The sequence below is a fragment of the Mustela nivalis genome (assembly GCF_964662115.1).
Source record: "Mustela nivalis genome assembly, chromosome: 15".
Taxonomy (NCBI): domain Eukaryota; kingdom Metazoa; phylum Chordata; class Mammalia; order Carnivora; family Mustelidae; genus Mustela; species Mustela nivalis.
In genome coordinates, this window is record NC_139034.1 from 3698613 (window position 1) to 3842791 (window position 144179).

The 144179-nt window shown below is 40.6% G+C and overlaps 4 protein-coding genes and 2 long non-coding RNA genes across 21 annotated transcripts; 3 read left to right on the forward strand and 3 right to left on the reverse strand.

The window, feature by feature from the left end:
• Positions 1-1161: 1161 nt before the first annotated feature.
• LOC309849278 (uncharacterized protein) lies at positions 1162-25478 on the forward strand. Of its 2 annotated transcripts, XM_082701672.1 has the most exons (5): positions 1162-1553; positions 1864-2072; positions 21002-21059; positions 21324-21550; positions 22807-25478. In XM_082701672.1, exon 5 carries the CDS (start codon positions 23087-23089, stop codon positions 23456-23458), a length of 372 nt encoding a protein of 123 aa, XP_082557798.1. In that variant the 5' UTR covers positions 1162-1553; positions 1864-2072; positions 21002-21059; positions 21324-21550; positions 22807-23086; the 3' UTR covers positions 23459-25478. The 2 variants fall into 2 exon arrangements, with proteins under 2 accessions (XP_082557798.1, XP_082557799.1); XM_082701673.1 differs by lacking the exons at positions 1162-1553; positions 1864-2072 and adding an exon at positions 14384-14920.
• Positions 25479-26383: 905 nt separating this feature from the next.
• GJA3 (gap junction protein alpha 3) lies at positions 26384-61508 on the reverse strand. Of its 8 annotated transcripts, XM_082700908.1 has the most exons (4): positions 46448-46968; positions 45912-45971; positions 31938-32091; positions 27221-29809 (listed from the first exon to the last, which is right to left on the reverse strand). In XM_082700908.1, exon 4 carries the CDS (start codon positions 29790-29792, stop codon positions 28455-28457), a length of 1338 nt encoding a protein of 445 aa, XP_082557034.1. In that variant the 5' UTR covers positions 29793-29809; positions 31938-32091; positions 45912-45971; positions 46448-46968; the 3' UTR covers positions 27221-28454. The 8 variants fall into 8 exon arrangements, with proteins under 8 accessions (XP_082557038.1, XP_082557034.1, XP_082557032.1 ...); XM_082700912.1 differs by lacking the exons at positions 31938-32091; positions 46448-46968 and adding an exon at positions 26384-26639 and having other exon boundaries at positions 28502-29809; positions 45912-46088; XM_082700906.1 differs by lacking the exon at positions 31938-32091.
• Positions 57255-63054, forward strand: LOC309848858. The gene is made up of 3 exons (XR_014303341.1): positions 57255-57311; positions 58630-58757; positions 61868-63054. It is a non-coding gene; the product is annotated as an uncharacterized lncRNA (long non-coding RNA).
• Positions 63055-63385: 331 nt separating this feature from the next.
• Positions 63386-64570, forward strand: LOC309848857. Its single transcript, XR_014303340.1, has 3 exons — positions 63386-63446; positions 63862-63981; positions 64486-64570. It is a non-coding gene; the product is annotated as an uncharacterized lncRNA (long non-coding RNA).
• A 12085-nt stretch (positions 64571-76655) lies between these two features.
• On the reverse strand, positions 76656-82482 carry GJB2 (gap junction protein beta 2). The gene is made up of 2 exons (XM_082701304.1): positions 82272-82482; positions 76656-78770 (listed from the first exon to the last, which is right to left on the reverse strand). Exon 2 carries the CDS (start codon positions 78746-78748, stop codon positions 78068-78070), a length of 681 nt encoding a protein of 226 aa, XP_082557430.1. The 5' UTR covers positions 78749-78770; positions 82272-82482; the 3' UTR covers positions 76656-78067.
• Positions 82483-110225: 27743 nt separating this feature from the next.
• GJB6 (gap junction protein beta 6) lies at positions 110226-118833 on the reverse strand. 8 transcript variants are annotated; one of them, XM_082701445.1, is made up of 3 exons: positions 118367-118833; positions 115722-115895; positions 110226-111757 (listed from the first exon to the last, which is right to left on the reverse strand). In XM_082701445.1, exon 3 carries the CDS (start codon positions 111743-111745, stop codon positions 110966-110968), a length of 780 nt encoding a protein of 259 aa, XP_082557571.1. In that variant the 5' UTR covers positions 111746-111757; positions 115722-115895; positions 118367-118833; the 3' UTR covers positions 110226-110965. The 8 variants fall into 8 exon arrangements, with proteins under 8 accessions (XP_082557571.1, XP_082557570.1, XP_082557573.1 ...); XM_082701444.1 differs by having other exon boundaries at positions 115736-115895; positions 118367-118831; XM_082701447.1 differs by lacking the exon at positions 118367-118833 and adding an exon at positions 118221-118331 and having other exon boundaries at positions 115736-115895.
• Positions 118834-144179: the final 25346 nt, after the last annotated feature.

The following is a 144179-nucleotide window of genomic DNA, read 5'->3' on the forward strand; positions in this document are numbered from 1 at the left end:
AAGTTTTTACTCTGAGGCTCATTACCATGCTGGAGGCTGTTGGAAGCACCCAACAAATATGTCTCAGCAAGTTTTCAAAAACAGTCACAATGTCATCAGGGAGATTAAACCCATTAGTGGAGACTTAGCCAAGAGGGGCAAAATGTCACAGGTGCTGGAGGGCATGTGTGTCAGGGGAGTGAAGGAAGGGAGTCATGGCCATGGGTAGATTTAGGTTCATGTTCCCCTTGATGGTGGCAATTGTAGCTGAGAAGGAGATGATGGAGCAGGTGCTGGCTCTCACACCTGCCAGCTGGGCCTGTGGCTGCCCCCATTAGAGACTAGCATGGTGGGCTGTTGTACTGGAGGGTTGTCGTGCTCACCTGGCCCTGAGAAATGGGAAATAGAACCCTTGCAGAAATAGAGTGAGCAAGGCTGGCTCCAGCCACACTGGTTGCTGGTTGGCTTCATTATTTGGCACCACTTAGTAAAACAACATTCTTTAAACATTTGCCTAATTTTTATTAAATAGAGACACTGACCTGGGAGTGGTGTTGGGTAAAAAGGAGGCCAGGAGGAAGGACTAAGCCTCTCCCCAAAGACTGGCCAGAAGTCTGCTCTGGCCTCTAATTTGCACACTCCACTCTGTAGACATGTGGTCAGCTAGATGCACCCTTCAGAAGAGGCATTTTTGTGGTGGTGGGGGCAACCTGTTATGGTTGGGTATGCCCTCAGGGAATCTCCTCTTCTCCCCAGATGGCTGACCAAAGCACATCTTCCCAAAACGTATGCTGTTCTTGCTGAGAGGGGTTCTGCAAATTCCAGTTTTCTCTGTGTGGTATGTAAGCAGAGAAAGTTAGGGGGCCCCCCAAAAAAAGACACAGCTTTTGTTTGTTTGTTTGTTTCTTTTTTTCTATAAGAAAAGTCATTTTAGGCACCTCCCAGCACCTTGTGAAAGAATCTAAGAACAAAATAGCCACTGTCAGGCCAAGAGATAACCTAATCATATCAGGGACAATAAAGCAGTGGTAAAACTCCTAGTGCTGATCCAAAAGTGAAGACTGACCTGACACACATTCTTGAGTTATCTTTGCAGGATCTAAACCTCTTTGAGCACTCAGATACTGGACCAACTGGAGCCAGAGACTTGTTGATGTTGGCCCTTGTTGGCTCTCCTGACTTTGACCTGGACTCTTCTCACCTTAAGATGACTTTAGCCCCATTTCCTTGCTGTGTGCCTCGCTGCACAACACCCTTCATGAATATATATGCACCCTTAGCTTAAAGCTTCCCTAGTTTTATTGTTTGAGGAGACACTGCTTTGGGAAAATCCCTGATATTCTCCTTGTGGCAAGTATAACCCTTTGTTTTCCTATTCTTTGGCTTGGTTTTGTCTTTTGGCATGACATCCACCAAGAAGCAAACACAGTTTCAGGTAACAGTTATATTTCTGGTCATGTTTTACTGCCCTTTTTTGGACTGGCATCCTGGCAACTGGCTGCCTGGCCTACCCCTCATCTCCAGTTCCAGTGGTGATCACTGGCTGTACAGCAGGCTACAATGTCTGGCACATGGTAAGTACTTAGTAGGAGCAATTACTATTATTATTAATTGTTATTATTGGAAGTTGACTAAGCTTACAAAATTCTTGAGAATTTTGAAAAGCAAAAGTAAAATTATGTCCTGTTTTTTTTGGAACCTAAAGGAAGAGGTTCTATATTTAAGTATTATCTGTGTCACTTAAGACCCACTGGATATACTTGAATTTGTTCCTTTGGGTAAGAAAATAGTATGTGTTGACTTAAGTTAATGGGTAATTCTAGCAGCTTCACATTCTTACATTTTTAATGACTTGTATGTATTGACAACTTTTTTTTTCTTCAGTGTGTACATGAAGGAGAGTTTTTCTCTTTGGCAGTGTGTGTTGGATTGCTTTGTTTGAGGGACATTCCAGCTAGTGATGTGGAGGAGCATCAAAAAAGAAATAAATGGGTTTATTTTATAACCGAAATAGCTTTGGAGAAACCCTCAAGACATAGATGAGTTTAACTCAAAGACTTTTCTACGAGAAAACAAGCCTTCTGAAATAAGAGGTAATTGTTTAAATTCTCATTCTTCTTCTTCTCTCTACCTAGTCTGATGATGTTGACCAGAAGCTTCTCCCATTGAATTAAATGTCTGAGACAGTCATGTGGGCAAGCTCTCAGTTAATACACAACAAAGAACTGTAGCCACATATTGACACTGTGTAATGAAAGGCTGATGGAAACACATTCTAGTGAGTGGCAGGAAATCGACGACATGAAGCAAAAAAGATATTAAAGAGTTTTTGCATCAGAGATAGTAGAAAATGATGAATTACTCTTTGGAGTTAGGATTTTCAAATAACAGCTTTCTGGACAATTCTCATTCTTCTTGGTGAAATATTCTGCTTTACACTTTTTAAATTTTGGAGGTCAGACTATTTTTTAAGAGCAACAAAGAATATTAAATTGTAAGCATAAGGGGAAAACATTTTAACACAACAAATAGATCTGAAATTTCACTTTCTTAGCATATTAATATTTCCCCCATCTTGTCCTTGTCCATATGTTCATATTACTTGTATATAAATATAATTATGTTTATATTCCACCTTTTTTTTAAAGATTTTATTTATTTATTTGACAGACAGAGATCACAAGTAGGCAGAGACGCAGGCAGAGAGGTGGGGGGGAAGCAGGCTCCCTGCTGAGCAGAGAGCCTGATGCGGGGCAAGGCGTTGTGTGAGAAACACAATTATAGGACAGCCAGTTTCTGCCCTCAGCAAGCTCATCATCTACAGTAGAGGTACCCCACTGTCCTATAATGATGTTTCTCAAATACCATGGTTTCACTCATATGTGGAATTTAAGAAACAAAACAAATGAGCAAAGGAAAGAGAGAGAGAGAAGGAGATAAACCAAGAAACACACTCTTAACTATTGAGAACAAACTGATGGTTACCAGAGGGAAGGTAGGTAGAAGATGGCTGAAATAGGGGATGGGATTAAAGAGTACACTTGTCATGATGAAAAAAATAATGATCATAAAATAAAATGATTAAAAATTATAAAATTAATATGTGCTCATCAAATATTACTTGTTTAAAGTATTAAAAAAAAAAGACTTTTTGATTCATATTGTCAAACTGCTCTCAAAAGAGCACTGTACTGAGTTATTGCCTTATCTGTAGCCCAGGAGCACACATGCCTCACCTTAGGGGAGAACTTCTCCCCTAACTTTACTCAAGTAAATTCAGAATGGTTTGGCAAACCTACTCCCCAAATGTCAACTGCTTTCATTTATGTATCCATCCCCAAACAGAAGACATTGGTGCTATGAATTAGTGAAAGAGTATCATTTCTCATGTCACTTAAGATACATGGGATGAGTGGCACCTGGGTGGCACAGTTGGTTAAGTGTCCAACTCTTGATTTTGGCTTGGTCATGATCTCAGGGTTGTGAGATAGAGCCCTGTGTGGCCATAGAGCCTGCTTGGGATTCTCTCTCTCCCTCTTCCTCTAACTCCTCCTCCACCCATTGCCACTGCCCACTCTCTCTTTCACTCAAAAAAAAAAAAAAAAGATACATGGGATGAGAGGGGTACAAATTAAGTGTCACGGTGTATAGAAGATAATGGAACTGTTCGGGGTTACAGCGAAAGACAGAAGACACTTTATTATCAGAGATGAATAAAAGCAATCACTAAAGAAGGGACCCAACAGGCATGTTAGAAGAATAATGAGTGGTCCACCTTCATTCAAGTGCAAAGTTCATGTGGAAAAATGGTGCTGGAAAAGCCAACAACAGGGTGGAGTTGGATGAGGAAGGATCTCAAAGCTTTATTTAAATGGGAGGCCACAAATTGGCTTTAAATAGGTGAATGACTTCAAAATGGAGCTTTAAAATGTGAATCTCAATTGTTTTGCTCAAGATGGGCTCAACAGGGACCAGTCTGCAGGTGGAGAAGACAATTAAATGGCCAGGATGTGGGTGGCAGAAATAGAAAGGGTTGCCAGGCAGAGGAGTTGGGACAGAAGAATCGATGCAATTTTGACTGAAGAAAAGGGAGAAGTGAATGATTATTCTGAGGTATTGAGTTTGGGAGGGTGAGAGATGCCACAAACTGAAAGAGGACCCATAGGAGGAGTACTCAATTTGAGGTAGTTCCTAAATACAGCTTTGGATATGTTGAGTTTGGGATCCAGCTGAATACTAAAGCTCAAGGGAAAGGTGGGAAGAGACTGGGTTTGATCACAAAGAAATACAGACCTAGAAATGGATGAGTCTCAAAAGGGAAACTTTACAAGGAAAAGAAGAAAGGACAGAAATTTGGGGAATGACTACATTAAAGGGGAATAGAAAGAAGAGACTAGGGCACAACCAGCAGCTTGACAGCCAATGAATACATTGCTGTGGGTGTGGGGTGAAGGTTAGAAAAGATGGGGATGTCTAGGATGTCAGAAGCACAAGGGCAAACGCAGATGTTGTGTTAAAAACACAGACTAGGAACTTGAGAAAGTAAACTTGCCGTCTTCTGAGAATTTTGTTGGTGAAAAGGAGGAGAAATAGGAGGTCAATTTCCCTTTTGAGGCTGTCCTGGAAGTAGGCACTTCAGTTGTTAGAGGGTGATTCATCCTAACTCATATTCCCTATAAAAGAATCCAGGAGGTGGGGCTGGACTTCAGTCCACCATTTCTCAGCTATCGGTGCAGTTTTGTCTTGTGCCTGTCCTCTGGAGAGTTGAAGGTTCCATTGGCTTCCTCTCATCACAACACAGATTCAGTACATGTGAAGAACTGGAAGATTCACCAGATTGAAGAAATGGAATAGGAATTGAGTTTTTAAAAAAAATTCAATGTTAACATCTGAGCCAAAAGAGAAAGGAAGAGAACCCTGTGTTTAACCTCCTTCAACTGGTGGTTTTTATTGGCTAATATCCTGAATCTATTTGTGTCTGGAGATTAGCAGAACTTCCTTTCTCTCCACCCTCATCCTAAACACCAGTCAGTATTGGACATCCTAACTCCAAAATACCACATGTCCCAGAAGTCCAAGCCTGGTGATAGATTCAAAGAATTTCAGAGTTGGAAGGGAACTTATGAGGTTGTAAACTACTGCCTGGAGGCCAAATCCTGGCATGGCCCTTTTGGGTAAATTTGTGTTAGTACACAGCCACACCCAGTGAGCCACATATCATCTATAGATGCTTTCTCGCAACAGTGGCAGAACTGAGTTAGTTCCATCAGTGACAGTCTGGCTCACAAAATCTAAAATATTTACTGTTTAGCTCTTTACAGAAAGTTTGATGAAACCTGGATTATATGGCTGGCTACCTAGGTAGCTGTGCTTTTATTGTGAAGAGACAAACCTTTCTTTTTCAACCTGGGCAAATTGTGATGCTTTTAAAAACATCAGGAATACTTTTTGGAAGTCAGAGTTTTCCATCAAGTAGCTTTGGCTGGATTCCAGATAGTTTCTATTCATTTAGCAATAGAGCTGGACTGGGCACATGGCATAAAAACAATTCTCAGACCTCACTTTTGTTTCTGCTCAATCCCTTGTCTTTTTAACCAGCACAATAAAAGTGCTTCAATAAGCAGGGTCAAGTAGAGAGAAATGTGAAAACGAGATTATAGGCTGTGATTAGAGGCTCCAACGTGTGCTGAATGGCCTTCAATCACATGGTACAAACTAAGGCCACCATTTATTATAAAACAAACTGCCCAGCTCTTAGAGGCATAGAATAGATGACAACTGCATTTTAAAATGTTTTGTGCAAGTAAATGAATAGTCATTTTGGAAAACATGGAAGCAAAGTTTTAAAATAGCTGAAAATGTTTTCAAATGTTCATATTTTTGTGTTCTTGAGGACTTTGGTTATTTTAGTTCTTAAGAAGCATGGAAATGATACTCTTCACTAGTTCATAAGCATCAAGGTCTTCTGTTTTGGGATGGATGCATAAATGAAAGCAGTTGACATTTGGGGAGTCGGTTCCAAACTATGCTGAATTTACTTGAGTAAAGTTAGGGGAGAAGTTCTCCCCTAAGGTGAGGCATGTGTGCTCCTGGGCTACAGATAAGGCAATAACTCAGTACAGTGCTCTTTTGAGAGCAGTTTGACAATATGAATCAAAAAGTCTTTTTTTTAATACTTTAAACAAGTAATATTTGATGAGCACATATTAATTTTATAATTTTTAATCATTTTATTTTATGATCATTATTTTTTTCATCATGACAAGTGTACTCTTTATTTTATTTTATTTTAAAGGTTTTATTTATTTACTTGACAGACAGAGATCACAAGTAGGCAGAGAGGCAGGTAGAGAGAGAGGAGGAAGCAGGCTCCCCGCCGAGCAGAGAGCCCGATACTTGATCCCAGGACCCTGGGATCATGACCTGAGCCGAAAGCAGAGGCTTTAACCCACTGAGCCACCCAGGTGCCCCGACAAGTGTACTCTTTAATCCCATCCCCTATTTCAGCCATCTTCTACCTATCTCCCCTCTGGTAACCATCAGTTTGTTCTCAATAGTTAAGAGTCTGTCTGTTTCTTGGTTTCTCTCCCTCTCTCTCTCTCTCTCTCCTTCCTTTACTCATTTGTTTTGTTTCTTAAATTCCACATATGAATGAAAGCATGGTATTTGTCTTTTTCTGACTGACTTCTCATAGCATTATACTCGCTAGATCGATTCATGTTGTTGCAAATGGCAATATTTTATTCTTTTTGGGGGGTACCTGGGTGACTCAGTTGGTTAAGCATGTGCCTTTGGCTCAGGTCATGATCTCAGGGTCCTGGGATGGAGCTGCCCATAAGGCTCCCAGCTCAGCGGGGAGTCTGCTTCTTGCTCTTCCTCTCTCCCTCTGTTGCATGTGTATACTCTCTCTCATTCTCTCAGATAAATAAAAAAAAAACTTAAAAAAAAAAAGATTTTGTTCTTTTTTTATGGCTGAATAACATTCCATTATATACATACGTCACCTCTTCTTTATCCATACATCTATTGATGGATAGTCAGCTGCTCCCATAATTTGGCTCTTATAGATAATATTGCAACAAACAGTGGGGTGCATGTATCCCTTTGAATTGTTTTTTGTATTTTTTTACGTAAATACACAGTAGTGTGATTACTGGATCGACCATTGGGTAGTTCTATTTTTAATTTTTTGAGGAGGCTCCATACTGTTTTTCAGAGTGACTGCTCAGTTTGCATTCCCACCAACAGTGCGGGAGGGTTCCTTTTTCTCCACATTGTTGCCAACACCTGTTGTTTTTTGTGTTTTTGATTTTACCATTCTGACAGGTATGTTGTGGTATCTCATTGTAGTTTTGATTTGCATTTCCCTGATGATGAGTGATGTTGACCATTTTTCATGTGTCTGTTGGCCATCTGAATGTCTTCTTTGAATTAAAAAGTCATAAGGAAATTTATATCCATCAACCCAGCAATTCCACTTCTCGAATTTTTCTTAAAGAAATAGGGATGTAGAAGATATTTACATATACAATGTATTATTTAAAATAATCAAAAATTGGAAAATAAGTGTCTAACAGTTGAATTTTGCTTAGACAAATTGCCATGCATTTATATGATAGAATGTCATGGAGCCTTTAAAATTAGGATTTTGAAGAAAAGGTATTAGCATGGAGAAATGTTCATAATATATTAAGAAAAAACTATCAATGAGTGTATAGTATGATGCTAATTTTGTACAGGTATACATTTAGAAAATACCATAAAGAAAAAGTGTTAATAAAGTGTATTTCCAGGTAGTGAGATTTTAAATGTCTTTTACATTTTTCTTAATGCTTTGGTGTTTGTACTTTCAGTATAATGTGTAGATTTTTTTCTTTTGGATTTTAGATTTATTGGGATTTTGAATCTATGGATTCATTAACCCTGGCAAATTCTTAGCTGTAATCTTTTGAAATATTGCCTTTGCTCCTTCTCCATTTCTGTTCCTTCTAGTATATTGGTTAGATATATATGAGACCTTCCCTATTTTTCCTGTCTCTGAACCTTCTTTTCATACTTCCCATTTCTTTGAGTCACCATGTAGCATACTGGATAATTTCTTCAGCTATGTAAATATTGTTCAGATCAGCAATTCTTTCTTCAGCTGTGTGTTAAATCTATCTACTGAGTTTTAAATTTCAATTATTATTATTGTATTTTTAATTTCTAGAACTTCTATTTGGTCATTATTTATGATTTCTTATTTTCTGCACATATTTGTATCTTGTCTTTTAGTTCTTTAAAATTGTAAATATAGTTATTTTATATTATGTGTCTGGTAATTATAAAATCTGAAGTCTTTGGAGGTCTATTTCTGCCATCTGTTATGCTTATTTATTGTCACTTACCAAGCCACATTTCTTTGGACATGTAATGAGTTTTATCTGTGGCTGTGTAAGGGTAGATTAAAAAATGAATTCTTTTTTTTTTAAGATTTTTTTTTTTTTTATCAGAGAGAGAGAGGGAGAGAGAGCAAGCACAGGCAGACAGAATGGCAGGCAGAGGCAGAGGGAGAAGCAGGCTCCCCGCCGAGCAAGGAGCCCCATGTGGGACTCGATCCCAGAATGCTGGGATCATGACCTGAGCCGAAGGCAGCTGCTCAACCAACTGAGCCACCCAGGCGTCCCAAAAAATGAATTCTTTTGCTGATGAGAGGGAAAGAAATGATTACTTCTCCTTCAGCTATTCACTCAAGGGTTTCTTTGAGATGTAGAATGAAGATAGATTCCTCTAGAAAGTATTTGCAGGTCTTTTTCCCAGTTTGGAGACACCTTAAACCCAATTCTGTATGAAGAGTTTATGTCAAACTGGCAGTGTGAATTCAGGCTACAAATCTGCATGAGAACTAGCTATGACTACAAGTTATCTGAGGCACCATGCCTCTTATCCACTTAGCACCTGAGATTAAAGCAGGCAAAGTTTCTTGTGGTCCTTGGAGAGGGAGGGATTTCTAATTCTTTTTTTCCTTCTAATTCTTAAGCTGAGTGTGTAGTCTTTTGGGGTGCCAGGTTTTTGGGTACTATTAGATTCCTTGAATGGACTTTAGCCTTAACCCTAGTGCTTCCCACTAGGCCATGGAAACTGAGGCTTAAGTTAATCCTTGACCCCTTTCTTTCTCACCATTTTGCACAGTGAATCTGACAGGATATCATAATGGTTTTAACTTTAATTATAACTAGAATCTTACCACTTCACAGCGCGTCAGCTCTTACCTCTAGTCTGAGCCACTGTCATTTCCAGGCTAGGTTACCCAATCTTCCTGCTTCTACCCTTGCACTCTATCAGTCTCTTCTCAATACAGCAGCAAGAGTGGCCCTTTTATAGGTCAGATCATTTTACTTCTCTGCTCCAAACCCTGAATTTCTCATTTCACTTAGAGCAAAACAAACTTTTTATAATGCTCTATTAGACATCTCAGCTCTCCAACCTCATTAACTACCACTGTCCCCTCACTCATGTTGTTCAAGCCGCATGACCCCTCTGGTGTTTCCTTGGCCATGCAAACTCACTCTTGACTCAGATAATCTCAGCTCCTTTAAGACTTTTCTCAAATGTCACACTTTACAGTGAAGCCTGTTGAATCTGCTAAATATTGTGAACTTTCCCACCCTACTGGACTTCTAATTCCTTTACTCTGCTGTACTTTTTCTTTTTCTTTGCATACACACTTATCAGATTCTAAGTATTGTCATTTTCTCATTTTTTGTGTTTATTTTTTATTATTCACCTTACTAGAATGCAAGCTGCTTCATGAGGGCAAGAATAATTCTTTCCTGAGGAATGCAAACCAAAAACTCTCAATCACATGGTGTGTGCTCAAAATTTACACTATTTGCTTGACTTATTTCGCTAAGCATGATTCGCTCTAGTTCCATCCATGTTGTCGCAAATGGCAAGATTTCATTTCTTTTGATGGCTGCATAGTATTCCATTGTGTATATATACCACATCTTCTTGATCCATTCATCTGTTGATGGACATCTAGGTTCTTTCCATAGTTTGGCTATTGTGGACATTGCTGCTATAAACATTCGGGTGCATGTGCCCCTTTGGATCACTACATTTGTATCTTCTTAATCTCACAAAACAAACTGAGGGTTGCTGGGGGGAGGGGGTTTGGGAGAAGAGGGTGGGATTATGGACATTGGGGAGGGTATGTGCTTTGGTGAGTGCTGTGAAGTGTGTAAACCTGGTGATTCACAGACCTGTACCCCTGGGGATAAAAATATATGTTTATAAAAAATAAAAATTAAAAAAAAAATTTACACTATTTGTGTGGTTTAAGAAAACCTAAGCCAAAAAATAGAACAAGGTGTTCCTGAGTTAGTAATGACCCCAGAACTCAAAACTAGGCCTCAAAGAATTCCAACAGAAAACGTTCTAAAGAACAAAAGCTCAGAAATACATATCACTAAATGCCCAGAACACAAAGAGTGAAACTCAGCAGAATTAAATTACGGAAGCAGCATGAAAACTGAAGATACTGGAATTATCATATGAAAGCATTAAATGACTATTTAAAGAAATAAAAGATTAATATATGGCAATCAAAAAAGACTTATGAGACTAAAAATGAATAAAAAAGAACTTTTAGGACTGAAAATCACAATGATAGAAGTTAAAACTCCGTGGATGGGTTAAATAGCAGATTAGGCACAACTAAAAATGAATGGGAGGAGACTACGCAGAAAGCCATTGACAGAGACAAAGAGATGAGAATAAGACAAGAAATTAAAAAGAAAATGTCTTGATGTAAATTTATTGGAGTTCCAGAAGTAAAGAGGCAATGTTTGAAGAGATAATGGCTAAGAATTTTCCAAAGTCCACAAGGGACAGCAGTCCACACTCAGGAAGCAGAAATACTAAAGGGAAATCCATTCATCATAATAAAAAATGCTGAACACCAAAGAAAAGAGAAAAGTCTCTCTTTTTTAAAAAAAATATATGCAGTGAGAGGTGTTCTTAAAAGCCTCCTTACAAATACAGAGAATGACCTTGTGCTTGTAATTATAATTCGCTTCAAGTGGCATTCACATCCCACTTAGATACACGTAATGGGAAAATTTCCATAACTTCTCTATATAAACACTAAAGAATGGTCTGGTGCTTACCTGCCAAAGTGCACAGTTTCCTCAGAGTGGGTTTCAAGGGGATTCTTGGAGACATGAGGTAAGAAGTTTTCTTAAAAATTTTTTATAGCACAAAAAAAGTGGCTTTTTTTTTTTTTTTTTAAACTGCCTGAAACTGCACTGGGAAGAGAAATCAGTTCTTAGAAATTTTTTTTTTAAGGATTTTACTTATTTATTTGACAGATGGAGATTACAAGTAGGAGAGAGGCAAGCAGAGAGAGAGGGGGAAGCAGACTCCCTGCTGAGCAGAGAGCCCCCGATGTGGGGCTCGATCCCAGGACCCTGGGATCATGACCTGAGCTGAAGGCAGAGGCTTTAACCCACTGAGCCACCCAGGTGCCACCCAAGTTTCTGCCAATGAATGTGTCCTATGTCAGCCGACAGCCAGCAACTGTCAACCTTCTGAGTGGCTCCAGCTGAGATCAAAAAGCTGCCTGGCAGGGTCTTTGCCTGGTTTGGGGATGAGGGTAATGCTGGCTTCATAGAAAGAGTCTGGAAATTTTCCTTCTGCTTCAATTTTTTTGAAACAGCTTCAGGAGAATAGGTGTTATTTCTTCTTTGAAAGTTTGGTAGAATTCCCCAGGTCCTGGGGAATCCATCAGGTCCTGGGCTCTTGTTTTTTGGGAGGTTTTTGATCACTGCTTCAATCTTGTTACTAGATATCGGTCTATTCAGGTTGTCAATTCCTTCCTGGTTCAATTTTGGGAGTTTATAGTTTTCCAGGAATGCATTCATTTCATCTAGGTTGCTTAGCTTATTGGCATATAACTGTTGATAATAACTTCTGATGATTGTTTCTACTTCCTTGGTGTTCGTTGTTATCTTTCCCTTTTCATTCATAATTTTATTAATTTGGGCTTTCTCACTTTTCTTTTGGATTAGTGTGGCCAATGGTTTATCGATCATATTGATTCTTTCAAAAAATCAGCTTCTAGCTTCATTGATACGTTCTACTGTATCTCTGGTTTCTACCTCATTGATCTCAGTTCTAATCTTGATTATTTCCCTTCTTATGTGTGGAGTTGGTTTGATTTGTTGTTGATTCTCCAGTTCTTTAAGGTGTAGAGACAGCTGCTGTGTTCTGGATTTTTCAATTTTTTTGAGGGAGGCTTGGATGGCTATGTATTTCCCCTTTAGGACCGCCTTTGCTGTATCCCATAGGTTTTGGACCAAGTGTCTTCATTCTCATTGGTTTCCATGAATTGTTTCAGTTCTTCTTTGATCTCCTGGTTGATCCAAGCATTCTTAAGCAAGGTGGTCTTTAGCTTCCAGGTGTTTGAGTTCCTTCAGAACTTTTCCTTGTGTTTGAGCTCCAGTTTCAAAGCATTGTGATCTGAGAATATGCAGGGAATAATCTCAGTCTTTTGGTATCAAAATGGATAAAAGAACTCAACATGAGACAGGAATCCATCAGAATCCTAGAGGAGAACATAGGTAGTAATCTCTTCGATATCAGCCACAGCAACTTCTTTCAATATATATCTCCAAAGGCCAAGGAAACAAAAGCGAAGATGAACTTTTGGGACTCCATCAAGATCAAAAGCTTCTGCACGGCAAAGGATACAGTCAACAAAACAAAGAGGCAACCCATGGAATGGGAGAAGATATTTGCAAATGCCAGTAGAGACAAAAGGTTGATATCCAGGATCTATAAAGAACTCCTCAAACTCAACACACACAAAACAGACAATCATATAAAAAAATGGACAGAAGATATGGACACTTCTCCAATGAAGACATACAAATGGCTATCAGACACATGAAAAAATGTTCATCATCACTAGCCATCAGGGAGATTCAAATTAAAACCACACTGAGATACCACCTTATGCCAGTTAGAATGGCCAAAATTAGCGAGACAGGAAACAACATGTGTTGGAGGGAATGTGGAGAAAGGGGAACCCTCTTCCACTGTTGGTGGGAATGCAAGTTGGTGCAGCCACTTTGGAGAACAGTGTGGAGATTCCTCAAGAAATTAAAAATAGAGCTTCCCTATGACCCTGCAATTGCACTACTAGGTATTTACCCCAAAGATACAGATGTAGGGAAAAGAAGGGCCATCTGTACCCCAATGTTTATAGCAGCAATGGCCATGGTCACCAAACTGTGGAAAGAACCAAGATGCCCTTCAACGGATGAATGGATAAGGAAGATGTGATCCATATAGAGTATTATGCCTCCATCAGAAAGGATGAATACTTAACATTTGTAGCAACATGGACGGGACTGGAAGAGATTATGCTGAGTGAAATAAGTCAATCAGAGAGAGTCAATTATCATATGGTTCACTTATTTGTGGAGCATAACAAATAGCATGGAGGACAAGGGGAGTTAGGAGAGGGGAGTTGGGGGTAATTGGAAGGGGAGGTGAACCATGAGAGCCTATGGACTCTGAAAAATAGTCTGAGGGGTTTGAAGGGGCAGGGGGTGGGAGGTTGGGGGAACCAGGTGGCGGGTATTAGAGAGGGCATGGATTGCATGGAGCACTGAGTGTGGTGCAAAAACAATGAAAACTGTTACACTGAAAAAAAAATTATTAAAAAAAGAAAAGATGCCTGGCTTCCTGGCTAACCTGCAGGTGATCATAGTCCTGGCTGACAGCAAAAGTCCAGCCCAGAGAGAGTGAACCCTGCAGTCTTATAAACGAAACAGTTGTTTATGGTTGTATATTGCTGTTAGTTAAGCAGCATTATTGTGGAAATAAATAACTGACACACCCAGGTTCCTAAAAGGTAACTCTGGATTTCCCTTTTCCACTGAAATAACTGCCAAAGATGTATTCCATGGAGTAATGATATTTAAAAAGCATATGAAAAATATGAGATCTATTTGTATATATTTCATGATTCCTCTATTTTCAATAAAAATATTTATCTTCCATGTTAATTTGCCAAGAATTAGGCAGCTCTACTTGAAACCCTCCTTCCCTGTGGGTGGAGATATAAAATTGTACAACCACTTTGGCAAACACTTTACAGTTTCTTTAAAGAGTTAAATGTACACTCACCATACAGCCCAGCCATTGCACTTTTAGAACTAAAAACGATGTCTCCACAAACCATAAAAGACTCAATCTCTAAAAACAGACTGAGGGTTGCTGGGGAGGGGCGACAGGAGTGGGTGGTGGGGATATGGACATTGGGGAGGGTATGTGCTACGATGAGTGCTGTGAAATGTGTAAACCTGGCGATTCACAGACCTGTACCCCTGGGGATAAAAATATGTTATATGTTTATTATAAAAATACGTTAAAATATAAAAAAAATTACAAAGAAAAAAATATGTCTCCATAAAGACTTGTATACAAATGTTCATAATAGTCCCAAACTTGGTTCAAACTGGGTTAAAAATCAGCCATTCATGATGGTTAATTTTATATGTCAACTTGTCTCGGTCACAGTGTGCCCAGATATCTGGTCAAACATTATTCTGGATGTCTCTGTGAGAGTGTTTTTGGATGAGATTAACATTTAAATTGGTAGACTGAGTGAAGCAGATTGCCCTTCCCAATGTGGGTGATCTTTATTCAACCAGTTGAAGCCTTAAATAGAACAAAAAAGCTTACCCTCCTATGAATAAGATAGAATTTTCCTATCTGATAGCCTTTCACTGGCACATTGCTATTTTTTTCTGCCTTTAGACTTGAACCAAAAACATTGGCTCTTCCTGGATCTTGAAGTCTACTGGCCTTGGGACTAGAATTTACACCTTTGGCCCTCTGGGGTCTTCAGCTTACCAACTGCAGATTGGGACTTGTCAGCCTCTATAATCATGTGAGGCAATTCCTTATTTTATAGACATATAAGTATGTGTGTATATATACACACATATATATATTTGTATTTATATTTATATATGTATATTCCCCCTCCCCCCTGGGGAGCCCTAACATACCACCCAAAAGTTCACTAACAGATGAATGAACAAATAATGGAGTTCTCAGGAATAAAAGGAACAAACTCTTGAAATCTACAACAACAGAGATGAATCTTGGAAAAATTATGTTGTATAAAAAAAGACAGAGACAGATTACAGGGAGTTCATACCATATAATTCCATTTATGTGAAATTCTAGAAAAGACTATTCTATGATGTCAAAAAGCATGTCTGTGATTGCCTGAAGTTGGTGGTCAGGAAGAATTGACTAGAAAGAGCACAAGGAGAACCTTTTTGGGTGATGGAAATGTTTTTGAGTATGGTGATACATATTTGGCTTATACATGTGGCAGACAAAAATTGCATCTCAATAAAGTTGAATTTCTTTTTTTTTAAAGTATTTATTTATTTATTTATTTGAGAGAGAGTGAGAAGAGAGCATGAGAGGGGAGAAGGTAAAAGGGAAAAGCAGACTGACCATGGAGCTGGGAGCCTGACACAGGACTTGATCCCGGAACCCTGGGATCATGATCTGAGCCAAAGGCAGTCGCTTAACCAACTGAGCCACCCAGGTGTCCTAAAGTTGAATTTCTAGAAAGAATTATTCATCCCTGGCAAGAGAATAAACTTTTCTGATATGATATTCTTTGATGCTCTAGTCTGTCAGATGAAGTTTAGACAGTGAAGCAGAATCCAAGTTTTCATCCTTTTAGTCATTCACTCATTGGGTCACTGATAAGGGCCTACTATGTGCCAAACCATGGTCCATGGAGATATGGTCCCAGCCCATCTAAAGCATAGAGGGACAATGAGGAGCAATCCTTACTGGGTCCTCTATCCACTTCTAGGCCATAATACCCAAAGTCCCTAACCTCCTAAATGGCTCATTCTAGAGGTGAATAGTAAGTTGGAGGTTGGGCTGGTATTATAACTTGGCATATTGGTGTTCAGTGGGTTACAGCCTCTGCCTTCAGCTCAGGTCATGATCCCAGGGTCCTGGGATTGAGCCCCACTTTGGCCTCTCTGCTCAGCGGGGAGCCTGCTTCTCTCTCTCTGCCTGACTCTCTGCCTACTTGTGATCTCTGTCAAGTAAATAAATAAAAAATCTTAAAAAAAAAAAAACAAACAGAGGCAAATATGAAGAAGTCACCTTTAAGTTACGGACACCCAAAGGGTGTGAGAATGTAAAGAACTAGATAAGGAGATCAGGGCTTCAGACTCCGTAAAGCAGCCCTGCGTTTGGTTTCAAGTGTCAGGAATCCATTTGCAGGGTCTGTGTGAAACGGCTGACTAGACGTGGCTGGAGGCTAAGTCAGGGTCCCACATGCTGAGTGGGGCTGTTGCCCTCAGATATGTCCCTGACCAGGCAGTGGCGTCTGCTGACCTGCCACCGGGGCCAATTTGGGGGTTGAGTGGGGTGGCATCAGCGGTGAAGGCACCTGTGTGAGTGGAGCATGCACAGCAGGCCAACAGAGCAGCCCCAGCTGAGCAGGGAACAGACAACTTTCCAGCAGGCAAGTTTTCTCTTTGGACAGCTGTCACTGTTACACAGACCATTCTGTCTCCCTGAAGTTTTCCCCCATTTGGTGTCAAATAGCTGAGTGTAATCTTACACGCCAGTCCTGCAAATGTGACCGTACATAGGATAGCGATGATTTTTCCTCTTCAGTCAAACAACTCAGCTCCTTCATCAATTTCCTATCTGGTATTCCAGATCTCTCCAGAGTAGTTCTGGCGTTTTCAACACTGACAAAATGTCACCCCTCAGCCTCACTGCTATCTAGGGCAGAAGAGAAGTGGGAGGACCTGCGTTCCTGACTGGGCTGGGGGCTGTTTCCCATCTTCCCATGCATGTCACACTGCTGGCTCACTGGAGTTGGGTCATAGTTTCTCACATGTGCTCCTGCCAGGGGTATCTCTCACTTGTGGAGCTGGATTTTGGACCTAAATACAGGTTCTTACCTTGATCTCTATGTAGATTCACTGAGTTGGATACAGCCCAGCAGTCTGGGATGACAAGATATTGGGGGACTCTGTGTATCCCATTCAGCAAGTTCCTTCTGTCCTATTACCTATGTACTTATCTGTTTAGTGAACACACTTTTTGTATCTTCATCCATTTCATGGTACAAATGTTGAAGAAGGATGGGGCTGGGCATACTACACTTCAGGCAGGGTATGAAAAGTGTCTCTCGGGACACCTGGGTGACTCAGTTGGTTGAGCGTCTGCCTTTGGTTCGGGTCATGATCCTGGGGTCCTGGTATCGAGCCCCACATCGGGCTCCCTGCTCTGTGGAGAGCCTGCTCCTCCCTCTCCTTCTGCCTGCTGCTCTGCCTACTTGTGTTGTCTCTCTCTGTCTGTAAAATAAATAGATAAATAAATAAAAGTTTAAACAATAAACAAAAAATAAATAAAAATAATGAAATAAAGTTTTTTTTTTTTTTTAAGTATCTATCTACTCCCAAACACTGACTCCTTTGATGGGCTGACTAATGGTTCCCCAATCCCCAGAATTTGAGAATATTACCTTAAAAGGAAAAAGGGACCTTGCAGAAGTGACTAAATTAAGGGTCTTGAGATAGGGAGATAGTCATGGATTATCAGAGTGTTCCTAAGTGGAATTATCAGTGTCTTTGTAAGAGGGTGGCAACAGAGAGAAATTTGATAGCTGCAGAGGTGCATGAAGGTGGCGTGTTCATGGACAGGTTGCAGTGAGGCAGCCAGGAGCCAGGGAATCCCACAGCCTTTAGAAGGGGAAGAGACGAGGAGCGCCTGGGTGGCTCAGTCAGTTAAGTGTCTGCTTTTGGCTCAGGTCCTGGTCCCAGAGTCCTGGGATCAAGCCCTGCGGCAGGCTCCCTGCTCTGTGGGGAGGCTGCTTCTCCATCTCCCTCTGCCTGACACTCCCCTTGCTTGTGCTCTCTCTCTTTCTCTCTCTATGTGAAATGAAATGAAATGAATGAATGAATGAAGTGGAAAAGACAAGTGGTGGATTCTCCGCTGGAGCCGCTGGAAGGAACCAGCCTTATCAACAGCTTGACTTCACCTCAATGAATTTGGTCTTAGACCTCTGGCCTCCAGAACAGAGTAAAGAGAAATCTGTGTTGTTTTAAGCCACTAAATTTGTGGTAATATGTCACAGCAGTCCCAGGAGGCGAATACACTCACTTTGGCTACTCAGTGACAGTCTCCCAGGCATGCAGGTGTGTGTGGTCCTGGTCTTTGACTAGTCCACCAGCATGTCTTGCGGCAGCTGGTCCCAAACTGGCTGAAATTCAAGGGCAGTCTTACTTCTTGCTTCTGCCTTTTCACACTTGATGAAGAACCACAGATGGCTGTGGCTGCTTCCATCGCTTGGTATTCCCTTGTCCCTGGTCTCTCAGACCTCTCTCAGTCCTCTAATCTTCATGATTAGAAATTATTTAGAATTAAATTTAGAGATGATAAATAAATCAAACTTAAGATTAAGTACTTTGGTGTCAATCTTAGGGTTTGTATTCATTGAGTATATATACATATGTATGAATATATACATACACATATTTTCTCTTAGATCAACTTTGTTGGCATGTAAGTAATATACAGTAAAATGAGCCTGTTTTAAGGGTGTAGTTTAATGAATTTTGAAAAATATATTTGTGTAACCACCACCACAGTTAAAATGGAGAACATTTCATTCCGCCAGAAAGTTTCCATACATCTCTTGCAGTCAGGCCTTTCTAAACCCTGATCTTAGACAATTACTGATCTACTTCTGTCAGCACAACATACTGGTATATTGGGTATTTAATATGTTTGTAATCTTTAGGACAAGCTGGCATATTAGGGAATCTGACAAAATTGGCTTGTGATTTCTTTTCTTTCTTTCTTTCTTTTTTTTTTTAACCACATATTGGTTTTTTAATATCACTACATGCAATCTAAAACCAGGTCCAAAGAATTATTCAAACAAACATGACATAGTATGTAAAAGTTAGAAGAGCTCACTGTGGTTGTAAATCAAAATAAAACCTTGCTTCTGGAGATAATAACTAAGACTAGAGGTGATCATTAACATTTTTATAATAGTTTCAGCCTGACATGGGGAGAAACAGTAAAAGTAAACACAAATAACGAGTATTAAATTATATTTTTGGAGATCTCTTTTGTCTTGGCTGCCAGGAAGCTTAGAAATAAGTATTAGCACTCATTCTCAGTGAATGTATTTGGCTTGTGATTTCTATGTGAAACACATAATAATTATAGACTCATAATTGTTTTAAGATTTTATTTATTTATCTGAGAGAGGGAGAGCTAGAGAGAGAGCACAAGCAGTGGGGGAGAGGCAGAGGGAGGGGAAGAGGCTGACTTCCCTGCTGAGCAGGGAGCCTGATGTGGGGCTCATTCCCAGGACCCTGCGATCATGACCTGAGCCCAAGGCGGAAGCTTAACCGACTGAGCCACCAGGTGTCCCTAGACTCATTTTTAAGTTAAAAAGTTTAAGAGCATTTGACTGTGTGAATGATATTGGAATATACACAAGAATTTTGAAGTTCCTATATTTATTACTTTCACTTATTCAATTTTTGAAGAGTTACTTGAGGTTGTAAAGTTTTGTGAGTTCAAGGTATAGGTTGAGCCATTCAGGTATTTGAAAGAGTTAAGAATGAAACAAGTATATTAAATTTATAAATGCAGTTCAAAATGTTGAGAAGAGTTAAATGATTGTAAGAGTTTAATTGGTTTAACTAATTAATTGGTTCACCTAAGGTGATTATTCTTATTTTATTTAAAGTTTACCAGATTTATACATAGTATAACAAGATTTGTACAATGAACATCAAGGCTAAAGGAAAACAAGGTTTTGAATTTGAACTTTATTTTTTTAACTTGAACTTTAATAATGAAATATCAATTTGGAATTTAAGTAGTTGTAAAGTCCTTTCTGTGCATTAAAGTCTCCCTTGCTCATGACAACACACACAAACAAACCCAAACACACATACACTCAGTCTTCCTCCTCTAGTTTGTACAGTGCTGGACACCCTCACACACTGGATCATGAATCCTTGATTATAGGCCTTCGGGTTTCTTTCACAGAGCAGTAGCTCCTGCAGACCGTGGAAGTGGGGATGGGGGTTTGGGGGTGAAGGAGCTTGCCTCCTTGATGACATCATTAGTGTGATAACAGGTGGGTCTCAAAGTTAAACTTTGAGTGAACATTGGAAGGGAAACCTTCATACTTGTGTTTAGATCTCTGATATTAGTACTGGATTTTTAAAAAAATATTTATTTATTTATTTGTTTGAGAGAGAGGAAGAGAGAAGGGGGAGGAGTAGAGGGAGAGGGAGAAGCCGACTCCCTGCTGAGCAGAGGGGCTGAGTGGGACTCGATCCCAGGATCCTGAGGTCATGACCTCAGCCAAAGGCAGCCACCTAACCGATTGAGCCACCCAGGTGATGTGGTGCTGGATTTTCCTTAAGAGAAGAAAAAAAATTCTTCCTTTCCAGACCCCATTGCTTTCTCTCAGAACGTTCTGTTCCTGGTTCGTGGCATGGTACACTAATTCTCCTACCAGCTGATGGATGCCCTAGGGGAGGTAACGGTTTTCACAGCACCTTTGAGCAAGAGAAACAGAAGTTCAACCTGTTTCCTATGGCCCCATCCTTGCCATAGCTCCCATCTCTGCAAATGGTGTGCAAAGAGATTTGGTTTTGTATCTGCCTCTCACTCTGTCTGGCTCAGGTCCTAAATATTGTAAGAACAAACGTGAAAGTGCAAGGAGGGAGAACAGAGTCCACACTTGGTTCAGGCAGAGTCTTGTCTCTGCGGCCTCCGAGTCAAACACTCTCGCACACTGAGGCACACATGCGCACACACATTTAGATAAATGCTAAAATGCAGATGGGGGATAATGTGCTCTCTGAATGTCTTTTGAGGATCTTGGAAATACAATTCTTAACTCAGGGATGTTTTTAAGACCATTCTTTCTTCTGTGCAGGGGACCCTGCTGCACGTGTTTTGATAATCATTATCCCATTTGTCCCGCCGCAGACACGGTAAGCTAGGGATGATGAGTTGCAAGGTTGGAGCCCTGGGATTCAGGGGGCTGTGCTCTCATTCTGCCCTCTTCGGTGGCATTTGTTTCCTGTCCACCCTTGTCCTGGCTGCCTGCCTGCCTCCTGTCCATGTGGGATGTGGTAGGGAGGAAGAGTTTCCTAAAGGTTTATTATAAAAATGTATATACTTCTTCTGAGCTCTTTCAAGACAGGACTGCCTTTTGAGGATGATTTTTTCTCGTTTGGTTTGTTTTACACTTTCAGGGAAAATCAGAATGAAGAACAGCTCATATTCTACAAAAAGGTATCTGGTTTCTATATTTGGAAACGTGTCCAGTGGAAGCTCTTGGAGGCTACATAACTGGGGAGGGCAACGAGGGCCCCCTTGCCCACATTATGGACGACACGCCCTGCAGTTCCATGGGGAAACATAACATGTCTAGGTTTATGTTTGACTGCATCAGACACACATTAATCCTGCACACAGACGGGTAAGAGTCACTTTTCCCGGGAAAGTGGTGTCTATAACCTTCATTGAGGGACTGTTTAGACCTATTAGAACCCAAAAGACTGTCTTGCAGAAGTTGCAAGTTTTGATCCAATAGCTTGGATGTGTTTGGCTCCCATGGTGTGCAGCAACGGAGGCATTCTTATTCATCCATTCAATATTTAGCACATATTTATGGACAACTTAATTAAAACTCTAAGTCATTTAAAAAACTACAAACTCTTTTGTTTTTCTCACCGAAAAGTTAATGAAAACTCATTAAGTGGCTCAAAGATTCCAAATCAGGGACCATAGTAGGGTTCTGGGCAGGTTCAGAGCTTACCCAGCTGACTTCTTTTTACTACCCGCAACTCCACAAGAAGGCTTTGAGCCAATTGTGACAGGATACGGCCAGCTGCATTAGTCACCTTAGGGACCTGCTTCCTTCTGCGGTTTTCCTTCCTTCTTCCTCCCATGGTCTCCCTCATTTCCATAAGGAATAATTTTAGAGTGAATAATGACGACGGAAAAAGGGTGGGCAGAGATGATGTTGAAAAGAAAAAAGAAACTTCTGGAATGAAGAAATGATCTGTTTCCTGCTCTGGGTGTGTTCCCTAAGTGTGTTTAAATGCATGGGTTGTATTATATACTCGGGTGTTGTGTCCTGTATGTGTATATCTTAGTTCAATTTAAAACATTTTTTAGTTTTTGGAAAAAAAAATATATAAATTCGAATTCTAATTATGGCAAAATACACATAACATAACATTTATCATCTTAACCATTTTTCAGTCAATCCTATTAAATACATTCAAATTGCTGTGTCCTGTAGCTACCATCCATCTCCAGAACTTTGTCACCTTCTCCAACTGCACAACTCCCCCTTTTCTCTCCCTAACATGCTGTCTCCATGATGTTATCTATTCTAGGTAGAGGAAATAAGTGGAATCATCAAGAATTTGTCCTTCTGTGACTGGCATATTCACTTAGCATAACGTCCTCAAGTTTCATCCATGTTGTAGCCTGTGACAGGACTTCCTTTCTTTTTAGGGTTGAATAATATTCCACTATGTATAGAACTGCCTTGGTTTAAAATAAATTTTATAAGTACAACTGTGTAGGCCTCAGGAAATTTTGCTCAGGGTTACTTTCATGCATTTTCGCTGAGGCTTTACGGAGTGCTACTATAGGTCAGGCACTATGCACAGTATGATCTATCCATTCCCACTTGTTCCTCGCAAACTTATTTTCATTTTTCAGATGCAAAAACCCATCCACAAAGTCATAGGTTAAATAACTTCCCTGAGATCCCATGGTTGCAAAGGAGCAGTGCAGAGTTCTGACCCTTGTCTGTGACCTTGGAGGCGGCTGGGCCTGGAGTATGGGACAGTGTACCCTACAGGACCATAAACAGGAAGTTTATGTGTCCCCAGTGAGAGGACGCTTGCTAAGGGGCATGTCCCTTATAAAGCATCACGGAAGTCCAAACGTTCCAAGAGCACTGACGGACGATCTGCCAGCCTGGCTTCCATAGTGGGGAATGAAGCCCTCGGGTGTGCGCTCCGGTGCTGGCCGCGCTGGGCCGGCAGAGTCGTGTTCGGGTCTCCGTGGCCTCCGGCAGCAGGGCGCGGGACTGGCTGTGCAGCGGCTGCCACTACGCGCTGCACGTCTGCAGAAGCCCGCCCGACAATGGCCTGGGGACAGCGACCGCCCCAACCCCACTCTGCTCGCCCCGCCCCGTCGTCGCCCTCCCGGGGGTCTCCGGGGTACTGTCGCCGCCTCCCCTCCCTTCTCCTCGAGGGCGCTGCCGTCTGGTCGGGGGCTGTGGGTTCGGGCCACCATCCCGGGGGCCGCCACGCGGTGGCCCTGCACCCGAGGGCGCAGCCTCTTGCCAAAACCTCCGTCAGAATAGGCTTTGGCCCTTATGGTCGGAAATGGGAGGAATTTTCACCATTTCGTGTTTGGTGGGGTTGAATTTTGCATGCTGCGTTACCTTAGAGCCTTCGAAACAGCCAGGCGGGTCTCTTTTTCTTACACCGCGTCCCTGGAAATCATCCGGCAAATTGATGTGCGGATTTGCGAAAGCAGTAACAGCGAAAGTGCGGATTGCGTTTCTATTAAGGAGTCGGATACGTTACAGGTATTGCCAAGTGTCGTAAAAGCAAAGATGACAACTACACAATCATTTGCAATTATATACAGAAAAGTCGTCGCTGAGAACGATAAACTCCAGCCTCCAGAGACAAAGGGATCTCTCAGTTCTTGGAAGCCCGGTACCGCTTAGCAGGATCGTGCACGAAGGAGGAGTTAAGGGGACAAGACAAGGTTAACGTGCACATTATTTCCTCTGGAGAACATACAGCAAGAGGTAGTAGCAATGCTACGGGGAACCCTTAGAAGAGGCTACTTGAAGATTCTAAGTATCTGTGAAAAGACAGAACAGCCGCTGCAGAAATTTCTCAAACTTCTTTTGTAGGAAAGGTTTTTTAAAAATATATTTTATTTATTTGACAGACAGACAGCACAAGTAGGCAGAGAGGTAGGCAGAGAGAGAGGAGGAAGCAGGCTCCCTGCCAAGCAGAGAGCCTCATGAGGGGCTCGATCCCAGGACCCTGGGACCAGGACCCTGGGACCAGGACCTGAGCTGAATGCAAAGGCTTAACCCACTGAGCCACCCAGGCGCCCCTGTAGGAAAGTTTTTGCTCCTTATTCTATCTAGATGAAAAGTTTTACTTTGAAAGCCTGCTCAAGGATTATATCGATTAAAAACAACCAACTGCAGAGCTGGTGATTTACATTTAAGGCCACTTTTTATTAGCTTATAAAATGCTTATTTTCAGTTACAATTTAGTTGAGGAAAGATTCTATTATAACAAAAAATAAAGTTTTAGTAAGAGTCTTGCAAATATTATGATCTAAATTACACTTACATACCAAACGTCTTCAAATATAATACTAGAAACAGTTCACTGCTCTTAGTGTTATTTGAATTTCTAGCTGACCATAAAAAGTTTTGCTAGGACCTTCTATAAGGCAAAGAGAAAAAAAATATCTTGGGCAATAAGAAAACTTAGAATGCATAAACTTCAGCTCTGCAGTGTAATGATATACAATTACAATGAGAAATACATTTTCAGACTTTAATGTACAATGCCTTCCTGTTAGAGGGTATTTAAAAGTTATTTAGAGAATATTCTGAACTCCATGGAGGTGGGGGGTGGAGCAGTGGCAGGAATCTACTGATCTTTACAAAAACATTTATCTTTTTAAATCATGCAATACTTTGTAAAAGAATTTATTTGGTGGAGAGCCACAAATCAATGTTACAAATACCAAAAGAAAGGTTCAAAAGAAAAATATTCAGCAAACGGACTTTTTTTTTAAAAGATTTTATTTATTTATTTGACAGAGAGAGATCACAAGTAGACAGGCAGGCAGAGAGAGAGAGGGAAGCAAGCTCCCCGCTGAGCAGAGAGCCTGATGCGGGACTCCATCTCAGGACCCCAAGATCATGACAGGAGCCGAAGGCAGCAGCTCAACCCTCTGAGCCCACTCAGGTGCCCGCAAACATACTTTTTTAAAAAAATCCTAAAGAAAGTGTTGGTAGGGGAAAAAAAACCCTATATTGAAAAGAGACTTAAATCTCATGAATTTAATCTTTTTAAAGAATGTTTGAATTCTATTTATAGTTCTAATTCCAGGTGTTCTTGTATAGGAAAACTATGATCTAGCCATTTAACAAAAATGGAAAGTCAGGATGGGTCAGAAATATTCTGGCTGGTTCTTTTCCCCTTTCTATTTTCTTTTGAAACTTAAGGTATCTTTTCTGTTAATTTCATGGGAAAAATAATTCTTTAAAATATAGTTTAAAAAGGAGAAAGTGAATGATTAAGAAATGTCTTGGAATTTTAATAAATGAATCTGAAGATGGATTAGTAATGCTTGACATTTTATCATTATCATGGATTATGTAGTACCAACAGGGTAATTGAGCTTCTGCAAATACAGATGCAAGAGAGTAATTGTCTTGCATGCTGCAGATTAAAACATAATATGAATAAATAAATTAGAGCATCTGAGTATTAAAAGAAACTTATGGAATTAAAATTTTTTCCATTAAATCAAGATAACAATAATTTCAGTGAGATTTTAAAATAATTATCAGGCTAAAGAAAAAACATATCTAGAATCCTGACCATAGGGAGAGATGATGTTTACTTTTGTTGCACATCCTAATGCTTTCAGTGACTGGCTAAATAGAGAGCATCCTTTCACACTCCCACATCCCCGTGAGGGAGAAGGACCCTAGACTTCAGAGTCTCAAATAGCAACACAGTGGGACACCTGCTTTCATTTTTGACATGAATTGAAATCAGAACACTGCTCTGAAAAAATACTATGGGCACTGTTTTATCACAGAATATTACTTCTTTATAAATGAGTGGTTTTCAAGGAGGTGAATCAAATTTCACACTCCTACTCATGCACGACACGGGCCAGCTAGACTATGGTCAATTCACAATATTGGCGTCTTCATCAACATGTGGTGGATAAAATCCAATTTTAAAATGTAAAAACTAAATACAATTATAGCTCTCACACTTATCTCCAACCCCAGCCAAAATCAAATTGTGGGTAAATCAGAAGCTTTCTATTAACATTTATTATGGGAGAACCTAAAGGACCAGTGTTCACATCCACTTTGGCTGTCTATTAACTGAATTGTGACCAAAGCTATTTTTTTTTTTTAAATCAGAATGCTTTTTTTTAAAAAGATTTTATTTATTTACTTGACAGAGAGAAATCACAAGTAGTCAGAGAGGCAGGCAGAGAGAGAGAGAGAGAGGGAAGCAGGCTCCCTGCTGAGCAGAGAGCCCGATGCGGGACTTGATCCCAGGACCCTGAGATCATGACCTGAGCCGAAGGCAGCAGCTTAACCCACTGAGCCAAGAATGCTTTTCAAACTAAGATTTGTTGGTGGCCCTTCTCACCCCAGAGAACTAGGTCCTACTGCATGAAGCCTAAGGCATCCACTGTAGGTGATGATCAATCTTCTCTCCTCTGCAATCTACAGTGATGAGTTGGGTCCTAGCCTGGGGAGAATGGAGAAAATAGCCACTCAATTTTCTGTAATTCTCAAATCTGTTTGAGAAAAGCCTAAAGGATATTTATGGGAAGCTGGCATCTTTCAAGCTGAGGAGATTATCTAAGTTCATTCTGCAGCAAGCATAAGGCTTAATGAACTAGTTGCACACATTTATCTGAGAATGGGAATTGCAGTCTTCTCATCAGGTTGCTAGTGGGTCACTCTTTACCATATAAAACACAAATTACGTTTTGGAGTGTAACCCCCCATAAGTCATCGGGAAATTGGTGTTGATTTACACAAAGGAATGAATCAAATTGGCAAGTGTTTGGTGTTTTGCTGAATAAGGGCTGACAGCACTCAGTGGAAGTTGGAGTGTGAGAAGGACGGGGCTCAGCATTACCACTGTTCATTGGTTTTCAAACAAACAGCGACTCAGACACAACAGCAGGGTGTGCAGTACAGAAAATTCTGCCACGTTCCAGCCACACCCATGTAGAGAAAGAGCCTTCGCTGTCAGTGCAGCAATCTGCGTGGGTGACAAATGGGGCACACGTCCGAAATCAGCACATGCACTTACACAGGAAGTAAAACCCAGATACTTTTATTTACACTTTAGAAAGCAAACAGGCTGCCCACAAAGAATGGTTAGAAAACTCAAAGAGTTTTATTTTGTACTGTTAAAAAAAATGTAGGTCATTGATTCATCTGTATAAATAATTTTTCTGGCAAGAGTAGTTAGCTTTTAACCTTCCATTCAAAAACTTCACAACTTGAAGTACTTGAAATGCACTTAAATTTACCCTGCCTTTATTTTTTTTTAAATGGTACATTCGCATAGCAATTAGCTGACTCATAAGGTCAAAATTTCTTTTTAAAAAGTTCAAAGTTTTACTAGTACGTAATGGGACAAATTAGCAGTCCCTTAGTCAGTATTCATTTTAATAGTACTATTTTTCTTTCATTTCTTCTGAAAGAAAGTGGGGGAAGATAGGCATTCCTGTACAATTCAGATCAAAGCACAAAGTATCAATTTAAAAATAAATACCTAAGGCATACATGCCACACTTTCATTTCAATTTCCTCAGCTGTTTAAAAATTATCTCAAGTGTTGCTGCATTTTTCCCTGCTTTCTTACCAGCAACCTCTGTGGCTCTTGCCTGCACTGACTCTGCCTCTGGAGGGTAGCTGCTCATTGTCACTTGTCACGAAGCATACAGTTTGATATCCTGGGCTTCACAGGCAATTTCAGAAACTCAAATGACACTATATGGACTTGCTCTAAATCTTTTTTTAGTGCAGTTTGGCAAATATCCCAAATGAAGTTCAAGGTATCAAACAGAGATAGTGCTAAGTGTGTCTACAACTTTCTGGGCAGCCCAGAGGCTCTGGAGAGAATAGGAATGGTAAACCTAATTGCCCCGAGCTGAAGTGACTGCAGACACCTGTTGCTTTACCACAGCAGAACAGTTACCCACAGAGACAGTAGGAGCCCAAGGCTGGGCAGCAGCACCTGCAAAGGTGGCCCAGGTTGCTGGACTCTTGGCTTGTTGGGAATGTCTTTAAAGGTCAACAGCCCCTGCACCCACTTTGCCCCTACCTCCCCATCTCAGCAAACGTGGACGTTCTCCCCACTCTACCTCACAGTGTTAAGAACAGCAAGCATGGACACACAGAAACCTGCTCTCTTCAGGTTGATCTTCCCTTCCTCCACTCCAGTGCTCTCTCACTCCAGGCTTTCTCTACCTGCAGACTGGAACTGCTCTTTTGTTTTTGGTTGCTAGAAAAGAGGTTATTATAACGCTGTCTGGAGAGACCACCACTAGATGGCCAAGTCATTGGGTCTGGCCCGACCGCCACTGGACTTACTAGCCTTGCTTGATCGTCCGGGGTCTGCTGGGAGCAAGGGAGGCACATGCATCTCCACTGCGGTGGTCACTGGCTGCTCCTCCCCATCATCGGGAGTCACTTCCAATTTGCTCTCTCCCAAGCTGCTGCCGTTCCCATTCTCCAACAGGCCAGGTGCATTGCTTCCCACACCACCCTCCTGAGGGAGCTCCTTGGTGCTGCCTGTAGGGCTCAGGGATGCAGAACCCGAAGCTGGAAGGGAGGCCTTCCTAGCAGAAGTCTGCTGCTCAGCCTCCTGGTTGGCCCAGTTCTGCTCTGTCATTAGCAGGTGGTGGTTGCCGTTGTAGAACTTCGCAGGGTGGTCCTTCCCAGGGGCCTCGGACAGGGCTGCCATGTCAAAGTCTGTTGCTGGTGGAGGGGCCCCGGGGTAGCCCGCCCCTGTGGCCTGTCCCAGAGAAGAGGCAGAGTGAGCATAGTAAGGTGGGAATCCGATGGTAACCGTGGGCGGGGCCGAGTGGGAGGGAAGAAGGAGTGGGCTTACACCCCCAGGTTTTGTGGCCCCTACCCTGGATTCAGGGGTGTCTGAGCGATAGTTGGTCATCCCTTGTTTAAGCTTCTTCCAGCCCAGGTGGTAGATCTCCAGCATGTTGAGTAAGAGGGACACGCAGGCCACTGCCAGCATGAAGATGATGAATATGGTCTTCTCCGTGGGCCTGGAGATGAAGCAGTCCACCGTGTTGGGGCAGGGCCACCGGTCACAGCGGTACAGTGGCTTCAGCTCAAAGCCGTACAGAAAGTACTGCCCAGCGATGAAGCCCACTTCGAACAGTGTCTTAAAGATGATGTTGAAGACGTAGGTCCGGAGCAGGGCCCCGGCGATTCGGATCTTGCCCCGGTCATCCCTCACCGGTGGTTTGTCCTTCTGGCTGTGGCTGCCCGACCCACAGCGTGCAGCCGGCCCGTCGCTCTTCAGCAGCTCTTCCTCCCGCTCTTTCTTCTTCTCTTCCATGCGCACGATGTGCAGCACATGGCCCAGATAGATGAGGGTGGGCGTGGACACAAAGATGATCTGCAGCACCCAGAAGCGGATGTGGGAGATGGGGAAGGCTTTGTCGTAGCAGACGTTCTCGCAGCCGGGCTGCTGCGTGTTGCACATGAAGTCCGACTGCTCGTCTCCCCACACCTCCTCGGCTGCGGCGCCCAGTACCAGGATCCTGAAGATGAACAGGACCGTCAGCCAAACCTTGCCAATGACCGTGGAGTGCTCCTGTGCGTTCTCTAATAGTCTCCCCAGAAAGCTCCAGTCGCCCATTGCTTCAGAGTGCTAACCTGCAAGGGAACATCGCTGGTTAATAGGAAGCCTAAGGTTGGCAAGCTGTAGGGTCCAAACATCCCTAGGGGCAGGCCTCGGCAGATGGCGCTGGAATATCGCTGCTGGGGGAGCTGTAGTCCCACTTCCAAACCAGGGAGGCGCTGCAGAGCTTTCTGCAGCACGAGTGTGCGTGTGCGTCCACCATCGCGCTGAGCAGGGTTACAGAAACGCCCTCAGTGTCCGCATAACACGGAACTACTGTTACAGGACACAAGCGGTGACACCAAGGAGATGCCCAAGAGCGACTTAAGCCCTTCCTTCAGCGATGAGGAAACTAGAGCTCCAAAGGGAGATAACTTGCCTGAGGAGAAAATAACTCTCCCCTGGCTTCTAACTCCCCATCCTGCTCTCTTCCAGGGCCCAGTCTCCAAGGCAGCTCTGGTGCTGTGGGGTACACAGCTTGGGTCCTTTACTAACCTCGCCCTTTCTGTTCCTGTGAGATTACAGCAACTCTCCCCCTGATGAATTCATAACTTCTACCACACATTAACCTACTACCTATTATTTCCTTTCTTTTTCACTTTGCAAATGTTCCATGCATGGTTAACTCACTGCACATCCCCAGGCAGGAGCCTGTATCTCCGTCTGTAAGATGGGACGATGGTCATTTTTTTGGGTGCGGTGAGCTGCATCCTAGGTGGAGGGAGGGCCCGCAGGCGGCCTCTGGGAAGGTAGCAGTGTTCCGCAGACACAGGGGACCAAGATTACAAGGTGTCCTCCCTGTCGCTACTGTTCAAACAGGCCAAATGCTTCCAGCTAAAGCCAAAAGAGCTCTGTTCTCTCATTCTTCGCTAAGGAAAGCGGCCCAAGCTCTAAGTGTATGTACAAATTCCGGCAGCCTTAAAAACACTCTTCTCTTCTTGAATTTTAAAATGTTTAAAAATATTAACTATTATGAATTGGTTCAGAGGCAGATAAACAAAACAAAACTTTATTCACCATGATCTAAAGAAAAGACAACTGTTAACCCTCTCCTAGAATAAACTTTCAAGCCTTTGTTTTGGTCATTTGAGGTCTTTAGAAAAATATTACCATTCACATATCGCACCAGCCTCCTTGTCCTATATTGTGACTGGTATCTGTTCTATTTGGCATGTTCTTGGCAGGTAAAATATTTTAATTTAGAAACTTAATTACTGAACGTGAAACAACGCACTCTTCCATGAAGGAATGTCAGGTGTTACATACTAGGTTACATCCTGCTTCTCCTCAACCCAGCTCCTCCTTAGACAGTCATGGGGTCCCTAACTGGCATCTCGGCCCCTAGCCCCGGCCCCTCCCTTCAATCTGCTGGAGATTCTCCTCTGGGGCATAAGACAAAAGGCTTGCATAGTGTTGACCATCCTTCAGTCCCTGAACAAACACTGGTGATACCAAACTTCCTGTGGTCCCTAGGACTCTGCGGTTAGGCCTTTGCACGTGCTAGCTCTTCAACTTGAAACTTGGCTCCAATCCAGGGACTGGCCTATTGACCTGTCACTTACCTCCTCTCTCCCTTCAAGAGTGGCCAACTCAGGCTAACACAGGGGCCCTGTGTTTTCTCTTCCCCCTTATCATGGCCCTGGCTTAATGGCTCTTGCTCTCTTTACATTCCAGGAGGTTCTTTCCATCCTCCCACACCTTCTAACATCCTCTCTCCTTGCTCTCCCTAGACAACCACAGCCTTCTGAGTATCTATAGGAAACCACCTTTAACCACCTTCACTTCTTGTGAACTTTCTCCTTTACTCTAGTTTTGAGCTTGGGGTTTGCATGCATAACCTTTCCTCCTTGATGTCTGTAGTGCATTTCTGGAAATCTCTAAGAAAAGATTGGCGTGGGGTAAATACTTAATACTTAAATACTTAATACTTCTTCCTGCTACCTTCCCAGTCTTGTTGAGCACAACACAACGTGCTGAAAAGGAGTCAAAGCAACATGCCTGATAGGTTCTCCCCATAAGCCTGGTAGCCCATAACACCATGAGGAGGGTTCGCTTCTCACAGAGGCTGAAAGTGTTGCTGCCATTTCCTTGCAGGGCCAGGGAGGCAAAAAAGGAAATTTTTCACAGTAAAGACCCAGCCCTCCCCAAATGCCCATTCTGCACCTGTTGAGAAACATGGGGCTAGGTAAATATTTATGCAACTAGTAAATCAGATGAGGAGGATAGGGCAGGTGCTTGTGGCATCTTGCTACTCTTCTTTGCTGGCTCAGCCTCTCCAGAGTTCTTTAGGTTCTTTAGGTCTGGGTGCTGCAAAACACTTTCAGATAGATAGCCTTCAAGTTCCATCATGACCTCTGATTGTAACCTAGAGAAACACGATGTGTCACCATCCACATACTTAGCTGGTACTCTGGTAGTTGCTGAGACTCATTAAGTCCTAAAGATGGGATGACTAAGAGTGTTTCCGAAATGGGGATGCCCATGGCTCATGCTCTGTGTGGTAGCATGCACTGGAAGACTTTTCTTGGAAAGGAGCTTAGTAATGTGTATGAAGAGATATAAAAGCCATGATACCTCTAACCTGTAGTTCTACTCCTGTAACATCATACCAAAGAAATAATCAGAGATTTTGATGAATGGATAAACATGGATATTTACTAGGAATTACTTATAAGAAGGAATAATTGGAAACAGAAGTGTCCACTAAAGGACGACAAGTTAAATACATAATAGTGCCCAAGGCTGACACCAGAATCTGGCTTAACCCAGATCCTACTCCCATTCTTCCTCTCCCTTGCCTGCCTGACTGGGAAGGGAAATGCTTGCTTTCCTACTTCTTTCTGTTATATCCAATAAGGTGTAAGAAGTTGGCTCGGGGAGCTTCTGGGAAAGATTTTGGTTTTCTAATAAAAGGGCAGATGCTACCTTTGCTGTCCCTTCCCCCTTCTTCCCATAGTGAGTACAGATGTGGTGCCTGGAGCTGGGCAGTCCCCTTGCAAGCATGTGTCAATAAGTGTGAGGGAATGGTCAAGAAAGTCCAAGGCACCTATTGTGACATTATGGACCTGCTGGATCACACCCAACAGCAATCTCCAGATTTATGTGAAGGAAAAATCTCTATTTGATCAAGTTAGGTTTTCTATGGCCTATAGACAAAAGAATTCCAAACTGATACTCTCCTTTTAATTCTTTATACAATAAAGACAGGCATAAATGAAAAGCTATGGTTCATTCATAACTACCAAAATAACATTCATAACTACTGAAATACAAGGTATTCACTAGATATAATTTTTAAGATCGTTAATGACATGAAGAGATATTCATGCTGTAATGTTAAATAACAAAAGCCTAATACAAAATTCTAGTCTGATACCACACATTTTACACATTCATCTATGCAAAAGGAAGAGCAAGAATGATACCGAAATGTTAACCATAGTATTTCTAGAACTGGTTGATTTTCATTTCTTTTCCTATTCCTTTGCATTTTCATCATGTTTATCATCATAAAGGATTAATGACCATGACTTTCATGTTTCAAAGTTCTAGTTTTTGAAAAAGTCTGATTCCTCTTATTATTCCTTAATTACGGTTTCTACTCCATAGACCTCTTGATAAGCACACAAAAGACAAATACAGTAACATTATTGGCCCAATGTTAGAGGAGAATGGTCCTGGGATCTCTGAGATGCAACACGAACCCTGACAATGGTTATCACTGATGGCACAGAGCATAAATTGGATTCTCCCGCCATGGCAGTCTGCCAATTTCTTCTAAAGTAAGGACCAGGCTGTTTGTATCCCATCACTGACTGCTGAGTCTTATTACTACTACACTTCACACTTTGGATTTATTATTTTTTTTAAAAAAGATTTTCTTTATTTATTTGATAGAGAGAAAGAGAGAAGGAGAGAGAGTACACAAGGAGGGGGAGTAGCAGGCAGAGGCAGAGGGAGAAGCAGCTCCCCCTGAGCAAGGAGCTGGATACAGCTCCATCCCAGGACCCTGGGATCATGATCCAGCTTAACTGACAGAGCCAGCCAGGCACCCCACAGTTTGGGTTTTGTTTTGGAAATGTATGAATGAATGAAGAAAAAAACTAACAAGAGGACCGAACCATCTATGGGAAGACTAGCAGTATGGGTTGAGATCAGATCAAAATCAGAGCCTCCAAAGCAGAAGCGACATCCACCTCTCTTCAGAGCCATCCAAGTCTGCTCCAGACACCACGCAGATGTTCTTAAGATGTTTTGTCAATCTCACTTTTTAATCATATACCTAAGACCAATTCCGTGAGAAAACGACAGGGGAGGAGTGAAGCACACCCAGAACAGCAGAGCTCTGCTGGCTACGTACGAACAACAGACAACAAAGTGATCCACTTTGGGCTGACATCAAGTGAGACAAACACGGTGACTGAATGAAATATCTTTCTGCTTGAAAGAGAAAAATGGGTTTTTTCTTATTGTCAATGTACAGAGTCAATTCAGGACAAAACTAGAGCAATTCCTGAAAGCTCACACTGGGAGTGCTTGTGAACTACTTATAGAGCACCACAGCTACAATACTGAGCACTTTTTAGAGAACTGGTCTACCTCAGTGGTAGTGGGATTCTATATTCCTTGGATGCCATATGAATCTCCATGAGATGACATTTAACTTGTTTTTACTTTGATTTCAATGAAAACTTAGATTCTGACATTACTGCAAAACAAGATCTTACATTGTATAGCTTATGTGGCTGCTTCCATGTTCTTCTGAGAGTTATACTTTCCCTCTCAAAGTTATACAGTTTCCCCTTGGCCTTCAGGATATGCTGAGTGTCCCTTCAGATCCATCAATGGCTATTTGTCTAGTTACAATCTTGTGCTCAACTCTGGGCTGCACATTCTGTTGAATAGTGTGGAGGTAAAAACATGGTCTCTATCTTGAAATCTATTTGTGGAGATGGGAAACTTCAGGAAAATGGGGGAGCTATGTGGGTGCAGAGGGATTCCAGAGAAAAGAGATTTTAATACCGGAACACGTAGCCAGGGAAAGCCAGCCAGGGAAGGGTGATATTTGAGCTGGGTTTGGGAGAGGGATTTTGGATAGGAGAAGAGGGATGGGAGTGAATTTCAAGGCCAGAATGGCGTTCCCATGGCAGTGTGATCTGGCATGGCTGAAACAGGGGCCTTGTACTAGAGCAGTGAGTTTAAATGGCTGCTTCTGCTCAAAACAGCTAGACGGGCTGCACTCTGAACATAACAGCCGCTCAGTAAACACTGGTGGGATGAATGAAAAGACATCGAGAGCAGAGAGATATGCTGAAAGCGCTGTTCAGAAAAGAAAGCGTCCCTCTAACAAGGACTCAGGAAGAGTGGTAATCTCTGAGTGAGTGCTGAAGGCCCCAGCTAGATTACAGCGGGGGTGAATGGAAAAAGGAAGGACAGAAAGGAGACACAGTCTGCAGACAAAAATAAAGCAGAATGTAGAGTCTGCCTAGTCAGAGACTGAAAGAGAGAGAGGCATGGACAAAAGACAAGCCTCCTATTTCTGAGCCCAAGTGGGAAAACCAGGGGGCCATTTGAAGAGAAAAACATTTGGGAGGCGTGTTAATATGGGATTAGAAGAAAGGATGAATACTCTGGTTTTGTGACTGTATGAATCAAAAGTAGTGGTGGGAGATATGAGTGAAACTGTCCAGGAGGAAGCTGGAGGCATGGAAGTAGAGAAGACTGGGCAGAGGGTCCACAGTGTGCCTCCACCTCTCCTGAGTGAAGAAGGTAGAGCAAAGAAAGCACCAAGGACAGAATTCATGGAAAATCCAGCGAAACAGAGGAGGAGCAGTGTGGGAAAATACTCACTGCACACAGTGTGTGCAGCCAGTGCTTTGGTGAAGGATGGCAGGACTGACCAAGTGAGTAAGAGCCCAAGACTAAGCAGACAGACAGCAGCAACCCCCAGATAGTGTGGAGGGAAGGGGCATTCCTCGGGGGAGGGGGGCAGACAGGTTCATATTGTTTGGGCTGTATTTATTTTGTTATCAAAATAATATCAAATAACATCAAAAGAGAAGACCCTTTCTTCCTTATGGAATTGACCCCAACATTAGCTTTACCTGAGCTACTAAGATTGAATGTCTACATTTTACTTTGCCCAAGAAGCACCAGAATCCCCCTCACCTGCTGGGAATACTGTTCACATCAGAAGGCATATTCTCTGAGAGCGGCCAACAGGACTGGAGAACTAGGGCAACACAGAAGTGAGGAAGCCAAAGGAGGGTTTTGAAGAAGGAGGTGACTAACAGTGTCAACATTCTTTGGCGTGTTCAGATGGATGGACATAAAGAAAAGGCCCTTTGATCTCCCAGGGAAGCCACTGATGGTCTTTAAATGCTCAGTCCAGTGGGAGCTCTGGGGCAGAAACAAAAGTTCAGGCCCGTGGTTAAAGAGGTAGAATGTGGGAGAGAAATGGAGACATGGTATGGAGAGCATTTGTTCAATAAGTCTAGAACTTAAAGGAAGGAGAGATGCAAAATGGATAAAAAGTGGGGGAATAAGGCTCAGAGGAGGCATTTCTGAGATAGGGAGGGCTGTGGATGTTTGGCATCAAAGTGGTGGAGTCATGGGTACAGGAGGGCGGAGGGACAGTCAGCCTGCTCAGCACCAGGAAGGAGCAAAAGGGCGGGAGAGGGGCTGAGAAGGCAGATGTAGGGCGAGTGCTCTCCAAAGTGATGACAAGACTCTTCTCAGTGAGGTCAAGCCAGAGGTCGTCTTCTCAGGCCAGGGCAGGACTTGAGCTCCTAAGAAGAAAAAAGGTTTGATAACTAGGGAACAGAGAGGATGAGAAAGGGACTGGGCTCCCCGAATTCCTTGCCCAGCCAGACCTATCTATGTACAAGTTGTGGCCATGCAGTGAGGACTGAGTGAAAGCTACTACGTGGGAGGCATTCAGCGCTGAGCAAAGCAGAGGAGTGCTGTCTGGTCTGGGAAAGACAGTGGACAGAAGAGAAGTAAGAGATGTCAGACACTGCTGTGGGCAGACAGAGTGCTGCGGGGCAGCACAGAGGGAAGTACAGGGGCTGCGGAGGACTGGGGGCCTCCCTGAGAGGGTGACATCTGAGTGAAGAGCTGGGCCTCAGAAAGGAGGGACAAACATTCCAGGCAGAGCAAGGCTTCCAGCCGAGAGCAAACCTGGTGTGCTGCAGAAGGCGAGGACAGTATGGGGGAAGCAAAGCCAACCAGGAGCAGACAGGCAGACAAGCAGGTCAAAGAGGAAGTGGGGAGGTGGACAGACTTTGGCTTTTACTCCACGTGAGATAAGAATGTACTGGAGGACTGGAACAGAAGAGTGACACAATCTGACTTACATCCTCACAGATTCCCTCTGGTTGTTGTGTTGGGAACAGGCATGGGGTAAAGGGGGCTGTGGGCAAGGGAAAAGCAGAGGGTCTGGTGAGGACACTGTACTATAATCCAGAAAAGTGACAGTGATGACAAATAGTTGAGTCTGCACAGATTCTGAAGGTAGGTCCAGCACGATGTGCTGACAGGTCAAGGGTTGGGGTAGCGCTCGGGAGACGCCAAGGTTTCTGCCCTGAACAGGAAGGGAACTGCCATTTACCAAGACGGGGAAACCAGAGGAGTTATAGGTTTGAGAAAGGCATGGGAATCACAAGTTCTATTCTGAAAATGTTAAGTTTGAGATACCTATTAGACGTGTAACTGTTAAAGCTGGAGATAAACATTTGGGAGTCATCATCAAACCCTGAGACTGGACTGAGATTATCTAAGGGCAGGGGAGAAGGACAAGGAGGCTGAAGACCATGCCCTGGGGCACTCCAGCATCTTCAGGTTGAATACAGAAGGACAAACTTGCAAAAGATCTGCTTATTAGGAAATGTAACTCTTAGTTTGGAATAACACCCAAAATGTATCATTTATATTCTGCTTGATTCTCTTTTGTACCAATATTTTGACACTGAAAACATTGTTACTTGGGGCACCTGGGTGGCTCAGTGAGTTAAGGCCTCTGCCTTCAGCTCAGGTCATAATCCCAGGGTCCTGGGATGGAGCCCCGCATCGGGCTCTCTGCTCTGCAGGGAGCCTGCTTCCTCCCCTCTCTCTGCTTGCTTCTCTGCCTACTTGTGATTTCTCTCTCTGTCAAATAAATAAAATCTAAACAACAACAACAACAACAACAACAAAAAAGCATTGTTACTTGGTCAGTAAATTAGAGGTAATACAACATGGAGTATGGCTAGGCAAACTAATTTTTTGCCTGTTTGTGATTGCTTCGAACATTGTGGAGTAGGATTTTGAGTCACGTATAGGCTCAGCCAGAAAGAGTTCTATGTTCCATTAGTAACGTCTGCTGGGGTTTGGGATGAGGCAGCATAGCTCAAATGCTAATTTTCTTTTTGCCATTCCTGACTTGGCACAAATATTAAAAGAACATGGTAGGCTGAGCTAGTCACAAAAATGATACAATGAAAAAGGGCTTATCTAGTTATCTTCTTCCCAGGTGGAAAGCTGTTTTCCATTAGCTTCTTTTACATCTACCTGCCTCTTTTAAGTGCTCCCATTTAAGACCATAAGTTCCAGATGCCACAGGACCTAGCCCATGGTACTATGTACTTACCACACTTTTTCCATAATTCTGGTTTGACTCTTTAAAAAGGAACCAGAAATCAGAAAAAAATCACCAAAATAACCAAAGACCCTTTCTTCTTTTACTCTACAACATCAATTCCAATGTTTAGCTTTGTCTGAGCTTCTAAGACTAAAGAGCAAGAAGGGAACTAGACTTTTAAAACCTGGCCCAATGTCACTTAACAACACAGAGGCACAGCATTGGGAAAAGTTCAACCACATAGACAAGCATGAAAGAGGAAAAAAACGGAACCTCTGAAGTTTCAGATTAAACAACACGCAACATTGTTTTCCATCTCCAGAAGACAACAACTGATCACACCAACCAGCAGGACACCTAATGGCAACAGTTCTAGATATACTTGGTATCTGGTACAACAAGTCCCCCAACTCTGTTCTTCATATTTTCTAGACAATTTCTGGCCTTTCATTTTATCCATACGAAATTTAGGTAGAGCTTGTCAAGTTCCACAAAAATCTGAGACTTGGTTTTAATTGGAATTGCATGATACTTAAAGATAAATCAAACTTAGCTCTTTACAATCTAGTTTCCCCACCAATAAACACAACTGATCCACTGATGTTGACCTTCTTCATGCCTTTCAGTAGTGCTTTAGGATAATGTTCCTAAAAGATTTACACATTTTTTTGTTAGATAGATTCCTAAATTATTCTTGTTCTAGTTTTTTTTTTGTTCCAAATAGTTTTTTTCATTATAACTTTTGATTATTATTGGTACTTAGGAACATTGTTTTAATATATTGATCTTTGTATCCAGCAATCTGTTAGAAAGACTTACTAGTTCAAATAGGAGATTCCTTTGGATTTTCCAAGTAACACATAATCATATCATCTGCTGTTAAGGACAGATTTGTTTCTTCCTCCCCTTGTTCTAATTCCTGTTATTTCTTTTTCTTGTCTTCTTATACTGGCCAGGACTCCTAGCACAATGTAGAGTTGGTGATATCTTCTCTCATTTTTTTCTTTAACATGAATGCTTCTGAAACTTTATCATTAAGCATGATGCAAATTTTATTAGGTCAAGGAAGTTTTCTTCCAATCTTTGTTAATGGTTTGTTTGTTGTTGTTTTCTAAGTCATGAGTGAGTATTGGATTTAGTAAATTACTTTTTTCCTGCTATTGTGATTTTGAGATGGTGAAGTAGCCTATTGGTCCTGATTTTATTTTTAATATTCTATCACATTCAATTTGCCACTACTTTATTTTGGAGTGCTTGTTCATACCCAAGATTGGTCTCAATTTTTTGTACTACCATTGGCTTTTGGTAAAAAACCTATTTTAGCCTGAAAAATTAAAAATTCTCTGAATAAGCTTGTGTAAGATTTTGCTATAAGAGTTTGGGATTAATGTCTTTTTGAGGAAGCCAGCCTAGATTATAAATTCAATTTCATTAACTGTTATTTGCATAATTTGGGTTGCTATTTAAATGAATTTTGATAGTTCATGTATTTTATTTTATTTTTTAAAAAGATTTTATTTATTCATTTGGCAGACAGAGATCAGGAGTAGGCAGAGAGGTAGGCAGAGAGAGAGAGGGAGGAAAGTAGACTCCCTGCTGAGCAGAGAGCCCGATGCGGACCCTGGGATCATGACCTGAGCTGAAGGCAGAGGCTTAACCCACTGAGCCACCCAGGAGCCCAGTTCATGTATTTTAGAAAATTTTCCATTTCTAAGTTTCAAATTTACTGGCAGAAAATCAATCATGGTATTTTCTTATGATTTTGTATGGTATTTGTACTTAGAATCCTTTATTTGGGGGGCACTGGGTGGCTCAGTGGGTTGGGCCTCTGCCTTCAGCTCATGATCTCAGGGTCCTGGGCCCCTGAGCCCTGCATCAGGCTCTCTGCTTGGTGGGGAGCCTGCTTCTCCCCGCTTTCCGCCTGCCTCTCTGCCTACTTGTGATCTCTGTCTGTGTCAAATAAATAAATAAAATCTTAAAAGAAAAAGCAACAGCAGATCTTTTGTTTGGTTCCAAATCTTATTTAAGGCTTTTAAAATATTAGTCTTAGTTTTCTTTAGCTAAACAACCAGTTTTGACATGCTTGAAAAAGAATGAAAGTTTATTTTGTTATTTTTTCCAATGTCTTATCACAATGCTATATTTGTAGTATACAGAATAAATCTACAGAAAGTCCCTACGGATCTTTAATTTAAAAAAAATTTTTTTTTGAGGATTTTATTTATTTATTTGAGACATATAGTGAGAGTGGGCATAAGCAAGGGGAAGGGGCAGAGGGAAAGGAGAAGCAGGCTCCCTACTGAGCTAGGAGCCCAACATGGGGCTTGAATCCAGACCCTGGGGTCATAACCGAAGCCAAAGGCAGACGCTTAACCAACTGAGCCACCCAGGTTCCCCCTCCATGGGTCTTTTAAATAGATAATGTGATTTTAGTATTTGCTAGTATTATTCTAAAATATGCATATATAATTTAAGGGTATTCTTTATCTTAGTGTAAAATTGTTTATTACTGTACAGATTCAAGGGATTCCTTATTTTATTATTTTTTAGTTTTTAAAAGATTTTATTTATTTATTTGACAGAGAGAGAGAGATCACAGTAGGCAGAGAGGCAGGCAGAGAGAGAGAGGGGGAAGCAGGCTCCCCACTAAGCAGACCACCCAACATGGGGCTAGGTCCCAGGTCCCTGAGATCATGACCTGAGCCAAAGACAGAGGTTTAACCCACTGAACCACCCAGGCATCCTGGATCCCTTATTTTAAATGGAAAAGCACAGGGTTTCTATTACTTAACTTTTCAGTAATCTCATGCTCTGGCAGGAGACATAACTCTCACACAGATGATGTCTCTCAGAGAGACGAACTGATTTAATGAAATTATAAAACACTAATTTTCTAACTTTTTTTATCAATAATTTTAAAGCACTGTTAGAATCATATATATTTATTGTCAGAGAACAAATCTCCAGAAACATTAAATTGTTTTAAATTATACTTTATCTTTTCAGATTTTATTTTTCAAGTTATCTCTACGCCCAACATGGGCCCCAAACTTATAACCCCAAGATCAAGAGTTGCATACTCCACTGACTGAGCCAGCCAGGTATACCTTAAGTTATACTTTTATTCTACTTATTTTATTTACTAAATAAGAATGGATAGACATCACTTGCCATCCATGTGTTATTATTATCCCTCTATTTTCTCTTTCATGTGGGAATTTTTTTTTTTTTTTTTTAGAATTTATTTATTTATTTGACAGACAAAGATCACAAGTAGACAGAGAGGCAGGCAGAGGGAGAAAGAGAAGCAGGCTTCTTGCTGAACAGAGAGCCCGATGCGGGGCTCGATCCCAGGACCCTGAGACCATGACCCGAGCCGAAGGCAGAGGATTTAAACCACTGAGCCACCTAGGCGTCCCTCATGTGGGAATTTTTTCTTTGGGGGGATTGGATTTTAAATTATTTATAAAAAGTCACGTGCTCTTTAAATCTTTACTTGGCTAAAGTAAGTATCGTTAACACTTCTCATCTTTAGTCAAAGTGAAAAACTCAGTTTTTCTTTTGTTTTTGACATTCTGTAACTGAAAAGCGAAGTAAGAGCTAATTTTGAGTTGGAAGCAACTTAAACAACTATATTAGTTTAAAACAAATGTCTTCAATTTTTATATTTAAGAATTACAAAATTAAAAATATCCTTAACTTCTAATCCACAGTATTTCTTCTTGAAATACTTGAATAAAATAAATAATCCTACCAGAAATTAGTATTAAGTCACCATTTCTACAATTAGAGTTCTAATATTAAGCTAGAAAATTAACAGCTGGTTGAGCTTCACTTCAATTGACAGAAAAATGTAAATAGTCGAGTATAATTAGAAACATGACTCACTTCCAATACTATTCATGCTATACTGGGCTTCCTTTTAAAACCCTCCAAATGTGTTCCCTGTTCCATTACCCTGTGGAGTCCTCCAGTTTCTCCTGCCAATTATTAAATGGCATTAAAAGTTTTAAAAATAACTTCTGTGAAAGACCTAAGAATACCACATGAAGTTTTCACTTATTTAAACATTTTACTTACACATTTTGGTGTAATTTAGCAATGATTTTAATGTGTTTCAACATTAGTCCTCAAAATTTTAGTAACTGAATAATGAAAAAAAACATCACTACCCTTGAAGTAAAATTCAATTTACCAATATTTCCTGAAAGGTGGCTTGGTGTAAGGGTAAATAACAATAAAGAAAATTATAGGGGTACTTCCACATATTAGTGCTCTGAACAGGATCTTGACTAAAACACAGACCAGGCTGTGGGAATCATATTACCAAGCGCTGACTTCATATAGTCTGGTCAGTTAAAAGGTAATTTCCCCTTATAAATCCAAATTACATCCTTCAAGAATCTTGCTCATCCGTGGAGGAAATATAGAATCACAGCATTTTAGAGCTCAAAGAACCTCAGAAGTGGTCTGGTTTATCCTCTTCATTTTACAGATGGGGATATGGGAATATGGAGGCCCCGAGAGGGTAGTGTGATTTGCCGAAGGCTACGAAGCCCACAGTGCTGAAGCCAGCATGAAAACTCCTGACTTTTTACTCTTGGTCCAGTGTACCTTCCCCTTCCGCGTGACTTCACGGGATTATGCACCAGGCCGAACGTTGAGATGACAACAGCTGACTTTTTAGTTATATTGCTCTACCACACATTAAAATGTATGTTTAGAAAAATGGGTTAGAGTCCATTTTAAGCTTTTGCTCTTTTTCTTCCTTTCCAAAGTGGCTAAAATTGTTAAATATTATTGACATGCTAAGAACAGTCCTGTTACTCCATCATATAAATTAGCAATATCATTTTAAAGCAAATTCAGCTATTATCTTTACTCTTGTTTTAGTGAACAAAATCTCACAGCCTTATAATTATGATATTTTATTTTTCCATTTGTATTACTGACACAAATTACATCTGTCAAAATGTTTTCTATTTTTGCAATAATAATTTCTATAGTATAAATATAATTTCACTTTTCTTGTTCAAACCCACTTCTATTAGTATACAACAGAGAAATCTCTTCTATGTTCTAGATTAAAAGATTCATTATAAGGTTAATATGAAATGGAATTTCATGAGTGGAATGAGTGTTAATTCGTAGAGATAATCAGGTGGTGTGAATGAAAAAAATGTGATTTTTATGTTTAGTATCTTTAGTTTGTCAACAGGAAATTTAAAGCAAACCACTAATTCTTCAAATTAAAGAAAAGATCAGAGCGCAGAAACTGTTTACATCAACTATCCTGAAGTCATACTTCTGAAGACCAAAGATTTTAAAAAAGCAGTAGAGTACTAACCTAATTATCATGATGAAGAATTTTCCACCACTGTCAGAATGAAAATTATAATTAAACTTTATCACGATTTTATTCCCTTTATGCATTATATTGAAATGGCAAAAACATACTGTTCTTAGAGACACAGGTATGCTGTTAATGATCACATGTATTAGGCGTTTTTACTAAATGTCAACTTAGTAAGCACTTATCAAACACCTATCATGTGTGGGGCACGGTGCTACTAATTAAGAGATGGTCCTAACGCTCAGGAGTTTCATTCACAATCTATGGGCGAGACAGACTTGTAACAAAATGAATCAAAATATAGTAAGACAAGCGTTATATAGTCTTGGTGATGGCCACAACACAGTGGAGCAGAAGAGAGAAGGCCACTGTATGTTAATCATGAGTTTGGCTGTTTCTTACTTAATACAGAGAACCATGCTGTCTGCACAGGGTGAAATACTTCTCAAAGGCCTTTCTGCTGTCTAAAATGTTCTGGTAATTTGGTACAGTACAAAAATAATGTGTTTACTCATGTATTTATGAACGATACTGGGGTAAAATCCTAAAAATACATATATTCTACTTATTCAGTGTTAGGTGCATGTTCAAGTAATGGTAACATCTGAAGGCTAATTATAGTTTAAATTCTTTACATACATGAGACTTTATAAAATGGCTGTGATACATACACAATTACTTTTAAGGCTCAAACGTGTAGTAAACGTTATTTTTGTTAAGAAAACAAACGCAACTTAAAATGTAAGTAACATTCAACGAAGCTGTCACTATTGTTTTTCTTATTTGCAAACAGTGAAATTTTGTTACAATTTGATTATCTTAAGATGGCTTTAAGCCTGTTAACATCAACTGGTTAACCTAAATAACTTTGTTTAGTTTGTTATAGTAGTAAAGTTTTTGTGAATTACTCTACACTACAGAAACACGTGCATTGCCCTTGTGAGATGCTTATCTCAACATGAATCAAACTGCTGAGCCACTGGAATATGTGCCAAATTAGCTGCTGTTTACTTTGAACACACTGACCCTTGGAAAATAAGTCTCCCCTTTCCCCCTTTAATCTTTTAATATTTGTTTTGCAATATATCTCACAGGACATTGATGGGCTGTCAATGAAGTGATGTACATATCATAAATCATCAATTTGGATTCTTGAGTAATATAAACCCAAGCACAATTCACGTCTCAGCTGTTTCTATACAACCATTTTTAAGTGACATGTTTTGGCGGTATCTCGGTAAAGTAAAAACTGGGGAACTCCACTTGTCCCTAAAGTCCCAGTCACAGATATTCATGAACTTAGAGCTCTGTAAACTGGGATGAATTCTGCTCACTAGAGTGTAGAGGAGACTGCAAGGCAAATACACCCGCATCGCTGCAATTTACTGTCAGAACAGCCCCTAAAAGAAGGGATGACTGTAGAATGCAGATAAGTGTTTTTCCACTCTTCTGTAAATTCTTTATACTTAAACACACCATAACAAGCATATAGGTCAAGGAATTGGATCGTGGTACTTACAATTAAAGCGTTTCTTAAAAGAAAAGAAAAGAGAAAAGAAAAGAAAAACTTTCAATAAGTTTCCTTAAAGAAGTAGGCGAGCCAACATCTCCTAAAAGACACCAACACGACTCTGTAGAAAGCGTGGCGATGCTAAACGCTAGCAGCTGAACTCCGTGTCTTGCGGCTGTGGTATCTGTTCAGAGTGTCCAAGTATTTAAGCAGTCCTTAAGATCCCATTAGATATGAAGTCCTAGAGCCACTCCAGCTTCCCCACTCAAGGGGGAAAGCACCATCAAGAATACATTTTCAACCCCAGCCCTCCGCCATCCACCAAGGAAAGCCATTACGCAGCAGAGAACTGGCGCTCCCAGAGATCTCCAGGAGCAAAGAAACATCGGTTATTCCCAAAGTTCTCCAGAAAGTTTCCTGAGCCCCGCTCTCTAGCCCTGCCGCTCCCACCACTTTCCCAAAGATTCCCGAAAGAATTCGAAGAGGCCGGCAGCCGCACACAGGCAGCGGGGCTCGGGCTCCCGCTCGCTCCGCCCCGGCCCGCGCGAGCCCATCTGGGGAGGTCGGAGGCGCCGGCGTCCCGCCAGTCCTTCCGCCCCGGGGCTGTCCCCCGGCCCTCAGCGCCTGGACCTCTGGGGCGCCCGGTTCTGCGCTTACCCCGCTCTGCCGCGGCGGCGACCCGGGTGCTCTCCTTCTCGAGAAGGGCTCCCGGCCGCTCTGAAAAGGAGAATTTCTCTTACACGTGCGGTGCAACTTAACGCGTGCGCCCCGCGCAAGGGCCCGGCCTCCTCGCCCCGGCGGCCATCCCCGCGGCCCCAGTGCGCCCAGCGCTCGCGCCCCCAAGCAGCAGCCGGGGCCGCCGCGCCACGCCCCCGCCGCCTCCACCTCAGCCTGGGGGCCCAGCAGGGGCGGTGCCAGGGAGCAGCGCAGGGCCCCCGCCCCGCCGCCCCACTGCGCCCCTCATTCTCATCCCGCACCCGCATACCGCCGCTCGTCCCCCATCCTGCACACCCACCTGCAGCCGCTTCCCACCTCGCACCCGCAGATACCCATTATCTCCCGCCAGCCTGCACCTGCCCCACACTACACATACAGTCGCACCACGCCTGCACCCCTCATTTCGCAACCATAAACTCATTCCCACTTGAACTTGCACCCGTCACCCTGCAACCGTCCGGCTTTCCCACCCGCACCTGCATCCTGCGCCCTATCCACGGGGGCGCCCTCCTGCTCTGGATGTGGAGCCGGGGGCTCTTTCCTGCCGCCGGGCTCCCGCGGGCCTCGTGTCTGTCTCCTCTGAAAGCACGAGGCCGGCAAGGGAGGAGGGCGAGGGCGAGCGAAGGGCGCACTGGTTCAGGCCCTGCGGGCCCCAGGGGTGCCCTTCGCGCGCACGTGCGTCGGCCGGGCCATCCAGCTTGTCCTCTCTGGGCTGAGCCGCAGCGCTGGGGGCTCTTCTGAACCCGGTGGGTAGTTCGCGCGTGGGCGTTGGGGCGTCTTGCCGTCTCCCCTTCCCTGAGTTTCGCCGCCGGGGGACGCGATTCCAGACAGCCAGCGCTGGGCTGGGGCCACTGAAAAGGGGGTTCCCACGTAACCTGGCCGAATCGACCAAAGAAGAGCCAGGGCCGCAACGTGGATGCTGTCGAGGGCCGTGCCAGAGCAAAGGCTGGAGCGCGTCCCGGGAAAGGAGCCGAGGAGCTATAAATAGTGGCCGTGAGCCTGGTTCCCGTCAAACACACTTAATTTAGCCGGCGGTCATAGGGATTCTTTTGTGTGTGTGCGTGTGTGTGTTTTTAAAGACCTTGCTCCGATGCACTTGAGACTTGGCCCTGCCCAAGGTGACAGGGAAGGTGTTCCTGCAAGTCACTCCTTCTTTATTGGTAGTAGTGACCAGATGCTAGAGCAAAGGTTAGCCTGCTTGCCCAGACTGGGGTGAAGGTTTTAACATCTTTCCTCCCCAGAGCTGGTACTGCACACACTTCAAAGGAAAGCCAACGCCAAAAGGCCACCTAGCAAGGAAGGAATCCAGTCCCTGCCTGTTACTGTCTCCGCTCAGTTTCGGTGGACTCTTGAGTTCCCTCTGCGCCTCCGGGTTTGCTTTTGCATACTCAAGGTTTAAGCGTGGGGGCTTGGCCTGGACAAGATAGTTAATAAATATTAGTTGGCTGAATTTTGCTGGCCATTCTAGAAGCTGAAAATGATTGTAGAATTACCTTTATGAGTGGTGGGTTTATTGCAAGAATGTGGCGAGATTAGAATCTTTGATTGTTTTCAAATTTCCATGGAGCAGCTTCCATTGATTACCCTCATTAGAATTTAGATCTGTTCTGATTAGCAATGTGCTTGTCCTAGGGAATTTACTTATTCAGTTCTGATCTGAACTGAAGGTTATCCCAGGGATGAAAGAAAAGTAAGCTTCTAAAGGCAAATCTAAAGTACCTACTTCCTTGAAAAACTTGAAGGTGTATGTATGTAGTAGGTGGTGGTCATGTAGACTTAGTTTTTCTTTTTTTTAAATTGAGAAATACTGTTCTATAAGACCTTCAAATATTTTTCTTTATTTATTCATTATTAAAGATTTATTTGTTCATTTTTAGAGAGAAGGGGAGAAAGTGTGTGAGGCAAAGGGAGAGGGAGAGAATCTCAAGCAGACTCCCGGGTGAGTAGGGAACCCTATGCAGGGCTGGATCCCACCACCAGAGACCATGACCTGAGCCAAAGTTGAGTCAGAAGCCTAAGGATTGAGACACCCAAGCATCCCTTTATTTTTATTTTTAATTGAACTGTAGTTGCTATAAAATATTAATATTAGTTTCATGTATATAACATGAAACTAAGATCTTAATCATATGATATGCTTTTTATTTTAAAGATTGTTTACTTCTTACTTAGTTTCAAGAAAGGTTGTGTTTAGAATAATTTCAGGGTAAAGTGTCCATGTATACGTACATACGCATATATGGCAAACTGATTAAAGCTGAATTCTCGTTTGACAGGTCCCATTTCCATATTCTAGTAACATTTCTAGCAAAAAAGGTATACAGTGGAGAAAGACTTGACTGCATTGTTGCTCTTTGAGTTAGGAACCTTTCACGCAGGGGTGTTGGAGAGAGAGCACCTGGCCCTCTTTTCCCTTCTACCAGCCACTCAGATGCGCTTGCTTAGGGTGCCCCCTGGTAGTCGTGGCTGGAATTACTTTTCCGAGTCTGACTAATCTGCATAAATCTTTGTGCTTTGTACATGTTAAAGAAAGTTCAACAAATATTTGTTGAATATTTAAGCCTCCCTAAAAGTGGCAGCCCAGAGTAACACAGTTATCTTGTATGCGATCATGTGAGAGCAGAATTTAATTAATCCATCTTAAACCCAAGTTAAAAAAAACCCTGTAATTTGACTTTTTTCTTTTACTTTAAAATTACTAGTATAGATGGTATCATTCATTACCTACTCATACCACTTGGCAATGCATAGCATTTTATGTACTTTGTAAATATACATGTTTTATAGTATTTTTGTAAATTAATTCAACTACTATTTATTAAACTTCAGTTCATATGAGACCTCAGGCTGGAGGGAGATGAAAACTTTCTCCACCCAAAGAATTCACTGTCTCTGTGCCAGTCTGTCCCCTGGAGGAATTTATAATATGTTCTGAATTACAAAGTATTGATTCACAAATAAACACTTGAAACATATTTACTTCATATGAAGGCAATAATAGTGAATAGTAGTGAATAAAAAAGCATAATAATTTAAATAGCTTCTGGCACAATTCTAAGTGTTCTGTGCACATTTCTTAAGAGATGTAATCAGACACATATGTGGTGGAGGCAAGTTAAGTGTCCTTTGGGCAATTAGGAGCAGGACTCTTCAGTGTGAGTCTGCTGAATTTCTTTCTTTCTTTCTTTCTTTTTTTAAGATTTTATTTATTTATTTGACAGAGAGAGATCACAAGTAGGCAGAGAGACAGGCAGAGTGAGGAGGGGGAAGCAGGCTCATGGCCAAGCAGAGAGCCCGATGTGGGGCCCAATCCCAGGATCCTGGGATCATGACCTGAGCCGAAGGCAGAGGCTTTAACCCACTGAGCCACCCAGGCGTCCCATCCCTCTTGAGGATTTCCTAAGACAGCCAAAATCTTAGCAATTCATAATATATGGGATGAATGTCTTGAATAAGCTCTCATCTTAAGGTTTTTCAAACCAGTGTGAGATCATAGTGTTGATCTTTTTCTGCCTTTGGCCTCCATATCCTCCACCTCTCTGCTCTGTAGACCGCAGCTCGGCTGGTCTGGCTCATTAATTTCTCGCTGCATGACTGAAGTTGAGTGTGGGGTAGGGGAGGGACTAGCACTTGCTTTCCTGATAAAGGTTTAGAAATCTAGAGTTCCCATCCCTGGTGAGTATTCCTAGCACAGGTTACACTGGAGAAAGGGAATTTCTGCTTCTGAATTTAGCACTAAACTTGTCTTGGGCCATGAAGTGTCAGTCCTCATGATTCCCCATAAAGCCCGATGGCCCAGCTTAGTGATCCAATAACCTCAGGCTCCTGTTTCACTGGGAGATCGTTCTTCAATTTCCTAAGCATCTGTTTTCTCTTTCAATTCTTGCAAGAGTATGAGAATCTATGAAATAATTTCTTTTTTTTAAGAGATTTTATTTATTCATTTAAAAGAGAGCACAAGCAGGGGGAGGGGCAGAGGGAAAAGGAGAAGCAGGTTGCCTGCTGAGCAGGGAGCCCAACACAAGGCTGGACTCTGGGATCATGACCTGAGCCAAAGGCTTAATCAACTGAGCCACCCAAGCACCCCAGCATAACACACATTTTAAAGAATCTTTTTTTGTTTCCTGATGAGAGTTAAATCTAAATAATTTGAGATTCCATCTCCTGTGGGAGTTTGCTTTGTAATCATAGTGACGATAAAGCAAATGAATTGGACTTGACTACTAATCTTATTACTGAAGCATACAGTTTCATGAATACTTTAAGAATTACATTATTCTTACACAAATGATTATATCCAACTAGTAGAAGGATGTAAAGTGTATTAACTGAATCCTCTTTGGTGAAGTTTGTGTGGTGTGCACACGATGCAGAAATTTTAGATTAATCTGCTGGGAAGTTCATTTGTAGCCATTCTTTCATTTCTTCTGTTGTTTATTTTCTAAATTTCTATAATTGCTAGCTTGCCTAGTCAGGATGAGGTAGGACTGGGAAAACCATGCTGGTATAATGCCCAGAAAAGGCAAAAGGAACAACATGCGGTGGAGGAACAGTGGGCTTTGTGGGAGCTGTGCACAAATGTGCATGGAGGAGGAACTAGAAAAAAGAAGAACTAAACTCAAAGCTAGCACAAAGAAGGAAATAAAGATTAGAGGACAGATGAGTGAAATAGAAAATAGAAAAACAATAGAAAAAAATCAATGAAACCAAAAGTTGAGTGTTTGAAAAGATCAATAAAATGACACGCCTTTGGCTACCTTGACTAAGGAAAAAAAAAAGACTAAAATTACTAAAATAAGAATGAAAGTGGGTCATTAATACCAAATCAACAGAAATAAAAAGGATTTTGAGAGAATACTATGAAAAATGTATGCCAATATATTGGATAGCTACTAAGACTAAATCATGAAGAAAGAAAATCTGAATAAACCTATATATTAAGGAGATTGAAACAGTAATCAAAAATTTAATTTAAGAAAGCCCTGTACTCAATGGTTTCACTGGTGAATTCTGCCAAACATCTAAAGAAGAATTAGTACAAATCTTTCTCAAATTTTTCCAAAAAATTGAAGAGGAGGAAACACTTCCTAACTCATTATATAAGGCCAACATTCCTCTGATACCAAAGCTAGACAAAGATGCTACAAGAAAGTAAAACCATAGATGAATGTGTCTTATGAACTTTGATGTTAAAATCCTCAACAAAGTACTAGCAAATAGAATTCAGCAACATATTAAAAGGATTATACAGCACTGACCCAGTGGAATTAATTCCAGAAGTGCAAGAATGTTTCAACATGTGCAAGTCAATCAGTGCAATGCATCACATCAAAGAACGAAGGAAAAAAACACCTGATCATCTAACTGACACAGTTAGAAAAAAACACCTGATCATCTAACTGACACAGAAAAATCATTTGATAAATTCAACACCCTTTCATGATAAAAAACATTCAACAAATTGGGAATACAAACTACCTCAACATACTAAAAGTCATATATGAAAAACCCACAGCAAACATCAGACTCAATGTTGAAAGACTGAAAACATTTCCTCTAAGGTCAGGAGCAAGGCCAGGATGCTTTCACCATTTTGTTCAATATAGTACTGAAACTTCAGCCAGAGCATTTAGGAAAGAAAAAGAAAAAGAAAAAGTATTCAAATTGTAAAGGAAGAAGTTATCTGTGTGGTCTTATATGAGAAAATCCTAGGAATTCCATATACTCACACGAACTGTTTGAACTAATAAATGAATTCAGCAAAATAGCAGGACACAAACTCAACACACACAAAATGGTTGCTTTTCTTTTTTTTTTTTAAGATTTTATTTATTTGACAGAGATTACACGTAGGCAGAGACGCAGGCAGAGAGAGAGGGAAGCAGGCTTCCCGCTGAGCAAAGAGTCCAATGTGGGGCTCCATCCCAGGACCCTGGGACCATGACCCGAGCTGAAAGCAGAGGCTTTAGCCCACTAAGCCACCCAGGTGCCCCAATGATTGCTTTTCTATACACAATGAATAATCTGAGAAGAAAATTACAAAAACCATTTAATTTACAGTAGCATCAAAAAAGTAAAATAAAATACTTAGGAATTAACCAAGGAGGTGAAAGACTTGTACAATGAACACTAGAAAACACTGCAGAAGATATTAAAAAAGACATAAAAAATATGTGAACACATCCTATTTTTCAGGGGTTGGAAGACTTAGTATTATTAAAATGTCCATGCTACCCAAAGTAATCTGTAGTTTCACTGCAATCCCTATCAAAAACCCAATTTTTTTTTCAAAAATAGAAAAACACAGTCTAAAATTTATGTGGAATCTATATGGAATCTCAAGGAAATCTGAAGAACCCCCCCCCCCCAAAAAAAACCCAAAGAACAAAAAACAAAACAAAAAAACCTTGAAAAAGAATAAGACTGGACAAACGCTTTCTGATTTCAACACTTACTACAAAGCCACAGTGGTAGTGGCATAAAGACAGACTCATAGAGCAATGGAATGGGATACAGAGCTCAGAAATAAACCCTCACACATATGGTCAAATGATTTTCGACAAGAGTGCCACAACCATTCGATGGGGAAAGGACAGTCTTCAACAAATAGTGCTGAGAAAACTGGAGATCCACATGCAAAAGAATGAAGCTATACCCTTACCTAACATTGTATGAAAAATTAACTCAAAGTTCATGAAAGACCTGAATGTAAGAGCTAAAACAATAAAACTCTTAAGAGAAAACATAGGACAAAAAGTACAAGAGATTGGATCTGGCAATGATTTCCTGGATATGACACTAAAGGCAAAGGGATAAAAGAAAAATAGACAAATTAGACGTTATGAAAATTAAAAAAATTTATGCATCAAAAGACCCCATCCATAGAGTAAAAAGACAGTCTATAGAATGGAAGAAAATATTTGTAAATTATATAACTAATAGGGGATTAATATCTAGAGTAAGTAGAGAAGTCTTAAAAATAAGTAATTAAAAAATAACCTGATTCAAAAATAGGCAAAGGACTTGAATAGACATTTCTCCAATGAAGACATGCAAATGGCCAATAAACACATGAAAAGATGTTCAACATCACTAATCATCAGGGAAATGCAAATCGAAACTACAATGAGAAACCACCTCACACCCATTATGATGACTACTAACAAAAAGATAGGGTATGAAAGTGTTGACAAGCATATAGAGAAACTGGACACTTTCTACACTATTGGTAGGAACGTGAAAGGGTACAGCCACCATCTGATCCAGCAATTCCACTTATGGGTACATACCCAAAAGAATCGAAAACAGGGTCTCAAAGACATATTCGTACCCATGTTCATAGCAGCTTTAGTCACGATAGCTGACACATGGAAGCAACCCAAAGTTCATTGACAGACGAATGGTTAGGCAAACTGTGGTATATACATACAATGAACTACAATGAACTCACCTTAAAAAGGAAGGAACTTCTGCAATATACTACAACATGGATGAACTCTGAGGGATTAATGCTAAGGGAAATAAGCCAGTCAGAAGGGCAAATACTGTATGATCCCACTTATATGAGGTACCTAGAATATCAAACTCATAGACACAGAAAGTGGAAGGGGGTGGCCAGGGGAGAATCGGAAGTTAGTGTTTAATGGGAACAGAGTTTCAGTTTTGCAAGATGAGAAGAATTCTGTGGGTCAATAATGGTGATGATTGCACAACGGTGTGAATGTGCTTAATGACCCTGAACTGTATACCTGGAAATGGTTTCACAACAGTACATTTTATGTGTTGCGTATTTTTAAAAAGTGAAAAAGACCCCCACACTTTCTATATGACCCCCAAAACTGTGAATGGAATGGTTACTGGGCGGGGGGAGCAGTTATGACAGGGAGCTTGGACAGGGACTGAGTTTCATCTTTTCAGGTTGAAGAGAGCATGATTTCTAAAGCAAGTGGGAAAAAGGTTGATAAACTGTAGACGGGCAAGTGTGTAGGAGGTCTTGCCTGCTGGGTTAATCAGGAAGCATTGGTGCTTGATGCCCTTCAGAAATAAAGTTGCTCTTGGTTGAGAATGGGCTTATTTCTGGACATAAAAATATAGCCATTTACATCTCCTTGTTGCTTTGTTCTCAAGGTGCTTAATCTTCCTTGAGCTTCGCAAGAGAAGTGTGAGGAAAGAAGCATAGAGATCACTTCCCATTTTACAGAGGAAGAAATGGAGCTGTGGAGCTGAAATGGTTTGCAAACATTTTCCACTGCTGGTAAGTAGTTTATGAGCCCACATCTTTGGATCCTAAATCTAGTATTTAACATTTGTGAGACTTCTGAGATTGGCTAAGAATGAATTTAGTCATTTATAAATTAGGAAGAGTCTTGGTAACATTTAGAACTATTAGCACTGTTAAGTTGCCAGATTGTGGTTCTAGGATGATTTTTGCCTGTTTGAAAATTAGGGAATCCAAGACAGAGAAAGGATAAATGACTTTTCAAAAGGACAAAATTCTTCAGTGGAAAATGGATTATATGTCTCAGATTGAAGTCTTAAAGACAGAAGAAATAGGACAGCAATCTGTACAATGAAGGTGAAAACCTTGGAATTTGCCTCAGAAGAGATTTACTGTTATGGAGTTATTTTTTGCTTTGGTTCCTCTGCCCTTTCTGGTTATAGCATGGGGTATTTCATGTAGTTTGCTCAGGCATGTGCTGCATTTGGTATGCCAAAATAGCTTCATTACACGTGAACCTGGATAGTTTCTGGCAAATGGGCTGCCCTTCAAGCCTTCTTACTCAGCCTAGCTCCCTCAGGACTGAGTTTAGCATGAGGGGTTTTCAAAGTTATAATTGGAAAGTGGTCTGTCCCCTCCAAACTACTGGGGACCACTGCGGGTATCATCAAAAGGCATTTCGTGCCAGCCAGTCACTTCTCCCTTGGACACCTTGAAAATGGAATTTTCACAGTTGAGGCTACAGCTTTGTAGCTGAGACCCTTTTGGAAAAGCCCAAGGATCATTCATTTTCACCTGCACATAGAGCTACACTACCTCCCTGCTAGCATTTCCCCTTCCCCCACTGACCACACCTGTAACAAGCCCCTTCCTGAGTGTTCTGTAACCCACTGTACATAAGGCCTTCCTAGCTACTTGCCTCTATGAAACCCAGTCTCCTGGGGCATAGGTTGCAGCTGAGTTAAGAAGGGGCAGCCACTCCTTTTCCCACACCCATGGGTCTCAAGTGTTGGAGCCCACATCAACGTTCCTGCCTGGTTACTTGTCTGAAATCTTTCACTCTATCCCAATTCCTGATGTCCTCTGAGGTGGCTCAGATTTCCTTCCATTTAGGATGGTCATTGAAGCACAAAGAAAGATGCCTTTAGGAGGTATAAGTGTAAGTTCCTCTTTTATGTTATAAAAAATTTTTTCATAGATAATGAATCAAGGCAAATAGCAGCACCAGTCCATTGTGTTAATAGGATGGTATTGCTGGAAAACATCTTGTGCCAACAGAGGTAGACTTACTAAAAACCAGTATCCAGAACAAGGAGGTGTGGTCTTTCTACCCTCTGCTATTGGGACCATATTTCAAGGACTGTAGTTAGTTTTGGACACAGTCCAATCGAAGTGTTGTTTAAATGGGACATTGTCCATTTAAAAGGTGGCTGACTCATTTAAAAAGATGCACCAGGGACTGAAAACCACAAAGTATGAGGAATGGTTGAAGGGGCGAGGGTATTTTGCTAAGAGAAAGGACTCAGAGGAGATTCTTAGTGCATTTGATGAGTACTTGCTATGTGCCAGGGACAGGGCTAAGAAGTTTACTTATATGAGCTCATTTTCTTAAGAGAGAGAGAGAGCACATGCACAAGCAGGGGGATGGGAGACAGAGGGAGAGGGAGAGAGAGAGAGTGTTAAGCAGGCTCTATGCTTAGCCCAACATGGGGCTTGAACTCATGACCCTGAGATCATGACCTGAACTGAAATCAAGAATCAAAGGTTAATAGACTGAGCCACCCGATGCCCCTTATATTAGCTTATTTAATCCTCACAGTATGTCCATGGAATGGATGAATGAAAAAGAAAATATGGCACGTGCATACACACGCAGAGGAATATTATTAAGCCATAAAAGGAATAAATTATCTTGCCATTTATGACAATATGGATGAACCTTGAGGCATTGTGCTAAGTGAAATAAATCAGACAGAAAAAGATAAATTCTACATGATCTCATTTATGTGTGGAATCTAAAAAGAGAAAAGACACGTAAAACCTTCCCCACCCCCCACCAACACAGTTAATGCTGAGGTAGAGGGTAAAGGGTGGGCAAAATGCGTGAAGGAGGTCCAAAGATGCAAATTTCTAGCTATAGAATGAATTAAGCCATGGGAAGATAATGTACAGCACGGTGACCATAGTTAATAGTACTGTATAGCATATTTGAAAGTAGCTAGAAGAATGGATCTTGAAAGTGCTTATCACAACTGAAACAACTTTTTTTTAATTTTAAATTTTTTTATTTTTTATTTTTTAGAAACATATAATATATTTTTATCCCCAGGGGTACAGGTCTTTGAATCGCCCAGTTTACACACTTCACAGCACTCACCAAAGCACATACCCTCCCCAATGTCCATAACCCCACCCCCCTTCTGCCAACCCCCCTTCCCCCAGCAACCCTCAGTTTGTTTTGTGAGTTTAAGAGTCACTTATGGTTTGTTTCCCTCCTAGTCCCATCTTGTTTCATTTATTCTTCTCCTACCCCCTTAAGCCCCCATGTTGCATCACCACTTCCTCATATCAGGGAGATCATGCTTAGCGAAATAAGTCAAGCGGAGAAAGACAACAGAAACAATTTTGTAACTACGTAGAGCAATGGATGTTAACTGGATTTATAGTGGTGATCATTTTGCAATATATACAAATATTGAATCATTACATTGTATACCTGAAACTAATATAAATAACGTAATGTCTATTATACCCCATTAAAAGAAATCCTCACAGGAACCCAGTGAGGTTCACAGGGTCCCCAGCTTTCCAGTGAAGAAATGGAGGCTCAGAAGGGTTAATTAACTTGCCCAAAGTCACACAGATAATAAGTGGCAAAGCAAAGATATTAATATGAGTCTGCTGGCTCTCAAGCCTTTGCTCTTAAACAGTAGTATGTGTGTGTGTGTGTGTCCCAGAAAGTTTAGGCTTGTTTTGTGTGCCCTCCAAAGGGACAACTATGACCTAGGACAAGTTACTGGAGAATGGCTTTTGTTTCAATCCATTACAGATGCCCTGCTGGCATTCCCAGGAAGTGGCTGACCGCAGGATGTGATGGTCCGTGCTGCTGGAAACCCAGCAGGGTAAGGTGGTAGAGGTAGTTGGAGTGTTTGAGTGGGGGCTTTGCCTTTGAAAACCTGGTCAGGGAATGCATCTGTGCAAGGCTGGTGGAAGATAGCCTCCTGGAAGGAAGGGATGAATTCAGATCTAATAAAGACTGTCTTAGCACAGTGTGTCAAAGCATTAAATAAAACCCATTTGCTGACCCAGTTGATTTTGGAAATTCGTCAAAAGAACGCCTGAACCTTCTTGCGTAAGGTGCTGGAGGAGAAGGGTGTGCCTTTGAGTCATCCCCTGGGAGGCCTGAGGTTCCTGAGACTTGACCCTGCCCAGCAGGCACTGAGTGAGACTGAGACGGAAGAGGAATGGGTGCGTCCTGAACTTCCTGATCCATCTCCTTAAAGTAACCTTAGCTCTTAGAGGAAGGACAGAGCATGATAGCACCATAAAACTTCTGGAACTGAAGTTTGGAGGTGCTGCTCTTCATGGTGTAGCATAAATGTGTTTTGTTCACAGATTACCTTTTTTATTCCTTTTCTAGTCTTTTTCTTTTTGGTCTCTATTGGCTACATTTTCTTCTCACTTGCCCTTTTGCAATCCTCTCATTTTAATTTTCCTTTTGCCTAATGTGTAATTTCTTCTTTCCCTCACCTAGTCCTAGTTTCCTCACCTAGTTGCTCATCACTGATTAGTCTTCTGCACCTACCTTCACTTTGAGACCTTCTCCCTGACCCCTTGCCAACTGTGTCGGGAATGAGCAGAGATGGTACTGGGAAAACTTTTCCAGTTAATCCCTGCTGACAAATTCCCTGCCATCATGGTAGTTATCACACAAATATATTTTTCAGAATAACTAAGAGAATGTCTGAGTTCAAATCACTGGTCTGCCCCTCATCGGCTCTCTAGCACTGGGCAAGCTCCATATGCCCAAATTGGTACAAATTGGAGATTATCCACATAGGATTGTTTTGAAGATGGTTCTCAAAAAATGACATTCATTATTATTTCTTGGAAACTTTTGTAGCAATTTGTCATTGCTGTGACATTTATATTAAAATCTATAAAACTATCAGTCTTCAAGAGATTAGGAAAAAAATAACCTTTCACTACAGATAGTTTGAGAAGCACTTGTTTAGATGTCATTATTTCCTCTTTGCAAAAGCTGCTTACTCTGAATAGAGGTGTTTACATAATAAGTGAATTCTTCAAGTGTTGAAAGAATGAGCTGTAAAACATATCCTCATATTTCACTTTGGGCAGAGAATAAACAGGTGGAAATGAAAAAGCCTTGCTTCTGTTAAAGGAATCTCTGTTTCTCTCTTCCTTTTGCCCTTCTTTAAGTTCCCTTTTGTTAATAGGGCAGTTGTTGGAGAATTTGTCTGTGCTTCTCTGACCCAAACTCCGCCTCTCTGTATTCACACTTGATGAACCCAGACCAGGATTCACTGACCCCTCACAAGAGGACAAAGGTAATTTCCTGCATTCCTGCTTATTCAGGATTTTGTTTATTTGCTATGAATGGACAATGTATTTATAAATAGTTAACAGCTACCAAGAGTATAGATGTGTGTTTCATTTTCTTAATGGATAATATCATTAACCCTCTTGAGAAAAAAAAAATATTACTTTTAAATGATTGACTTGTAACGTCCCCAAGGAAAAGTGTGTTGCCACAAAGGCAAAATGGAAGGTTATGTGTGTGCAGAAATTTCAGACATAGCATTCTGCTTACCAAGGCCAGGTCAGGTGTTAACCAAGGAAAAGAAAGCATAAACCATTGAGTTCTGTTGACAGGTCTTACCTTGCTTTTTCCTCTAAAAGAATGAGGTGTGTTTAATCCTTTTATTTCTGTCAGACAGCACAGACCAGTAAAGCAGATGCTCTCTAGCTTGAAAATTGTTCACTTAGCAATCGTCTGAGTGCAGGTAGTGCTGTTGTGGGACTTCTGGGGAAGCTAATGTATTTACTAGGTGCCTCGAAGAACTTATAATTTGTCAATTTACCAAACAGCTGGGTCAAAGAGACTGAGCAAGGTCTAGGGGTGCCGTGGTGAGTGGAGCTGACCACTGCTTTCTTGGAACTTTTTCCTTTTCTTAAGATTTATTTATTTATTTATTTTAGAGATAGACAGAGAGATTTGGGAGGGGTAGAGAGAGATGGAGAGAGAGAATCTCAAGTAGACTCCCTGTTGAGTCCAGAACCCGATGTAGGATCATGACCTGAGCTGAAATCAAGAGTTAGACATTTAACTGACTGGGGCACCAGGTAACTTTTTCTTGTAGTCTAATGAAATAATCATTAAACAGGTAAATACACAAGCAGACATATCCTGTGTTTCATCAAATCGAAAGTACCATTGATTATAAAACATACCATTACTTACCTCTACCAAAATAAAAGCTATGATTATAATGGTAAGATGTCATCTGTTACAAGACACAAAGCTCTATTTCAGAGATGCTAAAATTGAAAGAACTATTAGTCTTAGGCTCTGCATGTATGGGAATTAACTTAGAAATTAATTAACTGTTAATCATGATGAGTGCTTTCAAAAGGAATAAAACCACATAGAGTTTCTATTAAGAAAGGCCTATTTTAGATTGGATGACAGTTAAGTTGAGAATCAAGGGATAAGGGATTGTGAGAAGTTTGAGATGCTGTCTTGAATGGGTGATACAGGAAATGAGTAAAGTAGGAGTGCAGAGGAGAGACAAATCAATTTGAGTGGGAATAGTCGGGTAGGAGTTGAGCTGGATTTTGAATGATTTCAATGGCAGATGGAAAGGAAGGCCAAGACAAAGGACACAAAATTAGCGAAGGCAAAGAGCAAAAGATATTAAGTAAAAATATCCATCCTAAAATTTATATGGAATCTCAAGGAACTCAAAAAAAAAAAAAAAAAAAAAAGAAAAGAAAAACAAATTTGAAAGGGAAGGACAAAGTTGGAGGACTCATATTTCCTGATTTCAACACTTACTGGAAACTTAAAGTAGTCAAAACAACATGATATTGGCATATATATACCAAAGGAATAGATTAGAGAGCCCAGAAATAAATCCTTGCGAATATGGCCAAATCATTTTTGATGAGTGTCAAGACAATTCATTAAGGAAAGGACAGTTTCTTTAACAAATAGTGCTTGGAAAACTGGATACCTACATGAAAAGGATGAAGTTAATATCCTTACCTAATATCATATACAAAAATTAACTCAAAATGCAAAGATATGACACTAAAACTGTTACTTTTAGAACAAAACATAGGGCTTCATGACATTGGATTTGATAGTGATTTCCTGTCTATGACACCAAAGGCACGGGAAACACAAGGAAAAAAAAAAGACAAATGGAGTTCATGATAATTAAAAACTTTGTTCATTAAAGGACATGACCAACAGAGTGAAAAGGAAACCCACAGAATGGGAGAAAAGATTTGTGTGTCATGTATCTGATAAGGGATTAATAACCAGAATATAGAGAGAACTCTTAAAACTCAAAATGAAAAGCAAAACGGATTTGAACATGACATGAGAAATGAACAGATATTTCTCCATGAAGACATACAAATGGTCAACAAGCATAGAAAGATGTTCAATATCACCTAACAGGGAAATTCAAAAGCAGAAATGAGATACTACCTCCCACCCATTAGGATGACTAATAAAAACTACAACAACAACAGAAACGCCAGGAAATAAAAAGTGCTGGCAAGGATGTGGAGAAATTGGAATCCTTGTGCACTATTGTGGGAATGTGAAAGGATATAGCCATCGTGGAAATAAATTAAAAATGGAATTACCGGGGCACCTGGGTGGCTCAGTGGGTTAAGCCTCTGCCTGTGGCTCAGGTCATGATCTAGGAGTCCTGGGATTGGGCTCTCTGCTCAGCAGGGAGTCTGCTTCTCTCTCTCTCTCTCTCTCTCTCTGCCTGCCTCTCTGCCTGCTTGTGATATGTCTATCAAATAAAAAAAAAATGGAATTATCAGATGATCCAACAATTCCACTTCTGGGTACATACCCAAAAGAATTAAAAGAAGGGTCTCAAAGAGATATTTGTACCCCCGTGTACTAGCAGCATTAGTCACAATAGATGACACGTGGAAGCAGCTGAGCATCCACTGACAGACGAATGGTTAGGCAAACTGTGGTATATACATACAATGAACTATAATGAACTCACCTTAAAAAAGAAGGAAATTCTGCAATATGCTACAACATGGATGAACTCTGAGGGAGTTATAGTAAGTTGTATTAAGAAATAAGCCAACCACAAAAAGACAAATACTGTATGATCTCAGTTATATGAGGTACCTCAAATGATTAAATTCATAGAGACAGAAAACAGAATAGTGGTTGCCAGGGGTTGAGGGGAGCAGATAGAAAGCTGTTTACTAGGGACGTTTCAGTTTTGTAAGATGAAAAGAGTTCTGGAGATTAATGGTGCTGATGGCAATATGAATGTATTCAATGTCACTGAATTATATACTTAAAAATACTTAAATTTTTACTTAAAAATAGTAATTCATATGTTGTGTGTATCTTAATACAATTGATAAAAAAGATAATGGAGCATGTCCACAGGTCCAAGAAGAGATCATTTGGGCTGGCGTAAAGGACTTCATGAAGGAAGGAAGAAAAGACGAGTTTGGAAGCATAGACTGGCATCAGATGCAAAAGACCCTTGGATGACAAACCTGTAAGGCAGGACTTTATCTTTCAAGCAACAGGAAATCCGGAAATCCTGGGAGGATCCTCCCCTACTCCCCACCCATGCGTGTGGATCCGGAGGTGAAGAGATGGAATTAATATATCTTCCCAGAAAGAGCCAGGACCAAGAGACTGGTCATTCACAAGAGTGAGACCGGCTGGGGATGAGTAAATGGACAGCTATACAAAACCAGATCACACAGAGACTGGCAGTGCCAGATTGGTCTGAAGGTAACAAGTGCAGTTGTGCAATTTTCCTCAGCCGGAACAGGTTTGCAGAGAGAATGCTTGGTGAGTCACTTCATTGCTGGGGATCACCATGCTGAGTGTGTCTTCAGGTCAGTGAGTCGAGGGGATGTGGTCTTAGTGATAGGGTCTGTGTGGTGAGGTACAAAGCTGGGAAGGGTGGTAGGCAGGGAGGACTGGGAGGCTCTTGAGGAAAAGATCTAAGGGAATGGCAGCTGTGGAAGCTGAGTGTACCAACTCTTGGACTTTTTTGGGCATCTGCCATGTGATGTTGAACATGGTATGCTATTAGGAAAGGCTGAAATGGTATGGATTAGACCATTCAATTCTCAGAGAATACTCTGTGTAGGTTACAACAAGGGAACAGAACAGGATGGAGTGTTCTTTCAGCTAATACTTTACCTCCTGTGCTGAGGAAGGTTGCAAATCTCACACTTGGAATATCTTGTTAAGAGGGTAAAGAATGCTCACCTCTTCAAGCCCACAGACGTGGGACATGGTAACTGAATGTTAACATTTTCAGTGATGAGCTGGAGGAGGGGGACACACCACTGACTGAATGGTATCCATAGCACTTGGCCTCCTTAGTGGGTTGAGGAGGAAGCTGTGGGGGTCCTACAGTCCCCTCAGCCCTTTGACATTGTTGACAGTCAAGGGTTGAAACCTGGCCATCAGAGAGCTGAAAACCCAGGAGAATCATCTTCTCATTCTCCCTTTCCAACCCGTGACAACCACAATTACAAGTTCTGTCTCTGTGAATTTGCTATTCTAGGTGCCTCACATGACTCTTTCTTTCTTTCTCTCTCTCTCTCTCTCTCTTTTTTTTTTAAGGATTTTAGTTATCTGTTTACTGAAAGATGGTAGGGTGGGGGGAGGGGCAGAGGAAGAGGGAGAGATCTCAAGCAGACTTCATGCCAAATGTGGAGCCTATGTGGGGCTCATCTCACGACCCTGAGATCATGACCTGAGCTGAAACCAGGAGTCCAACACTTAACTGATTGACTGAGCCAGCCAGGTGCTCCTCATGTGAGTGTTTCTTTATGACTTCTGAGTTAGAAAATAAAGAACTCACTTAAAAGCTCTCTGCTTCTTTTTGTCTCTTAGAAATAAGAGTTTTTTCTCAATGACTAACTTATTTTTTACTTTGAGGGTTGGAAGAAAGAAGTATGTCTCTGTATCTCTTTGGCCAGGAATTCCCCCAAACAAAGTAAGTTCTGGGCAGAGAGGAACCTCTCAGAGGTATTGAAGGATGCTCCATGTCATGTGACCATGACCCAAAAAAGTGGGTGGAGATCTTTAGAGTAGACATCTACTCTGTGTGACATCAGGGTGTTGGCACATCATTCAGTTACACCAGAATTTCCTAAAGTGATGGACAGGAAGTCTCCGAGTCTTCCAGAAATGGCGGAACTTGAAGTTGGGGAAAAAAAGGCAATGGGAGAAATTGAGAGGGTTTTTTAGTGGCCATAAGGGGTATCAGAGGAGGGTGACTGTGGATTCCAGTTATGGAATGCTGACACTGGTTCTGGGCAATGGTATAGGAAGTGAGCGGGTCTCTGAAGGAAGTCCTGGGGTTGGCATTTACTGGGCACACTGTTCTTCCTCACCCATCTCTCTTCCAGGCTTTTTTCAAAGCACGCCACTATCAAGCATCCCCAGGCATTCGAGGGAGAAAGAAGCCCTCTTTCTTTGTCCTGTGGATATAGATTCAACAGATACTTGACGCTGAATGGAAGGGAGAGGTTGGCTTTCATGAAGTTTTGCTTACTCCTAGATCTACGTTAGGGTTTGCTGAGGGAAACCCCTTGAGCACCCCTCCCATGTTCAGAACCAGATGAGAAATAATGCACAGAATAAACAGAGGAAATAAAAATGTCAGCTTTATAAAGGCAGGATAAGATGGCTTTTGAAACTTCTTTCTTCTTTCCAAAATGGATAGAATTAGCTACTGACTCATGGACCTGGATGCTTCAGCAGGGACACAGTCTGGAGGCCAGCTTACCCCACAGCACAGAGCAGGCCAGAATGCACCCCTTGGCCTACAGAGACCAAACTGGAGTGGCCAGAGGGCACTGAGTTAAGTCTTTCCTCTTGTGGAGAGACACGGATGATAGACGAGAGAGGGAGAGAACACTTGTGATGCTGTTCAGTCAGGAGCACCCTCATGGAGACAGGAGTGCTGGGATGGAGTCCCACATGCTCCAAGTGTAATAGTTGTCTTTCTGGGTTTTATTTTTCAATTTCAGTGGAAGACTTGCCAGCAGTACAGGCTGCCTTATTCACCTTTGCACTTCAGCATTTAAGAGGAGAATCAACACATGTTAATTCTTTGTAAGTATCATTTGAGTAAGTGGACTGGGAAGGAGAGAGGAACACCTCTTTCCAGAATTTAGGTTGGGAACTCCTGGATCTCATATTCTCCAGTTGCTTGGGCTTGGGGTGAAGCACCTAAGGAGCTCTGCTGCATCCTTAGGGCACAGCAGTAGCATGGTTGACATCATTTGCTGATATCCTAGAGAATTCGCCCTGGCCTCCTTGTCAGGTCTATTGCTGACCATGTTCTCGGTGGCCTGGACCTTGGTTGTCTCATTGACCCTCTAGGCTCAGTGCCTGCTAGCTGGTCTACCACAACACACACTGGCAAGTATTTGTTAATGCATGCTTGTCATCTGGATGGTGCGTAGGGCTTGTGGGCCTGGACACCATTACTGCGGCTTCCCCTGTCACTTTTACACCTAGTTAAAGGCACCAACCTATTATTATTCTTTCCTCATGGAGGACTTTGTTGCTTCTTCATTGGTTGTTGAAGAAGAAGCCTTACACCCTTTTAAAAAAAAACCATCCTAACCCAGTCTTGCCTATGATTGGGACTGACTCAGAAGTAAAAACAATTGCTGAATCACCAGCACTTCCTATAACAGCCCAGCATTTTCATTAATTAAGGCCTCCCTTCCCCATGTTGAATCATTCCAGCCTGAGATCTGAAATTAGGGTGCGCCCCAGGTGTAACGAGTTAGTTAATAAGCACAACTTGGTCTGCACTTTATTGGGGCTCCAGAGCACAGGCCCTTCCTGCCATCCTCCTCCTGCCAGTGTGGCTGCTTCCTCCAGACAGGAGGAAGTGAGAGTGTATGGATTGATATAAGATCAGCTTCCTTCTATTTGTCTGGGCATAAATATTTCAGAATTCAAACACACATACTCTTGACCTTGTAAAGGTGGGGTTTTTGGAAAAGCTTATTTCCCTCCCAAACCTGTTTTAGTCATTGGTGTTACTCCATTTTAAAAAACAGGTAATGTACTTAACGTTGAGTGTCAGTTGTTGAAATACTAGGGAAGCTTAAAATAATTCATCTGTTACATAAAAGCTTTCCTGGGCATATATTCCAAGTGAATTTTATACCTTTGAAGGTCACAAAAGGCTAAAGTCTTTCCCATCCCAATGTGGCCCCTTGCTGGCTCTTACTTTGAAGCATAGTTTGCTCATCTGTAATGTGGGCTCCTCCTGAGTTAATAGCAGCGTAGAAGAAAAATGCAGGCATGGAGAAGGAGAAACTAGCTCTATGGAGATCTACTATGTGCCAGCTACCTTGCCAAGAGCTTTCTTATACTGATATTTAAAAAAAAAATTAGTCTGAATATTTAAAAAGTCAATGCAAATGTTGGTAATTATTATAAGTTGTATAACTGTGGGAGAAGTCTGTTAATCTCTCTGAACTTAATTCTTTACCTATGAATCCAGAATAATACCACCAAACTCAAAGGGTGTGTAAGACTCAAATGAATTTATAGAAGTAAAGGTGTTAGTTAAAACTTATAAAGCAGCTTGTATGTATTAGCTAGTATTATTGATGTTGATGATAAACCATTAAAAAGCTGCTTGCGAGTGGCTTTGGTAGTCTTCCTAAAGGGGTATATCTTTCCAATGTGGGTGGTGGTGTAGTCAATGACAGTGTGGCAGAATAGCTATGTATCCTTTTATCTAACCCAGACTTTAAATACACCTTCTGATTAGATCACACTTATCAGTTTTAAAAGGAGCTCAGAGCCCAAACAAACACTGCTGGTCAGCCCCTGGAGCTGCCATCCCAAACTTTGGAGGTGGAACTCTTTTTCTCTGAAAATAAGCAGGAGAGTTTTTCATGGTTTTTGTGTTTTGTTTTCAGAATGACACATGCTTTGAGATCTTTTAACTTAAGAATCCTAATGGTCATGAAAGAAACTAAGGTAGCCATTCTGGTACTTTGTTCTACGATGAATCATTTGTATCACATGAAGTCAGCTCAAGAAATTGTACTTTCCTACCTAGAGGGTATCAGAGTCTCTGCCCACTTTCTTACTTCTAATTTCTGCTGTTCAGGCATGACAGTTAGTCATGTTGGGTCTTACTCTCTCACTCTCCAAATTCATCTGTTGACAAGTCATGATTATTAATAGACTATTTAATATATATTTCTTTTTTATTGTTAAGATTTTGTTATTTGAGAGAAGGAGAGCATGAGCGAGGGGGAGGGATAGAGGGAGAGGGAGAAGCAGGCTTCCGGCTGAGCAAGGATCTTGATGTGGGGCTCGATTCCAGCACCTTGGGGCCCATGATCTGAGCTGAAGGCAGATACTTAACCTACTGAGCCACCCAGGTGTTCCTTATTTAATATATATTTCTGCCGTTCTTTCACTAAATTAATTTGGCCACATATTATTATATCTGACTATTCCACTATCTTTCTAAACAATGTGCCTGTCTCCCTTCGGTCTTTCTTCTACAACCATCGTGGAGTCAGTTATGTTTCTGGAGTCCTGCTTGGATTGCGTGCTTCCTCAGCTCAGCAACGTTCAGGGGTTTCCCACTGTCTGTAGAACAAACTCCGTCCTCTTTACTTCTTTGTTTACCAGTTCCACCGCAGTCCCAGACACCTTCCCATCCTCCTCCAGCACCCTCCACTACACACCCAAGCTTTTGTCTTTCCCCTTTGCACATTTGCTCATGTCCTTCCTCTACGTGAAATGTGTTCCCCCTATTTCCATCTCATCCCACCTCACAGGGAATGTGACTATTCCGCTTCTTTTGCTCTCATCCTCTGCAAGGTCTCACAGCCCAGGACTGAGTTTTACAGGTCTTTTAAAACTCCTGCAGAACCTTGCTGTGACTGAGTTTGAATCTAGAAGTATTTGGTGTTTTTTCATTTAGTTCATCCTTGGAGTTAACTGGGTTTTCTCATGAGCCTGTGGAACTTTCCTGTACTATGCACATGCATAAGTGACTCATAAAATCAAAAGTGCTGGCCATTTGCCAATTCTAGTCCGTTCCCCCTCTTTTGACAGTACCACATCTTAACTCTGCTCTGACTTTGTTAAATTAACACTTGTTAAATTGAGCACACTGTGCCAGAGGGTGAGCTGCAATTCAACCACAGACCACAAGAAAAATTGAGAGAGAGAAGCTTATTACCCACAGATTGTGAGGCCTGTACACAGCATATCTTGAGGAGCAATGAAGGAAAGTCGAGGCGAGGTATAGGCAGAGAGAGAGGTAGGACCCGGGGCACATGCCTTTATTAGGTTCCATGAGTAGAGTGTTTTGGGAATCCTGGGCTAAGTTCGGATTTGTCAATTCAAACCGAAAAGAGCCAGGTTTTGGTAAACTCTATGTGCCCTCCGATGTAGGGCACACAAAAGGGGAAGGCCCTGGAAGGAGGGAGACTTTTATCACAAGGCTGGGAAGGTCATGTTGGGAACTTAGATTTACCTGTGACTCTGCAGCTGCTGTTGAGAGCATGGGCTTGCGTGAGGGGCTAGGGTCAGCTTAAGGCTCTCACAGGCCACTTGGCCAGACCAAGTAGACGCCGAGGCAGCAGTACCCTGCGGTAGTTTAGCTAAACCCTTGATGATCTTCCAGGCCAATAAACAAAACATTCATTACAAAGCAGAAGGAGCCCAAAGGAAATCATTAAAAACAAACAGACAACAACAACAGGTGTTCATTCCTTGTGTTTTATAAAGACGTCGACTTTGCTACTTCCTACAGCACTGGAGTATGTTTTTGGAAACCCAAAGGTAGTAAAAGCCTTTTTTTTTTTTTTTTTTGGAGAGAGGGAGTTGGGGGAGAGGCAGAGAGAGAGAGGTAGAGAGAGAATCTTAAGCAGGCTCTATGCCCAGTGCAGGGCCTAACTCCAGGCTCGATCTCACAACCATGAGATCATGACATTAGCTGAAATCAAGGGTTGGACACTTAACCCAACAGGTGCCCCTCAGAGGTGGGAAAAGACTCTTAAGAATGAAAATCCTATGAAAAAAATTAAATTTGTTGTACCATTTATACAGCTGGAAGTTTGCTGGCTATTGGAAGCAAATTCTTCCCATTCCCCATATGCTTGTGGATATAGAGGATATGTTTACTATTAAAATTTCTGCTTCTGTTTGGGATAGAAATGAAAACTAGACCAGATTAGTATAATGAGTTCTAATTCATACCAGCTTAAGGAAATACGTTGCTAGGAGAAGTAACAACAACAGAGGAACTTAGAGAAAGTTGAGTCTTTAAGAGCTGACCATGGAAGGTTCCCCTCACCCCAACCATTTTTATCACTATTCCTGATAATAATTTTTATTCATAATATTCTCTACAGAGAGAATATTCATAATATTATCTACAGAGAGCACTCTACATATTTTTGAGACTGGGAAAATTCACTTCTACATGTTACTTGAATTTGAGGCAGAGTAATTTTCTGGTACTTCTTTCCTAAATGACTTGATCAGACTTGAACACAATTGTTTTTCATAGGGCAGGGAAGGACTCAGCTGTGTGTTCAGACTTGTCCTATTAATGTTTATGGTTAATATATATAGGCTTAGGAATTTATTCTGGGGCATTATAGCACTAATAAAATAGCATAAAGACATGAGCAGTGTTTGATGTGTATCTGAGTTCAAAATACTTCTAAACACACTGTGATCACAATTGGTGTTTTTCAATGGCTACCATCCATTGTCTCTTGTGTTGAGAAAGAGATCTTTCTTTTTTCACTTTAAAAAGTTATGGTTAAATATAAAAATAATAAAATATAATAATAAATATATAAATAAATATATAAAATAATATAAATAAATATATAAAATAATAAAATTATAAAAATATATAAAAAATTTACCATATTAACCATTTTTAAGTGCACATTTTTAAGCACATTCACATTATTGTTCAATCAACACCACCACCCATCTCCAGAATTTTTCATCATCCCAGACCGAACCTATTGAACAATTACTCCCTGTTCCCCTCTGGCCCCCCACCCCTGGAAACCACCTTCCTGTTTGTCTCTATGGATCTGACTGTTCTAGGTATCTCACAAAAGTGGAATCATACAGAGTTTGCTTTTTTGTGGCTTATTTCACTTAGTTTAACATCCTCAAGTTTTATCCATGTTGTAGCCAGTGTCAGAATTTCCTTCCTTTTTAGGTCAAATAATATCTCATTTATGTATGTGCCACCTTTTGTTTATTTTTCTCTCTGCTAATGGACACTTGGAGTTGGTCCCACCTATTGACTATTGTGAGTAATACTCCTATGAACATAGGTATTCAAATATCTATTGAAATTGAGATCTCTTTCTTTTGGAAAAGGCAGGGCAAATGGGAAACAGTCATGCTTTTTCGAGTTATTGGGACTCAAAATTGCCTTAAATCCATTTTTTTTCAGGTTTTGAAAAGTAGATATCATGATGAATAAGGAACCCGAAAGTCTAAAAAATTAAAACCTGAAAAATTAGAGTATATACTTCCTTACAACATAAGGAAGGAAGGCCAAGTAACCCTGAATCTTTAAAGATTTGCTGCATTAATATTAGATGATGAATTAAAAAATGTAAATAAGAGATTCACCTATCCACATAGATGAGTGTTAAGTAAGAAATAATCTCACCATGGCATTTATGCTCCTAGATGGTAAGATTTCAAAATCCAGGGACACCTGGGTAGCTCAGTCGGCTAAGAGGCTGCCTTTAGCTCAGGTCATGATCCCCAGGTCCTGGGATTAAGTGCCACATCGGGCTCCTTGCTCAGTGGGGAGCCTGCAATTCTCTCTCTGCCTCTACCTGCTCGTGCTCTCTCTCTCTCTCTGACAAATAAATAAAATCTTAAAAAAAAAAAAGATTTCAAAATCCAAGTGACGAAATACTTTGAGAAACCTGAGGGAAAACCTAAATAAGAAACTTGAGAAAAGCCACTGACTATAACCACGAGGTTATAGAAGTTTGCTAATATTGCTTATTATAGTATTTAGGAGAGGAAATAGTATATGTTTATGTATGAATTTTTTATGGTTACCCTAACAAAACAACAACAGCCGAATATATACAAATTGGAAATAAAAACTCAGAGCAATGGAAGCAATGAGGTTTTTATGAAGGGTAAATGTGGCTGTTTAGGTGTAGGGGTTTTTATATTTTATTTTTTTAATTTAATTTTTTTATGTGGTTATCTGTTTTGTGTGTGTTGAGTTTGAGGAATTCTTTATAGATCTTGGATATCAGCCCTTTGCCTATAGTGTCATTTGTGAATATCTTTTCCCATTCTGTGGGTTGCCTCTTAGTTTTGTTGACTGTTTCCTTTGCTGTGTAAAAACTCTTGATCTTGATGAAGTCCCCAAAGTTCATTATCACTTTTGTTTCCTTTGCCTCTGGGGACATATCTTGAAAGAAGTTGCTGTAGCTGATGTTGAAGAGGTTACTGCGTATGTTCTCCTCTAGGATTTTGATAGATTCCTGCCTCACGTTGAGGTCTTTTATTCATAAACATTATTAAAATGTCTATAGTGCCTAGAGCAATCTATACTTTCAATGCCATCCCGATCAAAATTCCACTGGCATTTTTTAAAGAGCTGGAACAAACAATCCTAAAATTTGTATGGAACCAGAAGAGACCCTGAATTGCTAAGGAAATGTTGAAAAAGAAAAACAAAACTGGGGGCATCATTTGCCTGATTTCAAGCTTTACTACAAAGCTATGATCACTAAGACAGCATGGTACTGGCACAAAAACAGACACATAGACCAGTGGAACAGAATAGAGAGCCCAGATATGGACCCTCAACTCTATGGTCAAATAATCTTTGACAAAGCAGGAAAAAATATACAGTGGAAAAAAGACATTCTCTTCAATAAACGGTGCTGGGAAAATTGGCAGCTATGTATAAAGGATTGAAACTTGACCATTCTCTTACACCACACAATAAAATATTTTTAATTTCTTAAGGAACCTCCGTCCTGTTTTCCAGAGTGGCTGTACCAGCTTGCATTCCCACAACAGTGGAAGAGGATTCCCCTTTCTCCACATCCTCTCCAACACATGTTGTTTCCTGTCTTGTTAATTTTGGCCATACTAACTGGTGTAAGGTGGTAACTCAGTGTGGTTTTGATTCGAATCTCCCTGATGGCTAATGATGATGAACCCAAGATCTATAAAGAACTCCTCAAACTTAACACTCAAAAAACAGATAATCACGTCAAAAAATGTGCAGAAGACATGAATAGACACTCCTCCAAAGAAGACACACCACCGCCCCGCCCCCGCCCCCGCCACGGCAGAGGGAAGCCGTGCCCTGTAGTTACCCTGGTTGACGGCAGATGGCAGCAGAGAGAGGCTTTCTACATCTCTGGGGGTTCTATTCCAGGCTTCTGAGAAACATGGAGTGGTAGAAAAAGTCTTTGGTAAGTTATTTAGCTTCTCAAAAAAAATGGAAACAGCCAAACTAACTACTACTAACTAACTAGTCTCAGGTCTTTTCATGGCAAAAGTCTGTCATCTTTCATGATTTAGCTTTTTGTTTATGCGGGTCCCCAAAAGAAACTATTTCACACCCTGAACTCTTTCTGTGGTGCTTTGGTGTGCCTGTCACATCGTGCTAGTTCCACACCATACTGTTTTGTAAAGTAACCATGTCATACACATCTTCCCTCTGCATTGTGAGCCTTCAAAATGATCTTTGCACTCGCCAGGGGCTTAGAACAATGCTCTGCACATAGGAGGAACTAATAGATGTGTTTTTAAAATGGATAGTGAAATGATAAATATTCTTAAATATTTTTGTAAGATACTCAAAGTTTGTCATAATATCCTTACTATTAAGATAAAAACTTGTGAATTAGATGCAGCTAAGTACATTTATCCTTAAAACTCCAAACTCAAGTCATACTGATAAGATGAACTGACATTGAGCTGGAAGGAAATATTGGGTGGTTGTTCCATACTCAACATTTTTATTGGCTTAAATAACTATAGATAAAGCAGGCTAATTACACTGACAGATGACATAAAGCTGGAAGGAATTGCCAATAATCTGAATACAGGGCTCAAAAGATCTGGATGGACTGGAGGGATGAGCCCAAGTCAGCAAAATGAAATTCAACAGGGAAAATGTAGAGGCCTGCGTTTAGGTTGGAAAAATGTTTGTATACAAAGTTTGGTAGGAGGTGGGGGCAGGGCAGTGGAAGGAAAGGGGAGAGGGAGAAGTCTGAAAACTCGGAACCAGTGCAACTGTTCATGAACAAGGCTATGGTTCAACAATTTATGACCCAGTCATTCTACAGAATACTGCATATCTTTTAAAAAGAACAAGTTAGATTTATACATAGTGACCTGGAAAGATTTCCAAAGCATATTACCAGGTGAGAAGTTATCACAGAAAAAAATGTGTAGGAAATGCAAAGTGGTTATGTATGTGTGTGTGTATATGTATAGAAGTAACTGCAATTGCATAGAGAAAAGACTGGATGCCTTTACATGGAGAAGTTAGTACTTCTAAGCAGCGCTGTGAAATGAGACCTTCACATGTGACTTTATTTACTTCTTTAATTTTCAGTGCAAATATATTTATATATTAATTCTGTAGTTACATAAATCACCTTGGTGGTCTTGTAACTGAAGGTGAGGAAAGGTGATGAGCGTTCAAAAAGCTCCCTTGAGTCAATGTGTCTAGAAGAGTTACCCCAGTGCTGGGCCATGCTAGAGGGCTGCATCTCCCTTCTGGAAGACACTCGTGTACTGAAGCCCCCTGTCCTGAGGAGGAGCCTGCAAACTCCTGGTACTGTTACCACTGCTTGACTGCCAGAGGTCAGAAAACATGTTTTATTTATTTAAGAGAGAGAAAGTGAGAGACAGAGCATGAGTGGAGGGGAGAGGCAGAGGAAGAGGGAGAAGCCGACTCCCATTGAGCAGGGAGCCCGATGCAGGGTTCAACCCTAAGACCCTGAGATCATGACCTGAGCCGAAGGCAGATGCTTTACCAGCTGAACTACCCAGGTGCCCCTGTTTTTTTCTTTCTTATTTACTGGTAACTAGTAGGTTGGTACACAGTAGTTGCTTAATACTGATGAACGAATGTATGACCAACAGGGAAATGTGGAGCTGGAAAATAAAGTTGGGGTTGAACTGGGATCTGTTCTCAGCTATTTAAGGTTATTAAGTGGAAAATAGACTTACTTTGGGTCCACCAGAGGGCAGAACAGATGCTGGTGAGCTGGTGTTCTAAACAGGCAGATTTGAGCACAATGAGGAATTCTTCTGATGACCTCCAGCCCCAGGCGGTCTGTACTATCTGCAACCCGCCCCCCCCCCCTCCCTGCCCCCGCCTTATTTGGCCTCATCTCTTCCCATTCTGTCTCTGACTCTGGTGTCCAGGCCTTTCTCGCTCCCTGGATGACTCTTCCCTGAGATACCAGTTTGACTTGCTTCTCCATTTATTCTAGGCTCTTAGCAGAGAGGCATTCCCTGACCACCCTGTCCTGAATAGCGATTCTCATTGTCTCTGGCCCTTCCTATTTCCGTTATGCACTTTTGTTTTTCTCTGTTGCACTTATCTGCAGCATATATAATCAACAGGGATTTGTTTGTAGACTGCCTCCTTCAACATGAAGGCAGAGATTTTCTTTTGTTTGCCGTCCCGGTGCCCAGTAGTTCCTGGCACTCAGTTGGTACTCTGTAAATATTGGCTGAGTAAATGAATAATTCAAGATGCACAGGAATGGAATGGAGTGCCTCAAGACTTCAGGACTCCTTCTTAACCCTATCAATACGGGGGAAGATGGGGAGTCTCTATGGTTTCGGCAACTAGCTTCCGGAATTAAGTGCATTGGGAGAATTCGAGTAGTTCAACCCACCACACCCTTTGTGTGATAGGACTGTCTGCTATTGGCCTTTGAGTAGGATGTTACCTCCCAGAGGGGCACTGTCCCTGTCCATTCAAAAGAATGAAAGACTTTTTGCCAGAGCAGCTGGCAAAATGAGATCATATGCATAAAACATTTGGTTATAGAGACTCTAACTAGATGAATGGAACCTTATGGCCCTGTGGACTTTTCTCTCAGTAGAGCAGCATTGCTGTTATCACCCTTTTTGTGCTATGACATTCGCACCCAGACCCTCCTCTCTCTTCTCCCTCTCTATTGTGCTTAGTTCAGGCTTTGTGTAAATATGCATTTTTTTTCCAGTGGCCAGTTTATCAAGCTTTGCTGGAGTCCTTTCTATCTAAAATACCACCAATCATCTTCCCAGCTTGGGATCTATCTTACGGAAAAGAGATGGCAGTATTTTACCTAGCATTTTACGACATAGCAAGCTTTTAAATCTATTATCGTATTTGGTTGCCAGTAAACTTGGGAAGTGTTCAGTAAGCCCATTTTTAGATGAGAAACCTGAGGTCCAGAGAAAATAAGTGAGCTCCAGCCTACTCACCATAAACCCTTTTCAGCATGTTGCCTGTTGCTGTCTATTTGACCGCTGAGGTCAGTGGTAGCAGTGCTGGGCAGCTCAGGCCAGACCGCCCTGGAGAACAGTAACTTTGTCCTCCGAAGTTGGCCCTGATTCACTCATACTAATTGCAATTCACCTTTGACAGTTGTATATTTACAGAAGAGTTGAGACCACCAGTGCCAGTTTACTGCAGGTAGAAGTAGCAGCTGGACTGCACCTGGGGCTTCATAAGCTCCCAAGGTCACATACCTTGATGTTCTGCAGGTGCCGGGGCCCTCCTGGAGGCTGGCTTGTATGAGGCCAGTGAGGCTGTGGCCTTGATGTAGCTAACCAGACACAAGATCCTTTGGCAGAATCTTTAAAAACCAACCAATCAACCAACAAGCAAAGTTTTCTCTTACCTAGCACGAATGATGAATTTGAGATGTATATTGAGGATTAAATTCAAGTTCAGAGTTCAAGCTCTAATTTTCAGGCATGTGGCCAGACTGCTCTATAAGTTCTTAAAAGTGGTCAGCAGTAATCTGTAATTACTTTGACCCAGTCTTTTAAAACCTTGAGAGTAATAATCTTCATAGCTTTCAAGAGTGAACATATCTATTTAAAAAACCATGTGCTGTTTTAACAGGCTGCATGCTGAGCACCGTGGAAGATGGCCAGGGACATTTTTTATCCCCTTTCTATTACTAGGATGAAAGTTGGCTGGTTTTTGTCTGCCTTTTTTTTTTTTTAAGATTTATTTATTTTAAAGAGAGAGAAAGAGAGATAGTGGTGAGGGGAGCATATAGGGGAAAGGGAGAGGGAGAGAATCTCAATCAGACCTCGCTGCTGAGCACAGAGCCAGATGCGGGGCTCCATCCCATGACCCAAGATTGTGACCTGAGCCAAAATCAAGAGTTGGCTGCCCAACTGACTGAGCCACCTAGGCACCCCTGTTTTTTTGTCCTCTTAAATCCATTAAAAAAGTATATGGTGTGTGTGGTTCTCCATAAAAATATTCTTAAGTATTAATGTGTAAAACACTTTGAGGTCCTTGGGCTGAAGTTTCATTCTACTGAAAGGATGGAACCATTGTTGGCTGACAGGGGAGAACACTTGAGGGCCAGGCAGGCCTTTCAGCAGGCACTCACACACACACAGGGACAGGCTGATCTGTTGGGCCTATTTCCCAAAGAGGGCACGAAGGAAGAAAAAGCAGTTTCGCAAGACCAGCTTTGATTACATATAAATATACAGAAATAAAATCCCTTAGAAAAGACACCTTATAGAATTTTTCTCATGCCTCGGCCATACTTTACCATAAATCACATTTTTAAGCATCAGCTTTCATGATTCTTCTAGGAGCAAAACAGGTCACATAAACCCATCTTGGCATTCTCCAGTTTAGAAAGCCAGTCCATACATCAAACTGCATGTGTTTGTCAGAAACCTGTTTGAGGGCAGCATGTGGTTGGGCAAAAATAATCTCTCCTTCTCTCTCCCCTGTCAAGCTTTCTATAACAGAGACTTTTCTGTAAGTGGGTAGAAGAATCGCAGAACGGTAGACAGATACCCTGGTAACTTAACCATTTGGGGTTACAAAATAGAAAATATTAACATACAAAACAGGCTATAGATAACACTAAAACTTGCTCTTCTATTAAAAACTATAATTGATTTTAAATAGCTATTATGAATTAATTATATTTTAATATTTTAAGTGACATTTGAGATATTACAAAATTATTTTAGTTACAAGCATGTAATTAAAGCTATTTATTATTACAAAATGTTTTTACTATGCTATTCTTGGCAACAGGAAAATGTTTACCCTCATTAAAATATGTCGAGTACCATTTTTTGGAAACCATGTCAAGCACAATGATAATTTTAGGGTTCAATTTGTCCTATAGAACTGCTAAATATTTTTCTAAACTCTAGTTTCTATTTAAAAACAAAGGTCTATCAGTTCTATTTTCACTTAAGAAAGCTGGATGCTGAAATGGGAAGCAAACTTTTGAAACTCATTTTTAGTCATCAGAATTTAGACTCTAGTCTTTTCATCTGTTCTTTAAAATATAGTAACTACTCCTCTGGAGCTCCATTTTGCTCTGCACCATTAAATTGTACAGTGGCAATAAAATATTCCCAAGCAACCTCTTTAAATCAGTGTTCCTACCATTTACCACAGTAATGGAAAAGGCAAACACTGTAAAGGAAAGAAGGTGTCTTGTGCCAGACTGCAGTTGAGGGTGGTTGGTGGTCCTTCCAGTCCACATTTCTCATGCAGAATTACACCTAAATTTTGGAAACGAGGCCTTTTGCTGTTATAAGCCATCACTAAGTACTTCTAGGTGGTTTCACGTGTGAGAGGCTGAAATGCTTCCATGTGCTACATATCACAATTAAAAGAGCAAACAACTTCTCAGGCACTGCAAATTTTTCAAAACCGAAAGGCCGTATTTTAAATTCAGTGATAGTGTCTAGTTGCACACATATCATAATCTGAGCCTTGGAAATATGAGGAACATCTAATGACAGATCAAAAGAACATACCCATTTTAAAGTTTTCACTTAAAAAAAAAAAGCATGACAGAGTTTGAAGCATTAGATAACCCTGCCCATTGTTAGAGACTAAAACTTTCCAAGCGAATAAAAGAATCAAGGATCTCTATGTTCACCTTTAATTCAGGGAATGCGGCAAAGGGAGCCCTAAGGGAAGAAACCCAAACTTCTCAGCCTCCTCTTTAGAACTCAGAGTTTCTCTCCTTTCCTCAAAGAAAGAGAAACAAATGCTGATGTCCTTTATTTAAAATTTGAAAGTACCTACACCCACAACCCCTTCCAGCATGGGGTTTTACTAGAACTAATTGTAGTACAAATCAGTATAGGCATAGAATTATGCCTTTGTTTTCAAGCTTCAGGAGAGTAAAGCTCTGCTGGAGGCATCTGGAGTTTCACTGAGATCTAGAGCAGTTTCAAATGGTTGCGTTTAAGATAAGAATCTTGATCTTGGGAAATGCTGGTGACCGTGCCTGGACAGCAAAGCACCTGTGCCTCATCCTTTTCTCCCTATCTTTTATCCACTGGCTGGGTAATGTGTTAAACTGGTTTTTTTGACTTTCCGGAACAATATCTAATTAGCAAATAACACAATTCAGTGACATTCAACAGTATGCAAATTCCAGACACTGCAATCATAAAAACCGTGAAGACAGTCTTTTCTGTGGGCCTGGAAACAAAGCAGTCCACTGTATTGGGACAAGGCCATGCGTTGCATTTCACCAAACGCTGCATGGAGAACCCGTCATACATAATATAGAAGACATACATGAAGACTGCTTCAAAGATGACCCGGAAGAAGATGCTGCTAGTGTAGGTCCACCACAGTGACCCTTCGATGCGGACCTTCTGGGTTTTGATCTCTTCAATGTCTTTAAATTCACTCTTTATCTCTCCCTTAATGAACTTCCTTTTCTTCTCATGTCTCCGGTAGGCAACGTGCATGGCCACCAAGAGAGCTGGTGTGGACACGAAGATCAGCTGAAGGGCCCAGAGTCGGATGTGAGAGATGGGGAAATAGTGATCATAGCACACATTTTTGCACCCAGGTTGGAGAGTGTTGCAGATAAAATCGGCTTGCTCATCTCCCCACACTTCCTTTGCGGCTACTACCAAGATCATAATGCGAAAAATGAAGAGGACTGTGAGCCAGATCTTCCCAATACTGGTGGAGTGTTTATTGACACCCCCCAGAATAGTCTGTAGTGTGCTCCAATCCATCTTCTCCTCCGGGTGGTCTGCACTGGAAAAGACAAAGTGAACACAATATAGGAGTGACTAGTCAGGACAGAATTTGGGAGACTTCTCTGGGTCCCAGGTAAGGCACCAGTCTTAAATCTCTTCTTGAGCAAACACCAACTCTTACACAACCTCACCAAAAAAGGTCAAAACAAAACCAACCTAGTTTGCTGTAGGATTAGATGTGTAGTTCTCAAATCACCTGAAACATGTTTGTATGTGTTCTCTAATAAAGAGTAGCTTATTCACCTGAATAATTCACCAGATGTTTAGCACATAATAAAGATTTGGGGGTTGGGGGAGGAGCACCACAAGCAAAAGTATTCACTAACTTAAAGGTACTAATTAGTGCTGACCCAACTCTCTGCAGACTCTGCTTGAGTTACTCAGCACTCCATCAGCACTTAGCTGTTCCATCCGCCTGCTAGTCCCAAGTTTTGGATGGTACCATGGGGACTGATACTAGCTGAGGCCAGCCTTTCCTTAAAGGCCAGTGGGACGTCTTCCTGCAGAGTTCTTTCCTCTCTCCCTCCTTCTCTCCTTCCCTCCCTCCCACTCTCCCTTCTTTCCTCTCTCTCTTTGTTCGTTTTAGATTTTATTTATTTATCTGACAGAGAGAGCACAAATAGGCAGAGGGAGAAAAGGAAGCAGGCTCTCCAGGGAGCTCGATAGGGAGCTCCATCCCAGGACCCTGGGATCATGATCTGAGCCGAAGGCAGATGATTAACCCACTGAGCTACCCAGGAGCCCTTGTGCTACTTTTCTTAAAAATATTTCAGTTCACTTTCATGGACTTGGGGTGCAGTAGTGAAAGGACTGGTACCAATGGTAAAGTTTATATTTAAGGCACTCCCAAGTTAAAATTTCACAAAAGGCTTCACTTCCTTTTTCTACATAGAAAGGAACAGGTTAGAATCAGTCTATCTATGGAGCAAAGTTACTCTGCATGGATTTTGGCAAACATTTTTATGGATTGGTGGTCCTCACTGCTGTGCTGGGACTGATTGCTTGGTCAGTACTGAGGGATATCTGTTTGGTAATTGTTGTAATCGTATATATATATTTTTTGTGGGTTTTGGTTTTAATTTAGAAGTGTTTCTAAAGAGGCACATTAAGAAAAGTGACAGAATATTTAACTCGGTGATTCCCCCCCATCTCTGGCCCTACAGGGTGAGTCACTGTATTGAGTGTAGAACCAAAGCCAGCAGGGGTAATGTATTACTCATTGAAAAGGGATTTGGAGAAGCCTGTGGATCAATGTTTCATGAGACAGAGGCTTTCTCTTCAGCCCAGAATAGGAGGTGTCTTCGTTTATTCATAGTTACACCCCGTCTGTCTCAATCAACCCCTTTTGTAAACAGGATTCCACCACTCTACAATTCTGGTGAGTGATTTGTTTTCCACACCTTCTAAGCTGATAGTAAATCCTCCTTCTTCTCTTATGTTAAATGCTCTCCTCATTTTGAGCAAGTTAGGTCCTGTTTCCTAATGGACTTCCTAAGCAGGCATGGAATGAATACCTTTCATCACTGTGCCTCATCTTGGTCTCAGTTGTGGGGTATCAAGGTCTGGCTGAAGCCGTCCAAAGTGACCTTGCCCAGAGGAGGCAGGAGGGAGGTGGAGAAGAGTCACAGCCAGGAGAATTATGTACGACTAAAATGTGCTCAAGAAACATTAGCCCTACTCAGCTCCACAACAGGACACATCAACTGGAAGAAACCAGGGTTTAGTCCCCAGTTCAGCCCTGACTCTTCAGACACATACTGTCTAGGAGATCCTTAGGTGAACAAAAATTCACCTTTTAGCCAAACAATTTTATGAAATTTAGACAGTCTAGTTCCTCTCTGGCACTTACCAACTGGAAAGCAGAACATTCACTGCACTAAACTGTCCATGGTTTAAGTTAATACATCTGGCTAAAAACCTACGGGTGAGGCTTATGCCTTTGCCTCTTCCAGAGTACCAAAGATCACACATTCTTCTGTAAACCAGTCCAATCATCATCAGCTGAGAAAAATTCAGTTAGAAGCACACCCTGTATTATTAGTGTTTTTTAAAGTTCTTGGTTGAGTTGCAACTACCTGTTTTAAAGGTCCTTTTAGGAAGAGGAGCAAATTAAAATTTGTTTCCCGAATGAGGTAGAGGTTAGAGCTCAAGATGGAATTGTTCTCAATATTCAAATCACCCAGGGAGCCGCTCTCTTGCGTTTCTTGACCTGGCAGATGGGTCATGCGGAGGCTCCTATCTGGCCCACACCACCCTGTAATTGTTTGGAGTTCTGCCAGCAGGGAGTTGAGGAGCTGGTTCTGTTCTTCAGAGAAGGCACTGGGTGAATCACCGGGTTGCAGAAAAGGCAAAAGGAATTCTTTACCCCTTAACTTTTCAATCCTTACTTTCTGGATGGTTGACCTCCCCACAGAGCGCCCCACCCCCTCACAGGTGTCTGTAATTGCGCCTGACTGAGCATGCTAGTTTTGAAAGAGACTCAAAGGGCTAATGGGGACATGGCTATCACCAAACATTTCAAGACAGAGTCACAAGTAAATGGTCACGGTCATACGGGTCCGGCTGTCAGAAACTGAAAGACACACACCATTTAGGCTTATTTCCCCCCTTCACTGAGGGAACACTGAAAGGTCAAAGCAGCCATCCTAAAGAGTATGTTTCTCAGCTGCACACTACCTCATTTGTAAACAACTGTCCTAAAGCTTTCCTTCCAGCTGGAAAAGCCATCTGGAGATAAACGTTCTTGATGGTTTCGGAGAAAGAGAAGCAACCGAACTCAGATTAGGCTGCGGTCTGGGTCTCTGGGCTCACAGGGGCAGGGAGCTCTAGGTAATCTCCGCCGGACCTCGACCTGAGTGATTTTCTTTGCAAAGGCAGTGTGAGGAGGTAAAGGTCAGTTTCCTCCTGTGAAGGCTTCCTGCTTAACAAATGAAATTGATTTTTCTTCACGAACTAAGCCTTCAGCCAATTAAAAACTTCTAGTAGCTGCAGTTAGAGCAACCCGGCGGCGGTGCGAGAATTTCCTCGGAGGAATAGTATCGACAATCAATTACGCTGAGGTCAAACTGTCTACGACGGGCTGGCCTCCCCTCCCCCCGCTCGCGCGCCGAACCCGATCACTGCCTCTGGGGTTCTGTTACCACGTCCCCTTCCCCGGCGCGCCGCTGCAAATCCGGCCTGAACAGCCCGATTCAAATTTCAGAGCTCGGCTGAAGGAACTTCCTTTCCCGATGTTCGCACTCGCGCCCTGCCCTCCGCCCCGGGTCCGCTGTCGCGACCGTCCGGGACAAGGACGATGCAGGGGCCTCAGTGCACGCCGGGTGCAGCTGGAGGGATCCGGGTTTCCCCGCCGCGTCCAGGTCCCCCAGATGGCCGTCCCGGGGTCCCTCCCGGCGCCGGGTCCACTACCCCAGGCCGTCCCGGGGTCCCTCCCGAAGCGGGGTCCCCAGCCCAGGCCGTTCGGGGCGCTGAGGGTTGGGCGCCGGCGTTGCGGCCTCACCTGTGCGGGAGGGAGCGCTCCGCGAAGTCGCGGGTGGCGACTGTGCGCTCCCGCGGAGTCTGGGCTGGCGCTGGCGGGGGCTGCCTAGGCGCTCGCTGTGCGCTGCGGCGCCGCCGACTGGCTGAGAGTCCGCGAGAGCGGAGCGCGCCGGGCGCGTCAGGGCTTCCACACCTGCCGGCCCTGCGACGCCTTTTAACTGCACGCCACACTCCGCCTCTTCCCTGAAGCTATTTAGAAAGTTACGGAGGGGGCGGCTCCTCGCTGTCCCGCCGCCCCCTGTGCTGCGGGCGGGGCGGGCCGGGCCTCCCCGGTAGCCAGAACTTCCCTGGGACCCGGTTCCCTCTATCGCCCTGCCCCCGGCCCCCCAGGTACTGGAGATCCTGGGCTCCGCAGTGCCCCAAGCACACCGGCGCGCCTGGAATCCCCTGGGTTCCCAAGCGCCACGGGCCCCGTCGCCACCCTAGCCCTTCCGCGCGGGGTCAGAGCTGGGGGAAGCTGAGCCTAGTGACCTGAACAGGATGCAAACCCCAGGCCTCGGCTCCCTGAGTTCTGGGGATGGGTGGGGTTAAAGGATAGTTGTTGTTGCCGTTATTGTTATTTCTACTTGGACTAGTTTGACAGTACTATTGTATGTATGTATGTGTGTGTGTGTATGTATATATATATACATACACACTTTAATTATTAGAAAAACAGATGTTCCCAACGATTTGAAGATTTTACTTCAGGCCGCGGAGGCTCCAGTTCCTTGTGAGGCTCTCCGGTGCACCAGGGTGGCGCAGGGTCTGTTTCCTCCTTGGAATTTGAGTTCAGAGAGGGCGAGCAGGTGGGGCCATCGAGACTGGTCAAGTTCCTGCTTCTTTCTTCCCGCAAAGGCAAACTCAGCCAACGCCACCTTAAATTCCCTTTCTGAATCGACCATTTTCAAACAAGGGCTGTGGTTGGAGGTGGTGGGGGAGACAAATTTTGCTCTTGCCAAGGCTGGCATGAGGCTTTTCCGAGGGCCCTGGATGTGGGTGTCCAGACATCTGCACCGTGGCAAAGGGTGCGGCACCTGGGCTCTGTCCGCTTCTTCCTCCCTTCCACAGGTGGGCTATCACAAGGCGGTTACTCAATTTGGGGTGGGAGAGACCCAGATTATTCAGAAAGAAAGTATGAATTAAGTCTACAGCCCCCCCCCCCCCCCCCCCCCCCGTGCACACACACCGTGAAAGGGGACCACGAATAGGCTTTTTGGATAAGATCCCGGGCTGTTCCGTTCTTTTGGAAGCTTGATCTCGGCTTATGAGGTCTCACTGTCCATGTTCCTTTGGGTATTTTAATATCTGGAGATGCAGTAGATGGAGAATTAAAACTGCCATAGCAGGCCCGTCCACATTGGGAAAGGAGTGTCAAGCCTCAGCGGCTGTTACCTGCTCAGGTAACTTGGTTCATGATTCCTGCAAAGAGCAGCCAGTGTGGAAGTGCAGGCATGCTTGCTCTCATGCTCATCTTTCCTTAGGTGAATTTTGTGTGAAGCAAAGATGATGATTCATCCTGACAGAGAAGATCTAGCCTCAGAAATGGATTTCCCATGATTGCCACCATTAGCGTGAAAGCATTGACTTTTCCTTATAAAATTGGCGTGCCATTGCTATGGGCCAGTTTAGGCCATTCTTGTATGGGTTAACATGAATTTTTTCCCGCAGTTACTACCCCACCTTCCAGCGCTTAAGTCTTAGTCTATGAGGGAGTGTCTGTTCATGAAAAGACAAAGCCCCAAGAGCTGACAAAAGCCCTTACATGGTCCATCTGAGAGATGTGCTGAATCGGCTTTTTAGAAATTACAAGGCAAAGATGGGTGGAGTAGAAAAACCTCCTGGGTTTGAGCACACTTCAGAGTTGAGATAGGAGGTGTCTTGGGACTGTGGGGAGCTGGTGGGTAGGCCCTCCCTTCATTTTTTTTCCCCAGGGCAGCAGGGGCAGTGCCATCTGGAACTCTGGGCTGGAATGAAGGAAGGGTCTAGAACCACCGTAAGCTTGCTGGTAAAGACAGTTTGGAGATTGAAAGTTGACTCACTTTCTCACATTGAAAAATTTCACCTTAGGTTTTAGTGTCAGTCTCCTGATTACAGGTTGTTGTTCAACTTCCTTTTCCGTGTTTTCCCAGACTTATTCTCCCTATTTGCATAATTAGTGTGTGGCTAATTGTATATATCAGAGCCACTGCTATCTGGGGCTATATAGCTAGACTTACTATAGCTCTTAAGTTGTAACCTGAATTTGTTCTGTTTTGTGTGATTTGTGTTGTTTTTCTGTGTGTTGGTGTTTTCTTCCTTATCAGACTTGGGTTCCTCTAAGACACAAAATCTTAAATATATGTTTTTGTGTCCTCCAGAGTTCAGGAGGAAAAGAAGAAGACATAAGATGGGAAAAGAATCTCAAGTTTGGGTATTTGAATTCATTTCCACATGAGCTTAGATATATATATATACAATTAGCAAATCAAAGCACAAATTAGTATTTTTGTAAATCCTATAATCGTTTTGTGAATGGCATAATCTCTTGCTGACTTTTTTCTTTTTGGTAAAAAGCATCATTTTGTTAAAGGGTTGCCCTGTTTTCACATATCTTCATCTTTGAACATACCAGTCCTTAGAGAAAGCTCTGCCCTCTTCCCAGCACCACAGCACATGGCAGAGGATCAGGGTGAGTCTGCTGCTTGATTGGCCTACCTTTGTCTTATTAATTTATAGGCACTGAACAATATAGGGAATATTTTTTTACTTGGCCTTATGGAAAAAACACTGGTGTCTCCTGAATTGGTCTTGAATGATGCAATTCCCAGGAAAAATTGGTCTTGAATGAAACAATTCCCAGGAATAATTGAACTCAAATGAAGCAATTCCCAGGAAGAAGCAGGCACTTATCGAGTAGCTATTGGTAGTTAACTGATGAAGAGCTGTGATAGTCACACCTTGTCACTTTGGAGTGTCAAAGATACATATGACGAATATTTTTATGAACATGCTTAGGAGCAAGGAGGCAAATCCCAGGTGTTTATAACTGAGTTGAGCTTTTTTGGCAGGTATTTAAAGTGATGCAGTTGTCAGGTTATAAGGTAAAATGCTAATATTTAAAGCTATTTGGCATTTTAATTTGACATCTGTTTTAAATAAACCAGAAAGAAAAAAGTTGCTCCTCTGTAAGAAATCAGTGTGAGAAAAATGTCATTTCTTTACTTATTTTAATGGATGATTACTTGCCAGCTGCCCCTTGGATTCCCTCTGGGAATGATGATCTGAATCTACATAGAAATGTCTCAGTAAAATTTCTGACTCACAAATCATATGTAAGATAGAGCAGAAAATATTTCAGGACAAGAAGAGTCTTGTGAAAGAATGGAGCCCCTGTCCTAACCCTTGACAGTTTTAGAGCAAGTTAGAATCATTGAATGTCTCTTAACTGTTAGTTTTTAGAAACATTAGCTACTGGTCTAAACTTACTTTCTTGACTTTTCTGCTGAAATATTAATCATATTAATAATTGACAAAAAATCCAGAAAGTTCAGCCTTCCTCAAAATTGCAGTTGGAAACTGAAGATATAATGAACCCTTGGCCTATCTGGGTAATAACAACTCACATATGATAATATAATTTAAAAGAAGGAGTGGTCCCAGTGTGAGCCTTTTGAATTTTTGTGAATAATTATTACAGGAGAATACTGCTTCATTATGATTTCTCTTTGCATCATTGACCCATGCCCTCATTATGTACTCTGAAAATAGGTAATATCAAATCACTTAGGGAAAAAAATCAGTTGTTTACATCCAAAGAGTTAAAAAAAGAGGAAAGATCTCAGACTTCAATAATTTGTTTTTCTCTTCACTTTCAAATTAAAGGTATCTCATAAAAATTCCAGCTTTTGAGTTGTGACTAAAACTGTTATAAACCCTTCCATTTTCCTCATTCTGTTCTTATATTCACACGTAAAATATTTGGGAGAAAATTCATGTTGTTGGATGTGTCTCAGTGGCAAGGCAGTGGTTTTACTGGATGAGCATATACTCTTATTTGCAAAAATATCAGTGTAGCTTTTTAATGATTATTTAAGCAGACAGTGGAGCAATCACAAAGACACTTCCAAAGGTATTCGTATCAAAAGCACATGTTGGTCAGAAATGAATTGAAAGCTATAACTCCCTAAGCAAAGTGGTAGAGAAAATTTACATATAGTGAATATAAAAATTATACTCCATAAATTATGGTGACTTGTCAAAATGAAAATTCTGCATCATTCCAAAGAAATAGAAGAGATTTCTACATTTTAGTTTTCAGTACAACAACATTGTGTTATATATAATTTTAAAGAGCTTTTGGAACATTTAGGGTACAGTAAACATTCATGAGTTGCTTTAGTAAAAAAAAAAATACAGACATAAGTTTGACAAGGGACTATAGAGAGATTCCCTGCTTATATTGTATTTGATAGGCCACAGCAACTTTCTGTGAAATGCTAGTGGAGAATGTCCTGAATTTAAGTTTGTCACTCTCAAAGCCACTGATTGCATGGTCAGTTTTGCTCCTGAGGTCCCATCATATGGATATTCTCTGACTTGGAAAGCCATCTTCTGGAATTGGAGATGAAGTCTTTGTGTCTTAGAATTCAAAGCTGGATTTGCATGTTAGCTATTAACCTAAACTTCTTAAACTGTTTCAGAGCCATTTCTACTTTGGGCAAAGAAGAACATATTGTTATGGAGAGTTCTCTGATTTAATCTCACGCTTAAAAAAAATTCTGTGTCAGGAAAAAGAAAAGGCATTTGCAATACCCAGAGGGCACAGTAGATGGCACTGGGAAGACTTGCAGGGAAGTTTTTTTTAAAAAATGCAAATACTTGGAAGATAGTGGGAGAAAAATGGATAATCTTTTTTTCTAGTTTAGTGTTATTTGTCCTGGGAAAGAAATTTCTTTCCTCCCGCTCCCCCCAAAATTAAATGAAATAGAACAGTATAGAAAATATCAGAATGAATTGCTCTTAGTAAGGTTTAAGTAACATTCTATGCAATGTTTCACAAAATATTTCCTGTGTTTTGATACTCACATAGTCATGTGTGTACTGGACTCAATGTAAGATGTACTTCTTGTTGTAGATCCCTGTCACCAGTTGGACATTTGCTGTTCTATTCCCTCTCCAGGCAACAAAGAAATCACTGTGGCCTAGGTAAAGTGGTGTTGGTACTGAGAGGAGCGATATCTAAGCCCTAAGAGCAGCCTCCTAGCTCTGTGTTGCCTTATTTGAGCTCATAGCCCAGTGGTCTCAGAAACTCCAAGCTGAGAATTACTGGTGGTTGGGTTGCTTGAGAACTTTAGTTCAAGCTGGTAAATGACCTCCTTCCATTAGACCTGTTTTTCTAGTGCTCTCCTCCCTATCTGAGTATGCTGTGTTAAGGACTCTCTCTAATCTGAGTGTGTATATATATGTGTGTGTGTGTGTGTTTTAATGTCTAGTATGCTCAAAAGTCATGGATCAGTCTTAAAAAAAGATTTATTTATTTTAGAGAGAAAGAGAGAGAAGGGAACCAGGTTCCCTGTTTAGTGGGAAGCCTCATCTCACGACCCTAAGATCATGACCTGAGCTGAAACCAAGAGTCCGATGCTTAACCGACTGAGCCACCCAGGTGCCCCATGGGATTAGTCTTTTTAATGGATTATGTATTTAAAGAACCAGATGGAGAAAAAGTACTATTAAACTATTGTGCTCTGGGAAAGAGGAGGCAATAAACATTATGTCTTTTATGATTTCTTTACTGTCTTTGAAATAAATCAGTGGTGGTGAAGAATTTAGAGTACTAGGCTCCTCTCTTTAGCGATATGTAGGCTCCTGTGTATACTCTGTATCATTAGCAGAGATGGTATTGGTCGATTTGGAGATTCTTGATATCATCATCTCAATCACCATGTGATGGGAAACATTCATTTTTTTCTTCTAAGCTATATGATATTGCATACTAGGTTATTAGGTGGATAGGCCTTGGAAAGACAGTTGCTGCTTATAATCCACCAAAGGAAAAAAATAGGCCGTTGCAAATGTAACATTTTTTTTTTAAGATTTTTATTTATTGATTTGACAGACAGAGATCACAAGTAGGCAGAGAGGCAGGCAGAGAAAGAGGAGGAAGCAGGCTCCCTGCTGAGCAGAGAGCCCGACGCGGGCCTCGATCCCAGGACCCTGGAATCATGACCCGAGCCGAAGGCAGAGGCTTTAACCCACTGAGCCACCCAGGCGCCCCAAATGTAACATATTTGAATGACTATTTTAGAGTGTGTAATTGACATACAAAAACACATAAACATAAATGAAAGACTCTCTGGGAATAAGCCAATACAAAGGTCATTGTGTTAATCATTTATCCACAACTTGATATCCTGAAGTAAGCAAAATGTTTTATGTTTATTTTATTGCATAACTCTTTGAGGAGAGTATTTTTAATCTCATTCTATAGATGTGAAAAGATGTCTTAAGAATCAAGACATTCAAAATACAATGAGGTAAACATTTTTACTCATTTCTTTTGTGTCTTTTCAGAATTTATATATATGAAGATGAAATGAATGTATATGTAACTTAAATCTATATGAATATAGATGGCTTTTCTTCCCTCTTTTATATAAAAGGTAGAGCATTGTATACCCTATTTTACACTTTGATTTTTTCACTTAATATACCATGGGAATATTATTATACAAATAAAGAGTTTCCTCATGCTTTCACATAGCTTCATACTGTTCCTTATATGATTACATAATAATTTAATAAAAATCATTTAATAATAGCCATTTGAATTGTTTCCAATCTTTTGCTATTACAAACAGCATTATGGCTTCTGTTTCTAATTAAAATATAGCATACATAATACCATTAATCCTATGGTAAAAATAACAAAAAACCTGCTAAAATGAAAGTCTTTGGCAATTGTGGAAGAACAGTTGGGCAGATTAAACGTTATTGAACTGACTTATAGGAAGTGATGGTGAGCAGAGAGCTGCAGCTGCTTTCACATCTGGAGGAAAGCTCTTGGTTTATGGTGAAGCAGGTCTCTCATAGAAGAAAAGACTTTATAGACTTGAGGTAAAACAATCAAGACACTAATAACAGTATGGGTTTTCAGATAGACTGGAATTTAGAAGTGCCTCAAATGCAAACATAAATGACTTGGCTTAACAATCAACTTCCCCCATCCCCACCCCCTACACCAGTATTACAGTAAAATGTCAGTGTAGGCAAGGCTGAAAAACAGAGAATTACACAATTTCAGTGTTTGAATTTCAAAATGAGCCAAGGCTATATCACACCTGTGTCTCAACCTCCTCCTAGTTCAAACAATGACAAAATAGAAGAGACTAGCACTCCACAGCGGATGTGTAGGAAACTGAGGTTGGACTGAATGGCAAAGTGAAATGTCCTTGTTTCCATCGGATATTAGAGGTACACTCAATGTAATTAACACTACAGCTCAGTCCCAGATCAGTTTGATTCTTGATGAGATCTGAATGATCAAATCCTCATTCTGGTCATCTGTCAGAGAAAAAGACTTGCACTCAACTGGAAATACGAAAACAAAACACTCTGGAAATTCTTTTGTATGAAAAATCAACATTGAGTGAAATATTACAAGGCATGTGAAGAAACAGGATAATGAGATCTATAATCAGGAGGAAAAAAAACAACAGTCAATAGAAGCAGACTCACAAGTAGGTTGAATATGAAAGCATTGGGAAAAATATATAAAAAGCAGACCCAAATTGTAGGGAAGCTAGAGTGACTATACCATGCAGCGTACCCCTCAAAACAAGGAGATTACCAGAATTAAAGAGGCAAATAAAATGGCATAGGGATCATTTCATCAAGAAGACATCAATCCTGGGGCACCTGGGTGTCTTAATTGTTAAGCATCTATCTTCTGCTCAGGTCATGATCCCAGCGTCTCTGGAGTAAGCCCCGCATTCGGCTCCCTGTTCTGCAGTAAGCCTGCTTCTCCTTCTCCCACTCCCCCTGCTTGTGCTCCTTCTCTCATTGTGTCTCTTTCTGTCAAATAAATAATAATAACAAACAAAAATGACATCGATCCTAAATGTATGCATGAAATAACAGAGCTCTAAAATATATAAGGCAAAACTGAAAGCACCAAAGAGAGAAATGATCAAATCCATATTAATTGAATGACTGAGCAATTGTTAGGACATTATACAAAAATCAACAAGGATATGGAAGATCAAAACAATACAATCAACTAACCACATTTACCTTTATAGAACACTAAGTCCAACAATTGCACAATATACATTTTTTTTAAAGTGCACATGAATGTTTGCTGAGAAAAAAATACTGAACTATGAAACATGTCTCAATAAATTTTGAAGAATAGAAATCACACAGAGTATATTTTCTGATCTTCTCAGTATTAGTTACCTATCTACCATCTCTATATCTCTATGTCTATCTACCTACTTAGCTACCTACCTACCTACACATATTTGGTACTTATACCAAATATTTGGAAACTAAACAATACATAAATGGGTAAAAGGAGGAATCATAAGAGACCTTTCAAATAGAATGAATGAAAATGAAAAACATCAACATTTGTAGGATGCACCTGGAGCAGTGCTAAGAGATAAATTTTTACTTTAAGAGTATATATTAGAAAAAGAAGAAAAGTTTAAAATTGATTACTTACATTTCTACCTTAAGAAGCTTGAAAAAACGAAAAAAATGAAACAATGTTAGAAGAGGAAGGAAAAAATAATAAGAAATCAATGATCAGAAAACAAATAATACAGGGACACCTCAGTAGCTCAGTCAGTTGGGCATCCATCTTCAGCTCAGGTTGTGGTCTCAGGGTCCTGAGATTGAGGGTAGAGTCGAACTCTTGGCTCAGTGGAGAGTCTGCCTCTTTCTTTCCCTCTCACTCTCAAGCAAATAAATAAGATCATTTTTAAAAAGAAAACAAATAGAGAAAATCAAACAAAGCTAAAGTTTAGTTTTTTGAAACTATTAACAAAATAGATAAGCTTCTTATCTTCATTAGTTTGGGCTGCCATAACAAAATAGCATAGACTGAGTAGCTTAAAAAACAAATCTTTTTTTCTCACAGTTTTGAAACTATGGAGGCTGAAAGTCCAAGATCAGGGTGCCAGCATGATTGGGTTTTAGATTCATAAAAGTTACATTAAACATGCTATGTGAATTGCCTGATGGAGGATTTTTCTAAGGTGTCACAGAAGGGTGGGTGTATGAAGTCAGGGGAAAGAAGTATATGGTGGAGTAGCAGGAATTTTCTTGAAACCTAGGTTAGAACTCAGTACCGATCCCTTCCTCTAGATGTTTTCTAAAACCTTGTAAAAGTAGAAAAATTGGTAGTTTTGAGTTTTAGTTCATGTATCATAGAAATATTAAGAAATAACAAAATAGAAAAAAGGAAGGAAGAAGAGATAAGGATGTATTTGATAGATATCTCTTCAGTATTTAGGGAAGACTTTTTAAGAAATTATGTATTTTGAGTTAAAGAGATTTGGTAACTGAGGCAAAAGATTTTTCCAGGTGATTTGGACTTCTGGCAACATGTCAGTAGGACCTATTCTAGAAGATTTCTCTTCCCCCTTCAGACGTAATAATTCTCAGCAAAATGTTATTTTAAAATTGTGATAAATAACTAAGTGAAAGAAATGAAGACATAGAGGTTCCAAGGTGCCAGAAATGAAGAGAGGGTTCAAGATCAGCACTGTGAGTAGTAAGTGAACCTGTGGTGGAAGATAAGAAGATAAATCTGAATGCAGAATTTAGAACCTCAGACTGATGTTAATTCATCTGGAGAGCATTTATTTTTGTTTCTGAAAAGCAGTTATGGTAGGTACAGCCATCAATCCAATCAAAGACTGAATTGATTCAAACTTGGCTTTAGTCACGGTGAGTTGTCTGACTTCAGGTTGCTGTTACTCCTAGTAAGCCCTTCAGAGGTTCAGACTGAAAGGGTGGAATATTTACTAGAACCTGTCTTCTGGTGGGCCCCCAAATTCAAATTTCATTATCTCACCCCATGTAGTTGCCAGAAATTCTGTTCAGTCTTTGAACTTTGATTTTGCACACGCTCTCTCTCTTTTTTGCAAATTGGCAAATGCCTTGTGGATATGATGGTTCATTTCCCAGCTCATCTTTTCTGGCCAGGATCTTGGCCCTTTAAGTCTTTGCTACTCTGGTAGCTCTCTGAGGTTTTTACACATGTTTTCTCACATGGTTCAACTTCTCTATGTGTTCTCAGCAGTAAGGTTTGTCTTGGATAAACTAACCCACCATTACTTGAGCCAGAAAAACTTGCTTGATTATTTGAAACTATATAATAGATAATGTTAAAAAATCTGGATCACACTTAAAAAAATTTTTTTTATAAATATCATTTGATAAAATTTTAGAAATTTTATTACTTCAAATGATCTGTTATGTTAAACTTATTTGTGATAGTCATTTGTGAGTATAGGTTTTCTTTTTTATTAACATATAATGTATTATTTGCCCCAGGGGTACAGGTCTATGAATTACCGGGCTTACGCATTTCATAGCACTTACAATAGCATATACCTTCCCCAATGTCCACAATACAACCACTCTATTCCTACCTGCCACAAATCACAAGGTTTAAAAGAAATAATTGTTATTTTGATAAAATATAAGATTGTATATTCTATTTTTAGTGATAAAAATCTTTTGAGCATTATTTTTATTCAGTGTTTATGTTAGTAACAATAAAAAGTCATTGCTGTTGTCAAACTATGCAGGTCACTTTCAGTCTTGTTATTGTGCACCTTCCTCCCACAAGGTCTTTGCCCTGGGGTGTATAGTGTGTGAGGGCAGATAGGGTCTTGGAAAATGCCTTCAGGAAGAACTGAGGTTTGGTGTCCCGTCTGTTTTAGTTTCTCCATCACTCCCAGCAGTGTGATGGAGGAATGGGTCAAAGACACCCAGGTTTGAGTCTTTGCCTTTTCCTGTATCAATTTCATGGCTTGAGGTGAAATGCCTCAGCTCTCTGAGACTATTTCCTCTCTGTAAGATGAAAATTTACATCCCATCTTGTACAATGCCCAGTGTAATGCCTGGCTTGCAGTAGACACTTGAGAAATTAGGATCTCCAATTTAAAGAGATTTATTTGCATCAAGGAGGAAGTAAGAGTTGAAGAAGAAACAACTGGAGCCAGAAGTCTACCTACTTCTATCATTAGAGGAACTATGTGTTTTGAGCAACTACCTTCATTGAAATAATTGCACTCTGCCTCAGGTTTGTCTGGTATTTATATCCAAGGCATCTGCAAAGCCAAGATGTACAGCCACTCTGACATAGAGGAAACTGGGACACTGTGCTCTCACCTTGTGATGGGCTTGGCTTCTGACCTTTTGTCTATATCAGAGAAGATAAGGGAGAACAGTTTGAAAGAAAGGAGAAAGAAGATAGCCACAGGAAAACAAAGCAAAGGAGCTGGCAGAAAAAGAAGTGAGGCCTGTGGCACCAAAAGAAGCAGAAAGTTAAGTAGGATAAAGACAGAAAGTAGATCCTGAAAAGAATTTATCAGAAGTCTTTAATGTGGTTTTATTTGTGAGGAGAATGATGGGTGACCACAGGGTATTTGAGAGAGCTGCTTAGTAGCCTGGAGAATAGACTGACTGACCAAGGGGGACATTGTCCACTGAAAAGCTGAGGCTCAGGGCTGGACAGAGCAAGACAACTGCTGACACAGGTGTGAATGCCTGAGCTTCTTCTCCTTCCCTGTGTGGAACAAGTTGCTGAACAGACAAACTCATGTTTTGAGTCCATAGGGGCCGAAAAGGAGCAAAACAATCTATAGTATTTATAAAACAGTTTTAATCATCCTGTGGCTGAACACAGCACACTTTTTATAGATGCATTTCCAAAGTGGAAATATTTCAGGGAGAGCTATTTTCAAAAAGCCCGCTTGATATGCTGTGTGTCCATGTTTCTGAAGACCACTTGTATGAGGATAACCAAAGAAAATTTAGAATATTGATCCCCCTACTTCCCCAGGCTGACTAAATTAGATTCTGTAGACAAATATTCTAAATGACATCAGGCAATTCTTGGGCCCACCAGCATTTGAAAGGTTTGTCTGCTCCATGGGAACCTGGACTGAGGCTGCTTGTATAAAAAAGCAACTCAGAGATTTGTTAAAAATACAGATTCCTGGGCTGTGTGTTTGAGGACCCATGGTTTGTAGCCTATATTAATTTGGCCCTTATGATTTTGTAATTGGACTTTGCACTATTTTGACAGATGTGCTTCAGGGGAAACTTAAGATCTTGAACCTATATATGATAGCTCCAACTGATGAGGATATATCCATCTTCTGTTTGTGTTAGAGCAGTCATGTTTGGGGAGGAGGCACAATTTAAAATTTCAAATCCCGAACATCTTGTAAGTAAATTGGAGATTGTGACACATTTTGAAGGACGAACATCTCTTTGGTATTAGTACCGAACCTAAATGTTTGCTCCTGGTGAATGTTGGGCATCCCCCTTCTCTGAGCAGAATCTAGAAGACCACTCATAGGTCTCTTTTAGGGCTAATGTTTAACCTGAAATGATTAATTCTTCTCTCAACTTATGCCTTTTATTTTCTGAACATTGAAGATTTAGATACTGATTATCAGTAAAAAGGGACTGTCTCAGTCTTGTATACACTGTCTTGTATTATGTTCTGAATAGGAAACTAATCTCTTAGTTAATAAGAGATAAATAAGAGAAACATGATATACAAAGAGTGCTTGATACAAAGAGTAGCTGAGTACTAATTATAGTATAAAATACTGGGGTGCCTGGGTGGCTCAGTCAGTGGTGTCTGCTTTCAGCTCAGGTCATGATCCTGGGGTCCTGGGGTCCAGTTCTGCATTGGGATCCCCACTCAGTGGGATGTCTGCTTCTTTCTCGTCCTTAGCCCCTCCTCCTACTTGTGCTCTCACTCTCTCTTAAATGAATAAAAAGACCTTATAATCTAAAATACCACATTAACTATGAATCCATCAATTGAAAAGTTATGTTAGTAGAAAAGCTAAAAATAAAGCATTTTATTGTCTGTCTAATGAATCATACCCAGAAATATTTTAGGTTAACAGGTATCTTTACATTTCTAAGGTTGGTTAATGTTGGCTCTGGTTTCACAATTAATTTAATTTCTCATTTTGGTGAATTTTTCTCACTGTGCTCTGACAGCTGAATGATTTCAAGGCATTCTGTTATTTCGCCAACTTTTTTCCCTCCTAAAATGACCTGAAAAGGCCTTGGCCAGCCTTGCTCTGTTCTTCAATCAGCATTCACCTAAGTACTCTTAGTGGGTGGGAGAAACCATAGCAACGGCAGTTCTGGCAGTTGGAGAAGTTGTTTTTAGGGCTTTGGAAAGCTACTGTTGGGTCTCCCTCAGGATGGCAAGCTAATGAGCTTTCTTTCCTTCCCAATTGCTATGCTACAAAGCCCAGAGAAGAGGTATTAGTAATCAAGGCCCCAATTGATTCAATACATTTGGTGGCTCTCGCTACTTGAAGGGTCAAGTTTTGGGGATAAAGTGAATATGTTCTCCTCCTTCCAGAAGCCCCCACCCAAGAGGAGAAGCAATGAGAACATAGGAGTACAAACACCCCAGGCTGACCCTGGGAAGGAGAGTAAGGAGGGAGTGGTTCTGCATGGGGGAAGGCAGGGAGAGTCTTGGGAATGAAGACTTTGAACTAGTTTATAAGGAAAGGCTAGAGGAACGGACAGGCAGAAGGACATTCTAGGCAGGAGAAAGTTGATGTGATGCCCAGAGGTGAGGATAAATAAGCAGTCCTCAGGAAACAGTGGGCACTTGGGCAGCCTGAGGTTGGGGAGCACTAAGACATCAGTAAGAGAAAGTTGGAAGTACACGCTTATGTGAGAAAATTTGGGATTTTACTTTGTGTTCAGTGGTAACCTTTCCCACTTTCAGGTTCAGTTGTCACTGTTTTCTCCCTGGCAGTTCAGGAGCTAACCACACTAATTTGCTACTCCCTGCATATGCTATGTTGTTTCCTACCTGCCTGTCAGAAATATCCATTCCTTCCTTTTCTCCTGCCCAACTTCTAATTATCCTTTAAGATTCACCTTCTTCAGGACATTGCCCAGATGTATTGGCAGTCCCCCACCCAACAAATTCCAATGACTCCTGGTTTATTACTATCACTATTGTTGCACTGTCACATTACTTTAGAATTTTCTGTTTGTAGCTCCCAACTCCTCCACTAAACTATAGAGAGTCAAGATATCTTAGTCATCAGTCTGTCCCCTGACACTCAACAAATGACCTGAGTCCTAGGAACCTCTTAGTACAAATGATAGTTTGAAACTATTAGAATAGTCCCTTTTACAACCTGTAAAAAATTAAAGGAGCTAAGCTATGTCCATGAATGGCTGATAGCACCATAAAGAGATAACCAGACATTATGTGTCTCATGGTGGGAATATACAACATCAACTATCAAACACTCTTGCAAAAGAAAAAAGTCTGCTAAAGCCTTTAAATTTAATTATCAGTTTATAGAAAATACAAAAGATAGAAGAACATACTAAATGCTTCAATCAGCAAAGTTCCTTAACATACCAACAAGATCTAAACCGACTGAAAAAAAAAATAGATGCAGAAGCCAAGATGACAGAAATTCTAGAATATCTGATAAAAATTTTTAAAGCAGTCATGATAAAAATACTCCAACAGGCAATAACAAACATGTTTGAAACAAGTGAAAAAAAAAATAGAATGCCTCAGCAAGAAATAGAAGACATCATTAAAAAAAAAAAAAGACATAAAGAAGAACCAAATGGAAATTTTAGAACTAAAAACCATAATAACCAAAATAAAAAGCTCAGTGGGTGACCTCAACAGCAGAGAGATCAAAAAGAGAAAAAAATCAGTGAGCCAAAATAATAAAAATCACTTGATCAGAATAAGACCGATAATACAGAATGAAAAAAAAAAAAAAAAAAAAGAATGGAGTCTCAGAGATCTGTATCACTCTAAGAAAAGTCCTAACATTGGTGTCATTGGAGTACCAGAGAAGAGAAGAACGAGGGCAGGACTTAAAACACTGCTCAAAGAAATGATGAGAGAAAACTTTCCAAATTTAGCAAGAGACATATACCCACAGATTCAAGATGTTAGTCCTAAACAGGATAAATCCAAAGAAGTCATGGCAGAACACATCATAATTAAACTTCTGAAAACTAAAGACAAAGAAAAATTCTTGAAAGCAGCTGGAGAAAAACAATACCTATTACTATAAAGAAAAACAATCCAAATTATAGAAGATTTTAAAAATGATTTTATTTATTTATTTGTCACAGAGAGTGCACAAGCACAAGCTGGGGGAGCAGAAGGTAAAGAAAGAAGCAATCTCCCTGCTTAGCAAGGAGCTCAATGCAGGACTCAGTCCCAGGATCCTGGGATCATGACTTGAACTGAAGGCAGCCACTTAACTGACTGAGCCACCCAGGCATCCTTACAGAGGATTTATCATCAGAAATCATGGATGCCAGAATAAACAGACATAATATTTTTTTTTCTGGCACAATACTTTAAAAGTCAACCAAAAATTCTAATACAAGTAAAAAAATTCTTTATGAATAAAGAGGAAATCCAGGCATTCACACATGAAAGAACACTCATAAAATTTGTCACCAACAGACGTATCTTAAGAGAATGGCTAAAGGAAGTTCTTTTTTTTTTTTTTTTAAGATTTGTTTATTTTATTTATTTGACAGAAATCACAAGTAGTCGGAGAGACAGGCAGAGAGAGAGAGGGAAGCAGGCTCCCTGCTGAGCAGAGAGCCCGATGTGGGACTCGATCCCAGGACCCTGAGATCATGACCTGAGCCGAAGGCAGCGGCTTAACCCACTGAGCCACCCAGGCGCCCCAAGGAAGTTCTTTATATAGAAAAGAAATAAAAGAAGGAACTTGAGAACATCAGGAAGGAAGAAAGAATAGAATAAGCAAATATATGAGTAAATACAATAGGATTTCCTTCTCTTGAGTTTGTTTTCTTTTTTTATTAAGATTTATTTATTTAAGAGAGAGAAAGAGTGCCATGTGAGTTAGAGAGAGGGGCAGAGGGAGAGAATCATCTAGTAGACCCCCCACTGAGCATGGACCTCTGTATGGCACTTGATCCCATGACCCACCACATCAAGACCTGAGCCAAAACCTAGAGTCAGACATATCGACTGAGCCGCCCACACACCCTCCTCTTGGGTTTTTTTATTTTTATTTTTAAAAAGATTATATATATTTATTTGACAGAGAGAGACACAGCAAGAGAGGGAATACAGCAGAGGAGAGAGAGAGGGAGAAGCAGGCCTCTCGCCAAGCAGGAAGCCCAGTTCGGGGGTGATGCCAGGACCCCAGGATCACAACCCAAGCTGAAGACAGACGACCAATGACTGAGCCATCCAGGCATCCCGGGTTTTTAAAAATTTAACAGTTGAAACAAAAACTATAACACTGTCTGATGTGATTCTGGATGTATGTATGCAGAGGAAATATTTAAGACAATTATAGATGGAGAAGGATAAAGAAATGGGAAGGGAGTAACTTTTCTATGTTTCACTTAAACTGGTAAAATGATGATGCAAGCAGACTGTGATGTTATCTATATGTAAGGTAATACTTATAGCAGCTACTAAAAAAGCTATACGAAGATGCATGCAAAACCACTAGGTAAATAAATATGGAATTCCCTGATATGAGGAAGTGGTGATGCAACATGGGAGCTTAAGTGGGTAGGAGAAGAATCAATGAAACAAGATGGGATTGGGAGGGAGACAAAGCATAAGTGACTCTTAATCTCTTTTTAAAAAATATTTTACTTATTTATTTGACACAGAGACACACAGTGAGAGAGGAAACACAAGCAGGGGGAGTCGGAGAGGGAAAAGCAGGCTTCCTACTGAGGAGGGAGCCTGATGCAGGGCTTGATCCCAGGACCCTGGGATCATGATCTGAGCCTAAGGCAGATGCTTAACTACTGGGCCACACAGGTGCCCCTAAATATGGAATTCTAAGAAACATTTTAGCAAACCACAGGAAGTCAGGAAAAAGAAAACCAAAATAGAAAATAGGCATTAGAAAAAGAAAACAAAAAATAAGTGGCTTAAGTGGTGGACTTAAGCTTTAAACTACCAGTAATTAAATTAGATGTAAATGGTTTAACTATACCAATTAAGATACAGATTGACAGAAAGAATTATAAAACATGATCCAACCAGATCCTGTCTACAAGAAATTCACTTCAAATATAATGACATAGGTAAGCTGAAAATAAAAGGATGGAAAAAGACATATGCAAACAACCAAAGAGAGCAGTAATGGCTGTATTAATATCAGATACAGTAGGCTTTGGAGCAAAAAAAAAAATGTCATCAGACACAAAGGAGCAGCATATAATGATAAAAATGTCAACTGACGGGGCGCCTGGGTGGCTCAGTTGGTTAAGTGACTGCCTTCGGCTCAGGTCATGATCCTGGAGTCCTGGGATAGAGTCCCACATCAGACTCCCTGCTTCTCCCGCTGATCTCTCTCCTCTCATGCTTGCGCTCTCTTTCTCTCAAATAAATAAATAAAATCATTTAAAAAATTTAAAAAAAAAAGTCAACTGACTAGGAAGACATAACAATCCTAAATATGTATGCACTAAACACAGAACTAAATAATATACAAAGCTAAAACTGAGAGAGCTGAAAGGAGAAATAGACATATCCACAATTAAAGTTGTAAACTACAATACCTCTCAACAATTGATACAACAACTATACAGAAAACTAGCAAGGACATAGAAAAACTCAACACCGCCCTCAGCCAATAGGTTCTAATTGACAATTCACTGGAGAAGAGAATATACTTTTTTTTCAAGTGCTCTTGGAACATACGCCAAAAGAGACTGTGTTATTTTTAAGTGTATGCAGGATTTTTTTTTTATCAGGTAAGCTAAGACATACAGACTTGGAAATGACTGACATGAAGGAAGAAGTGTTAACTCACAGCTCTCTAGAAACAGGAGGTGCAGTATGCCATGCAGGGCCACATGGGGAAACAGCAATGTCAGTCAGGAGACAGTGGGGGTGCAAAGAAAATATGGGCAAAACTCTTCATTATTGTTTCTGTGGGAAAGGCAAGGCAGGGTAAACAGTCTTAGGATTGGCTAGTTTGAAAAAATTTCAGCCAGTTGTCTGGTATCTGGCCCTGGGGTGATTAGGGCAGGTGGATAGTGGCCCAGCCCTTTGAAAGCCTGCTAAAAAAAAAGGTAGTTGAGGTTATTGGTTTTAGATTGGTTTGTTTGATTATGAAAGATGTACTCATGGGGAGTTGTTTGCTATCTTTAGGAATTAGCTGGCCATGGGAGGGGCAGTCTTCCCAGAGTTAGTAAGGCCACAGATGTCAAAACATCAGAATAAAAAGACATTCTTAATAAATGGGCCATAAAACAAACCTCAATACATTTAAAATGGTTGGAATAATAAAGAGAATGTTCTCTGATCATATTGGAATCAAAGTAGAAATCAATGACAGAAAGATAACAGGAAAATCTCTAAACACTTGGAAACTAAAACATACTTCTAAATAAATAAGTTAATACATTTTATTGAATGAAAAAAACCACAGCATATCTTAAATTCCACATAAGAGTGAAGTCATATGTGGAATTTTCTCTAACTGACTTATTAACCTCTAGATCCATCCATGTTGCTGCAAATAGCAAGATTTTATTATTTTTTTATGATCTAGTAATATTCTATTGTATATATATACCACATCTTCCTTACCCATTCATCTATTGATGGACACTTGGGTTGCTTCCACATCTTGAGTATTGTAAATAATAGTACAATAAACATAGGAGTGCATATATTTTTTCAAGTTAGTGTTTTCATATTCTTTGGGTAAATACCCAGTAGTGGGATTACTGGATATTATGGTAATCCTATTTTTAATTTTTTGAGGAAATTTGTACTCTTTTCCACAGTGGTTGCAACAGTTTGCAGTATGTCTGAAACTAAAATAGCACTATATGTTAATTATACTGAAATTAAAAACTAAAAAGAGAAGAATATATTGAATCTTCAAAACAATACTCAAAACTCAATAAAAAGACAATGTCATTAAAAAATACAACATATCATTAAAATATATGTTTATAAGAATAAATGAAACAAGATGGGATTGGGAGGGAGACAAAGCATAAGTGACTCTTAATCTCACAAAACAAACTGAGGGTTGCTGGGGGGAGGGGGTTTGGGAGAAGGGGGTGGGATTATGGACATTGGGGAGGGTATGTGCTTTGGTGAGTGCTGTGAAGTGTGTAAACCTGGTGATTCACAGACCTGTACCCCTGGGGATAAAAATATATGTTTATAAAAAATAAAAAATTATATAAAAAATATAAATAAAAAAAAATTAAAAAAAATACAACATATCAAAATATGTGGAACACAGCTAAAAGTGTGATGAGAGGAAATAGTATAGCACTGAATGCATATATGAAAAGAAGAAGAGGCTTGAATTGATAACCTAAGCTCCCCCTTCAGGAATCTAGAAGAGGAAATGCAAAATAAACCTAAAGCAAACAGAAGGAAAGAAATGATAAAAATTGATTAAATTGAAAACAGAAAAAGAATAGAAGAAATTAACTAAACAAAGAGCTGGTTCTTTGAAAAGATCAATAAAATTGACCAAAATTCTAGCAAGACTAACAAAGGGGGAAAAAAGAGAGAGGACAAAAATTACCAATATTAGAGTCCAACAGGGCATATCACCTATAGACATCAAAAGGATAACAAGAGAATACTATGAACAATTCTATACTTATACATTTTACAACTTAGACAAAAGGGATCACTTCCTCAAAAAATGCAAACTATTGACATTCATCCAGTAGGAAACAGATGCCTTGAAAAGCCTTACAACTGTTAAGGAAATTGAATTTGTAAAAAACAAAAAACTAAAACCCTGAATAAATGTCCAGATAGTTTCAGTGGGGAATTCTACAAAATATTTAAGGAAGGATTACCTTCTATTCTACATGATCTCTTCTAGAGAATAAAAGAGGCAAAAACACTTCCCAATTAACTTTGTGATGCTAGTATTATCCTGATACCAAAACCAGACAAAGACAATACCAACAAAATAAAACAAAACAAAACAATCCCCCCCGCCCAAAACCAACAAAACAACAAAGAACCAACATCCCCAGGAATATAGATGTAAAAATTCTTTTTTTCCCTGCCTTGTATTTTTCTTTTTTTTTTTTTTTGGAGGGTTTCAAGTTTTTATTTAAATTCTAGTTAGTTAACATATAGTGTGATATTGGTTTCAAGGGTAGAATTTAGTGATTCATCACTTACATATAATACCCAGTGCTCATCACAATAAGTGCCCTTCTTAATACCCATCAACCATTTAGCCCATCCTCCTTCCACCTCCTCTTAAACAACCCCGTTTGTTCTCTATAGTTGTCTCTTAGTTTGCTTCCCCCCCCCCCTCTTTTTTTTTCTGTCTCCTATACTCATCCACATATGAGTGAAGTCATGGTATTTGTCTTTCTCTGACTTATATAGCTTAGAATAATATATTCCATTTCCATCTACATCATTGCAAATGGTAAAATTTCATTCTTTTTGATGGCTGAGTAACATTGCTGTGTGTGTGTGTGTGTGTGTGTGTGTACCACATCTTCTTTATCCATTCATCAGCCAATGAACATTTAGGCTCTTTCTGTAATTTGGCTATTGCTGAAGCCCAATGGATGTTTAGGCTCTTTCCATAGTTTGGCTATTGTAACAGCTAATGCTGCTGTAGATACTGGGGTGCATGTATCCCTTCAAATTTGTATTTTGTATCCTTTAGGTAAATACCTAGTGGTGCAGTTGTGGAGTCACAAGGTAGTTCTATTTTTGATTTTTTGAGGAAACTCCATACTGTTTTCCAGAGTGGCTGCATCAGTTTGCATTCCTACCAACAGTGTAAGAGGTTTGGCCTTTCTCTGCATATTTGCCAATATTTATTATTTCCCATGTTGTTAATTTCAGCCTTTCTGACAGGTGGAATCTCAAGTGAGGTGGAATCTCATCATAGTTTTAATTTGTATTTTCTGGATGATGAGTGATGTTGATCATCTTTCCATGTCTGTTAGCCATCTGTATGTCTTCTTTGGAAAAATGTCTATCCATGTCTTCTGCCCATTTCATTAACTGGATTGTTTTTGGGGTTTTGGGTTTATAAGTTCTTTATAGATTTTGGACAATAACCCCTTATCAGGTATGTCATTTACAAATATCTTTTCCCATTTTGCAGGTTGCTTTTTAGTTTTATTGTTTCCTTCACTGTGTGGAAACTTTTTATCTTGATGAAATCCCAATTATTCTTTTTTGCTTTTGTTTCCCTTGTAGATATAAACACTTTTAATAAAATATTAGCAAATGGAATTAGTAATATATGAAAGGAATTACATATTGTGATGAAGTGAGGTTCATTCCAGGGATGCAAGACTGATTCCATATTTGAAAATCAGTTAATATAATCCAACATATTAATTGGCTTAGAAAGAGAAACCACGTGATTATGTCACTTAATGCAAAGATTTTTTCCCACAAAATGTAACACCCATTCATGATAAAAACTCTCAGAAAAATAAAAATAGAGGGGAAACTTCCTCAATTTCATAAAGACCATTTATAAAAACCTACAGTTAATATTACACGCAGTGGTAAAAGATTGAATTTCTCCCCACCCCTTAAGATTGGGAAAAAGGATTTCTATTTTTATCATTCAGATTCAACATAGGATTGGAAGTTCTAGACAGTGCACTATGGCAAGAAAAAGAAATAAAAAACACATAGAACAGAAAGGAAGATATAAAATTATCCTTATTTGCAGATGATATGGTTGTCTATGCAGAAAATCCCAAGGAATCTTCTAGAACTAATGAGTTCAGCAAGATCACAAAATACAAAAAACAAAACCAACCCCCCAAACTCAAATCATTTATTTCTTTTTATAAAATTTTATTTTTTCAGTGTTCCAAGATTCATTGTTTATGCACCACACCCAGTCCTCCATGCAATACGTGCCCTCCTTAATACCCACCACTAGGCTCACCCAATCCCCCACCCTCCTCCCTTCCAAAACCCTCAGTCTGTTTCTCAGAGTCCACAGTCTCTCATGGTTAATCTCCCCCTCTGATTTCCCCCAATTCATGTTTCCTTTCCTTCTCCTAATGTCCTCCATTTTATTCATTATGCTCCACAAGTAAGTGAAACCATATGATAATTGACTTTCTCTGCTTGACTTATTTCACTTAGCGTATTCTCCTCCAGTCTGGTCCATGTTGATACAAAAGTTGGGTTTTCATCTTTTCTGATGGAGCCATAATACTCCATTGTATATATGGACCATATCTTCTTTATCCATTCATCTGTTGAAGAGCATCTTGGCTCTTTCCACAGTTTGATGATTATGGTCATTGCTGCTATGAACATTGGGGTAGAGATGGCCCTTCTTTTCACTACATCTGTATCTATGGGGTAAATACCCAGTAGTGCAAATGCAGGGTCATATGGTAGCTCTATTTTTAATTTCTTAAGGAATCGCCACACTGTTGTCTAAAGTAGTTGCACCAACTTGTATTCCCACCAATAGTGTAAGAGGGTTCCCCTTTCTCCACATCCTCTCCAATACTTGTTGTTTACTTTCTTGTTGATTTTGGCCATTCTAACTGGTATAAGGTGGTATCTCAATGTGGTTTTGATTTGAATCTCCCTGATGGCTAATGATGCTGAACATATTTTCATATGTCTGTTAGCCATTTGTATGTCTTCTTTGTAGAAGTGTCTGCTTATGTCTTCTGCCCATTTTTTGATGTGATTATCTGTTTTGTGTGTGTTGAGTTTGAGGAGTTCTTTATAGATCCCGGATATCAGACCTTTGTCTGTAGTGTTATTTGTGAATATCTTCTCCCATTCCATGGGTTGCCTCTTTGTCTTGTTGACTATTCCTTTGCTGTGCAGCAGTTTTTGATCTTGATGAAGTCCCAAAAGTTCATTTTCACTTTTGTTTCCTTTGCCCTTGGAGACATGTCTTGAAAGAAGTTGTTGTGGCTGATGTTGAAGAGGTTATTGCCTATGTTCTCCTCTAGGATTTTGATAGATTCCTGCCTCACGTTGAGGTCTTTTATCCATTTTGAGTTTATCTTTGTGTATGGTGTAAGAGAATGGTCAAGCTTCATTCTTCTATACATAGATATACAATTTTCCCAGCACCATTTATTGACGAGACTATCTTTTTTCCACTAGATATTCTTTCCTGCTTTATTGAAGATTATTTGACCATAGAGTTACAGGTCCCTGTCTGGGCTCTCTACTCTGTTCCACTGGTCTATGTGTCTGTTTTTGTGCCAGTACCATGCTGTCTTAATAACCACAGCTTTGTAGTAAAGCTTGAAATCAGGTAACATGATGCCCCCAGTTTTGCTTTTTTTTTTCAGCATTTCCTTAGTAATTCAGGGTCTTTTCTGGTTCATAGAAACTTTAGGATTGTTTGTTCCAGCATTTTGAAAAATGCCGGTAGAATTTTGATTGGGATGGCATTGAAAGTATAGATTTCTCTGGACAGTATAGACATTTTAACAATGTTTATTCTGATCCATGAGCATGGAATGCTTTTCCATCTTTTTGTGTCTTCTTCAATTTCTTTCACGATTGTTCTGTAGTTCCTCAAGTATTGATCCTTTACCTCTTTGGTTAAGTTTATTCCCAGGTATCTTATGATTCTTGCTGTTAGAGTAAAGGAATCTATTCTCTAATTTCCCTTTCTGTATTTTCCTTGTTAGTGTATAAGAAAGAAACGGATTTCTGTCAATTGATTTTGTATCCTGTCATATTACTGAATTGCTGTAGATTGGGGGTGGAGTCTTTTGGGTTTTCCATATAAAGTATCATGTCATTTCTTTATACTAGCAGTGAACAGGTGGACTTTGAAATTAAAATAAAAAAATTATTTACAATCAAAGAAAATGAAATAAAAGTAAGTCTAACAAAACATTTACATGCTGAAAATTACACAATGCTGATGAAAGAAATCAAAGAAGATATACATAGTGAGACATACTGTGTATGTGGATAGGAGGATTTGACATAGTGAAGGTGTCGATTCACCACAAATTGATATACAGGTTTAATGCTATTTCTACCAAAAATCCAGCAAGATTTTTTGTAAACATTCGTAAATATAGACATGATAATTCTAAAATTTATGTGAAAAGACAAAGGAATTAGAGTAGCCATAAGCAATTTGAAAAGGAAGAACAAAGTGAAAGGAGTCTCTTTAGCAGGTTTCAAGGGTTATTTATATAGTATAATAATAAAGACTATCTGGTATTGGTGGAAGGATAGACATTCAGATCTATGGAACAGAACAGAGAATCTAAAAATAGCTCCACACCAATATGCTTAATAGATTTTTAACAAAAACTCAAAAACAGCTCAATAGACGAAAGATAGCATTTTCATCACAGGATGCTGGAGCAACTGGACATCTGTCTACAGGCAAATAAATGAATGTCAACTTAAGTCTCAGACCTTATATAAAACTTAACACATAATGGACCACAGACTTAAATGTAAAGTGTTAAACTATACAGCTTTTAGGAAAAAAAAAATATAAAATATTTGAGATTTTGGATTAGGCAAAGACTTCTTAGACTTGACACCAAAACCACAATCACACAAGGAAAAAAAATTGGTAAATTGAATGTCATTAAAATGAAAAACTATTGCTCTGCAAAAGACCCTGTTAAGAAGATGAAAAGCTAGAGTGGAAAAAAAATTTATGAATTATTATCTGTCCAAAGCCTAGTATCTACATATATAAAAGCTCTATAGTTAGAAAAAAAAATCTAGTTAGAAAATTAAGATGATGTAGAGATCGCTAATAATCACATGAGAAGGTGTTCAACTTCATTAGCCATTACAGAAATGCAAATTAAACACATCTATCAGAATGGCTAAAATAAAAAATAGTGACAACACCAAATGCTGACAAGGATGAGGAAGAACTGAGTCATCCATACATTGCTGGTGAGAATGTAGAATGGTGCAGCTACTCTGGAAAACAGTCTGGTAGTTTCTTAAAAAATGAAATGTGCAGCTACCATATACCCAGCAATTAGATTCTTGAATACTTGTCACAAGAAATGAAAATGTGTTCACAGAAAAACCTATATATGAAAGTTCATATTTTTCATATAAGCCCCAGACTGGAAACAGCCTAGATGTCCTTCAGTGAGTGAATGGTTAAATATATTGTGCATATCCATACTATGGAACATTACTTAGCAGTAAAACAAAAACAAAAACAAAAACAAAAAAGATTATTGGTGCACAAAACGGCCCAGTTGAGTCTTCAGAAAATTACACTGAGGGGAAAAAAATCCAATCTCAAAAGGTTGCATACTATATGATTTCTTTTATAAAAACATTCTTGAAATGAAAAAAACTATAGAAATAATGAGCAGATCAGTGGTTGCCAGAAATCAGAAAGGCATGTGGTAGGTGGAGATGGGATAGGAAAGGATTGGGTGTAGGTATAAAAGGACCACATGGGGGATCTTTGTGGTGATGGAAATATTCTGTGTCTTTACTGTATCAGTCAATGCAGTGGTTGAGATCTTATAGTATAGTTTTGCAAGATATTACTATTGAGAGAAACTGTACAAGGTTAACATAGTCCTTTGCATTATTTGTTATGCTTACAGGTGATTCCACAATTATCTCAAAATAGCAAGAAAAAAAGAGAGGGGTCTGCATAGGACAACTGGGGAATTATGAGCCATGACTGGATTTTGTAATGTGATGGTGGCATTATATTTTAATTTTAAAAGATTGGTCTACTCTTATAAGACCCATATTGAAGTATCTACTGATGAAATGATGTGTCTGGAATTTGCTTCAGAGCAATCCAGAGTGGGGGATAAGGAGATGAGAGTCTCCTGGGAAAGTGAAAAAGCATGAATACATCATTGTTGGAGCTAGGTGGGAAGTGCGTGGGATTTTTTATCATGTTATATGTGGTCATCCAGCATGGAGCTGTGGGAACCAGTGCAGCTTGGTGGTTAAGCCATTGCCTTTAGAGACAGTTGGACTTGTTTCAAACTTTGGTTCTGCTACATATTACCTCTGTGACTTTGGGCAAGTTATTTAACCTCTCTGTAAAATAGGATACTATCTCAGGGTAACTGCACAGATAAATGAGATTGCCAAAGATAGGGTGAGAAAAAGAAAGGTCTTCTCTCAAGGGCTAGGAGAGGGAGGGAAGTCAATGCAGGAAGTAGAGGAGCTGTTGGAGGAGGAGACCCAAGTTTAGGTTGGGCAGTTTCTTGTGCCTTGGGATCCAAAAAAGAGGTCTCAAAAAGAGTTTTAAGAAGATGAAAACTGATAAAGAGCCTTGAGATTTGGTGTTCAGCAAGTCATGGTGCTGACAGTGGCTTGGGTTCAGTGGTGAGAATGAGCACAGAAGATGCTGAGAAGTGGATGGGGAAAGAAAGTATGGCCCACCACTCCTGACCTTGGTGCAATGGTATGGAGAGAAAGTTCCAGAGGGAAGGAGCATTAGGGGCTTTAAAGAGCAGAAAACAACTGAAGAGAAAGAGTTGGAAAATAAGAGAGGAGGGACCAATTAGGTGGTGTTGTCATGAGGGGGAACAGGAGTCCCCAAATCATGGTGGGAACGCAGTTCCTTTCTGATACAGATTGGTATTGCTACTAAGGCTATTTTAGGTGCCCCTGGTATTTCACCTTGTCCTTCATTTGATCCTCATTTGATTAGATATTTAAAAAGAAAAGAACATTATAGGACATTGGGAATTATGACTTCTAACTAGATTTTTTAATAGGATGGTAGGATTATAGTTTTGTTTTGAAAAGTTATTCTTTGGTTTTTATAGATTGATACTGAGGCATTTATGAGTGAAATGATATGTCTAGAATTTGCTTTGGACTCTGAAGAAAATGAGAATACTTTGTTTTTCTGGAGAGATGTTTTGGAATCACAGAGCCATGTGATGTGATCACAGAGCCACATGACACATGTCAATGTGTCAACAAGCTCTTGTGGACACTTATTATTCATTAGGCTTCCTCATGCAGAATATGCCATGCCAATGTTGCCCCTTTACATGGCGGTTTCATGTGTTTGTGTGTGTGTCTTACCACTCCAGAGTTACCAGTCTGACTCACCAGCACCCACCATCCAGGCATCTGTGTTCAATCTGGAAATCCCTGGAGAGAAAGGTTTCCTCATCTGTGGGTGTGAAGCTGTGTGTACATATCTCAGTCATCATGGTCTGAAGGATTCAGATAATGAATGATTCCTTTGAGGCAAGCTTTGTGTGAGAGCTGCATCTGACTTCCTTAACCTCCTCTCTATAAGAGCTGAACTGACCCTGTGTCCTAAAGCAGACAAATCCTCTCCAAGCTAAGAACTGGGTGGGCTGCTAAGCTCAGCTTCTGCTCATTTGATGAGGATAGAAGAATCGGGGTTGAACTCCTGGACAACTCTACCCACACAACCAGCAGCCTGCCCACCAAAAGTAACCTACCCACACAACCAGCAGCCTGCCCACCAAAAGTAACCCAAACAATCTGAGGGTTTTGAAGGGGCGAGCGGTGGGAGGTTGGGGTACAAGGTGGTGGGTATTATAGTGGCATGGATTACATGGAGTACTGGGTGTGGTGCAAAAATAATGAATACTGTTATGCTGAAAATAAAAAATAAATAATAAAATAAGTAACCCAACCAACTCACATTACCACGTGAGGAATGACCACATTGAGGCCAAGACTGAACAGAAACCTATAATGCAGATGAAGGCATAAGCAAAGGGGCTAGTCTTTATTGAGGTTAGCACATTCATGTCAGCTGTTCACAATGATTGCAAATTGTCTAGTTTTAAAAAGCTTCCTACTTCCATACAGTTCTGTCTACATTAAGGAAGCAATAAAAATATTTTATACAATGAACAATTTCCACCTTAAGAGTATCATGATAGTTCATAAGTTTGTCAACAGACAATGCAAAACACTATTTACAACAAGATAGACTCTTTGTAAGTTCAAATTTTAGATACTTCTGGCATAATTATAAAACTAACATCGTATGTTTTCCCATGTAAGAAAGACCAGTCATTATAAAAATACTTTATATAAATTCAAAGTCAGAACTAAAACATTCAATCCTATAAAAATATCTTTTACTAATCAAAGTATCAATTTCTATGTAAATGTTTTTTTATCAACAACAGTTACACGTTTAAATTTTCAGGAAATACCTAGTATGTCGGACAGTCCACATAACATGTTAAAGTTACTTCAAGGCACAGTTGTAATCCTTTCTTAGTTTTCAGAGATAGACCACATATTTGATTTTGCTGCATATTAATGGAACAATTATTCTACAAAATGTTAACTCAAGTATCTATGTATTATGAAAGCATTTATAAAGACAAAATCTTCAGCCTATGGGAGGGATTTTTAGATAGGCATTGCCTTTAGGAGAAGGCACCACTTTTGTTAGGAGTCAGCTACGTTGTGCTTTGAAATGTTTAACTGGGAAAGCCTGTGATGGCATTTTGACCACTATCTGAAATCAGCTCGTTCATTTCATTTTGCTTACTCTCTTTTAGGGCGTGATTGGGATGATTTCTTTGTGTTCTTTTTGATCTCCTAAAACATACTTTCAGCAGCAGGTAACACAACTCGGCCACGTTAAGCAGCATGCAAATTACAGATGCAGAAATCATAAAAATGGTAAACACGGTTTTCTCAGTAGGTCTAGAGATAAAGCAGTCGACAAGGTTGGGGCAAGGGTCAATCCCACATTTCAACACCCAAGGCAGATGGTACCCATTGTAAAGGAAGTAAAACACGTACATAAAGGATGCTTCAAAGATGATTCGGAAGAAGATACTGCTGGTGTACGTCCACCACAGGGACCCCTCTATCCGAACCTTCTGCTTTTTAATGTCTTCTAAGTCTTTGAATTCATTTCTTTTCTCTCCTCGCCTAAATTTGCGGGCGGCCTCGTGTCTGTAGTAGGCAACGTGCATCGCTACCAACAGGGCCGGGGTGGAGACAAAGATGAGTTGCAGGGCCCACAGCCGGATGTGGGACACAGGAAAAAAGTGGTCATAGCATACATTTTTGCATCCTGGTTGCAGAGTGTTGCAAACAAAATCTTCCTGCTCATCACCCCACACTTCTTGAGCAGCCACTACAAGGATCATGACACGGAAGATGAAGATTACGGTGATCCATACCTTCCCGATGCTGGTGGAGTGTTTGTTTACACCCCCAATGAAAGTGTGTAGGGTACCCCAGTCCATGTTGGCTTATTCCTAAACAGACAAAAATTAGCCAAGGTTAATTAATGGAAAGTTCCTTTGATTTTATAAAATAGTATAGTTATATTAGAGACCGGAGCAAATTTCTCTTAAAGTATGCTGTGGTGGGCACTTGGGTGGCTTAGTCAGTTAATTGGTTAAGCGTCTGCCTTCAGCTCAGGTCATGATCCCAGGGTCCTGGGATGGAGCCCCATGCAGGACTCCCTGCTCAGTGGGGAGCCTGCTTCTCCTTCTCCCTCTGATCCCCACACCCCATTCCTGCTTCTCTCTTTCTCTCTAAAAGAAAGAAATAAATAAAGTCTTTTAAAAAAGTATGCTGTGATATTTTATAACTTCAACCTCCTAGGTTGCTGGTAGGTTTTCTGGTAGGGAATGCACTTAACAAACCAGCACCCTCAGACTGTTCAGGGCTCCCAGATGCTGCAGACCTTCACCAAAGCCAAGGAAGTGGAGCCGGGAAGAAGGAACCAGAGAAATAGTTTTGAAGGATTTAGAGCATACCAGTCTGTTCCAACTCCACCGGCCAGAAAGCAATAAAGGACTTTGAAATATTTATAGATCTTAAAACTTGTTCATATGCCATGGAGTAGGAAAAGTTTTAACACAGAATATGAAAAGAACATTTAATTTCCTAAGTCCAAACTAAAATTGAACCACTTACATTGTGGCAGAAATGAGAAAATGCAAATTATGGGTTTTTTTTGTTTTTTTTTTGCAAATTATGGTTTTAACTTAGCCTAGACTTTAGGGAAGCATATTAATTTTTTCAATGAAAATGAAAAGATAGGCAGAATTCCACAGCTAAAGACCTGAAAAGGGTTGTTGGGGCTGGGGAAGGGTGCAGACAATTCATTAGTGTGTCATACAGTTCTGAGGGAGTCAGCTAAGGGAGGGAGAAACTTCCAGCAGCATTGAGGAGCTCAGATTTTCAAACAACAATAAGATGGAAGACAGCCCAGATCACTATACACAAGAGGAGGGGCCCAGACTTGTAACAACAATGTCAAAAAATTTAATCAGTAATTGAGCCTAAAAAAAAAAAAAGAGTAAAATTAAAAAAAAACATGAAAAAGAAAGAAAAATAAGATACTTGAGTCAAAAGAAAAGAAAGGGGTTGGAACAATAGAGCACAACGCAAAATTTTACCTGATAACAGAGAAAATGCAGACTATTCCCTACTTTATCAAAGAGAAATTATTTAAATAATTATTTCTAAAAACATGAAACAAGAGAGGTATGGAGCTAGTACCTACCTTCTGAAAAAGAGATTCTCAATGCCCACAGTAAATATATCTTTGATCTTAAAAACTCATCTTTGGGGGCACGTGGGTGGCAAGTATATTAAGTGATCGACTCTTGGTTTTGGCTCAGGTCTGATCTCAGGGTCGTGAGATCGAGCTTGCCAGAGTCTTCTTGAGTTTCTCTCTCCCTCTTCCCCTGCGCCCCAGCCCCCACGCTCTCTCTCCCTCAAATAAATAAATAAATCTTTAAGACATTTAAAAAAGTAAAAATTCATCTTGGATAATATGAATTATAAAATTAATTTTTAATTTATAATGAAAGTCATTATAATAAATTTTCCTAATTGTTGCTAATTGTTTTCTATCCTGGAAACATTTCAGGAAGTAGAAACACATTTTGATGTTTAAACATCAAGCTATTCACCTATCCTATTTGTTAATAAAATGAAGATGTTCTGTAATTAACCAATAAACATCCCCCATTGCAATTTGGTTTAATTAAGGACCCAATCAACAAGTTTTTGATTTATCAAATAGAAGTCCACATTTTCTTACACCCTCCAAAGTGCAAAGAATTTAAATTCCTCCACAGGTAAGAATGCAGTTTTTCCGAGTTCTTTATCAACAGGCTTGTGAACAACAGCACACCTGTGGCCACCTATTACCTGCCCTTCTAGCAAGCAAACCAATCAAGGTGCAAAAGCACAACTCAGTCTGAATGAATCTGGAGAGGCTGAAGCCATGGGAGAGGTCAGGAGGTCAGAATTTCTTCAGAAGAATATGGTCCCAGCTTTCTAGAAGCAGGATTGTTGGCATCCATGCCTTAGGGCTTCTCCTTCTTAAAAAAACAGGGACAATTATGGCAGTAGTTTTATTTCTTTTGGCTTTTCTGGGTGCCCAAATTACACATTCTGAAGTTCTATCCAAGTAGCAAAGCTGAACAGAAAATAATCTATTTTATAATATTTTTGACCTCCACTAAAAATCAGTAATTTCCCCGGGCTTTTAAAGGGAGAAAAAGAGATGCCTAGGTCACTAAGAAAAATGAGTGACTACGCCCACATACAAGTGTGTCTAGCCTGCTGGTCACTCAAGACAATCAGGCTAAAGGCAAACCACCTGATCTGCTCCTGCAGGAGCAACAAAGGCCCTATTACTTCTCACAGTAGAAATGACAGGAAGTGCTGCTCTCCATATTCTCTGTCCCTCCCTTGCTCTAAGTGCGCTGCCCAGAAGCCATACAGTGAATGCGACCCCATGTTTCCTACAGTAAGAAATTCCCTTTCATTCTTCTGTCTAGTCCATATCATTCCTGAGGGTCTTGTGTATATGGGTCCTGTGTATCATTGTTTGTGTGCTAAGAGCAGAAGGACAGCTTGCCTCACAACTGTCAGGAGCCAGTCAGGGAAAGGGACTGCCCCAGACTTCCTGATACTTTGCTGCAGTCACGGGAAAGGCCTGGCTACCCCCAGGACACTCTTCCCACTGGAGGAGCCCAAGAGAGGAAGAAGCTGACTAGAAGATTCAGCTCCACTCTTCCTCCTGAACTGAACTTTCAGTGGGTTGAAGCCACTTCTGGCTTGAAGGGGAGGAGACTACCCACTGGGCCCAACCCACATCTGCCTCTCCCTGTAAAAACATAACTCCTGGGGTAGCTTTCCATCAATATTTGGGTTGTAGAAGATTTGAAGGCTGAACGCTCTTTGAAAATTACTTTCCAAAATAGCTGCATCCGTTGGAACCCTTTGCAATTAGTATTAGTAAACAAAACACCTCCTTCCTTTCATGCTTTAGAAGGCTACAGCCAATGGGAGCAGCCTTTTCAATAAAAAGTAAAATATTAACTCTTGGTGAAAGAGAAGTTTATCTTAACTGGTGCCTCTCTCTTTCAAGGAAAGAATACATCTGTCTAGCTTCCCTAGTCTTGTCTCCATACAAGACTGTGGTTATACTTCATGGCGCCTGGGTGGCTCAGTGGGTTAAGCGCGCAACTGGATTTTGGCTCAGGTCATGATCTCAGGCTCATGATCTGAGTCCTGAGATGGGGCCCTGCCTCCAGCCCCCACGTCTGGTCTGTGTTACTGATCTGGGAGCCTGCTTAAGATTCTCTCTCTTCTCTTTCTGACGCTCCCTTGCTTATGTACTCTCTCTTTTTCTCTGTCTCAAAAAAAAAATGTGGTTACACTTCAAGTTACAAAGATAAACTGTCTTTGGTTTCATAGTATATCTAAATCAGGGTGAATAACTCCATGTTGCATTCTTGATACTAAAGCTCCAGTCTGGATACCTAGTTCTAAGAATAAGTAAACCATTAATCTTACCTCTGATGACAAACACAACATTATGAAGATAGATGGTTCCTTCCCTTTTACAATTCAAATAAATAAAGTAATAAAATTTCTTGATTGTTTTAAAACTTAAGAATTTAATCATAACCAGTTTGCTTAACAATGCTATTTTAGTTTCACTGATGACAGAACCAAAACTAAAGCTTTAAAATTATAGTCTTACCACTTAGCATACACAAAAAGGGGGAAAGTGTCTTTCTAGAAAGTTCTATTTCCCTTTGGATGACCTTTTCAAAGTTATTCACTGAATATTTAATAGACGAGAACAGAACACATTTCTCATGATTTCGACATTAGCTTTGGGTACTTGAGGGGTTTTATACTGAGAAAAAACAATGTCAAAGCATAACAAGCACATCTGGGCCTTACTTCCAAGGACTCACAGCTTATTGGCCTGGAGAAGAATTAGATAAGGATCCCTCCTCAAGGGCTTCAGGCTTTCTTCTACACCATTTGATTGGCTAAAAGCCTATGTTGACTTGATATGATATGAATGATATGAATATAAATCTTTGCACAGTTTCAGTTCAGTGACGATGTCACCTGTGGATGGAAAAATCGTAGATGTGGCCATATTTCTTTAACTACTTCCCGTGTGTCTATTGCATGACCTTTGTGGGTAGTTTTTCTTTATCCCCAGAACTGTTATGAGGAAAGTCTAGAGACTGCCAGTTTCCTGAGGCTTCATACTTTGAATATCAATAAAATAAAAATAAAATCTTTAGTGTAGATTCTTTTCCTTATCAAAATAGTAATAATACCCATTCCCTGAGCAATTGAGAAAAAGAGTAAGGGAGTTTGAGAAATTGGATATGCTTCTTTATCCCACAAATCAGCAGTCCAAAAAAAAAATCTCAAATTCTCTTTTTAATCAAGAAGAATCTATGTCTGTTGTCTCTTGAAAGCTCAGGTCATTCAAGGGACAACCTTATCTCTGATTTTTAAATTTAATGACTCAAAATTTTATCAGCTGTCCTTTTAGAGTAACAGCTAGTGATAAAATGGATTTAGGATCTATGTACTTCTTCAAAATTAACTCAATAAGAAGGAAATAACTTTTTCTATGTACGGAGTCTAAATATAAACATGGACAATTCATAAAATTACATGCGTTTCTTAATCCATTTGAGGAGTCCAAGAGTTAAAACATTTTCCATTAAGCAATCTCTGTTCATTCAAGCAAACCTGTGTCCTTTCCAAAGATTTAAGTCTAACTTGAGTTGAATGACCATGAAAATAAAAAAGGAAAAGGTGCTCCATGGACTCAGTTCCATTCTCACGGTTCAAGCAAGTAAAACAGAAATCCTGATAAATTATAATGCAGCCACTGGAAATTATGGCCTCATGACCAAGACGCTTGTATTGAAAATTATTTTCCCACAATTTAATTCTATTTAGCATTTTAACTAATGTCTACAAACCACTCATAACTCCCGGACTATTCAGATTGAATCAAAGGTGCATGGTGAGGGTCTGCAAGTAAGAATTTTCCTTTCACTCTACTCAATTGTTTAGTCAGACTTCTGCAGTTCTTTTCTTTCTTAAAGCTGTTATAATTCAGAACATAAAAAGTAAGAAAAAGAAAATGAAGTCACTGTTACTCACTGTTACCAGTACAAGAGTTGGTTTTAAAATAAAAACATGAGTGAAGTCCCTGCTGGACTGATTCGTGTCTTCCCAGTTAGGGTCACTGTCCCCACTGGCCCAGTGGGGGTCCCAACTCCCACCTCAGTTATGTCACAGGCTAGAGAGTGTTGAGGTTCTCTCTTCATAACTTCCTTCTTTCCTCTTTGGCAGGGTTCAAACAACACCCCCAAAGGCTCCGCCTGATCCAAACAACAGACAAAGCTCTCCACAGGAGCAGTTTTGAGCAGCATCCTGCAATTCTAAGGAAACTGCTTTGGGGCAGGACATTTTCTTCTAGAACACTGGTTAGATTCTGGTTAGATTCTACTAGAACTGGGGCAAGAAAGAACTTCTATGGCATAAAGTCTACTGAAGGGAAAGAACAATGAATGAGACATGATAACATTCAGTCCAAGCACTACACTGACAGTGAGACCTAGGGGACACTGCAGTCACTGCTGTACCAGGTGGCCCTGCAGTGGCTGCACGCCTATACCCCCTCCAAGCCTTCATAACTGCATTCAGGCCACACTCACCTGAAGTTCAATCCGGAAAGGAGGCCAGGCCCGTCAAAACATGCGATGCAAGGGAACACCTGGGACTCCTCTCCTTCACTAGACAGGAAGTACCTTCTGGTGCCTCCACCTTTTAACTGACATGTGTCACCAGTGACTCTTAATTATTGTTGTCCAGTAATTGTCCAGTAATTGCATTATTGTCATCTGCGTTTCCCAAGTTCCTTGGGCATACATCACGCAGCCAAACGGGTCAGTTCCACCTGGGACTTATCCACTAGCCCGGTTGAACCGGCTTTCCTTTTTCCCAGGTCCAAGCAGGACTTCGTCAGGGTTGCACGAAAGCAAAGAAAACCCAAAATGCAGCAAAGGAAGTGGGGGAAAGGGGCACGGGTCCACACCCTGGCCACTGACACACACGAGGTAGTGTATTTATCAAACCTGTTGTGCAGGTCGAAGGGGGACCATCTAGGGTAAAAGTCAAACCCGTCCATCCTCTTTCCTTCTGGTGCGCAAAGGACTCCAGGAATCCGGTCGGGGCCCCAACAAACGCTCTATGATGCGGATCCACAGCAGATAAGGTTGCCCTGGGCAACCTCAACACGCGGACACCCACCCCTGCCCGCCGCCCAGCGATCGGAGGGCAACTATGCCCTGCAGCCACAGGGTCCACCATGGAGCGATCGCCCCCAAGATCGCCAGAGAGGTGACAGGCTGCCTACCTCACCTGCTCGGGGTTCTCCGGGGCAACTACTGCGGGCGAAGGGCCGAGATGGCGCCGCACGCCCACCGCCTCCATCACCGCGCCCCCAAGCCCGCCGCCAGCATTCAGGGGGCGTCGTCCCGGTCGCAGCGTGCCCGGCTCCCGCTTACCTGCTCGGCAGAACTGAGGCCGGGGGTCCAGAATCCGGGGGCGCGGGGTTCTCCGCGCAGGGCGGCGCCTCCGCCCCAACCCGGCAGCAGGTCCGGTTGGGGCGCCGCGGACTCTTCGGCCGGTGTCGGGAATGCGCAGTCGGCGCTCCCGCTCGGCTTCGGGTGCAGGCCAGGCTCCCACCTGCAGCGCCTTTTAACTTCGCCCCACCCCGCCTCTGCCCTGACGCTTCCCGGCTGGCAGCGAGGCGCGAGAGCGCGGAGTTCCGACGCGCGCCCGCCCGCCCCGGGCCGCCGGGGGCGAGGAGGGCCCTCCCTCGGGGGCGCGGAGAGCTAGGGTTGAGTACGGGAAGCTGGGGGTGTAGAACTGGCCCTCCCTCAAGGATGCGGGGAGCTGGGGGTATGGGTTGCAGGACGGGCCCTCCCTCGGGGGCGCCGGGCTCTGGGGGCTGGCCCGACCAGGTCTTGAAAGGGTGGGGGGGCTCACGTCTCCTGGCGGATCAGGGGGTTCGCTGGCAGAGCCCGTGCTCCGGGTGGGAGGCCAGTAAGCCCGAAAGCCAGGTCGTACTGGCCAGGTGCCCTAGGGAAAAAGGACTGGGCGATTGGGTCTGTAGCCCTTAGCGAGGTTTTCGAAGGAGGAGGACTCGCTGGAATCAGTGTTAGGGACAGGTTGTGTTTTTAACAGGACACATACTCCTTTTTTTCCTGGACACTTGCACTCTCTTATAGCCGTCCAGGTACTTTGCAGGGCCTTCTCCTAGAGAGCAGCCTGGAGGCACAGTGACTACTGTTCTTTATTAATGACCATTTATAGGAGTTGAAGAGGTTATTTTTATTAGTTACCTCCATCCTTTGACACCTCCTCCAGGAGAAGCAGAGCAGGCTTCCTCTGCTAGCCTAGCGTTCCACGTAAAGACCCAGTTGGCGCCCTCCTTTCACAGACAGGGCTCAGAATGCCCAGGGTAGGCACAGGGTCTGGTGCTGGGACTGCTGGGATGGAAATGGTGGGAGCTGTTTAGGGACCCGGCTTCACAGGTTCAAACCTGTTCTGCATCAGACAAGAGGTGTATGACTTGCTTATTTCACAAAATTGGCTGGTAATTAAATGTCCGCACCTAACCATACACAGTTGTTGGGTCATCTCTCATGCAACAGGACTAGTGGTGGTTCTTAAGATGCCTCTTTAAGGTCCTGAAAAATGAACCAAGGCTATTAAGGTCTACCTCCCGAAATATATATATTTATTTGACAGACAGAGATCACAAGTAGGCAGAGAGGCAGGCAGAGAGAGAGAGGGGTGCTCTCTGCTGAGTAGAGAGCCAGATGTGGGGCTCTATCCCAGGACCCTGGGATCATGACCTGAGCTGAAGGCATAGGCTTTATTTAACCCACTGAGCCATCCAGGCCCCCCTCCCCCGGAAATATTTTGAGGAGAACAAGATTCTCACAGAATTGCCCTGCCTCAGATAAGTTTAAAACACTTTGGGGGTGGGCCCTGGAATGTCCTTGAACGTAAGGTTGGTGACACACAAAAACCCGCTTTAGGCTTTTTCATTAGACAGAGTTTCTTTCTTAATGTACCCTGTGCCTTGAACGTTCCCTCAGTCTTAAGGGTTTTTGGCTGGTTCTCTCCTGCCCTCCTTTCTAGTCTCTCCATCATTCCCGCCAAACAAATGCACCAGCAGGGCACATCTGTTTGCATAGTAACATAATTCAATTGTAAAAGCATACTGTAAACCTCTTTGGGAATTACTAACAGTTTAAGCCTTTTTTTGCATTCCCACTACACTAAAGTACTTTGCACATAGTAGATGCTGCTCCGCGTGTATATGCGTATTGACTGGCAAAGCCCCAGCAACATAGCAGATAATCCTAGAAATGGCTTTTATTCCTAAAGCATGACTGCCTACATTCCCACTCCTTAGAGCTGCTTCTGTGTAGCATTGTGTTTGAACACTTATCTTCTGGACCAAGGGAAGTTGTACCATGACCCTTCCAGGAACGAACTTTTGAACTGAAGTAGTAACAAAGAATGTGTTAGATTTGCTCGGGTGCCCAAAAAGGGAACTATCTCAACACTGCAAAAGTATCTCTTTTCCTATTTGGTTTATCTATGGCTTTTCACTTTGCCTTTTAATGTTTAATCCCATCCAATTTTAACTTATCAGATCCTGTTGCAGTAGAAATTTAATATTGATTATCTAAATGTACAGACTTGTTGAGATGTTTCTTGAAAACTGCAAGTTAAGGATTTTATACTAATGAGAAAGTCACCTAGAGTGTTGACTGGTTTGTTGACCTGTGTGACAAACATGGAAAAAATTTTTGACCTGATTGCAACCTTACTCTTCACTAAACAGTATCACACAATTCTGAAGGCAAGGTTTTTGGAGTTCTGGTTGTAATCAGTGACATGAAACTCATTTGATTGATATCTTCCCTCTGCATCTTAAAGATTATTTCCAGAGGCCATAAATTTAATCCACACAGAATATGCGGAGTGTCGATCTTCCTTTGCAATACCAGGGAGGTTTGAAAGGATGATGGTGAGGTAGTCTCTTGAAATTCTCTAAATTCTCTGGGTGACCTCTATTGCCTTTACAAGAGAACAAGGGAGACTTCAGCCCCCCACTCCCCACCAGTGTCCCCTATCCCATATTCCTCCCTTTTGGCCGCTGGTGCAGACTAGCAGTCTAAGGTGGAAATACAGCACAGGGACTCTTCTTTGTAACGGACACAGTCCCAAACACCTGGAAGGGAGAGAACTGTAAATAAATAAAAATGAACAAAAGCCTATATTGAGCAGGCCTATATTAGGCAGAGGACATGGAGGAGACAGTTTCTGTCTTAAGAGTTTTCTAGTTTGATTTTTCAAATCCATGTGCAGAAATATTGTAAAATGCTGTTAAAAGGATAGTATGATATTTTACAGGTTTCTGGGAATCTACTTTTGTGGGTCTTGGGTGAGCCCAGGAACTTTCGTTTTTATTGATTATCTTGAGTACTGCTGATAGAGGTGGTCTGAGAGCCATACTTGGAAACATGCTAGTTATGGATCTTCTTTGCCTTTTGATATTTTTTGAAAGATTTTTTTCCCTTGTATTTCTTTTCATTTCATTTCAATCCCAATATAGTTAATACACAGTGTTATATTAGTTTCAGGTATACAATATGGTGATTCAACACTTTTATGCATCAAACCTAGAAACAGAGTCTTTTAAAAAAATTATTTATTTATTTGAGAGAGAGAAAGAGAATGAAAGCAGGGGCGAGGGAGAGGGGCAAGCAGTCTCCCTGCTGAGCACAGAGCCTGCGGTGGGGCTAGACACGGGACTTGATCTCATGACCCTGACAAAATAACCTCAGCCAAAACTGAGTCAGACCCTTCACGGACTGAGCCACCCAGGCACCCCTAAAAACAGACTCTTAACTACAGAGAACAAACTGTTGGATATCAGAGGAGAGGAGGCTAGGCGGATGAGTAAAATAGGTGATGGGATTAGGGAGGGCACTTGTGGTTTTTAATTATGGTAAAATACATATAAACTCACCATTTTAACCATCCTTAATTGTACAATGCATGGAGACACGTAGTTTATTCAGAGTGTTGTGCAACCATCACCACTGTTTAGTTCTAGAACATTTTCATCACCCAAAAGGAAACCCAGTACCCACTGAACAGTCATTCCCCATTTCCCAGCCCCTAGTTAACTACTAATCTATTTTCTTTTGTCTCTATGGATTTGTCTGTTCTGGATATTTCATGTAAAGGGGGTCATACAATATATGTTTTTTTGTATGTGTCTGGCTTCTTTCATTTACGTTAATGTTTTCAAAGTCCATCCATGTGTCAGTGCTTCATTCTTTTAATGGGTATAAATACCACATTTTATTTATCCATTCATTTGTTGACAGGTACCTTGTGATTATTGCAAATAAAGCTGCTGTGAACATTCATGAGCAAATTTTTGCATGAACACTTATTTTCAAATCTTTTGAGTATAAGCCGAAAAACGAGAGGGACCTCTGGGTCATGTGGTCACTCTATGTTTAACTTGTTGAGAAACTGCCCATTTCCCATTGCAGCTGCACCATTTTACAATCCCACCACCAGTGTCTGAGGGTTTCACTTTTTCCACATCCTCACCCACAGCTGTTATTTTCCTTTTTCGTTTTTTGTTACAGGCAGCTTATGGGTGTTATGGGTTTATCTCATTGTGGTTTTGCCTTCCTTTTCTTTGATGTCTAATGACACTGAGCATCCTTTCATATGCTTTTTGGCCATTTGTATATCATTGGAGAAATGTCTGTTCGATTATGGATATTATAATGTGACAATGTGATTTCCAGATACGATCTCAACAAATACAGAGTTCCTATGATGGGCAAAATGTAGGTTGATGCCCAACTCTGGCAGTTCTGTGTTCCCTGTGGATTTTGCTGTGATGAGGCAAGGTTTTTGTTTTTTTTTTGAAGATAAAATATGTGCCTGTGACGGCTAGTGAAATTGGGAAGGGGTGCAGCAATGGTCTCACCCTGAAGCAGTCATCAAAAAGAATGTCTACCTGCCATTATTCTTTCTGGCTGTCGGCATCAGAAGCTCTGCGGCTTGCCTGAGATACAGGATACGACTCTACAATTGTTCTCTAGTCTTCCATGTTGCCTTTCAAGTAGATGAATTGAAAGGGCGCCTTGTGGTTTTGGTCCTTTTTTTAAAAAAAATGATAAGCCTTTTATTTTAAGACAGTTTTGGATTTATAGAAAAATTGCAAAGATAATACAGAGAGTTACCACATACCCTCCCTGAATTTCATGGCCTGGGTGGGGTGGTAGGGCACAGAGCACTTGGGACAGTCTGCAGGCTGGCATGAGTGTGTGGCAGCAGGGATGAATGTGGTGTGTTCATGTGATAGCAGGTGGGGGTCAGGGACTGGCTGGCCTGGGTGGAGCGGAGTGCTTGTGTTGGGAATACGTGATCAGACAGGGCCAAAGTGTATGCCAGAGGATATCAGTCAGGAAGAATTTAAACTAGCTATGAAATGAGGAAGAGGGAGCACAATGACACTTGGAGTGAACTGAATCTGGCAATTTTAATGAAGTGTGCATTCATCATGAGTTAGTGCGATGTGACTGCCCAACAGCCATTGTAGTTTTGGGCACCATCAATACGAGTTTGGTGTCTCAGTGAGGTGGATGCTTCTCCCCTCTTTTCTAAGCTGTTGATCTCACCCAGTGGGAGTTGACACATTTCTTTACAGGGGAAACTAAACAGAATGGGCAGGCAGTGGGTTTCTATTAGGGGAGAAGTCAACCAGAGGCCAAAGGACTCTTAGCCAGGTGCCATCTGGATGGGGGACATACTGGTGGTCTGCAAGGTAGAGAAACATTGGTAACATAATCACCCTTGGGAAGGAAAAAAAGCTGAGTTCAGAGGTTCAGTTTTGAGCTTGAATGATCTAGAGAATCATATTTCTCTTCCATTGACAAAAAGAGATATTGGCAAAGGAAGCTGCCTTGGGAGTGAGTGATGTCTGGTGAGGCTAACTGTGTGGTGTTGGTGAAACACTGTTGAGGAAGTGTGGCTGAATGTTGGGAGTGAAACGCTAGATCTGGGAATTCAGTCTTGTTTCTTTTTTATTTTCCTTTTTTAAAGATTTTATTTATTTATTTGACAGACAGAGATCACAAGTAGGCAGAGAGGCAGGCAGAGAGAGAGGAAGGGAAGCAGGCCCCCCGCGAGCAGAGAACCTGATGCGGGGCTTGATCCCAGGGCCCTGGGATCATGACCTGAGCCGAAGGTAGAGGCTTTAACCCACTGAGCCACCCAGGCGCCCCTTCACTCTTGTTTCTGACTTCCTCCTTACCATTCACTCCTGTCTACTCCATATTTTCCAAACTGTCCTGCATTTTTCTCAACTGAGGTTAAAATCCTATCCATCTTCCATGAACTTGCTTTTCTGCAATTGTTCTTTGAACCTTGTTTCTCCCCATTTACTCCTGGACAGGGATCTTCCCTCATGGACTCTCCCCAGCCCCTCGGTCCTGCACCTATGCTCCATGTGCAGCAGTCCCTCTGCTGCAGTTGTATATGCACCTGTTACCTCTCTTGCAATGATTTCCTTAACTGTTAACACATTTCAGGACAGAATCCACGCCTTACTTACCTTTGTATCATTGCCCCTTCCCCACCCTTAGTACCACCCACCTAAGGCACAAACCATATCTGCTGCCTCTCTATAATTGATCGGAACAAATCAATCGCATTAAAGTGGAATTGAGTCAGTATATGATCACCACTTGAAAGACTGAATTCTATAGAAGGAGTTGGGTGGGAGAGAAGGTGGAGGTGTAAACATTGAGATGGCAGGAAAGAGGAATTGGAGCCAGTAACAGGAGAGAAAATATGGAAATAGAGAGGCAGAAGGCTAGCCCAAGGAGGGGAAGAGTGCAGTAGTATGGCTGACTGGGTGGGGACAGAGTATTCAGGAGGCATTGTATTAATCAGTATTCTCCAAGGAAACAGAACCAATAGTGTATATATATTATACATATACATATATGTATATATGTGTGTATATATATATATTTATTTTAGGAATTGGTTCACATGACTGTGGGGACTGGCAAGTCCAAAATCTTCAAGGCAGTCCAGCAGGCTGGAGACCCAGGGGAGAGTTAATATTGCAGCTTGAGTCTGAAGTCAGTCTGGATGCAGATTTCTTTCTTCTTTGGGGAACACTGGTCTTTTTTAAGAAGTCCTTCAACTAATTGGATTAGGAGACCCAGCCACATTATGGAGGGTAATCTGATTTACTCAGTCTATGGTTTAACTGTTAATTACATCTAAAAAATATGTTAACAGAACATTTAAATTAGTGTTTGGGGCAGCTCATTGGCTCAGTCAGTTAAGGATCTGATTTCGGCTCAGGTCACGATTTCAGGATCCTGGGATGGAGCACTGTGTCAGGCTCCCCGTTTAGTGGGAAATCTGCTTGTCCCTCTGCCCCTCCCCCTGCTTGTGCTCTCTCTCTAATAGATAAATAAAGTCTTGAAAAACAAAAACAAAAACAAAATTTAGATTCATGTTTGCCCAAATACCTGGGCTCTGTAATCTTGCCCAGCTTATGGATAAAATTAACACAAGTGGTTGGTTCAGTCTTCCTCCCAGCAGATGAATCCTACCAAAGGGAACAAAGCTTTAGTGCCACCACAGTAGACAAGGTTACTTCTCCTTCAGGGATTAACAATGGAGCTGAGGAGCCAGCCAGTAGACAAGCAAGTGAAGTACAGCACTGAGGGCTGTGATAAGAGTGGTCAAAGGCAACAAGCACCATAAATAGTACGACTATGGGAGCAAAGCAGAGGCTTCTGAATACAGAGGAGACTGGTTAAGACCTTAATTTAATGTCTGCCATGCAAGTCAAAAGAAACCACCACAAAAAGTTAACAATTATTTGTTATCCTGTCTGAAGTGATTTTACAAGTAACATTAATTCTCCCCAATGAATATGTGATATATTAATAGTAAGAAAAATAAAGATTAAAAAATAAACTAGAAGGGACTAGGGATATTGTAGGGTATGCCTTTCTTCCTTCTTTCTGTAAAAATAATGAAGACTATATTGGAGGCATTTTTCTAGGAATGTTCCCTTTGGGAAAGAAGAAATCGCCTGCTAATAAGGTGTTGAATTAATTACAAATGTATCCTTCAGGAGCAATGAACTTCTTATATGGAGCTTTGTTTGTTTGCTTTTTTCCATGACCATTCTGCAAAATATGTCTCCTGACATGACACATAGCCACTGCAATCCAGGTATGTTACCAGCTGAAGGTTTCTGGGCAGGTTTCTGAGGTGAACATAGCATACCACCAGTTTTTTTAAATTGAGGGCATGGAGATAGGAGTTAAGGAATTTACCATGGAATATTAGAAGGCAACACGAGTAAATTCACATTAACTGTGATAGGGAAATAAAAGCAGACAATTTAGGTCTATTCCCAACTCTACTTAGTAGTTTCCAAGTGGGCTTTTTCAATGGCAGTTTTTCTAACTTCTGTGGCAGATGATCAAGATCAGTGAGCCTTCTCTGAGAAAGGCACTTGAGATCTCAAGTTTTTGTAATGTGGTTTGTCTACATGGGTTTCATCACTTGGGGACAGAAGTACCTGGCTCTGGGGTTCTGAACTCAGCTCACAGCAAATCGGAACACATTTTCAGCTGAGCTTGAGCATTTCTTCAGAGAAGACATTCTGAGTCCTGGGTGGGATTAGAGGAAATGCAAGAGGATGGGAAAGAAGGCCCCATGATCCCTCTGCTTTCCTGCACCCTAAAAATTCCAGCAATAGCAATGCGGTCCTTCTTTCTGCTTCCCAGCCAAGTGCAGCCATACTCCAAGGGTGATATCATAATGTTTTTGTCACTTGTTAATAAATACCAAGGAACAGGCATTATCTCTACCTTCCAAAAGTCCCACAAAGCAGTAATACTGTCCCTTGGGAGGCACTTGTGACTTAAGACACCTCCTAGCTAGGTGCCAGAATTAAGATTCAGACTGAGTATCATTCAGTCTCCAACTATATAATTGTTCCCTACAGGCTGCTACCTTTGAACGTGCCCTTCTGGAAGCTCCCCTTAGCCTCCACTCATCTGCTCTCTCTTGCCCCTAATTATACCTCTCCCTCAATGCTATATTTCACTACTTCTCCAATGGTGATTTTCACTACCCTTCTGCTTTTTAGTGTGGGGTGAGATGTCAGCTGGCTAATCAGGCTTCTGAGTGCTCTCTATGCTATTCTGGCTTTGGAAGACCTAATTACAGCTCCAATCCCAGCTTTTATTGTTATATTGTTAATGAATCCTGGACAAAAGAGCTTGCCGTCTTAAAAATGCGAAGATGAAATATAACAGGTGAAGGTTCCTGATAGGACCTGGGCCCTGGGAGGGTGCTCACTGAAAGCGGATTTCTCCCCTTCCTCTCTTTCTCCTTCTCTGTCTTATTCTTACTCTTTCTTCCTCAGTAAAGTGGGGATATTTTAGCGTCTCAGTATTGTTGGGATCTTAAATGCGACCATGTGTATGAAAGGAAAAGCACAGTGCCTGAAATATAATAACAGCTCAATCTTTGCCCCATGCCATTTCGATACATTTCTTACTCAACAAAAAAATGTCAACAATTGACAATATGCTTTTGTGTCACCTTCCCCCACCCTTGCCTGGTTGTCTCTTGTCTTGCCAGGTTGTAATTTGATGGTGTTCTTGCAACATGAGTTTGGGGAAACAGCTTCCAATCTCAGCTGGGATGGTGCTTGTTTGAGGTTTGGTGGCCCCATTTGTTTCTGGGCTCCCTGTTGTGTCAGTTAGTGCCTTGGCTCTTTGGAATTGGCTTTCTGGGGGTGTTCCTGCCTCTTGTTCTCATAAGTGTCCAGGTTGTCTGTTTGAACCTGAAGACATTGCAGGGAGACTAGAATGTCCAGAGGAGGATTTGAAGAAAAGTTGGGGGGAAAAACTTGTGGCTCAAAGCTGCTCCATGGGTTTATTTTGCCCTCATTTATTGAAACATATTTTTCAGAATCTCTGTATTCCTCTATTTCATTTAGATCTGGCTGATTTAAAGCTGCATATCTGTCACTGTGAAGATTTAGGAGGCTTAATATTCTAGAGAACTTCTCCTGTTACAGTTAATCTTGCCTAGCTCATCCCACATTTTTCCTAGTTACTTCTACTACTTAGGATGAAATAAATCAATTTGAGAAATGAAATGTGAAAAGAGTAAAGCAGCTTTTAGGGAAAATAAAGAATAAAGGGCAGCTCCTGGGTAGAAATAAGGTAGAAAGTTGGCCCATTCTTACTTGGTTGGGTCTTTGCTGTATCATTTTATTTATTTGGAAATATTATAAATTCTTATAAATGACCTTTATTTCCTAATGTCAATATATAGAAAAGCTTTACCAATTGACCCTAATCTCTTTCTTCCCATCCTGAATTATTTGAAAGTTTCTAAAGTACTTAGAAAGAGAAACAGCTATTGCTTTTAAGAATATATTGAGGGGCGCCTGGGTGGCTCAGTTGTTAGGCCGCTGTCTTAGGCTCAGGTCATGATCTCAGGGTCCTGGGATAGAGTCCCACATTGGGCTCTCTGCTCAGCAGGGAGCCTGCTTCCCTCTCTCTCTCTGCCTGCCTCTCTGCCTACTTATGATCTCTCTCTGTCAAATAAATAAATAAAATCTTTAAAAAAGTATATCCTATTTTTTTAAATTTTTTTTTATTTTTTATTTATTTATTTTTTTAAATTTCTTTTTTTTAAATTTTTTATTTTTTATAAACATATATTTTTATCCCCAGGGGTACAGGTCTGTGAATCACCAGGTTTACACACTTCACAGCACTCACCAAATCACATACCCTCTCCAATGTCCATAATCCCACCCCCTTCTCCCAAACCCCCTCCCCCCAGCAATCCTCAGTTTGTTTTGTGAGATTAAGAGTCACTTATGGTTTGTCTCCCTCCCAATCCCATCTTGTTTTATTTATTCTTCTTCTACCCATTTAAGTCTCCATGTTGCATCACCACTTCCTCATATCAGGGAGATCATATGATAGTTGTCTTTCTCTGCTTGACTTATTTCGCTAAGCATGATACGCTCTAGTTCCATCCATGTTGTTGCAAATGGCAAGATTTCATTTCTTTTGATGGCTGCATAGTATTCCATTGTGTATATATATATATAAAAAAGAATATATTGAGAAATAGCACTAAACAAAAATGTATTGCCTAATAGAAATTATTAGGGAATTGATGCAAACATTTACATCACCATCATTTTTATGCACATGGATGCTTTTAAAAGATTTTAGGTTTGTTCTCTAGTTTAATACTTTTCCAAAGAGAAGTTTTACACTGTTAATTTATTAGCAAATCTCTTCTCTAAAGTAGTAAAAAAGTAAAATTTTAATTAATTTTGAATCTTTATGAGTTAAATTATCTTCAATTAGTGCAAAGTTTCTTCCCACAGCTTGTGTTCCATCTCTGCACTGGATGACCCATTATTTTGTATTCTATTCTAATATGTATGTTCTTCCATTCATGCTAATAACTGGGAGGTGACAATACTTTTGTGTCTGATATTGTGCAGCATTGAACTGTCTTTCCAACTTAGGCCATGGGACTACACCTCTTCTTGGATCTGGTTAGTAGCTCATCCCTTTCTTCTCAGATGCAACTACCAGGAAAGAAAATCTTCTAATTGACTTGATACTAGAATATTAAAACAAGTACAGACTCACATGATGTTGCATCTCTCTTTTTCTATGTGGGAAAGTTGGGAAGAATAAACCTTGGGAATAGTAAGATACAAGGAAGCTGGAAAAGATTTATTGTTGGATAGCCAGTTTTCCATAACCATGAGGCTGGCTATAACTTTATGAAAGGATTAGGCTAAAACTTTAAATAGTGTTGATTCTCTTCAACGGTAAAAGCTCTTCCTTCTGTTTTCTCCTTTCCTACCAATCTCACATACCTGATCTCTAGAAATTGGAGGTCTCACATGGACAAATCTCTTGGGTGTCCAAGAGGCTGGACATTTAGATATGGGGTGCAGATTGGGTATGGTATCTCACCCCATAGTGCTTCATAAATGTTCATTGAATGTATGAAATATATAAAAGTTCCAATGGCATTCCAAAAGACTCAAATTAATAAAATTATGAATGAAAAGGGAGATATCACAACTAACACCAAGGAAATAGAAACAATCATCAGAAATTATTACCAACAGTTATATGCCAACAAGTTAAGCAACCAAGATGAAATGGATGCATTCCTGGAAACTTATAAACTTCCAAAACTCAATCAGGAAGAAACTGACAACCTGAGTAGACCAATATCTAGTAACAAGATTGAAGCAGTGATCAAGAACCTCCCAAAAACAAAAAACAAGAGCCCAGGATCTGATGGATTCCCTGGGGAATTCATCAAAACATTCAAAGAAGAAATAATACCTATTATCCTGAAGCTGTTTCAAAAAATTGAAGCAGAAGGAAAACTTCCACATTCTTTTTATGAAGCCAGCATTATCCTGATCCTCAAACCAGGCAAAGACCCCACCAAAAAGGAGAATTTCAGACCACTATCTCTGATAAATATGGATGCTAAGATTCTCAACAAGATCCGAGCTAATAGGATCCAACAGTACTTTAAAGATTATCCACCATGACCAGGTGGGGTTTATCCATGGGATTCAGGGATCATTCAACATTCACAAATCAATCAATGTGATAGAACAAATTAATAAGAGAAGAGAGAAAAATCACATGGTCTTCTCAATTGTTGCAGAAAAAGCATTTGACAAGATATGTCATCCATTTCTGATTAAAACTATTCAAGGTATAGGGACAGAGGGAACAGTCCTCAACTTCATAAAATCTATTTATGAAAAACCCACAGTGAATATCATCCTCAATGGGGAGAAGTTGACAGCCTTCCCTTTGAGATCAGGAACACAACAAGGATGTCCACTCTCACCACTCTTGTTCAACATAGTATTAGAAGTATTAGAACAACACTCAGACAACAAAGAGAAATAAAAGGTATTCAAATTGGCAGTTGAAGAAGTCAAACTCTCTCTCTTTGCAGACATGATACTTTATATGGAAAACCCCCAAAACCCCACCCCCAAACTACTAGAACTCATATAGCAACTCAATGTGGATTGATACAAATCAATCCACAGAAATCAGTTGCTTTCTTATACACTAACAATGAAAATACAGAAAGGGAAATTAGAGAATCAGTTCCATTTACTACAGCACAAAGAACCATAAGATACCTGGGACTATACCTAACCAAACAAGTAAAGGATCTGTACTTAGGAACTACAGAACATTCATGAAATAAATTGAAGAAGACACAAAAAGATGGAAAAGCATTCCATGCTCATGGATCAGAAGAATAAACATTGTTAAAATGTCTATACTATCTAAAAGTCCTTTGGAGGCTTCTGGTTTCTGGTCCAACAAGTAGGGATCTTGGAAGTCATCACTCTTGTTCTGACAAAAAGAAAAAAGTTAAACATACTGAAAATCAACAACTCCTCTTAGATCCATCAGAGAGTTGAGGTCACAGAGAAACCACTGCTCCCAAACTGGAGAGGGAAGCAGACACAGAGAATAATAGCTTTCCAAGAGCAGAGCCAATACTGTTCCTTTAACCCAATACATCATGTCTGCTTTTCAACAAAAAATTGTAAGGTATACTAAAAGGCACAAAAGAAAATCTTAGATTCAAAATAACTATCAGAACCAGATGCAGATATGGCAGAGATTTGGAATTACCCAACTAAGAATTTAAAATAACTGGTTAATATTCTAAGGGTTCTTCTGGAAAGTGGACAACATGCAAGAACAGATGGGTAATGTGAGCAAAGAAATGGAAACTCTAAGAAAGAAATAAAATATAAATCTAGTGATCAAAAGCACTGAAAGAGAAATGGAGAATGCCTTTGATGGGTGCATAATTAGACTGGTCATGATTCAGGAAGAAATCAGGAATCTTAAAAAATATGTCAGTAGAAACCTCCTAAACAAAAAAACAAAAAACAAACAAAAACAAAAACAAAAACAAGGAGAAAAAAAAAGAAACTAAAAGGAAAGAACAGAATACTCAATAACTATAGAATAATTACAAAAACTGTACCATCGGTGTAACTGGAATGCTAGAAGGAGAAGAAAGAGAAAGGAAAAGAATAAATATTTGAAGTAATAATAACTGAGAATTTCTCAAAAGTAATGATAGAGACTAAACCACAGATGTAGGAGCCTTAGGGAATACAAAGCAGGATAAGTATTTAAAAATCTACATCTAGGCATATTGTATTCAAATTGCAGAAAATCAATGAAAAGAGAAAATTTTTATTGAAGTAAGAGGAAATATACCCTCTTCATTTATAGAGGAACAAGGATAAGAATTACATCAGACATCTCTTGTGAAACTATGCAGGCAAGAAGAGGGTGGATGGAATGAAATAAAGTGTTGAAAGAAAAAACCTGACCAACCTGTGATTCTCTATCAGTGAAATTCTTGAAAAGCAACGGAAAAATACAAATACTTTCTGATTCCATTTTATGAGGCACCTAAATTAGTCAGATTAATAGAGATAGAAAGTGGAATGGTGGTTGTAAGGAGGTGGATGGAGGAAGACTGGGGAGTTATTATTTAATGGGTATGGGAGTTTCAGTTTGGGAAGATGAAATGATTTATGAATATGGATGGGGGAGAAGAGAATGACTGAGCTACAATATTAATATTCTCAATGCTACTGAAATGTACACTTAAAATGCTTAAATTATAAATTTCATATCATGTATATGTATATCACTGCATAAATGTATATTTATATCATGTATAATTTATCACAAAAATAAAAATATTTTAAAGTGGAGGAAAAAGAACAAAAACAAAATAGAAGAAATAAAGACTTCCTCAGACAAACAAAAATTGAGAGAATTTGTCAATAGTAGATTTTCTTTGCAAGAAATATTATAAAAGAAATTCTTCACAGAAAAGGAAGATAATATAGACCAGAACCTGGATCTACGTAAAGAATGAAAGAGCAGAGGCACCTGGATGGCTCAGTGGGTTAAAACCTCTGCCTTCAGCTCAGGTCATGATCCCAGGGTCCTGGAATCCAGCCCAGCATTGGGCTCTCTGCTCAGCAGGAGCCTGCTTCCTCCTCTCTCTCTCAGCCTGCCTCTCTGCCTACTTGTGATCTCTGTCTGTCAAATAAATAAATAAAATCTTTTTAAAAAAAGAAAAAAATGGAAGAGCATTACAGAAGACATAAATGAGGGTAAAAGGCAAAAATGAGGGTAAAATATGATCTTTTAGTTTTATTACTCTTAATTGATCTAACTAAAGAGTTTGTTCAAAATAATAATTGCAAAAATTGTTCAGTTATATATAAGTGAAATGTGAAACAACTCTGTGATATGATGATCTGATGATGTGTAATACTCTGATATGAGGTATGTGAACTATCCTTGAAGTAGAGAGTTGAAATGGTTATTTGAAAGTTTACTTATAGTAGTTGAAAATTTGCACATCTAAGAGCAATCACTAAAAGAAAACAAAAAAAAGTATAATTATTTGCTGAAGAGAAAAAGTGCAATCATACAAAATACTCAATCAAAACCAGAGAAGAGAAGAGTGGAAGATCAAAAACAAAAACAAAAGGCAATAAATAAAAACAGTTACAAATATTTTATATTAAATCTACTATACTGTAATATCAACTTGAATGTGAATGGCCTAAATAGACCAATTAAAAGACAGCGACTATCAGAGTGGATAAAAATATACAAAACCTACTTACTTTTGGGGATGCTTGGCTGGCTCAGTAGATAGAGCATGTGACTCTTAATCTTGGCATTGTGAGTTTGAGACCAGCATTGGGTGTAAAGATTAATCAAAAAAATAAGATAACGTAGGAGATTATCTAGACGAAATCTTGGGTTTGATGATGACTTTTTAGATACAATCCTGAAGGCACAATCCATGAAAGAAAAAAAAATTGGTAAGTCAAGTTTCATTAAAATGAAAAACTGAAAGGCAAAGATTGGAAGAAAATATTTGCAAAGCACATATCTATCTGATAAAGGACTGGTACACAAAACATGCACAGATTCTTAAACTCAACAATAAGAAAATAGAAAACTCAATTTTTAAAATGGGCAAAAGATCTGAACATTACACCTCACCAAAGAAGATATATACATGGTAAATAAGCATACAAAACAATGCTCCACACCATAGGTCATCAGGAAATGCAAATTAAAACAACAATGATGTACCACTAGACACTTACTAAAATGGCTAAAATTCACAATAATGAAAGGACCAAACACTGGCAAGGATATAGGGCTACAGGAACACTCACTCCTCACTGATGGGAATACAGAATGGTGCAGCTACTTTGGAAGACAGTTTGGCAGGTTCTTATAGAACTAAACATTGTATTACCATATGATCTAGCAATTGCACTCCTTGGTATTTATCCAAAAGAGCTAAAAACTTATGTCCACACAAAAACCTATGTGCAGATGTTTATAGCATTTTTATTTGTAAGTGTCAAATCTTGGAAGCAACCAAGATGTCTTTCAGTAGGTGAATGAATAAACAAACATGATGTCTCCAGACAAGGGAATATTATTTAGTGCTAAAATAGACGAAATATCATGAAAAGACATGGAGGAAGCTTAAATGCATATTACAAAGTGAAAGAAGCCAATTTGAAAAGGCTACATACTATATGATTCTTAACTATACGACATTTTGGAAAAGACAAAACTATGGAGACAGTTAAAAGGTCAGTGGTTTCCAGGAGTCTGAGAAGAGGAAAGAGAAACAGGTAAAGTTTAGGGGATTTTTAGGGCAGTGCAATAATTCTATATGGTACTATAATGGTGAATACATGTCATTATACATTTGTCAAAACCCACCCAATGTACAATACCAAGAGTGAACCTTAATGTAAACGGTGGACTTTGGGTGGTAATGATATGTCAGTTTAGGTTCTCTGATTTTAACCAACATACCATACTAAAGCAAGATGTTAATAATAAGAGAAACTATACGTTTGTATCTTTAGGATAAATACCCAATAGTGCAATTGCTGGGTCATAGGGCAGGGTTGGTGGGGGGAGGGGATTTGGGAGAAGGGGGTGGGATTATGGACATTGGGGAGGGTATGTGCTATGGTGAGTGCTGTGAAGTGTGTAAACCTGGTGATTCACACACCTGTACCCCTGGGGATAAAAATATATGTTTATAAAAAATAAAAAATTAAAAAAAAATCACCTATAAGCCATAAAAAAAAAAAAAAAGAGAGAAACTATATATAGGTAGACGGGGGGCATATAGGAATTCTACTTTCTGCTCAATTTTTCTGTAAACCTAAAACTGCCCTAAAAAAGGGATCTATTAATTTTTTAAAAAACCCTTTGTTTCTTTAGCTTAAGATCTTACATTAACTCACAGAATCATATTCTGTAATTAATAACATTCACATACAAATAAAACATTAAATATTTAAATACTTAATTATATTCATAAATGTGTTCTTTATTACATTGTTTCCTTAGTAATTTTCTTTTTCATTCATTCAACAAATAAGTGAACACTCACTGTGTTTCAGACCTGACATGGTACCTGGGTCATAGTGCATGAATAAGTGAATGAGTGAGTGGATGGGACCAGCCCTGCTGGAACACATTTAACTGTAGCTCTTTGACTTTTGGCCTCCCTCATCTTTGTTTGATCTACATATCTTTACATCAAAAGCTGTTCTGTCTTCCACAAACAGGGTTACTCACTTATAATTTCTATGTTGTGGTCAGGTAGAAGGTTTAGGGGTTTCATATATTTTTAAATGATTTTATTTATTTATTTGACAGAGAGAGAGAGAGAGAGAGAGCGAGCAAGCACAAGCAGGGAGAGCTGCAAGCAGTGGGGAGAAGGCTCCTCACTGAGAAGGAGTCAGATGCAGTGCTCCATCCCAGGACCCTGGGATCATGACCTTAGCTGAAGGCAGATGCTTAAACTACTGAGCCACCTAGGCCCCAGGGTTTCATATTTTTATGGCAAATCAACAAAGAAAGGGAACCAAGTGGACCTGGAGAGTTCATTTTAGAACTTCTCTTTCAGCTCTCATTCTCCACATTTTCATGTCTAGGTTTCTCAAAGCATTGTTTTTATGAGGACCAAAGAGGACTTGGACACAGTTATTCATCTACTAAGCAGTTATACCCTTATTTAAGAAAAGAGCTGAGAGCCAAGCCATGTTATTTGTAGAATCTAACCTACCTTCAGCCTTTGGTTCAATGGACTGGCCCTATCTGTGTCTAGTGGTCAAACTTTGACCCAAAGTCTAAGCTATTTTATCTTTGTAGGCACCTGTGTCAAAGCTCCATAGCTGATTATCCAGGCAGACAGAATCCTCTATCTTAACCGATGAAACAAGATAGTGTCCCACTATTTCTCTTTTTAATTTTTAACAAGAAACTTTGCACAGTTACCAGAATCAACCACATAATCTTACTTACTTGACTGGAAGGATCAACATCCCTCTTAGTCTTAAGGGAGGTGACACGGATTATGTCTTTGACCTGTTTCTGTCCCAGCCAGTGTAAGAAAAACAGCTTAGCATCAATCACCCGTAACTAAAACCCTTGTATTTGGCTGGCATCAAACTGTAATATCCTTCCTAACAGATCATTACAAGCGTGGAAGCCATCGTTTGCTTATTTGAACAGAGGAAATAATATCCTGTGAAAAATGGATAACAAAGGGTTTGACTCAGTCTGTCCCTAATGTGCTAGTTTTCCAGTAAAGTAGGGAATAAGGAAGTATCATTTATAATGCTAAATTTCATTACATAGCAAGGAAAGGGGGGAAGGGAGAAAAGAACAATCATGGTGGTGAGTAAATACTGTAAGAAACGTTGTCCCCAAACTCCCCCCTTCCACCCTTCCTTTTGAGTTCTGTCTTTCAGGTCATGGCCAAGACAATCTTCCAGTCTCTGGCGTGAAACCTCATTATCTTCAGGCAGACCTCCCAACCCCCATCAGCCACTATCTTGATTATTTCTTCTGATTTCTCTCCTCTTCTCTGTCTTTTCAATGCCTTTATTCAGGCCCTTTTCACCTTTTCATCGGATGACTCATTCATTGCATTCACTCAAACAAACATTTGTTGAGTGTCCATAGATGTGTGAGGCACCAGAGACATGCCAGATATGGCTGCTGTAGGACCCGCACGGGATCTTGGCAGAGAAGAGAGACATTAAACACACAATCACAAGGAAGGTCTGAGAGTGGGTGAACAGCAAGTAAACCAGGCCGTAGGGTTCAAGGACCACATTGAGGCTGTGATGTTCAGTGAAACCTGAAAGGAAGGGATTTGAATTGTGAAGATACTCAGTCAGGAAAAGTCTGATGAATAGACTGGAGTTCCAACTTAGCTCTGCCATGTTCTTCCACTCTTGACATTCCACAGTGCTTCTGTTGTCAATAGATACTCCACACCTCTTAGCATGCTACCCAAACTGTAAACTCACTTTCTACCTTTACCTCCCACACATTCTGATACAGAGTTTATATTATTATCACACACTGTTTCACTAGCACAAGGTGCCCTTTCATATCCCCAAGTCTTTGTGGGTGTTGTTTCTTTTGGGTTTTGTTTTCTTCAGTTTGAAAATTTATTCTTATTCTTCAAGGCTCAGCTAAGAGGTAGCTTTCCTTGATTCTCACTAATAATAGTGATTTTCAGAGTCCATAGTCTCTCATGATTCACCTCCCCTTCCAATTTACCCCAACACCCTTCTCTCTAACTCCCCATGTTTTCCATGCTTTTTATGAACTCTGAAAAACAATCTGAGGGGTTTGAAGTGGCGGGGGGGTGGGAAGTCGGGGTACCAGATGGTGGGTATTATAGAGGGCATGGATTGCATGGAGCACTGGGTGTGGTGAAAAAATAATGATACTGTTATGCTGAAAATAAATAAATGAAAAAAAAATAATATTTTCCCTCACCTTTCTGTGTTATTCATACAATTACTTTTTATCAACATCATTCTGCCATATGTCATATTGATAAGTTATTTGAATATTTTTAGGGTAAAAGATTCTTGAGGACAGAAACATCACTGTTGCCGTTCTAGAACCCAGTACCAGTACCAGCACCCAGTACCCAGCATCAGCTTCTGGCACCTAATATAGCACCAACATCTGCTACCTAGCAGCAGCACCCAGCACTAGCACCCCAAACTCAGGAAAGTGCCATATATACAGATAGTTTTCAGTAAATTTTTGTTAAATTGAATGGGCACTCATTTCCCTAACCCAATTAATGATTTGAAAGAAGAATTTTCTTTAATAAGAAATCTCTAGAAAATTACAACCTTATGTATATGGCATTACTGTAAAATTTTTTTGCATGTAATTAAAAATTAATATCCTATTATAGGTAATACATAAGTCCATGTAATTTAGTGTGTTGTAAGGAGTGACACTGAAATATTTTCTAAATTTGTGCTGAATGAACAAGGTGAAGCCTTACAGAGGTATCACAGATGTAATTTGGAAGATGAAGGTGAAACCCACTCAAGTTTCATGTACTCAGTAGGCAAAAATGGCAATAAGACAAAGAATAATTTGTATTAAGACCAGATCTCCACTATGCTTGTGCATTAGCTCTTTCCCACCAGAGAACTATGTGGGTTGTTAGTGCCTCAAGATGAACCTTTCTTATATTACTCAATGATGAAGGGAGGCAGTTCAAAATGTCTTTATTAAGTGTTCAGTGCTCTACAGTTTATGAAGAGATTTCACATACATTATCTCATTTGAAAACAATTTTCCAAAATAGATGAGTTAGATATTTTCATTTTATGGAGGAAGGAACTGAGGGTTCAGAAAGGCTTGTTCATTTCTTCATTTAGCAAGTATTTATTGGATGTGGTTCTGCCAGACACCTAATGTAAGGTGCTTGCTGGGGCAGGTCTTCTGATTTCTCATCCAAGCTCTTTCTACCACCTCATGTGACTAAAATGAAACATCAGCAGAAATGAAATGTAGGGAGTGGGCCAGAATAACTGAATTCTGCAATTTCTAGGTGTTGGAGATGACGTATCTGGGATATGTTTCATACCTGGCTTCTCCACTTGGATTGAATGTTGAGCCTCAAATAAAGAGGCTGACTTTTCTGCTTTGGAGTATCCTTTGACACTCCTGGAACATGTTGAATCTTCAGCATGATCCCATGGAATATTTGAGCTGAATTTTTTTTGTGTGTGCAGTCATGCCTAGACATCTATTTAAGCTACTTGGGAACTTAGTTGCCTAGATGTTTTTGATCTATGTTCACTGGGCAGTTGCTTTTAAAATGGATAGACAGGGGCACCTGGGTGGCTCAGTGGGTTAAGTCCTCTGCCTTCAGCTCAGGTCATGATCCCAGGGTCATGGGATCAAGCCCCACATCAGGCTCTCTGCTCAGCGGGGAGCTTGCTTCTCCTCTCTCTCTGCCTGCCTCTCTGCCTCCTTGTGATCTCTGTCAAATAAATACATAAAATCTTTAAAAAAAAAAAAAAGGATAGACAACTTGGAAACCACCACCATGTCTATGTGAATTCCTGCTTGGTATAAACTGGATACTTCAGTGCCTTGATACAAAACCACTAGGGTGACTTCATGGAGCCAAATAAACACTTAGTCTTGCAAAGATTAGCTTGCTCAGAAGTGCATAGTGAAAGAGACAGAGGTTGCTTGCTGGGCAGTTTCAGACGGGGCAGCCAGAGGTCTACCCAGTGACCAAAAGGAGCTAGTCTCTCTGCCCCAAGTAATGGCTCAGGTGCAAAAAGACAAACCTCATTGGCAGGTGTAGGGGTGCCCCAACTCTGGAGCCTCATTCTTCATAGAAGCTACTCATGTAGCTTTCAGGGTTCTCACAAAAGCATGCACCAGCAAGATCTTTGCACTGAGGGAAGCCTAAGGATGTGGCTTCCCGTCAGGTGTTCACATGTTCCAACTTCTGATGCAGTTATAAATCAGGTTGTTTCTACCATCAATAATGCTACTTAGTGATAGCTACATATTCCATCTTTTATTTTCTTTTTAAAGTAGGCTTTATGTCCAGCATGGAGCCCAATGTAGGGCTTGAACTCATGACCCTAAGATCAAGACCAAGGCTGAGATCTAGAGGCAGATGCTTAACTGACTGAGCCATTTAGGCATCCTACATGTTTTATCTTTATCTGTTTCCAAGAAAACAGAGTCCAGAAGTTAACCACAGGTCGAATTCTTATACAGAAGGGAAGGATTTTGTTAATCTTTTGTCCGCGTCCCCATCCAGACCTGGTTATTATCATTTACCTTCTTTTCTTCATATGTCAGCAATATTACAAGGACATATAAAGGCACTTGAAACATTTCAAAGGAAAGTTCAGGACATTGCTATAATTTTTACCATCCAGTTATTGTTTAAGTTCAACTTAGGAGGTATTGCCCATATCCCCAAGGTAAAACCTGTTTTCTTCAGATTGATGTAAACAATAGTGCTTGATGACACAGAGGTGCTGAGTAATGATGGGACTCTCTGCTGTGGTTTTATGGGCAGCGTTGTCCATCATTCCTGAGTTACCCCTGCTGGTATAGGCTTACACACCTGTCTTGCAAGAGTATACATGTAGTTCTGCAGAGTCGACAGAGAGTGAATTGCCAATCAGTTTTGATGATGGCATGCCTGTGTCAGAGGAGCACACCCAGAAAAGATGCTGCTTGCCTGCACTTACTCAAGTTTAGCACGCAGGTACAAATTGCAAACTCTGGTTGGGTTTACCCTGGTCTTTAATCTTTAGCACTGCCTGATTATAACTCAAGTCTATATAAGGATCAGTGAGAAGAATGGAACTGTGTAGTTATCAGACAGCTACCTGCAGCATACACAAACACTGTAAGTTTTAACTAATTAACAGGTACGACTGTGATTCTAGCATTGCCCTTTCTTCTCAGTAGGGTAGTGGTGGGAGTGGCTGGGAGAGTGGATCAGTACATTTGGCTACAATCTATTTCATCTAATGTCTTATTTGGGACCCCTGATCTCCCTTATCCACTTCTACATGTCTTCTTGTCTGTGTTCACCTGTTTGCTTCTGAGTAGAGTGAGCTGTTCATCTCCCTGACTGTGTCTCCTGGCCAACCAGTGACCTTTATTTCAGTAAGTGAGAGAAACCACACTAGCAGAGGCCTTGACTGTAGTCCAGGAGACTGTGGGGCAGGTGTCAGCAATGGCTTTAGCTCTATGCACCAGGCCTTTGAGGAGTTGCCAGATGGCTGCAGCAGGGTTGTGTAGATGCTTGGTTTCTGTTACCCACATCCCTCTAAAGCAGAAGCTATTGTACTGTTTCCTAAAAGGTGTTTCAGCAGAGGGTAGGATAACAAAAGAGGGGGCAAAGACCTAATAGTTTGTATACAAATTGTGGTTTATAAAGTGTATGTGGATTCTCACATTTAATGACCTTCCGTAGCTCTGCTCTATTACCCCATTTACCCATTACAACATTGTGCAGTCTTCTTTGGCAGCAGTCTGAGATTCTTTCCTGTTTATTCAGGTGATATTTTAGTCCATAGATCTTCCAGCTTACACATACAGTTTATCAGATTTATCATTCAGGATTAGATAGTAGTATTGGAATCAAGGTATACATTATCTTTTTGTTTACTAGTATTATAAAATTTACTATCAATTGACTACAACTTGCCTTCTAATTGGACCTTCTGTTTGAGTTTTTAGTTTATCATCCCTACCTGGAATGTGACATTTGCCTACATTTTCATGTAGGCAAAACCATGAAGCATGTGAAGTTTATCACTCATCTTCCCTATTCTCCCATTATCTCCATCTTTGAGATTCATTTCTCCACCTATGCTTCTTTGCTTTTTCCAGAGACATATAACCTGTTTTCCATTGCACTAGATCTTGTTCTTGTGTCACATTTGTTTTAAGAATTGAGCACATAAAAGTTCAAGGTGTTGTTTTGTCTAATTATTTAAATCTGGTAACATTTCCAGGTATTCTGAAAAATGTTGAAGGAGCTATTTTGAAGCAGAGAATGCTACTGATTGTTTTCTATGCCAAAGGCTGGTCCAGGTGGTGGTAGAGGGTGCCATGGTGCATGTTCTGGATTTTAAGCACTCTTCCTTTCTCATATACATATTTAAAACCATAAATTCCTTTCTAAGCACTGTCTTATTTGCCTTCTACAAATTTTGATGTTAGGTTAAAAATTCTTTTTCTAGGGGCATCTGGGTGGCTCAGTGGGTTAAGCCACTGCCTTTGGCTCATGTCATGATCTCAGGGTCCTGGGATCCGAGTCCTGCATTGGGTTCTCAGCTCAGCATGGAGCCTGCTTCCCACTCCCTCTCTCTCTGCCTACCTCTCTGCCTACTTGTGATCTCTGTCTGTCAAATAAATAAATAAAATCTTTAAAAAAAATTCTTTTTCTAATTTACCTGGTAATATCTTCTTTGACCAGTGAGTTAATTAGTTGTGTTTATTGTTTAATTTATACATACATGGAGTTTTTCTATATATCTTATTATTAATTGATTTTTTAAAATTTAAATTCAATTAGCCAACATATAGCAGTACAGCATTAGCTTCAGGTATAGAGTTCAGTAATTCATCAGTTGTGTATAACACACAGTGCTCATCACATGCTCTCGTTAATGCCCATTACCCAGTTACGCTATCCCCCCATCCACTTCTCCTCCAGCAACCCTCGGTTTGTATCCTATAGTTAAGAGTCTCTTGTGGTTTGTCTCCATCTTGGATTTCATCTTATTTTTCCCTCCCCTCCACTATGAGTCTCTGTTTTGTTTCTTAAATTCCACATATGAATGAAACCATGTGATAATTGTCTTTCTCTGATTTTGCTCAGCATAAAACTCCCTAGTTGCATCCAAGTCAGTGTCAATGGTAAGATTTCACCCTTTTAAATGGCTCAGTTAAACATAACTGAGTTATGTTTAACTGAGCCATTTAAAAGGATATATATATATATATATTCAACTTGCCTTCTACTTGGACCTTCTGTTTGAAGTTTGAGTTTATCATCCCTATCTGGAATGTGACTATTTTTTTACATTTTCATGTAGGCAAAACCATGAAGCATGTGAAGTGAAGTTTATCACTCACCTTCCCTATTCTCCCACTATCTGGGATAATATTTATCATTCGTGTGTGTGTGTGTGTGTGTGTGTGTATAATATATATATTATATATATATATATGCATATATATATATATATATAGTCTTTATCCATCCATCTATCAATGGACATCTGAGCTCTTTCCATAGTTTGGCTATTGTGGACATTGCTGCTATAAACATTGGGGTACAGGTGCCCCGTCGGATCATAAATTTGTATTCTTTGGATAAACACTTAGTGGTATAATTACTGGGTCATAGGGTAGCTCTATTTTGAACTTCTTAAGGAACCTCCATAGTGTTTCCCAGAGTGGCTGTACCAGCTTGCATTCCCACCAACAGTGTAAGAGGTTTTCCCTTTCTTCTCATCCTCGCCAGCACTTGTTATTTCCTGACTTGTTAAATTTAGGCATTCTGACTGGCGTGAGGTGGTAACTCGTTGTGGTTTTGACTTATGTTTCCCTGATATTAGTAAGGAGCACTTTTTCATGTGTCTCTTAGCCATTCATATGTCTTCTTTGGAAAAATGTATGCTCATGTCCTCTGTCCATTTTTTACTTGATAATTTGTTTTTTTTATGCGTGTTGAGTTTGATAAGTTCTTTATTGTTCTTGGATACTAGCCCTTTTTCTGGTAGGACATTTGCAAATATCTCCTCTCCTTCTGTAGGTTGTCTTTGGGTTTGTCAACTGTTTCCTTTGCTGTGAAAAAGATTTTTATCTTGATGAAGTTCTAATAGTCATTTTTGCTTTTGTTTCCCTTGCCTCAGGGACGTGTCTAGCAAGAAGTTGCTGTGGCTGAGGTTGAAGAGGTTGCTGCCTGTATTCTCCTCTAGGATTTTGATGGATTCCTGTTTCATTTAGGTCTTTCATCCATTTTGAGTTTATCTTTGTGTATGGGGTAACAATGTGGTCCAGTTTCATTCTTTACATGTGACTGACCAATTTTCCCAACACCATTTGTTGAAGAGACTGCCTTTTTTCTATTGGATATTCTTTCCTACTTTGTCAAAGATTAGTTAACCATAGAGTTGAGGGTCCATTTCTGGATTCTCTATTA

Excerpts from the sequence above, each read along its gene's own strand:
- LOC309849278 (XM_082701672.1), top strand. The coding sequence starts at position 23,087 with ATGAAGCCCTCGGGTGTGCGCTCCGGTGCTGGCCGCGCTGGGCCGGCA.
- GJA3 (XM_082700910.1), bottom strand. The coding sequence starts at position 29,792 with ATGGGCGACTGGAGCTTTCTGGGGAGACTATTAGAGAACGCACAGGAG.
- GJB2 (XM_082701304.1), bottom strand. The coding sequence starts at position 78,748 with ATGGATTGGAGCACACTACAGACTATTCTGGGGGGTGTCAATAAACAC.
- GJB6 (XM_082701445.1), bottom strand. The coding sequence starts at position 111,745 with ATGGACTGGGGTACCCTACACACTTTCATTGGGGGTGTAAACAAACAC.